This window comes from Heloderma suspectum, chromosome 1 (assembly GCF_057233095.1).
Source record: "Heloderma suspectum isolate Gila_16-S chromosome 1, 16-S_ref, whole genome shotgun sequence".
NCBI lineage: Eukaryota > Metazoa > Chordata > Lepidosauria > Squamata > Helodermatidae > Heloderma > Heloderma suspectum.
In genome coordinates this window covers 418,235,638-418,379,816 of record NC_139458.1, presented here as the reverse complement: position 1 = coordinate 418,379,816, position 144,179 = coordinate 418,235,638, and the positions used below count along the sequence as shown (strand labels likewise).

The 144,179-nt window shown below is 44.9% G+C and overlaps 2 protein-coding genes across 2 annotated transcripts in view; both read right to left on the bottom strand.

The window, feature by feature from the left end:
• Positions 1–47,026: 47,026 nt before the first annotated feature.
• MSH2 (mutS homolog 2) lies at positions 47,027–134,178 on the bottom strand. The gene is made up of 16 exons (XM_084829189.1): positions 133,928–134,178; positions 130,471–130,625; positions 126,683–126,961; positions 122,055–122,201; positions 116,983–117,132; positions 114,114–114,247; positions 85,819–86,015; positions 83,537–83,646; positions 69,344–69,467; positions 67,249–67,399; positions 67,001–67,098; positions 59,237–59,482; positions 54,472–54,676; positions 51,838–52,085; positions 50,317–50,489; positions 47,027–47,689 (listed from the first exon to the last, which is right to left on the bottom strand). Exons 1-16 carry the CDS (start codon positions 134,154–134,156, stop codon positions 47,519–47,521), a joined length of 2,817 nt encoding a protein of 938 aa, XP_084685315.1. The 5' UTR covers positions 134,157–134,178; the 3' UTR covers positions 47,027–47,518.
• A 7,939-nt stretch (positions 134,179–142,117) lies between these two features.
• The window catches only part of EPCAM (epithelial cell adhesion molecule), a 17,916-nt gene continuing 15,854 nt past the window's right edge, over positions 142,118–144,179 (bottom strand). Inside the window, exon 9 of the mRNA XM_084829188.1 lies at positions 142,118–144,179. This exon is cut by the window's right edge and continues 513 nt beyond it. The gene's annotated coding sequence lies outside the window, so the exon portion shown is untranslated.

Genomic DNA, 144,179 nt, shown 5'->3' with positions numbered 1-144,179 from the left:
TGCTGAGGACTCGCTCTATTCTTCAGACCACTAGTCCAGGTAATGGAACAATCTCATCCTTTTAAGGATGATCAATTCTATAAATAAAGGTATTATTACTTTTTATTTTGCCCTTACTCCAAAGACCTATGGAAAAATCCAACATAAATCCTTCTTAGAGTGGATCCATTGAAATGACTTGAACTTGTTAGCCCTGATTAACTTAAGCCCCATTCATTTCAATGGGTCTAATCTAAGGAGAACTTATATTGGATTTTACCCCTTAGTCAGGACCGCATATATGTTGTCCCATTGTATCTTCACAACAACCCTGTGAGGTAGGTTAGGTTGGGAAATAGAGACTGTCCCAAGGTCACCTAGAATGCTTCCTGGCTAAGCAAGGGTTAGAAGCCAGGTTTCCACCCCCACCCTGCAACCGTCTATGTGTGACACTACACACCACACTGCTGTGAGTTCCAGTCAGTTCTGGTACTCAAATGAATTCTTGGGCTCAGAAGTCTTTAATTCTAAGTGTATGTTATTTGCACCAGATTCCAGTTGGAGGATCTTTGGGTTCTCGTAGAATTAGATTCTGCAAGCCTGACATGTGCTCACAATTGATTTATTTGTTTATTCATTCATTCCATTTACAGCTGACAGACTCAGGGCAACATACATAATAAAAGCAAATACGATAAAACAATGATTAAAATAATAATAACACTTTAAAAGGTGTTTTTTTTAAAAAAGCTTTAAAAGCAGCAGCAACAATTTAAAATAATTATAAAGAGGTAAATATTCAAGTACCTAAAAGATGGGGGGAAACTATTTTAAAATGCAGCTTTAAACATAATATTAAAAGAACAGCTAAGCTTGGGGAGAAACTCTGTTTTAAAAAAATGGCACTCTCCACTTTGTGCCCTGCATTCATATACGCGTCCTGAAAATACAAAACAGGGTCAACATGCTATTGGAGTTCATGTGTGAAAAATACAATTCAGCAGTTTGAATGATCTCCTGGAACACTCTTCCCACAGCGTTACTCATGCTTCCTTTCAGTGAGAATAAGCAAAATGACTCCACACACTTGGAGGGAAAAGGCTGAGATTAAATATTTGCCTTCTGAGAAAATCATTTGCATTCAAGCTACAGACACATTTCACCTTCTGGAACCTTGCTCAGAATTACATGCAGTCGCACAATTTTGATTTGAGAGATGCACTAGCAGGCACAATTTGTCATCCTGAGTTTTCCATTCACAGCCTCAACTTTATATCTTGGGACCTTGTGCACATTGCTGGCTCCAGGTTTTTGAGGGTGCTTTGGCAAGACAGCCTCCATGGGCCCCCTCCCTCAGTGAGTCGTCCTTCTCCCTGCCATTGTCACCAGCTGATATTGCTACTCGTCCCCTTCCTCATCATTGTGACCTCTTGCTTGCTTGACAGGCAGAGAGCCAGCGAGCAAGTAGGCCGTGGCATCTAGTCTCCTCCTTCTCACTACCACCGGTGTCTGGGACAGAGCAAGAGTCAGGTGAATGAGCTGATTATAAAGATGAAGAGGAGGAGCAACTCCAGAGGGCTCTTGTCAGTGGGCCTCTGCTGAGGTGTGGGCCCTCAGCAGGTGCCCGACCATGCCTAACCATGCCTCCCATTGATGCAGGCCCTGCTTACACACATCCAACTTTGCTGCATGTATTTGTGTAGTTTTTGTCTTAATGTGACCTTTGATGAGAGTAATTTGGAAACCTGCGCTTCTTACTGAGCAAACACAGGTGTCTACTGATCTGTGAGGAACCTGTGGAGAAACCTGCATTTTCTAACAAAACAAAGCAAGCTGAAACAGCTGAACTGGGCTGTAAAAGCAAGTTTCTTGCCAACACCCTGTACATTTTCTGGTTTTGCTGCCTGAGGAGCACTGCAACAGCTGGGGTGGGCAGACTTCAGGCATGTGGGGGATCCACTTTGTTTTTTACTAGAACCCCAAGATCCACCAAACAGAGCCAGGTGCAAAAGGTATACATATAGAATTAAAGAATTCTGAGGCCAGGAATTTGGTTTGAGTACCAGAACTGAACTGAGTTCATAGTCTTTCCACACACAAAAACACACTCCTGGGCCATGTTTCCATGACAACAGAAAGGTGAAGCAAACAAAGGAATACTGGATTTTTCATGGAATTGGCATGGCTCCACACAGGGCTCCACAAAGGACTGCACTGCAACATTGTAAGTTGCTGAAAGAAACATACTTCCAGGTGGGGTGGGTAGATTGGAAGTGAACATCATCAGACTGGCAGGGGCTGCTCAACCAATAAGAGAGGCTCCCCCCTCCAGGCTCTACTCCCTTTAATGGCAATCTTGGGAAGAAGCCTCACTGACCACAACAGGAGTTACTTCCAAGTAGACTTCCCGGACCTACGCCCAATTCTGCCCATGTTTTTTCCTTTCCCTCTAAATACCAGGCTTCCGCATTAGCAGGCACCCCTGAATAAATGTGCTATCACACGATAGCGCAAATACGTGATAGCGCAAACGTGTGATAGTGCACTTTTGGGGGAAAGCCTCATTGACTACAACAGGCGTTAGCAGGAAACCCGGAACTAATGCACTATCACGTGATAGTGCAATCACATGATAGTACAATCGCGTGTTAGTGCTATTGAACAATTGGTTGATAAAGTGATAGAGTGATAGTGAGATACTGACATAGAGGGTATGCGTATTGATCGAAGAACTGCGCAACAGTGTTGTAATGACATAGTGCCTTAGCGTGTAATATGAAAACTGGACTATGATGCTTGCGGCATTGTTTCCCGAGTCAAAAGGACACAAAGGAATATTAGCCATGGATTCCTCCCCATGTGTAGTTCTGGGGAAGCCACCTGAGATAAACCTGATTTTTAGGCTGTAGTGGGAGTACTTGCTTCTTCATGATAGCATGCTTATATGCACTAGTGATCTAGCGCTTATTTTCAAAGTTTTTAAAAAAGTTGGTCCCTTGGCATCCTGCTCCAAAATGATGGTGAAACTTCCAGAAAACATGGAGGGAAAGGGTTGGGTCAGTGAGGTCACGGGCAGGTGAGTGACACACCCCCATGTCAAGGGCTCCTTGGAGGCCTCTCTCAGTCTAATCCAGTACCCAAGTCCAGACACAGACAAATCGTTTCTTTTCAAAGCTTTATTCCTCTTCTACAACTTAACAACTCTACTGTTAGCAACTAGATCTGAGCAGCAGAGTACCTATGCCCTACGATGGAACAGTTGGTCCCCGTTTGAAAGGGAATTACTGGCAGACCCCTGAACTTAAGGACTAGGGAGAGTCCCTCCCCTTTTCCCTTGGATCCTCTGGGCGCAGCCGTTGTTTGCGCACCAAACGGGCACTACGCCTCCTTTCTGCGCCCTCCATTTTGCGCCGCTCTCTGCGTCAGTGTCGCACATCCATCAAGTCTGCTTCCCGCGCTTTGTCACTCCCTGGACTGCTATCTAAGCTAGGAATGCTGGTGGGAGGAATCTCCGTCAGCTGTTGGCCCTGGGGAAGAGGAGTGCACTCCTCTCCCAGGAGCGACTGCTCTTCCTCAGAATCAGAACTACTCTGGGATTCTGTGGGCTCAGTGTCCACCCTGACACCCCATGGGCAGGACTATGATACCGATGCAAGTGCAGGTGATGGAACACACCCCAGCAGGACCATAACCAAGCCGAAGTAAAGGGGAAAAGTCAGACTATAACCAGTCTCAGAAGACCCATTTTTCCACAGTGCTGGATGGCCACGACGTCATGTATCCCTAACGACCTCTACATGCAGCCAGTTGGGAGTAAATCGCTCGTGGAAACACGGCCCTGGTCACACACACGTGCACACACATACACACACACAGAGCTTTCTTAATTTCAGACAGTAGCAGCACAAGATGTCCTGCTACTTGAGGCAAGAGGATGTGCACCCCACCCCACCCCACCCCCTCTTAATCTCTCACTTTGGGAGAGTCCTCAACACAAGAGATCAGGCAGGAAGGTTGCCTCTCCAGAGAACCTGCATGCCCAATCTCTCACTTTGGGAAAGTGCTCAGAGCAAGAGATGGGGGGGAGGCAACCGCTCCTCTTCCAAGGAGCACTGCCTGCTGCAAGCAGGCCAGTGTGGCAGCAGGGGCTGCAGGGGTCCTCCAGGTAGAGGAGGGGACAAATCTGCCACCCCTCCCGATCTGGCACCTGAGTAGGAGATTCACTCTGCCTCATGGGAGGGCCAGGCCTGGTTTCAGAAATATAATCTAGGGAGTGGGGTGGGGAGTCATTCTGTTGCTGCCATTATTAAACAATTGGAAGTTGGAAATCCTTGTCAATCTGCTTCAAATTACCCAGTGATCTACCAGTAGATCCCAATCTACCTTCTGCCTAAGAAGGTCTAAGAGGATTACCACCTTTTTATTGGACCTCCTCCAATGTGTTTAAGAAAAGTTTCACATGCAAAAATGTTGCAAGTAACACTTTCCATGGGAAGAAAGTGAAGGAGAAAACATCACCGGTTTAATGTCTCAAGCTAATCTTAATTTAGTTCTTTATTATATTTATTGTATTTCTGTACCACCCATTAGCCAAAGCTCTCTGGGAGGCTCACAAAATAAAACTTACAACCATAAAATATAATCACATAGTAAAAAAAATAATACAAAAACCTTGAGTTTGAAACAGAATAAAACCAAAATCATCATCATCGAACAGCCAGCAGCAATGCAAAGATGGAAAAACATACTAACACCATTTTTAAAACTGAAGGACTAAAAAGGTTGGGAAAATAAAAAGGTCTTCACCTGGCACTGAAAAGACTGCAATGTAGGCACCAGGTGAGCCTCTTTGGGAAAGGTATTCCACAACTGTCTGGAATGCCATCCCTGAAAAGGCCTTTTTAAAGACACTGATCCAGTTTTGTTTTGTTTTAAGTGGGCAACCTTTATGGGCATATGCCTAACAGGGCATAATATGTGGCTGATGGGTGCATTCTGTTTGATCGGTCACAACTTATGTAGGCTTGTACCAAGGGCAACAGACAGACGAGGCAAAGAGTCACTCGCCTACAAAACTAAGCAGATCTAGATAGTGGTAGTACCTGGATTGGCAGGAGATGGGGGAGAGAGACTAGAGACCGTATGTGTACTGCATGGAGAAAGAACAGCAGATAAAAATGTCATAAGTAAAACTGGACTTTGGTTACCAGGAAGTAGCGCATACATCCAAAATCCAGTTTAATTATTCACAATGCAACATAACCTTGGGCAGTATCCATCACTGCCACTGTACTAGCAGGAATGATAACTACCACAACAGGAAGCTAGTACTGGCTAGTGCACCTGGAAACTCACCGAAACAACTGCTTCTGGAATGGGACAAGTCAACAGAGTTCCAGTAAGGGAACTCCAATGATTTGTCCCATTCTGGAAGCAGTAGTTTCCACTAGTTTCCTGGGTTGTGCTAGCAGGCATTAGAAGTCAGTCCCACTAGCGCAATGTGTTTAGCCAGCACTGGGTACTGCTGTTGTTGCACTTTTAATTTATTTGTTTCTATGTTATGTTTTAATGAAAATTTTGTTTTTAAACTGTATTTTATCACTAGCTGCCTGGAACGCTGTGTTTTGGAGGAAAAGTGGGATAATAAATAAAGTAAGTAAGTAAGTGGGCCTTAATTCTAGAATGGGAACTTGCCGGTGTCCCCTGGTGGAAATCTCAGATTTTATACTTCTCTATGACAGTACGAGGGATTGGCTTCCAGAACATTTATCACTGTAAACCACTGCACACAGTAACATCTAACGTGTCTTTTGGACGAAATAGCTGCAGATTTCCTCCATCAACAGCAAACTTGCTGGCACCCAACATGGATACATATCTAAACAATAGACTCTTCATACTGCAAGGCACTCTAGACGTCATTCATTTTATCCCTATAATGAGCTCTATTGAACAGAAAAGAGAGCACTCGCATCAATGACACCCAAAATATCCAATGCACGTATTGCATCTCCATCCAACATGCATCGCACGTGTTTTACACCCAAGCATTCTTCATGTAGTTTCATTGATCACTTTTCTTTTTTGAGAAGAATCTTCCATCTAATGAGTCTCTGATTGCCAAGCCATACAACAGGATGAGGTCAGAGTTCCCAAGCAATAAGCATAATAGCTGAAACACTTGCCTTCATTGATGGTAATGCAGTCAAGCTCTGTGCATGAAAGCTGATCTGATATATGATACTTGCCACTTGTTCCTTATTTCAAGAAATGATTCATCATTTAATATTAAATTGTAAGTGTTCCTTTCCAAGTTCATAAGGGAAGCAGTTTGTTCCATTTCCCCTGTTATGCTCTAATAAAATCATGGTAATGGTCTTAATACATCCTTTTCTTACAATGTGTTCCTTATGTTGGAGCTCTTCAGGTGGCCTGCCGGGTGGGGGAGATGGGAGTTGTAGTCCAACACATCTCAAGGACAACAGGTTGGGGGAGGCTGACATAGGGGTTTAGTTTGCTTTTGGATTATAGATTGTTGAACACTAATGGCACTTCGCGATATCTGTTTGTTTACATATATGTTGAACATGTTGGTGCACAAAGGCACCCAACAACCCTGTGAGGTAGGTTTTGGGAAGAAATAGTGACTGGAAAGGTCATGCAGTGAGAGATTCACGGCTGAGAGGGAATTTGAATTTGAGAGCTTCATCTGTTGGGCGATAATAGAAATATAATGAATAAAATTATTATTATCATCGTCACTGTCGTCGTCATCATCATTCTGATCTCCCAGTTCCTATTCGTGCAGTCATCTAACCACTGTACCATATTGTCTCTCTAAAGAGTGACTCTCTCCTTTTTTCCCCAACTAGCCATCTTGATTAATAATCTTTTCATTTTTCATATGTCCTCCACACACACCCCAGCAAGGCATTAGACAGGGTTGTTGATCTCTGAAAAACAAAAAGATTGACCTAACAAATTTTTGGCCCTCACGTACTGCCAGAGCACAGAAAGCTCATACTGTATGTGAAACCGAGAGCAAACATCTGTCAACTAAGACTCCTCTCTACAGGCATCAGAAAATCAGCAGTGTGTTAGCTCTATAGCAGATACTGTCTACCACAAAAGCTGGACACAGATTTTCAGAAGTTCTCAGTGGGTGCTTTGTCCCTCTCAGAAATGTGATGACTTCTGTTCTTCCTGATAATGCTTGTGCACTTACCTTGCAGTGCAGCAAGGCTTTGAAATTGTTCAAAGCATTGAGTTGATTGCTGGAGGACATCATCGGATCACAGTTCTATTTCTTCTTGGAGAGAGACTCTTCAGGAAATTGCAGGTATCATGGCAATTTTCGATGGCTTCAATCTCAACAGAAGCGTTGAAACTTTGACCTGAAATCCATATCTGTGTACACTACAAGCCTATGTTAGCATTATATCTGTTTATAACCTGTTGTGGCTGCCCCCAAAGATTTCTGGGAACTGTAGCTTGATGAGGGTGCTGCAATTTGCTTTTGATCCTTGGCACCCATCGTAGAACTACACTTTCCAGGTTTCCCTGAGGAGAGGGAACAACTGCTGCGCCACTGTAAATAGCAGCATGGATAGGCCCAAAGTGTCCTGCTACTTCACTTTTCTGCTCTCCCATCTCAGAGCCTCTCAGTTGTATTCCACTGTCCAGTTTAGGAAAAGCTCCACTGCATAACAGCAGCTGTATTGGGTCAGAACCAGTGGTGTAGTGCAGCCAAGGCTCACAGGGTGGAAGCACCAGGACATTCTGATTAGCAGGGATGTGGACAGTAGAGGCTGGTGGCTCCGATGTGAGTGGGGCGGTGAATCCGCTCCAGATTTCAGTCAGAACCAGTCAGAACTATAAAGGAGCTCTCCAAGGTTTGAAACAGTACTTTCGGTTTTGAGGAAGGAGGGTATAAAAAGAGTCATAAAGACCAAAGCAGTAAGAGCAGAGTTGGGGAATGCAGATCCTGAAGAGGGAGCAGGAAGAAGCAGCCTGGAGAAGTTCAAGTAGAGTTAGGGTAAAGGAATTTGTGTTTTGCAACTTTTATTTTCTCTTAATGCTTTTTTTATCACTCAACTCTGTTATATAAAACTTTTAGTGTAATTTGCTTGCTTTAATTTGCCAGTGAACTGTTGTGGTTAAACCCTGTGTCCAGAGTGTCAATCACTCCATGTCTACAGCCTAAACCCCACGTTGTTGGAAAAGGGAAGGTAAAAGAAGGAAGGTGGGACTCTTAAGGAGGCAAGAGATCCTTAAGGTGTTGCTCAGGGGGTCCAGGTCATAAGGGGAACCCTGACACTTGTGTTAAATATCACAGGGGAACAGTGGCAGGCAGACACAGACAGGCAAAGAGAAACCCTTTACAATCCATGATACAGTTCTGCCCCTGCTTCCAGTTCCAATATCAAACCTGAGTACTGGGAGGAAGCCTTATGTGCTTTAGAATAATAATGCGGATTTAGGAACTCCATGCTCATAACAGGGCTGCATGAGCACATAAAGATTCCTCACTTGCCAACACAATCCTTGGGATTCTCAAATCCGTTTGTGCACTGTTATTAACACAAGTCTCATGGAGCAATAATACAGTGCTTTAAGGTGCTGCCTTGTAGAGAGAGAGTTGCAAGTTCAAATCCCACCAAAAATTATTGTTGCGTCCACACCACGTTTTTTTTCCAAACCTCCCAACTCTAATTAAATAAGATAGAGGTAGCTCTGTAAGAACACTCAAAGCGGGTTCTTCTTCACCTGCCATATGAACTCAGCTTCACAACTTGTGTTACAGACGCTATATTGGTGAGTCAACTGGTATTAAGCAGATAGCAGCCTATACCCTTGCTCCATTCTTTGCGCAGCTAGATTATTCACTTTATTTTTAAGTACAGCACACCTACATTTATACTCATACCCATTCATCCTTCATCTTACCACCACCACCACCCTCTGCAAAATTTGCCATTCGTAAACATCTTAAATAAAGGTGTAAAACTACTTTGGGGAATGGGGATGTTAGTGATATCAGTGGCACTAACCAATAGGTGCCCGCTACAGCCGTGGGTGTCTGTGGGTGCTTCCCCATTACAAACTCAACTGCAATGAAAGCCTAGAGAGCTGTGTGTGTGTTTCCCCCCTAGAACAAAACGTGTATCTGAAGGGCAACAATAGCACTATTAAACCACTACTTTATTTATGAAATGTATATCCTGCTGTCCGATGTCCAGTTGGCATTCTAAAGGTAGCTTACATAGGAGTAAAAAACCAAACAAATAAGACTAAAGGTGCAATCCTATGCATGTTTAGACAGAACAAAGTCCTACAACTCCCAGCATTCCCCAGCCAGCATGCACCTTAAAACATTAGGGGCACAATCCTGTGGCCACTAGTCAGCGGCTAGACAGCCATAGGATTGGTCAGTTCCTGGAGAACTGCCCCCTCCCCTGCCCCCTCGTAGGCGGTGCGGATCATCCCTGGGCTCTGTGCTCAGAAAAGTAGAGCAGAGCGGGGCAAAAGGGGGTGGTCCTGGGGGTGGGGCAGGGCGAGGAGTACAGAAGTGCTGGTATGACACTTTCTATGTGTCATCCGGCCTCCCCATCATGCACTCTAACGCCCCGCAGCTAGACAGCCGAAATCGGCCATCTAGCTGCAAATGCAGGGCAGCTGGAGCACGGAGGAGATGATCCCCTTTCTGCTCCTCTCTGCATGCATTGGATGGGCGGTCCCCTCTGAGTTCGGAGGTGGCCACCTATCCACATAGGATTGCACCCTAAGGGTTGGATCCAGATTTAATCATATTCAGAGCACACCCATTGAAATCAATAGGACTTAAGTTAGGGGTGAATACCTTGCATCCCATTAATTTCAATGGGTCTACTCTAAGTATGACTAATTCCGGATTCAACCCAGTAAAACAGCAGCACTGTGCAGGATAAAACTCCATTCAATACTTGTACCAGCTTAAAAGAGTCCAAAACATGAAAAGTTAGCCATCTTTAAAAGCCTGATAAATAAAAAGGTCCTAATTAGGCATGCCTCCCTGCAGAAGACATTCTACAAGTGGGGTGCCACCACCAAAAAGGTTATCTCCCTTGTATCCCTTGTGTCCACCCACCTTACTTCCAATAGTTGGCATACCACCAATGCCACTCTTGAAATGCTACATCTGTTTTCACCCATGGTAACCTGATCTGGATGTGACCTGTATTAACTGACAAGCTTCCCAGTTACTTAATGCTGTGAAGTAAACAGTTATTGTAAAACTTTAGAAAAGGTTATAAATATCTGGAGGCAAGGGAGCCCAATGTCTTCATGCGATGCTCTATTTTCCTCTTGTCTAATAAAGATGAATAATGGAACCAGTCCAGGGCAATATCTTTAATATCTTCCACATCAGCAGGCAGGACTCAGTTGTCCTGTATGCCACAAAAACATCATTGTAATAAGTTTTCTACTATGCCACAAGAGCCCCCATGATTGGTTAAGGTGTTATGAATCATGCCAGGTATTGAGTTTGGACATTGAATCACAATATCTTTGCAACCACCAGAACTATCTCCTAAAACTAGGCATCTAGAAACCTGAGGTACTCATGGTAACTTGCTAGGTTATTTCAAGCCAGAGAGTATGGAGGTTGAGATTAGACCAAGGGTGGGCAACTATGGAGGTCTGGGTGCCATTTTCGCCCCCCACGGGCTGCACCCCTCCCCCCTTGTTTGTTTTTAAGCAAAAAGGCATCTGTGGCTGCTATGGAACACCAAAAAGGCCAAAATTAGCTTGTTTGCAAGCTCATTTTGACCCTTTTGGTGCTCTGTAGCCACCATGGATGCCATTTGTTTTTGAAAAAAATCTTACTGAATACAGGGGGCAGCAGAGGACAGGTGTTGCCCATCCCTTGCTTGATTAGACCCTGGAAATATCCTGGGAATTGAAATTCTAATCCCTTGTGTCTAGAACTGTTCATCCCACATTGGTTGGTAAGTGGCTTCATACCTCTTTGTCAACTCCACCATCTCTCCTTTCTCTCAGAAAAAGGTGAGAGCTAATCTACGCACACACCGGAATCATGAGACAGTTATCCCTGGAATGTTCCTGCATTGAGCAGGGGGTTGGACTCGATGGCCTTGTAGGCCCCTTCCAACCCTACTGTTCTATGATTCTATGTTCCAATTCACACTATAAGCGGGGTTGGGGGAGGAGGTAATCTCATGTTCGAATGGAAACATCTCCCTGTCACAAAAGACTTGCACATCAGAGAGCTCTTCTCTCTGGTATAATAATATCCTATCTACAGGGTAGACATGGCTGAATCTGTCAAGTTCAGTTTCTCCCCATTTCTCGTTTTTCCAGTATTAAATTTGGTTCATCCCAAACTTTGAGATTAAAAAAAAAAAAAATTGCATGAAAATTCGTACACATTTTTGTGCGCATTTCTCCTAATACAAAGAACTTTGGCTATGAGGCAGTATAGAAATAAATAAATAAATAAATAAATAAATGCATTTTTCTACACAATATTACCTCATATACATATTTCTTGCAAGCAATTTTCCTAACATAATGCATTTTTGGATATTAACTAATCATTGCATTTTTGCATGCACCTTTCCCAAATATACAGTTTTTGTTCATGCTTTTATATTGGAGAGTGCCATTGCAAAACTTGGAGTAGTGCGAATTTTGAAGCAGAACAAAGTTTCAGTTCATGTATTGGTTTGAAAGTACAAAAATAGCTAAGTCTACATTTAAATGCAAACTGAACAAATTTCTCCCCCATCCCTAGTACAGAGTTTGGTGGATTTTATTGTTGCTGTTTGACTTTGTCAGCATGCAGCAGTTGTGAAAAAGGCAAATTCCATGCTGGGGATCATTAAGAAAGGAATCGAAAATAAAATTGCCAATCTCATAATGCCTCCATAGAAAGTGATGCTGCAGCACACTTGGAAAGCTGTGTACAGCTCTAATCACTGTACCTCACACGGTACTGCAGGGCTGGTAAAGATGCAGAAAAATGCAACCCAAATGATAAAGGAACTAGATCAATTCCCATATGAAGAAAAGTTATGGTTGGGGATTTGTATGGTTGGGGAAAATGGTTGTGGATTTGTAGCTTACAGAAAAGGCATTTATGGAGGAGGGACATGATAGAGGTGCATAAAATTATGTATGGTGTGGAGAAAGTGGATAGGGAGGCATTCGTCTCCCTCTCTCCTTATACTAGAACCTGAGGTCATCCCGTGAAGCTGATTGGTGGAAGATTCAGGACAGATAAAAGGAAGGGCTTCTTCACACAGCACAGAGTTAAACTATGGAATTTGCTACCACAAGATGTAGTGATAGCCACCAATTTGGATGGCTTTAGAAAAGGATTAGACAAATTCAGAGAGGATAAGGTTATCAATGGTTGCTAGTCATATTGACTATATACAGTGGAGGCTGGTGGCTCCAATGTCGGGGTGTGTGTGAATCCACTCTGGATTTCAGTCAGAACAAGTCAGAACTGTAAAGGAACCATCGAAGGCGCATCCTTTAGAGTTCTGACTGGTTCTGGCTGAAACGTGGAGCGGATTCACCACCCCACTGGCATCAGAGCCACCAACCTTCACTGGAGGTTTCCTCCAGAATCAGAGACAGTATGCCTTTGAATACCAGTTGCTATGGGAAACCCACAAGCAGGGTATGAGGGCAATAGCACCCTCCTGTTCATGTTCTCCGGCAACTGGTATTGGGAGGCATATTGCCTCTGTTGCTGGCGGTAATCTGCAGCCATCATGACAGGTAGCCATCTAGCGCAGCCAAAGCCAATAGTATAGCTCATGTGTCTGGCTGTGCATGCATAGTGCAGGAACTCAGTCTGCTCTGCACTGACAGATGTCCCTGCGGTGCCCGTTTGGATGGGTGAACTTCTATGCCATTTGTGAATGTGTCCAGCTGAACTGGGGAGCATATGTTTGTGGCAGCACAGCCGATCTATGCAATCCACACAGTGCCTAAAGATCAACTGTGCATCGTCTATGGGCCAGTGCACCAGCAACCCACCAAATCCAAATGGCAGGGCTGAGCTGTCACTGTTGAGATGGCGCGGCTACATATTGCTTAGAAGCATACTGAGTCGTCCCGCGTTACATTGTTCCCAGTTAACAAGGGATGAAGTTCCTGGCGACCCCACCTCTTGCTTCCTGCTCTCTCGGATAGTGTCAAGGGTTGGCCATTTATCTAGCCGGAACTTAGCAGCATATGGACTTGGAATCCTGAGAACAGTACTGGTCACTGCAGTTCAAAAAAGATATTGTAGAACTTCAAAAGGTGCAGGAAGGAACAGGAAACCAAAATGCTAGACTAGTGGATCTGATCTAGCCATGACTCTTCTTATGGCAGCCCATTGGGCAGGAAGGGAGAGATGGAGGCAGCAGAAAATGGGGGAGAGAAGGAGGGAGAAGGGATGTCAGAGAGAATGAGAGAGAGAGAGAGAGAGAGAGAAGGAGATGGCACCACCCTGCCCACTTTTGACTCTGGCCCCACCCACTTCTGGCTTTGGTCCCACCCACCACCAGCAAGCAGCCCCCAACAGATTAACCTTGAGGGAACGCAGACTTCAACAGAAAAAAGTTTCCCAACTCCAGCTAGAAAGGCCCCCAATTCAAGTATGTCAGGTTGTTATAGGAGATTGCTTTTGCTGGCTACAAATTGCCTTCATCCCAACAGGAACTGCACCTGAAAGTTGCATCACTTTAAATTTTAACTAGATGCTTTTCTACTCTTTCCACAGCCAATGGGCAGCTGGGGACTGGGGGGAATCTTAATTCCATTGAGATCCACTTCTGTAAGATTTATCTGGAACCACTACTTCCATTCTTGGAAATTTGCCCATTGATTTAAGTGAGACCAGATGGATGCAAAAGGGCCAGGTTGGATTTGGTCTTCAGGGGGATACATCCTGTATACCGCAATATAAACACACTTGTCTACAATAGCCCTTGGCAGCTGCTGCTGTTTTATTTGACTGGACATCAAGCTCTTCAAAGAGGACCCCCCCACCCAACCCCTGCCAGCAACAGCACAGAAAAGTGGAAAGTGATAACAGGCAAGGGGAAAACATAAAAGCCAATACCAACGGCCCACTTAGCCAACAGGTATAAGCACACACATCGTAACAGAAGAGAAGCAGGTGGGGAGACTAAACACCTTTTTTACAAGGTATTGATTAAAAACCGCGTCAACATTGTGATTACAACAAAACGGACACTTTGTACAAGTCATTACAAGCCAGAGGAAAGAAGGAAAGCCTGCGAAATACTGCAGGGGCCAGGGCACCATTTTAAATATTGGTGAAGAAAATGCTGTGGGTGGGAGCAATTCTCAGTGAGGTGTCAAAGAGCACTACGCCAAAACTTTGCCTGCCCCCCAAAATAAATTAAGGGAGCAATCAGATGGCCACTAGACACTGTCTAGGGGCCATAGGATTTTTTGGTTTCTGGGAGCCGAGGTCACCCTCCCCCTCCCCTGCCCCTTGTAGCTGGCATGGTTCTTCCCTGTCCCCATACTCGGAAAAAGAGTGCAAAGAGAGCAAAAAGGGAGCAGTCCCAGAGGCAAAAATGCAGGGTGGCCAGAGCACGGAGGAGAGGATCCCAGCCTCCAGCCCCCCTGGATAGGATAGTCAGCAGCCTCCGCGTTCGGACGCTGGTGACTATTTCCATAGGATTGTGCCCTAAAAAAAATGGGTGCAAAAAAGGGAAAGGGCCACAAAGTATCCCTTAAAAAAACCCAGCAACTAGGTTCATTACAGGGATCTTTAAATTCATTTCTTCTTTTATTAATACAAATTTAGATTTCCCACAAGTATCATTTTAAAACAACCAAGATAATATTTCCTAAGCAACTCTTGTTATTACAAAAGAGAGCATTATGGAATCTATATGCTTACCAGAATTTCTCTATAGAGCTGCCTGGCAGTCTGTCATAGGCAAGCTACCTAACCCCCAAATCAGATCATATTTATGCAAATTCTGAAATGTTACTTCATTGCTGACGTTACCTACTGCCCCATAAATTTGGGCTCACAATCTTGACTCCTAAAAAAATCCTATGAGATTAAAACATACAAAGAAGGCTTAAAGATATACCATATATCTTTCAGGCTAGATAAGATTAACTTTGAATTATGTATTTGAGAAAACAACTCTTTACTCAAAATGTTCTAATTAAACTTAAGTGTATACATTTTTCTAGACGTCTATATATCATGCTTTTTAATGTTTGTACCTTATATGGTAATTTTTTGCTGATTAATTGATAAGCAAAAACTTTGTATTCTTTCAACTTTGAGTAATAAAGTAACAAAGTTTTATATTCCAACAGATGAACCTTGATCTCGACCATTAACAGTGCACTCCTATTTATTTATTTATTATATTTACATCCTTCCTTTTTTTCCCCCTTGCAAGGAACCCCAGGTGGCTGATATGGTCCTCCTCCTCCACTCCATTTTGTCCTCACAACAACCCTGTGAGATAGGCTGGGCTGAAAGTGACTGGCCCAAAGTCACGCAGTGAGCTTCATGGCTGAGTGGGGACTAGAACCCAGGTCTCCTAAGTCCAAGTCCAACACTCTCACCACTACACCAATCTGGCTCTCATTTCACATTTCCTCAGTAGTAAGCTCATTGAGTTCAATGAGATCTTCTCCCAGGTAAGTGAGTGTAAGGTTGCAGCTTAAGTCTTATGACTGTTCATCCCTCAAATAACTGCTTGACCTTGAGTGATGGGCTTTGCCTCAGCATTCTCTCTTTAGATATTATCCAAATTGCCTTGCCAAATAATTTTCAGTATCAGTTATCCAGACTACATTATGGACTTGCTTACTCCCCTATTAGTATCAGTTCCCTTATTTGTTTAATTCTCTAGATTCCCAGTGATCTTTTATGCAACATATTCAGCTCGCTGGGGTTTGCTGTTCCAGGACAAGACATATTTTCTTTTTTATGGGAAGAGAATAATCATTCAGTAATCGTAGTAAGCTCATTAAGGACTCATTAAGGACCAATTTTTTGTGGTAGACCCATGACACATGTACCCTTTTCGTGGCTATTTGCACACCTCTGCTGTTTCCTGGCACCGTTTTCCTCTCCCTCACTATGTGATTCAAGACAATCAGGGAACACATACTGAGCAAGAAGTGATCACAATGCTATGCATCCAATCAAATTCTACCACACAGCATCATCAAGGAGGGCAAACAAAACAGCATTGCCCTCACCACAGGGGAGGGGATGGATTCTAGCATTGCTGAGGCAAGTGGCCGATGCCCCTTGTCTTCCCAGACTGCACCAAGGTGATGGTTTCATCCTCACCTTTTGCCCACCTTTGCAATGCAGTGCAACAAGAAAGGGTGCATCGTCTAGTTACACCAGCAACTGTGTTCCCTCATCTTCCCATTCTGCATTGTGAGGACAAGCAATGAAATCATTCTTGCAGTGTGGGAAGGCAGAGAGAGTGACCCAGTTACTTTGGCACCTTGGGGTCAGGTTTCCTAAACTGCACTGCAAGGGTGGGTTATGAAACCGCCTCCACATTGCATTATGGGAAAACAACAAGTGTTGCCTCATTGCTTTGTCAGCACAGAGACCAATTCCTTTTCACCATGCTCGTGCACAAGGGGCAAACGCTTCCACCTCTGCTCATGTGTTCCTCACCTGAAAAACCCCTAAAGGGAGAGCCCTTTCTGGAGGGTGCAAAAGGTTCCACAAAAGCCCCCCGGCCCCTTTGGCTCAGTCCTAGTTTCAAGGCCTGCTCTTAGATATCCAATAATGAACTACAAATTTTTTTAAAAAAAAACAATGGATTTTAAGACTATTTGTTTAATTATTTTTACTTACTAAGTTAATTTGCTTATTTATTTGTTACATTTATATCCCACCTTTTTTCTTCTTGCAAGGAACCCAAGGCAGCTTATCCTCTCTCCATTTTATGCTCTCAACAGCCCTGTGAGGTAGGTTAGGCTGAGAGTCAGTGACTGGTCCAAAGTCATCCAGAGAGCTTCACAGCCGAGTGGGGACTAGGACCAAGGTCTCCAGTTCTGGTCCAACACTCTAACCACTGCACCACACTGTCTCCCATGTGGCGGTCTCCTACCATTCCCAATCAAAAGCCATCATGTAGCTTTTCTTCCTTTTGTGGAGAGAGAAAAAGACAGAAGAAGCAGTGGGAAAACACAGGAGGGTTATAAGTGGAAGCTGACACTGTCTGCAGACCCCATAACATTCTGTGAATGACACAGGCTGATGGTATAACAAAAGCTTCATCTGAAAGCAACCTTACTTACTTGTAATATTAAGAAACTTATCTGGGCAGCTCACAACAACAATAAAACAATAAACAATAAAATACAAGGCAGAGGATTAAAATCAGTATAGCCAAAATCTCTCAGCAATGCCAAAAAACAAACAGGTTTTAGATTGAAAAAAAGAGTTTTAAAGGCCTAGGAGAATAAAAAGGTCTTTATCTGGCACTGAAAACACCACAGACTGGGTGCCATGTCAGCTACTTTGAGGAGAGCATTCCATAGGCAGCTGCCACTGCTAAAAAAGGGGGGGGGGTCCTTTTCCTAGTAGCCACCAGCCACTCCTCACTTGCCAAGGACACCCAGAGAAGGTCCCCTGAGGATGATCTCAGAGTTCAGGTAAGTACATGTGGGAGGAGACAATTCTTCAGGTAACCTGATCCCAAGCTGTGTAGGGCTTTGTGTGACAAAACCAGCACTTTGAATTGGGGCCAGAAATGGACTGGAAGGCATTGGAGATAATGAAGCACTGACATCATATGATCAAATTGTCTTGTTGTTGTTGTTGTTCAGTCATTAAGTCGTAGGTTAAAAAATATAGCCCTATTCTGGACTATAATAAACTCTAGCAATTTTACTAACACAGGTCCAGTGTCCCCCCCCCCACCACCACCAGCTGCTTTAAAAAATCAAAGGGATAATGTATTTGGCAGGCAAATCTAATACACTGGTTTAATTGTCCAATTACAATAATCAATGTGTACTATCTACAAATTGCTTGATAGTACACATTGTAGCCAAAATGGGATGGGAAGGTTCCCCACTCCCTTTCCTAAACAGTACCAATAGAAAGGGAATCCTCAGATGGATGTATAGGCTGGGTTCACATGTCATGTTAACCTGTCATGGGTTTTTCCGGAAAATAAACCATTATAGGTTAGCGTGTTGTGTGAACCCAGCCATAGTATCATTATTACCACCACTCTTGACAGAGAGACAACCAATCTGAACTCCCTGACAAGTTTACCTTTATGATGTACATGTTTCCATTCAACCATGTATGTTTTGTGTGTACTGCTAAAATATGCATGTATGATATTTAGATGCTATCCTATAACAAAAAGGTCTCATGGTGACTTATGTAATTCTGAGAGGCTGTTAATGGGTGGGAGTTTGGCTAGGAAGTTTGAGAACCAGTGTGGTGTAGTGGCTAGAGTGTTGGACTGGGAGCCAGGAGATCTGGGTTCTAGTCCCCACTTGGCCATGGAAGCTTACTGGGTGACTTTGGGCCAGTCACAGACTCTCAGCCCAACCTACCCCACAGGGTTGTTGTTGTGAGGCTAAAATGGAGAGGAGGAGAATTATGTACGCCACCTTGGGTTCCTCAAAGAGGAAAAAAAGTGGGATATAAATGTAATTAATTAATTAATTGAAATAGCCTCATTATTCCACCTGAAAGTAATTGCCGCATTCCCAAAGGAGGTGGGATCTGGCTGTCACATGCAGCTAATGAGCCCAAGCCACGAAGGGAAAAATATAAGAACAAACCAAAGACAGAAGAGTTGGAAGGAGGAGAAGACAAGGAGTCCTGTGTGCAAAGCTGTGCAAACAGGCAAGTTTTGTTTTAAGAGACTAATTGAGCCTAGGACTATCTATGAAAAAAACCATCAGCCTCTAGGATGAGCCAGCTATCTCTTATTTAAGGCCAAGCTGGAAAAAATATTTAGCTTTCTCAAAGAACTGAGAAAGACTAAACTATTTCTGAGAGGCAATCTCTTTAATAGCTTATCACAGTAATAAAACAAGCTAAAAACAGATTAAAAATAATCAATAATGGAAAAAATTAAAAGACCTTGGAAAATAAAATCACATTAATAAAAATCTAAAATGAGTGAAGTGGTTCTGAGAGACAGAGAGCCATCAAGCAACTGACTAGCTCCTCTTTCATCTGGATTATCACCTTGCCATCCACAAACAATATAACAGTTTTGGCTTGTGTAAACCATCTGGAGAGCTTACCTCAGAGGACACTTATGTAACTGGACTTGGTGTTCTCATTCATTGTGGCAAATGAGTTTGTCATCAAAAGCTGTTGAAAGTCTGATCAGGTAACGGATAAAGAATAATGTGCTAGATGGGGTAAGATCTGCCCCAGAGATGGAACATGTTATGTCATTCAGTGTTGGCCAGTGAAGACAGACAGGATATTATAGAGTGGTGTAAGTGGCTTGATAGTACCATCACTTCCCTTTAAAAAACACTTCTCTTAAAATATAAACTTTTGTTCCTGTCGTGGGGTGCAATCATTTTTTAAATGGTTTTCTGCATGATTCAAGCAGAACTGAAGAAGAACTGACTCTATTAGATGTCTATTGGCTCGTGCCTATGATGTAACCATGAAACATATACCCACCACCCCAATTCTCAAAGCAACCAGACACCATACATGTCACACTAAGGGTGGAAGCAAAACAGAGGGCCAGCACAATATCCTTGGCAAGGGAAGCAATTCACCCATCCACTGGTGTATACGTTTGTAATAAATACCAGTTACAAAGCTGCACTTTCATCATAGATTAAGAAATTGCTTCTTAGAGACAGAGCCCCCCCCCCAATTTTATTTATTTATTTATTTATTTCTATACTGAAAGATTCAGTGGAGCTCTGCTAGCTCTATTTGAGTTTGCAGAATGACACTGGTGGATATGGCCCTTTGAAACAGGAGACAGTTTGGGTGGAAGTGAATCGACAATATATTGGCCCAAAATCTGGTAACAGACTATTCTCTTTCTCTCTCCCTCCTTTGCCATTTCCCAGTTTTCCAGTAGATGATTTCAGGGCTAGATGAAGAAATAGTCTTACCTGGTATGAGGCAGCTTCCTACATTCCTAATGAAACTCCTTGCCTCCAGTACGTGTTGACTTTTGCTGTCACATATTCCTGGTACCAAAAACAGGTTCTGGGGCTGCTTTAAAATGACAAGTTTTTCATACACAGTAACATACAAAGTATGTGAAGACCTCAGTCTGTTTTGCTTGGCATACAGTTTGCGACCCATCAAGCCAACTACAGCCAACCAGCCATGTATGGTAGACCACCACCAGGATCTGGGGAATGCTGGGAGCTGTAGGCCTTTTCTCCATCTAAACATGCATAGGATTGTGCCCTAAACAATGTTCAGAACATAGACAATCAGAGAGCACAGCATATCTGCATAGTTTATCATTGATTTGCATTGAAACATAGAACCAAACTGCATGTTAGGTTAAAGACATAGCATGTGGCTGCCCCTCTAATTTTTAAATACTCATAGGTAAGTGCAGAGCCTTGATGGGATCTGGACCACTGCATCTTGGGTGGGGAAGTTTAAACCAGGGGTGTTGAACTGCTTTCAGCCCGAGGGAGAAGTTCAATTTTGGAGAAGTTTTTGCGGGCCGCATTCCAGTGGTGGGCAGGGCCAAAGGCAAAAGAGGTGGTCCAGAAGGGAAGGGGTGTGGCCATCTGGGGAGCCCTGGAGGGCCAGATGGGACCCCAGGCAGGCCAGATTTGGCCTACAGCACTGAGGCTCAAGACCCCTGGATTAAACCTCCTCTTCCCGCAAGTGGTGGTTGCAATCTGGATTGGGGGTGAGGGCTGTGCTTATTTCTAATTAAAAAGTACAGGGGTAGCAGCATAATTCATCTTTAACATAACATGTACGTTGGCCCTTATTAGCCTAGGTTTTGATGTAGAATTTGGTTTGGGAGGGGTTAAAGTCTGGGTTTGGGTTTTTGGTGGCTTGAAATATCTGCCTTATTTAAGGTGCACTGTTCCTTCTGATCCTCAAAAGAAAAATAAGAAAAAATAAATGATACATCCAGGTGGAGTGAATCCCCGTGTACAACACCGACTTTTCAAGCAGAGCTCCATTTAGTTGGAAGCGCACACACACACGCCAAATTAAGACTCATTGCCGTTAAAATTGTGCCATGTGGAAGGACAACTTGCAGCAGGGCCCCAAGGAGAATCAGGTGACAGATCACAGTGAGAGCTCTTTCCCCACCTGCTGTTCAGTGAATACAGTCATTGAAATCTTAATATATTATTGATGTGTACTTGGATACAGAAAATGGAGAGAGAGAGAGAGAGAGAGAGAGAGAGAGAGAGAGACGCAGACTAGTCAAAATACAGATTAAAATAGCTGGTGCTTTTCATAAAGAAGGAGGGGACAACACGTGGCAGCTAACTAATTTTATTTAAGAATAAAAAGTGGAAGGGGAAAATGTGTTCTCTTCCTAGTAATGTGTCTTCTTGAATGAATGTCCAATTAAGGACAAAAATAAACATACAGAAAGCAATCAGTGCTAATCATACCCTGAGCTTCTCTGGAAGCATCCAGCAAAGCTCCCTATGCCCCAATTAGACGAGAATGGCAGGCCGATATTATCTATGTTTACGTGGAAGTAAACTGCACTGTCTCTAGTGGGCTCAATGCCCAGGTACAGGGAATTTATGTATTTGTTGCCTTTTTATCCCCCCTTTCCTCCAAGGAGCTCAAAGCTGCTGGCTAGGTTGGGGAACAGTGTTCTAACCACTACATCACCCTGCCTACCACTGGGTGATGCGGCTGCTCCTCCCAGCACTGGCCAAGTCCCACTGCCCACCCACATTCCCGGTGTAATCTCCAGTCTGAGATGGGAGGGTTTTTAAAATTATTATTATTCATTACATTGTTATACTGCCCAATAGTCAAGGCTGTCTGGGCAGTTTACAAAAGATTAAAACCTTAAAAACACAATATAAAACATATTATTAAAACCATCTACCAAACAATTTAAAGTACTCAACAATAAAAATCCCAGGAGTGGTTAAAATCTTATCATATGCTATCAAATGCCTGCAAGTAGAGGAAGGTCTTAACCTGGTGCTGAAAGAATGACAATGTTGCCACCCAGCAAACTTCAGTGGAGAGAGCATTCCACAATCAGAGGCCACTGCCGAGAAGACTCTCTCCCTTGTTGCCATCCTCCAACCCTCTCTTGGAGAAGGCACCTGAAGGAAGGCCTCAGATGCTGATCACGGTGTATGGGTAGGTTCATGCCGGAAGACGCACTCCGTCAGGTATATCACAGGGATTTCTCCAATGGGGATTCTTTCATGGGGTGGGGCTTGGAGGCCAAGAGCTGCTTCCTGGAGGAACCCAAGGAGGCTCCACAGGTTGGATGTAGAACCTCTGTGGGCCAGATTACACCTGCTGACCAGAGCTTCCACATCCCTGCTGTAGCTTAACTCAGCTGTCTGGGCAACATAGAGGGAATGCTATCCCTTGGGCAGTGCAAGAATCCAGTCGAGCCCTAGGTTCCATATTAATTAGGTTTTATTAAAGAAGAATATAAAGGGAAAAATCAGAGAAAGGGAGTATGCACAATAAAAGACAACTGCTTATTGGTCTACCTCATCCTTCCCCAACCTGGTGACCTCCAAATGTATTGGACTACTGCTCCCATCATTCTCAGCCAGGGAATGGCAGTCCAAATACACCTGGAGGGCACCAGATCGGGGAAGGCTGGGCTATGTAAACCTATACTGAATCACTATGAAGCTAGGTCACTTATGTGCATGACAACATGGATCTCTGCATAAATGCCCAGGTAAAGCAAGTGGGAGAAAAAGACATCATGGAAACACCTCATTTTTAGTGCTGCAAGGTCTTGACTGATAGATAAGGAAAACATCCAGTCAGACATCAGACTTACCAGGCACATTGTTTAGCCCATGGAAGTAGCTTTAGAAGGTGCATAGCTGAGGAGATGCTCTTTCTCCCTTCCTGCCAGACAGTGCTTGTGTATTTGATACTCTTTAGAATGTGAGTAGGGGAGGACTCATAGCATGGACTACCTAGCCATCGGGGTGAGACAGAAAGATTCTAAAATGGGGTTAGTATGTTGACACATGTATCTACACACACACACACACACACAATCAACCAATCTTTCTCCTGGGTCAAATGCCCCAATTCATTTGCATCTAAGCTAGAAATTTGGGTTGTGTAGCAGATTATTTTTTTTTAATACCTCAGCAAACACTGACATTTTCACTTAATGCGTATACTCGCATAAATGTGTCCCACACCTCAGCACTAAACACTAGGTTGTTGACCTCCGCTAAAGCGCACAAGTTCACATGCGACTGTGTGATAGACTGCGGCGTGCATTTGCTCACTTCCTCCTTACCGATTGGCCGCGGTCTGTTTTGAGGCTCGAAAGGCAGCGCAAGCAAGGATCAGAGGGCAAAGGTGGAAGTGGCAGAAGCACAGCAGTGGTAGCAAGTGGGAGCGTGCTCATACTTCCTGACCTGTAATGCTCCTCAACCCCAGGGCCAGCCCTGCCTTAGACAGCAGATGCTGGGGGGTGGGGGCAGCAGCAATCCCCTTGCCATTTCCCTCTCTTGGAGGGCAGAGTTATGTGGGCTACTACACAGCCTGTCCTGCTCCCCCCATGCTAGCCCTCAGGTGTCGTGGAGGCTGCTATCCCATCACCCATGCTGCAGTAAGATTCAGCTGCCAGTTCAGTTTGCTTCTGTCCATAGAATGGAGGGGCGCCATCTTGTCCTTTGCCTCAGGCAGCAAAGTGTCTTGGGCTGGCCCCGCTCAAGCCCATATTAGAAGCAAGCAGGGGCTCATCCAACAATGCAGCCTGAAGCCGAACCAGCCATCCGCAGGATGATGAAGATGTGGGCATTGGCTCCAGTCTTTCCCTTGCCCTAAACTCTCTCCCTGGCTCCACCTACTTAGCAGAATTTTGTTAAATCTAAAGTTACCGGCCCTAGGTTTTGGGTTAGGGCAGCCACTTACCTGTTGCCAAAGAAGAGGATGAAAGAGGACACCGATTTGCATAAAATGTGCATATGCTAATTTATATGTGTAAATGCAAATTTAGAAATTATTACTTCATTTAAATAGAAATACCATCCATCTCACCACAGTGGAGGAGACTGTGACCGAGTGGTCTGTGGGGCTGTTTGGTCTGCTGTCCAGATGCTAACTGCAGATGGGCAATTGCAAGGCCCCTCCTGCTCTCCCTTCTTAAGGTTCTGAATCCTTAAATTGGACTTGGACCAGTGGAGGCTGTTGGCTCCAATTTTGGTGGAGCAATGAATTGGTTCTGAGTTTCAGTCAGAACCAGCCAAAATGCTACATGAGCTCCATGATGATGAGCCCTGTCCCCAAAATAGGTTCAGCACTTTGGATAGCTCCTTTGGAGTTCGGGCTGGTTCTGACTGAAACCCAGAATGGATTCATGCCCCACCAAAATCATAGCCACCAGGCTTCACTGACTGGGACTGGACAGCCCTTCAAATAGAGAACATTGTTGAATCCAGGGCTGCATAGGACACATGGCCACCCTACTTAGGGGCAATTCACTTTGTCAGTATCTCCTGCACATCGCACACCTAAGCTATCCTAAGCCATGTGTACAGTTGCAATTAAATGATTAAATGCTGCACATAGCTCTGCCTATGCTACAGCTTCAGAAATACCCAGCAGCAGTTTCCAGAGTCACCACTGTGCCTTTTCAAGCTGCTTTGCTCATGAGGAAACACTACTGAGATTTATGTGGTCATTTTTGTCGATGGGCCATTTTCACTACCACAATGAGTCCACATGAAAGTCAGGATACACAGCACATAAAAAGTCACAAATCACGATACATAACACCATAAAAGAGTCTGTTAGTGTGAAACTGGTCCCAAAGAGTAAGCTTCCACAATCAGAGATCCACAGTGTTTAGCTTTCCTTATCATAAGACATGAGGGTTCACATTAATAAGTCAAACAAAACTGACTCAGCTGCTCTCTGGGCCTCAGCCTGACTTCTCTATGAAACATCCTGCATTAATTGAGGCCCAACAGAGCAATTGTGTTTATAGGCAAGCACTAATGTTCATAGGTAACTGGATATTTAATGCAACTGTGTGTGTGTGTGTGTGAGAGAGAGAGAGAGAGAGAGAGAAAGAGAGAGAGAGAGAAAGAGAGAGAGAGAGCACTCTATTTAATTTGGTGCGTTGAGAATCACTTCAAAAGGCCTCAACAGCATCTCTTTACCCTTGGCAGGATGCATCAAAAGTACCACTGGCAGCCAGCATTACAGCAAGGTGATGCATATGAGAAGAAAAGGTTACAAGGATCAATTTATAATTTAATTAAGATCAACCCTCGCAGCTCTTTCCATACAAGGTTAAAATACAACTTTATTTTAGACTTTCCCAGGAACACCATGTTTGATTTTAATCCATAATAAGATATTTACGTTATTACTTGAGGGAAGATGATTTTTCACTAGTCTCAGCAAAGGCCCAAGAAAACAGCTTGGGAAGAAAAATGGTTGAATACAGATCTTCCATTAAATAGGGGGGGGGAATGTTTCCATCCTTTAAGGTACCTGGGAATAGTCCATAATATCAGAACTTGAGGTCATCCAATTAAACTGATTGGCAGGAGATTTGGGACAGACAAAAGGAAGAGCTTCTTCACAAAGTGTATTAAACATTTGTGGAAGTGTCTGTGTCAGGATGGCTATTGGTTAGATGGCCTTAAAAGGACATAAGAACATAAAAAGAGTCCTGCTGGATCAGACGAAGGGTCCATCTAGTCCACAGAGCTCACACAGTGGCCAATCAGATGCCTTTGGGAAACTCACAAGTAGGACATGAGAGCAATAACTACCTCCCACTCCTGTTCCCCAGCAACCGCTAGACAGAAGCATACTGCCTTTCATACTGGAGGTAGCATATAACTATCAGGGATTGAAGCCATTGATAACAATACTCTCCATGAATTTGTCTAATCTCCTTTTAAAGCCATCCAAATTGTTGGCCATCACTATACCTTGTGGTAGCGAATTCAATAGTCTAACTCTGCGCTGTGTGAAAAAGTACTTCTTTTGATCTTCCACCAATCAGCTTCATGGGATGACCATGGGTTCTAGTATTATGAAAGAGGGAATAAAAGGTATCCCACTCCACTTTCTCCCCATGATGCATAATTTTGTACACCCCTATCATGTCTCTCCTTACTCCCCTTAGGGGGTTAGAGAAATTCATTGAGGACCATTGCTGATAGGTTTAATAGCTGTAACAGCTAAATGGAACTGACAGATTTATTAATCCACTTACGACCCTTGTATGCCACCCCATGGTATAACTTTTTCTGGGTGGCTTACTGTAAACAAAGCATAAAAACAATTTATGGTCAAAATAGAATATAAAACCATAAAATCAAAAGCAACATAAAATATAACAACAAAACAAAACTTCCAGCACCCCAAAAGTAAACACAATAATTTTAACAGTGAAAGGCCCAGACTAAATTAATGATTTAAAAGGCCTGAAGAAAGGTCTTCAGTTGGTGCCAAAAAGACAACAGGGATGGGGAAGGTGTTTTGTAACTGGGATGTCACTGCCAAAAAGGGCCTCTCCCTGATAGTCGTCTGCTTCACTTCATCCCGTGGCAGCTCTCAGAGCAGAGCCTCTGAGGAAGATCTTAAGGTTCAGGGAGGTGCATCTGTGAGAAGGCAGCCTTTGACGTGACCAGATCCCAAGTTGTTTAGGGCTTAAATGGTTAAAACTAGCATGCTAAAATTCACCCAAATACAGACTGGGAGCAGTCTGAAGTCAGTGAGAGGACAGGCACAAAATATTGGGAAAGGGGCTGAAGAAAAGTAAGTTTGTAGTAGAGTAGGAGGAAGAGACACTGAGGAGAAAGAGCTGAAAGGACACCAGAGGGAGAAGAGAGAGAAAAATCTTACATCACGTGTTTTTGACCACAGACTTCAAGGAATGGTAAACGATCTTTCTAAAAAGAACATTTTTTTTGTTTTCACCTTTGCCAATTTATTTGTAGTACATTTATTTTAAAAGTGTAAAGTTGTTCCAGCTGCATGGGAAATGGACAAACATATTTTTATCCAATCATTCTCAGACTACTAGCACCCATGGTGACACAGGATTTGCATTAGTTTAGAGATCATTGTTATAATTTAAATAGAAATACAGTACATCTCACCATACTGTGGAAGACTGTGACCAGCTGACCTGTGTGTTTACCTGTTCAGTCTTCTGTCCAGGTGCTAACTGTTGATGGGCAACAGTTCTTATGGTTCATTATCTTTAAACTGGAGTTGTGTTAGATAAAAAAGATGCCCTAAGTAGCTAGTGACTCAGATACGTAGACATGCCACGTGACCAATGAGTCAACTTAAGCCGAGAGTATGCGTAGAGAGCTGATGGAAAAGTACTGAGCCGTTATGGGTGGGTATAAAAAGGTTGGGCGCGCCACGCCCTGGGTCCAGACTGCTCTGTACCCGTTTTGCAAAACGATCAATAAAACTTTGTTGGCTCCACTGTCACCTGCCTGGCCTCTCATTTGACCAGAAGCAAGAACTTTTTCTAACAATTTGGTGCCGTGACTCGGATTGTGCTTTCTGGGGCGCGTCCTCGTGCGTCGAGCCGAGGGGCTGCGGTGGGGAAGCGGCCACAGGCGGTTAACTTATACTGCCTTCCCCTCCCTGGAGGCGGGAGATGCTCGGGGACCAATGCCATTGTAAGGGAGACCGAGAACACCCTTTTAAGGCACCGACAGTAGATCCATGAGGCAGCTGGATGCAGCTGCGGGTGAAGTACTGAGACTTCAGGGTAAGTGACAACTTACATTCGGGGAATTCGCGGGGCAGCGGTGTGTGTGTCGAGATTTGTGTGAGACGCCTCAGGGCGAAGTGAGTGAGGAGCCCCGATCTGCATTTCCCTAACCCGGCGACGGGCTGGGTCAGAGGAGGGCGAAGCGTACGAAATTGTTGGCTGAAACCACTGCTGTCATGGGCGGTTCCCGCTCTAGGCCTGAAGAAAAGTCTCAGACACCCTTAGGATGTTGTTTGCGCAATTGGAATAAGTTTAAGCAAGATTATGGAACAAAAATGACTAAGGACGGTCTCATCCTTCTTTGTACCTGGGAGTGGCCGGTATTGGAACCGCAGTAGCCGCCCAAGGGGTCCTTCGACCCAAAAATTGTATCCGCTGTGCGTGTGATAGTTACCCAAAGGGGAAGTTGGGACTAGTTCCCCTACATTGACTCTTGGGCAACGAATGTGCCCTTAGAAGGAAAACCAGCAACTTGGGTGGTAAAATGCACATCTCTGGTCCTCGCCGTTTTACCTACTAGACTTATCAGAAAACAAAAGCCACCGGCCGCCCTACCCATGGCGCCGGAGGATCCATTACTTCCCCCGCCCTATGGAACGGCCACGTCTGGCGTCACGCGACCCCGCCTGGTTGACCCCCCTCCCCCCCCAGCGGAAAACTTGCTCAATAAAGAGGTAGGAGATCGTGATCTCGTGACGGAAGACCATCATTGCCTCCAACAGTGTGTGGAGGTACTTGAGAGAGCCCTAAAGACGATGGGGGAAGAAGAGGGACCTGTCTTACAAGAGGCGGATAGCCCAGAGAGTAGAGGGGGAAAGGGAGGTTCCACCTATAATTTGCAGAAGGATCCGCAGCCACCAACCAAGCTGACGCTCCCCATAAGAGAGGTCCCGGATCCCACTGCTCAACATCCCCAAGAGACTATGTTCATATATGTCCCTTTTACGACATCTGACTTGTACAATTGGAAACAATTCAACTCCCCTTTTGATGAGGATCCCGGACTGCTCCTATCTTTAATGGAAAACGTGAGACTCACTCACAACCCCACCTGGGACGATACTCAAATGTTATTGAATACTTGTTTTCTCAGCCAGAAACCCACTATTCTTGCCGGGGCACTTGCCAAGCTTAGGGAGGAACGCCCCCAAGCGACTGAGGATGAAATAGCTGCGGTGTTGCCTCTAGAGCAGCCCAATTGGGGAGTAACCACCGCTGCCCAAAGGCAACGGCACGCTGAGTACTTTCGGCTCATTTTAGCAGGCATGAGACAAGCTGCGCGAAAGGCCCCCAATTTACAAAAGTTTTTAACATTAAAACAAGATAAGAACGAATTGCCCGTAGCCTTCCTTCAGAGATTGAGGGAAGCCTTTGGGAAATATACAGACATCGACCTGAGTGACCCCAATAATTTGAGAATTCTCTCGACTCAGTTCGTGGGTAATAGTTGCCAAGACATTAGAAAGAAATTGCAAAAAGTTGAAGGAGGGCTGGCAGCGGACCTGGGGGTGTTAGTGGAAGTGGCCCAAAAGGTATATGAGAGACATGAAGAAGAAGAAGAAGAAGAGAAAGTGCGCGAAAAGCGGCAGGCAAAGCTTATTGCAGCTGTGTTTAAAGGGGAAGAAGAGAAGAAAGAGGAGGGGAGGAGAGGAGAGGGAAAGGAAGGAGAAAGGGTCCTCCCCTCGGGAAGGACCAGTGTGCCTTCTGCAAGAAAACTGGACATTGGAAACGTGAATGTGAAGCATTAAAATGAAAAGAGAGGGATGACGCCGAGGGAGGAGCCCAAGGAGTCCTCCATGTTAGGGAAGACTAGGACGGACCGGGGCCCGGCCCCCTCCTGGCCATAACAGAGGCTAAAAGGGACCCCATGGTCAAAATTAAGGTTGGGGGCTGTCCTTACGATGCCCTCATAGACACGGGGGCCGCCCTGTCCGTCCTTCCTCTTACTCGGCCCCCAGGAGGAACAGGAGGGACTACCACCATAATGGGCGTTGAAGGGAGAGCCGCCTGGGTGCCCTTGTCCCGACCACTCTTCACTTAGATTGGAAACACCCATTTAGAGCATGTGTTTATCTGTACCCCCTCGTGTCCGGTGGCATTATTAGGGAGGGACCTATTGGCTAAACTCCAACTCGAAATTGCATTTACCCCAAATGGAAAAATGGAGGTGCGGCTCCCCAAACAGCAAAGTAGTAATTATCAGATGGCACTCTTAAACGCCATGCCGGAACCCCATGCAGAGGAGAGGGAACAATGGAAACAGATAGAAAACCGAGTTAATCCCCTGGTTTGGGCTGGAAAAGGAGGGGCGGCCCGCACCAAGACAGCCGCACCCTACAGAGTACCCCTTAAACCAGGAGCCAGGCCAGTTCATGTGAAGCAGTACCCCCTCTTGCGACAGGGAAAAATGGGACTACAGCCAGTAATATCAAGACTGCAAAAAGAGGGACGCCTAGTCGAGATAATGTCCCCTTGCAACACCCCCATCCTCACGGTACCCAAAGGGGAAGGGGAAGGATATCGACTGGTGCAAGACCTCCACCTCCTTAACCAGCAGATAGAAGCCCCCTATCCTGTGGTGCCAGAAAGCCATGAGTGGTTTACCATCATAGACCTGAAGGATGCTTTCTTCAGTATCCCACTACATCCAGACTCGAGGCCGTTATTTGCCTTCCAGTGGGAGGACCCAAAAGATGAGGCAAAGGTTCAATTAACATGGACAGTGATTCCCCAGGGACTTAACCTATCGCCTGTCATCTTTGGCCAACAGCTTCAGAAAGATTTAGGGCCATGGGTCCACCAACACCCTGAGATAAATCTCTTGCAGTATTGTGATGACCTCCTGATTTCATCCCATGCCAAGGACGAATGTTTAGAAGGGTCGATCTCCCTTCTAAATCATCTGGCCGAAGGGGGCTACAAGGTGTCCAGAGACAAAGTGCAGCTAGTCCAGCAAGTTGTGAAGTTTCTCGAATATCAACTAAGGAACACGAAGCTTGAGCCAAGACAGGGTCAAGGTTATCTGCACTTGTCCTGTTCCCTCCTCCCCTCATGAATTATGGGCCTACCTGGGACTGACGGAGTTCTGTCGATTATGGATCGCAGAGTATGGAGAAATAGCGCGACCATTATATGAGGCGCTGCAAAAAGACAAACTAAAGGAGTGGAGATGGACCAAAGAGATGAATAAGGCTTTTCTGAGTCTCAAAGCTGACCTTGTAAATCCACCCACTCTGGCTATACCGAACCCCAACCGACCCTTTAGGCTCTATGTACACGAAAATAAGGGGATAGCTTCAAAGGTTCTCTGCCAGAAGAAAGGGCCGGCCTGGAGGCCCGTGGGATATTATTCCAAGGTCCTAGACATTGTAGCAAGGGGCTGACCAAGCTGCCTTAGAGCTGTGGCGGCCACAGCCTTGATCAACACAGAGGCAGAGAAGATGATGATGGGAGGACCCACTGAAATTTGGGTCCCCCACGGTGTGCTGCAGATACTGTGATCTGGAGGAGGAAGCAAATTCCTCAACCCTGCCAGGCACTCCAGATATGAGATAAGCCTACTCCTGAATGAGAACCTCACTTTTAAGGCTTGTTCCAGCTTTAACATCGCCGCACTACTACCAATACTCCAGGGCCCAAATAAGCCCGGACCACCCGATCATGATTGCCTCGAGATACTGGACTTAGATACAAAAGGCCGACCTGACCTAGAGGACGAGCCAATTGAAGGGGCTGAGGATTTGTTTGTTGACGGGTCCAGTTACATGCTAGACGGAAAGCGGTACACAGGGGCGGCAGTCGTCACTCAAGACAAGAGCATACATGAAGAACGGCTACTGCCACATTTCTCTGCCCAATCCGCCGAATTGGTGGCCCTAACAAGAGCGCTTCAAGCTGGAAAAGGAAAGCGAATTAATATCTACACTGATAGCAAAAACGCCTTTGCCGTCGTACACGCCCATGGGCAGTTATGGAAGGAAAGAGGCTTCCTCACGGCTAATGGGTCCCTGGTGGCCAACAGGGGCCTAATAGTAGATCTCCTTGATGCACTTCAACTGCCCCTGGAAGTGGCCATCATCCACGTCCAAGCCCATGGAGAAGAGAAGGAGGACAAATGGAGGAGGGGTAATCAAAAAGCAGATGAGACAGCGAAGAGAGCAGCCTGAGAGGGAGCTCAGGGGGCGTTTCTAGTCCTACCGGGGCAGAAGGGCCCACCTACATATTCCTCCTGTGAGCTGCAGATGGTGCGAGAACACGGAGTACATCCTCGGACCAATGGGTGGATCCAGATGACAGATGAAAGGTTACTCTTACCACAGACCCTGCAGAAGGCCGTCTTGGAGCAGGTGCATCACTCCCTCGGACATCCAGGAGCCTCAGCCATGAGTGAGTACTGTAAAAGACTGTTTGTTTCCCCATGTTTGACAGTCTGCGCCCATCGGCTAGCATCAACTTGTGAAATCTGCCAGAAAACTAACCCTGCAAAACCGCCTCCTCTGTCCAAAGGGGGGAAGCCTTGGGCATATTATCCCTTCCAAAGGGTCCAGATTGATTTTGCTGAAATGCCACCTTGCAGGGGTTACAGATATCTGCTTGTCATTGTGTGTCAAATGACAGGATGGATAGAGGCATTCCCATGTAAAAATTGCCAGGCAAGAACTGTAGTCTCCAAATTATTGCAGGAGGTAATACCACGGTTTTCTTTGCCCGAAACTATTGAGTCAGACCAGGGTTTGCAATTCACTTCCATCGTTACCCAAGGACTGGCCCAAGCCCTAGGGATAGATTGGCATCTCCATTGCCCCTGGAGACCCCAAGCAAGTGGCCAAGTTGAAAGGGCCAACTGTAACCTCAAAGAGACTTTAACTAAGCTCCAGAGAGGAGTTAAACTCACGTGGATTGAAGCCCTGCCCGTCGCCCTGACAAAAGTTCGAAGAATGCCCAGAAAGGGCATAAAATTTTCTCCCTTTGAATTAACGTTTGGGTTTCCCCCCCAGGTGCATTGCGGGAGAAGGGAAGAGGTTAAATGGGAACTAGAGGATCAGATGTTGAGGGGGCAATTAACTACTCTGCAGTCTGTTCTCTCGCAGCTACGAGCTTACTCTGTGCTGTTCCAGAGGCTACCGTTTGGTGCACCAATCCACCGATTCTAACCAGGGGACGAGGTTCTGCTGAAAAAGTGGAATAAAGAAGCTCTAAAGGAGGGGTGGGAAGGGCCTTACTTAGTGGGACCTACTAGTCACTCATGTGTAAAACTTGTAGGATCAAGTAAGTGGACCCACTGCAGTCGGATAAAGCCTTTCCGGAGGCCCCTGTCTCCTCCTGTTACCCGGAAAGAACAGGGGGACACGGGCAGAAACAACAGCCCTCTGCTCCCTGGCACTCACTCGGAAGCTGCCAGGGACACAGGCGAAGAGACCACCTAGGAGCCACAATCGCCTGTAATTTACAAATTCCAACACTTGGGGAAAGCCAAGGTCCGACGCAGCCGAGCCTGAGATTCATGCGGGGGGGGTTGCGGGACAGCTGTGGGTCCTAGCATTGCTTACCAATGAAGTAATGGGATCAAAGCAATCTTGTTGCCAAGAAGGGGGAAGAATAGTCTTCAGAACTTCTCTAGGGACAGAATACTATAAATTCATGAAGTCTATCACTTGCTTAGAAAAAAAGGTTTTTGAGGTACAATTGACCAAACCCTACACCGATTACACTGGTGGTCGGAAAAGCCAATTATCACTAGGGGCCAAAGTTTGCCTCACCAAGGGAGGGCAGTGGAGATTAGATAAGTGGAGTCCGTCGCGGGTCTATCAGACCATCAAGCAAGTTGTGCAGCAAGCCGGGTTAGCCACAAAAGCCCCACGTCCGCTGCCCCTAATAAAGGTCCCAGAGATAGAAGATCGCCCCTGGAAAGTCCGGCTTGGGGTTCAAATAACCAGAGATACTGACAATGTATGGTTAGAGTGGGTAAAGTACACCACCAAATCCTTGAACAAATCTGATTGTTTCGTGTGCGCAGCTGGGATACGACACAGCCGAAACAACCAGATAAGCACTCAGACCGCCAAAACCAAGCTGTGAGACATGAGTAAAACCTTAAAGGGGGGAGTGTTAGATAAAAAAGACGCCATAAGTAGCTAGTGAATCGGATACGTAGGCATGCCACATGACCAATGAGTCAGCTTAAGCCAAGAGTATGCGTAGAGAGCTGATGGAAAAGTACTGAACTGTTATGGGTGGGTATAAAAAGGTTGGGCGTGCCACGCCCTGGGTCCAGACTGCTCTGTACCCGTTTTGCAAAATGATCAATAAAACTTCATTGGCTCCACTGTCGCCTGCCTGGCCTCTCATTTGACCAGAAGCAAGAACTTTTTCTAACAGTTGGACAGGACAGCCCTTCAAACAGAGAACCCTTCAAATAAAGGACTGGCCTCTGTAAAAGAGGACACCTGGCCACACTAAGTCCACAAAACTTAAGTAGGGCTCTTTTTCTATTCTTAAATGAAAAATCAAAACAATCAATACATTTAAACCTGTGTTCAGTTTCTGTTCTCAAGGATAACAGAGTCCCAGAATGACCACAGTATTGGGCGCAAGGCCAGGACTGCCGGACAAAAAGCATCAGCAAATGGGAGGACTAGGGAATCTAGCACCAGTGGAAGTTCTCAGTGGCTGGCTGGTCCCATTTGTCCAATGGACAAAATGGCCTTGCTGCTTGGAAAGGGGCCTCCAGGCCTAAGAGAACATTAATCACTTTTATGGGGTGCTTCCACACAGAGGGGTCCCAGCACTAACTATCAGAAGGCACCATGCAGCTATTCTGTCTTTTCTCAATTATTGGACTCCCAGCGCTAAGTAAAAAGATGGAAGTGGTGGTGGGAAAACAGGGGAGGGTTATAAGTTGATGACGACATCATCTGGACCCTCTGTAAAAATTCCATGAATGAGGCAGGCTGATTGCACAATAAAAGCCTTGTCTGGAAACACCTAGAGTGACATGGCATTATTTCAAGGGCCTTATTCTTCCTGGGAGAAGAAATTACAAGAGGCCCAGTGGAAACATTTTTTAAGTTTTCCTTTCTGGGTAGCTGCTTGATGCCAAGGATGGCTGTGTTTTCTGTGTGGGAGACTACATGTTTGCTCCATTTGGGCATGCTGCCTTATTAGTGACAAAATTATTTTTGTTTGGTTCCTCTTTGCAGACCTACTGCCAAGAAGCGTTCATGCATGATGGCCTCCCCACTCAATTTGTTATTGTAATTCCTGCCTTAGCCATTTTTTAAAATTAAGCAAATAAAAGCTGTGGTTGGTACCTGGTATAAAAGTGATCAGAACAGTAGAACAGGGAAGCATAAACTGGGAAACGTTAATTCAAGGTTATCTGGTGCAGCCCAGAAAGAATAACTACATAAGATGGAGAGAGTTCCCTTAAATCTTAGGAGAGGGAAGATTTTCATGCTTTTATGTTTTCAGACCATTAGAGCGGTTGGGGTTTGGATTTTTGCCCTAAGCTGTTGTTTTACTTGATTGAAAAGAGTCAAAGCAAAAATGGCATTTCATCCTTGACACAGATTTTGCTAACTCTTTCATCATTCTTTTAATGTGTGGCACATAAAACCAACAACTGATAGCATTTGAGGCAGCAGGACCTCACTTATTTTCCTTGAATGAATTCTTTACTGTCATTAAAACCAATGTTGGCTTCCAATGCTGGAAACCCACCAGGACCTGGGACTGTGCTGCAAGTATAGAACACAGGCAGAAAATGGAATTTTCAGCAAATCCCAATAAATTGATTTAAATGGTAGACACTGAGAAAAAAATCCAGTGCTGTCATGTTATGATCTTGGGACAGTTGATTTAGGGCTAAATTCATAGCGCACTTCAGTCAGTAAAATCCTGTTGAATTCAGAGTTGTGGTTGCTTTGGGGTAACCATGGTTCAAAAGTACAACGTGAAGTTCATCCTTCCAAAGTACTTATCCTATTAAAGCCAAGGAGAATACACTGCTAGGATACTGACACAGTGGTCTGGGGGGAAGGGGATATCAATGCTCCTACATAGCTCCCCCACCTACAGTGCCTTCCCATTCATCTCAGTGGAGGGAGCTAGGATGGGCATCTGGATGGGCATATGAAGCTGTGTCCTCCATTGAAATGAATGGGGAAGCACCCTAAGCTTTTCCCCCAGGGACCAGAGCATGCCATAACAAATATATTCATAAGGGCTTATCTACCCATTCAGGAGCAAACTAGACATGATATTAAATCACATGGGTGGTCTTTGCATGCTTGTTTTGTCTTTACTAAATAGCAGCTGTGTGTGTGGCAGTGGGGCTGGATCTTGATTGGGATCATAGTTCCCCATGCCAAGGCCAAGATCCAGATCTCTCTCTCTCTCTCTCTCCCTCTCTCTCTCTCTCTCTCTCTCTCACACACACACACACACACACACACTCAGAGAGAGAGAAACCACGTAGCTGTTATTTAATAAAGAAAAAGCAGGCTGGGAAGGGCCAATTATAATTAATTTGGGGTTTTTTAAATTAAAAATTATATAGGAGGACTTCCTTGGATTATATTTTCTTGGACCTCTTCAGACTGCAAGTGGGAGAGTGCTTTTTAAACACTTCATAGAAACTTTTATATAATGGCTTGTATTCAATTTTACTTCTACTTAGAGTAGACCCATGGAAATGAATGGTACTTAAGTTAGTCATGTCTAACTTTCCCATTCATTTCAATGAGCCTTCTTTAAGCAGCTCTAACACTGGATACAATACAACCCAAAGACTCCCTAAACACAGAAAACTAGTAGGGAGCGTACTTGGATTGAATTCTGTTCTATGAAATCTCCTAATTTGGGGTAGCATTCAAAAGTATCACCCCAGCCCACCTGCAGTCTAGCAAGTGTTTACTATTGCAGCAGACAATCTGGTGTCTTCCAAATGTTCTGGACTACAACTCCCATCATCCCTGTTCATTGGCCATGCTGACTGGGGATGACGGGAGTTGTGGCCTGACCCATCTCGAGGGCACCACATTACCTATCTTATAATGTAAGCTTGGCCCTTCAATCACTAATTCAAGTAGTGGGATAGTGAGAATTCATCTAACTCCTCCCTGTTGCTAGAAAGAAGAGGAAGCAGGAAATGATGTGGGAGAAAGACAATTCTGTGAAGTCGCCAAGGAAAAATGTTAAATTCTAATGTTATAAACATTTGTGCAAGTATGCTGGAACAGCTATTTTCTATGTTCTCTTTAATAAGCCACTTTTGGGTGCACGCACATAAGCGAAATGTGTGTGTATGTGCATATATATAGCTTTAAATGTCATTTATTTTCATCAGTGTGACGACTTGTCAGAATGCACTTCCAGCACATCTCACCATCCCCCTACCCCCAATGAAGATAAATGCCAAACTGAAACACATGGATGAGAAAATATATTTAGAAGTCAGACTTTGAGAAATATTTTTTTAAATGCTGGGAGGAGGGTAGATAGCTAAGAAAAACACAAGAGGAAGTTATTTGCTGTAGCTTTTGAAAAGCAAAAACTTGTTGGGTTAAAAGCAGCCTAGAAATAATTATTTATACATACATACATAAAGTCTCTAGCACAGCAGCATGGAGGATAGAATGTTTTTATCAAGGACATCCTGCCTTCCTGCCAAAGAACTCTTGAGTAGAATTTATAGGGCTCCCAAAGGGTTTTCCATAAAGACAACTTGCAGCAGTAAGATCGTGCCATGCACTTTTACACCATTCTCTGGGCCATTATGCTTGAAAGGACCAAATGGCCATCTAGTACAAAGGTGGGAAACTGACCCACTTAGCCTTCCCCCAAATCCGGTCACCCTATACAATCCGGCCACAGAGAATGGTTGCTCTGCAAGAGATGCTAAGAGACCAATAGCTCCAGATGGGCATAGGTGAGCCAAGCCATATAGTGCAGCTCACTAAACCAATCTGGCCAAACAGAGCTTCCTTCCCCATGCCCAGTACATCCGTCAGCTGAGTCAACCAGAGCCAATCAACTTTGCTATAAAGAATCAAACAAGGAATATGAGTGGAAGAAGAGCCGGATGTAGCATCATTTGTTGCATCTTTCACATCCAAGGTCCAGCCATGAGTAATATTTAGGGCCACCCCTACCATTGGGTAGAATAAGATGGCTGCTTCAAGTGGCAGATGCTGGGGGCAGCGGTGGTGGTAGCAGCAGCAACCCCCCCCCCCACAGTTCCCCCTGACCATGCCCTGTGGCTTTTCCCATCCTCCTGATCCGGTGGCCTAACAATGGTGACCCTCGCTTGCTGCCAGCCATTTGGCCTACTCCCCTTCTCCCAATAAAGCGCAACAGCACCGTTGGAAAGGCCCCTGGCTGAGTGAGCAGAGAGGCAGCCAAGCCACACACCACAGTAGGCATCACGGAGGCATGCACTGCTCACTTCATGTGATGCGTGCTAATGATGCAGTGCAGCACTTGAGCGGACAGTGAGCAAACATCAGGTGGAGCAGCGAACCAGTGGTATCAAGGTGTTGGGAGGACAACATCCCCTAAGTTAGCCTGTTGACCTCAGCCGCAGTGAAGAATGCTGTCCCATCACTGGTATTGAGGTAATGTTCAAATGCCTTGTCCTGGGCTGTCATTGGTGCCTTGGCAACTTTGTTAAAGGCTCCTTTCTCCCATCAACATGCTTCTGACTGAAACTCGGTTAGTGCTCCCTTACTTATGTATTTTTTTCCTTATTTAAAATTAGTTTTAGGTGACCTTTGAGGACAGAACCCTCTCAAGGTGTTGTACAAAATATAAACAATATAAAAATATGCAAAAAAAAAAAATAGAAAGCGAGGAATATTCAATAAAATACGATTTAAAACATCATAAAAAACAGATAATACCAAGAAAACCTGCAGCCCACAGATTTTGGAAAACAAAATCAAGTGGATCTTCAGAGCCATCATGAACACCCGCAAAGGAGCGTGATACAGGCTTGTAGTTGTGGGGAGGTCGCACCGGGTCTTCAATCCAGTGCTATTTTTGCGGACAGGTCCCAGCCGGCTCCCCTCCGCTTTCCCAGTGGTGAGCCAGAGAGGGAGGGAGGGAGTGACTGCGTGCGACTGCGGTTGGCCCTGCTTTGGTTCTTCCCCCTTGGCTGGAGCCTCCCGAAAGGGAGAGGGAGGGGGAGGCAGGGCGTGAGGAGGGGAGGGGGAGGCGGCACTGCTGCTGCCTGGCTGCATTCAGCTGAGCTCGGCCTGTGACATGCTGGGCAGAGGCAGTTGAGCATGGCTTCCCTGCCCGAGCAAAGGTCATGGCCTCCAGAGCCAGCTTCTGAGGGAGGCAGGAGAGTTTTGGGGGCAGTGGCTGCAGCCCAGTTGGGGAGAATCCGCTCAGCGGCGGGTGAAGGAGAAGGTGAGGTAAAAGTGAGCTAGGAAGCGGAAGGGGGCTGAAATTCTCAGATTGGTGGGCGAGATCACTTTTGGGAGGAGGACGGTGTGTATCTGTGTGTGGAGCGCGTGGTATAGCCCTTTTTGTATGGGCAGCGCAGCACCGCCTCAAATAATAATTGTAAAACTCCCTCCTGTGTAGAGCTATTGGGCAGAATGAAGTGGTAGACTGGGAGGAGGTGCTAGAATTTTTTTGCTTGGCTTCTCAGCTGTGCTTTACATATCTATTCAGAAGTAAGCCCAATGAGTCAGTGGGACTTACTCCCAGGTAAGTATGTATACGAGTTCAGCTTAAATGGCATTGCTTGCTAGCTCCTTGAAAATGCAGAATTTTATGCTGTTTATTTTTTTAAATGCTATTTGTTTTTTGCAGTGTTTTTTATAGTTTTTAATGTATTTGTTTTTATGTTCTGTTTTAATTAATATTTTGTTTTTAATCTGTATTTTATTAGCTGTATTGAGCACCATTTTTGGCATAAAGCTGGAATATAAATAATAATAAAGGAACAATAAATAAAGGGGAGGAAATATCCAGGTGTTTTCTGCTTTAGCAATCTGTGAAGAAATCAATTGAAAGGGGATTTTTCTGCCTGAATCTCTGACCCGGCCTCCAGTCCTTCTATTTAAGGTACAATCCAATGCATGCTTAGACAGAAAAAAGTCCATTTTACAGAGGAGAGGGTGAGATTTTGTTTTTCCTGTTAACTATCCTTGGTGCAAGCAGTGGTCTTGGAAGGCAGGATAGTACCCCTGATCCTCAGAGGCAGGGGACCTCTGATTGCCACCAGATCCTGGGGTCCAGCAGGAGAGGAGGGCTTTCTCCATCTTGCCCTGTTTGTGAGCTTCCCGGCGACATGAGGTTGGCACTGCTGGATTAATGGTTCTGCATTATTACTTTACACATACCAGGGATAAGAAGATGAAGACTGCAATCCTACCCACACTTACATAGGAGTAAATCCATTGAACTGAATAGGACTTCTGAGTAAACGGGCATCGCACTGATTTGCATTGAGCAAAGATAATTGGAAGAAATAATGGCTTAGAGATAAAGTAAGTGAGTGAAAGCTTGTTTTTATTGTATAATTGCACAAGGTTGTATCATCTTAGAAGGGGGTGTGGCTGTGAGGGGTATGTCTGTGAAAGGACCCCGTACGTCTGTACATGCTGCTACACTGCTGCTGCTGAACCCCTGATGCGAGCTGATTCCAAAAGGGCGGGGTCACCACTGGAAAGGCCCTCCTTCTTGTACTTACCAGAACTAACCACCCCGGGTGGCGGGCAGGAAAGAACGGCTTTATCCATTGAGATCTTCCTGTTTTACACATAGTTCACTTTGCAATATATTCTGAATACATCGGAATGTCCTTCCACCACCTCCCATGCCCCACACAACAGCTCCCCATTTCATTCAAAGCTGCCCTGGCTTCACTTACCCTTAAAGCCATTACTTTGTTTTATTCCCCACATTCCCCCAAGGCCTCCGTCTCCACCAGCAACCACCCCAGTGTGGTAAAGATGCCTGCGGAATACTGTCACATCAGGTCACATGTCTACCCTACCAACGTAAACCACTTTCTAGCCTGTTTAAATTCTCACAAATTTCAAGCCAACTGGCAACTTTATAGTTATGATGAACTGAGGATCTCTAACATCAAAAATTACCAGTGTTCTCACAACTTCTGACCCCTCAAGCTGTCAGGAATGCCCCTGTAGTCTTCTGAGCCCTCCAACAGCCAGAATCAACAGTCAGACAAAAGGGCTGCTTTCCAAAGCTTTATTTCCATTCATCCTAATGAGGCTTACAGATGCTAATTGCCTGAGACTCAGAGGAAATACAAAGGAACAGCCTACCATGGGTTTCTAAGGGTTAGGACGTCAGTTGGTCTCCGTTTGGAGAAAAGTGCAACAAGTCTCTGAACTTAAGGAGTAGGAGGGGAAATTCTCCCCCTTTCCCATGGGACCTTGGGGCGGAGCTGCTGACATTGAGCCAAATGGGCTGAGTGCCTCAGCTCGGCTCCCACAACCTCTTGCTCGAGCCTGCACCTGCGCCTCGTATCTAAAAGCTCAAGTTGTCCCTCCCTTTCCATGCCAGGGTCAGTATTGCTCCCAGGAATGTAAGTGAGGGGGGCTCCCCCTCCAGCTGCACCTCTGAAACCTGACGGGGTTCCTCTCCCACGGACTCTATCTCCTCCTCAGAATCAGAGCTACTTTGGGACTCCATGGGCTCAGATCCAACCCTGACACAAACACCCCAAATAGTGTAAGGTAGAAATTGCAAGTAGATAAATAGGTACCGCTTCGGCGGGAAAGGTAACAGCGTTCCGTGCACCTGGGTGTTCAGTCATGCCGGCCACATAGCCACGGAAGCGTCTTCGGACAGCGCTGGCTCTTCGGCTTAGAAATGGAGATGAGCACCACACCCTAGAGTCGGACACGACTGGTTGGGGACACCTTTACCTTTACCTTTTTTTTTTTTAAGAATCTTCAAATTAAATGAGAAGCTTGATTAAATCTGCATTAAAAGTGCCTAAGTTCTGCAGAAAAGAGCACCCTTTAAGGTGATGCATGCATGTGGGCGGGCCTCAGCAGGCACCATCTTAAAAGAGGCATTCCCCTCAGGTGTGTGAGAGAAGGAAGATTGCCAGATGTGTTGAACTGCAACACCCACAGTGGAATGATGAGAGCTGCAGTCCGACGCATCGGGAGGGCACCAGGTTGAGGAAGGGTGGATTAATCTAACCAGTCACCAACTATGCGCTGCAGCCCTATAAATAAACCCAACATAGCAAAGTTTCTTCAACCAAAGTGTGCCAAAATCATGAAACACACATACTGAGCCTTTCCAGATGTAGCTAAGACAAATCAGAGATAAGATGACCTGGATGGCAAAGGGAATGAGGACCACAGGTAAGAGACGATGCTTGTTATGCAAAAGGTGCCAGGGTCAATTGCTGGAATCCCCAGTTAAGAGCATCTCAACTAGCAGATGTGGGAAAGGCCGCTGGCTAAGACTTCGGAGAGCTCTATCTGGAAAGAATGCGCTGTGCATGGGGCTAGCCCTGAAGGGTGTCTGGAAGCTTCAGTTGGCACAAAATGTGTCCGCTAGACTACTAACTGGTGCATGGCATTGAGACCACATTACACCTGCCTTGAAACACCTGCATTGGTTGCCAGTCGTTTTGCAGGACCAATTCAAGGTGTTTGTGGGTTTTAATATTTATGCTCTAAATGGCTTAGGACCTGGCTATCTTGGGGACCACCTGTCCCACTATGAACCTGCCTGAGTACTAAGATCTGCAAGACAGGCCTTTTTGAGGGCACCATTACCTGCAGAGGGCCATCTGTTGGGCACACATAAAAGAGCTTTTTCTCCTTGTTGCCCCCGGACTATGGAATGCACTCCCTCAAGAACTACAATTGGCCCCCACTCTCTTGGCTTTTAGAAAGGCTGTAAAGGTGCATCCCTTCAGTCCAGCCTTTTGAAATGTGAAATTGCAATGTTTTAACTGATTTTAATGGTGTATTTATTGTTTTAAGGTTTTACTGTTTTAAAGGGTTGCACACCGCTGTGATGGCTTTTTAGCAGATAAGGTGGTATATGAATGCTAATAAATAAACAAACAAACATCCAGCTTTATGCTTACAAGAGTTGGCAAGCGCAAGCAACACCTTGGCCTAATGAAGTTGCAATGAGTTTTGCAATGGCTTGTGCAATGACCTGCAGAACGCCTTGTGCAACAGTTTGTGCAATGACCTGCAGAACAGCTTGTGGAATGCTTTGTGCAACAGACTGTGAAAGCTGAACCAAAGAAATGGATCTGATACTTGACCAAGGATGAAAATGAGGTTTCTGCAGGTGGGAGAAGCTTTGTGCTTCTATATGGACCGGGGGGGGGGGGGGTGCTTTCGAGCAGGAATGGGAAACTTCAGGCCCAGGGGCCAAATCCAGCCCTCCAGAATATCCTAGAGAGCTACACCCGTTTCCCCCAACCACTGATCATTTGGTGGTTTTACAGCTTTTGTGCAGGTATTTTTTTCCCATTTGAAAATGTTGAAATGTCTCTCCTAAGACTTAGTTACTGGCAGTAAACACTTTAAGTTACAACATGCTATGTTTTATTTTGGGGGCTTCATCCCTTGTGCCTTCAGCCCCGCCCCTTTCCCTTCAGCTCTGCCCACTATGTAATGCGACTCAGGAGAGCTTCTCCAAAGCTGAATTCAGACCTCAGTCTGAAAGGGGTTCCCCACCCCTGCTTTACAGAATCCAAGTGAAGACTGAGCATTCTGTAGATTTTGTTTTAAAAAATGAAAGATTGAAAATGCATTTGCCTGCATATTACACACCACTCTACCATATAATATCCTAATTTCCTCCATGGAATGGCAGTAGAAGTCATCATTTTAAAGGATGACAGTATCTCCAGAAGAGACCAGTATGAGCCACGCTTTGCAAAAAGAGTCTTTCACTCCTGCCAAATACTATTTTCTCCTTAATTGAAAAGCCACTGAACATATTACTGATATTGCAGGTGTCCTAAGCACTCAATACCTTCTTAGGATGAACACTTGTGTGAATAAACAAAGAAAAAGAACATCTCATCTGTACGCAGGGTTGACAGTTAAGTGACACTTGGGCTCTCTCGATAGCAGCACAATTTACGCTGTGAGGCTTTCGACATCTTTGCATTCCTGCTGCAGCTTCTTCATCATTGCAAACATACTCCAGAAAAGTCTGTGTGTGGGACCCCTCCAATTTTCAAGTCTAATTAAAAACAAATAGCTTTGTCGTCTTTCTTCCCAGGCGAGAAAACATGACAAGATACAGCTTGTACAAGTTCCTACCAGTCGAAGTCTGTTGAAGGGAATGGTTTTTGCTGTCGCAGAAGGGAAACTATCCAACAGACTTGAGGCTGAACTCCTATGAATGCTAAGTCAGAGGAAGCTCCATTGAACTCAGTGAGATTTGCTTCCAAGTAAAAAGTGGATAGGATTGGGCTGAAAGAGCCACTTCTGATGTTACCTTTCCCTATGCAAAATAAGTTGTGTGGAGATTGTAGAGCAGCCTTCCCCAACCTGGTGCCCACCAGATGTGTTCAACTACAATTCCCATCATCCCACAGCCAGCCAGTCTACCCATACTTGAAGTCTCCCAATGAAATTGTTTGGCAATATGGCATTAAACGAAAGAACGGCAATATGTCAAGGACAGACATTACGACCTATTTCACACATGCCGTAATTAACTTACTGACTCCACTACTACAAGGATGTGGCGATGGGAACTAGCTTAGGTTAATTTTTGAAAGCTTCAGGTAGTTCTGGGGCCAGCTTAGACCATGCAGCTCACTCAACATAATCCACATCAGCATGGGCTCATCGTCTGCCACAACACCACTGCTTCCCAGGCTTCTGGCTTGGCACTAAAGCCTTAAACGAACAAAACGGGGAAGCTGCCATGCATTTATGTGTAGAATAGACCTTTTCGAATTCATACAGAAAACAGAAATGGAAGGGAATTTTAATTAGTCGATTAGTTTGCCTAGTGTAATTAAAACGTAATACAAGATCAATATAAAATTATTACTCAGTGCTATTATACCCCATTGAGAATCAAAAGGTGTTTGATTTATCTTAAGGTAAGCGTTGGAAGTAGGATTTTCACACAGCAGATTGTAAAACTGTATGTGTCCAGTTATGTCATGTTTTGGACAAGAAATATTTAGATGGATTAGTGAACTATACGATATTGAGCTTCCATTACATCCAAAAGTATTCCCTCAGTTCATTTTAGATGAAGACTATTTCTTTATCCTATATATTGGCAGTGGCAAAGATATTAGCTGCCAAATACTCGAAACAAACTCAGCTGCCCCCTATACACTTGCAGCTTGCCCCCTGTAATGGCCCCAGGCCTTTAACCAAGTCACCTGTAGTTTTAGAGGGGCCTAGATATCCATAATGCTTTGCTTTGGTTCATTATTAAGTGCAATTTCCTTGCTAGTGGGCCTCTGAGCTTGTGAGATGAGTCAAAGGTCGATATCGCCGCCTCAGCACATTCCATGCTAACGAGCTACTGTTTATCTTATCAGGGCCTAGGAAGCGCCTGAGAAGTGAGGCTCTGTTTAGGCTCTGTTTACAGGTGTCTGTGCTGGGAAAGTTCTGATTGTTTATCTTCTGAACAAGCACTGTTAGTATATGCTGGGAAAGTTGCAGATGAACACTAATTAATGCTTGCTGCTGTCATGCTGCCTCACTGCTGACATGTATGATATAAATCCCGTTTTACCCCATGGCTCTGGGTTCAGAGAAGCTGTCTGATCCAACCATTGGGTACACCTGTATGCTGTAAGTACTCAATAAAGTCTCCTTGTAAGCAAACCTGGATCTGCCTTATCACTATCTTGGCACCTCTAAATTAGGAGGCCTACTGCAGGGGCAATACCCCCTCCCCTAAGGATATGGGTAGCAGAAGTTGACAAATATGATTAGATTTCAGGACAGTGTTCTGAAGTAAGATCATAGAATCATAGAATAGTTAGGTTGGAAGGGGCCTACAAAGCCATCGAGTCCAACCCCTTGGCTCAATGTGGGAATCCAAGTCAGATGGATGTAATAAGACTAGGGCTGTGCAGGGACCCCCCAATCTGACTCAGAAGCCGCTTTGCAGCTTCCAAGGTGGGCCCAATCTGCCTCGGGCAGATTCGGGGGGGGGGCCCAACCCGCCTCTGCCCCGAACCCGAAGCAGTCCCCCCCACGCCCCCCAGCTCCTTACCCGGGCTGCTGCCTCCTCTGCTGCCTTCTCTGTTGCGCCACCTTCGCCACCACCCGCTGCTGCTGTCTTCGACACCTCCTGAGGACTGGATGCGTGGCGACTCTTCTTCCAGGGAGTCACCATTTTTAAAATGGTGACTCCCTGCAAGAAGAGTCGCCGCTTGTCCAGGCCTCAGGAGATGGGGGCAGGCGGCGGCGGGCTGCTCCCGCTTTCGCCACTGGTGCCATCGCCAGTGGCACAGTGGCAGAGGCGGCGGTGGCGCGGCAGCAGAGACAGCGGTGGTGAGACATCGGCTCAGGTAAGGACCTGGAGGCACGGGGGGGGCTGGGCGTTGAAGCGCACCGAGCCTCCGACCCACTCCAGGCCGCTTCGTGCCCCCTCTGCTTCACCTCGGAGGGGGCACAAAGTGGCCTGAAGCAGCCTGCTTCAACTCGGGGATCAGGCCTTAGGCCGAAGTGGTGCACAGCCCTAAATAAGACACTGAGAGAGAATTTTAGATTTTCTGGCAATAGTTAATACAATCCAATTTTATGTTCTTAATCAAGTTATTTCAAGGTTTTTGTATGTAACAGAGATGAAATAAAGGGAGGGGGAACCATACCCTGATGTTTTGCATTTACATAAGGGTAATCATTTGAAATTTGGAATACTGTAAATTGAGTTCAACATGTCCATGAAAGTCATATGAAGTCATATGGTATAGATAGATATACAAGCACAGCCCTAACTGGGAAATTATATTTTTTGGTTGTGGCCTTTGGTATTAAATACAGTGTCTATGCTTATGCTAGGCACAGACTAAGAGTTCCCAGCAGCCAAAGGTGGTGAAATTCCACAACTGTTTTTGTGAAATTAACATGCTTCTTAAAACTAGGGGAGAAAGGATACTTTATTCAAAATTCAGTCATATTGCAGAAAACATTACAGCTGGCAGAACAAATGCCTACATTTCAAAAGTAAAACTGATGCAAGCAAGAGAAGTGTTACATTGACCAGAGCAAAACATTACAAACCAAGACAAGAGAACAGTTATTGTTTCTGCTGAGGTCAGAACTACAGCCAGGATATGGCTCAAAACTAGTAGTCCAGTGACAACAACTCTCTCCTCAACATTGAGGAAGGCAAAACCTATGGTGGGACATCACTGATGGAAATTTCCCCAGTCCCCAACTCCACTTTGTTGGCTGCCACGAGCGTGGCAGAGAAATCTGCAACATGATGATGTCGTATCATGTGTTTTGCCTTATGGTACAGGTGGGCAATACACAGCACCACTGCTTTTGGCAATGATCCCAGCTGGTTCGGGCACGATGTGCATTTCCGACCCAAAAAGCAGCTTCTTCTTTTGTTCTCTCATGTCACGAAACAACTTTTGTTCGGGAAATGATTTCATTTACAAAGCTGTTGTTCTTTGTCAAAACTTCATCTTTTAGCTGCTTCAGCTTGGCTCTAATGGCCTCTTCAGACATGTCTGCCAGTGGCATCGCTTTCACTTTAGAAACAAAATCCTGGATTATTTTTTCACCTTCCTGAAAAGGGGAAAAAAAGAATGATGTTCAACCTCTGATTAGTGCCCTCCTAGATTCCTTTACAGCAGGGATGGGGAATGTGGGGCCCTCACAACTGTTGCTGGACTGCAACTCCTAACATCTCTGGCTATGCAGGCCAGGACTGATAGGAACTACAGTCCAAAAACATCTGCAGGGCCACACATTCCCCACTGGGTTCACAGGATGCAACTACTGAGCTTCAACTCGTACACACAGGAAATAGTTTACTGGAAGCCTCTTTTTTTGAGCTCTCTGGGGCAACTCTGCCACGCTCAGGAAATGTAGCTTATTGAATCAGTCAGAACTTTGCATACTCTGGCTTCCTTGCTTTATGATGAATACTTGTCACTGAACAAAAGCTGCTTTATTAACAACTGCCTAGATTATGTTTTTTCTGTTATGGAAGCCACACTGCCTTGCACAGCTCTCTCATTGACGTACATTTAAAACTTGAAATCCTTTGAGGGCTGCAGATTTGTTCTTTTCAGTTGTTCCATTAGGCTGATGCAGACCCTTTCATCAACAGTTTCATTCTCTAGAGCAGCCTTTCCCAACCTTGGGTTCCCAGATGTCGGGCTACAACTCCCATCATCCCCAGCCAGCATGTCCAATAGTCAGGGATGATGACAGTTATAGCCCAACATCTGGGGACCCAAGGCTGGGAAAAGCCACTCTAGAGAAAGTTTGTTCAAAATTGTAAACTGAATGATAATGCTTTACACTGGTGTTGAACCTCAGGCCCAGGAGCCAAATCCAAGCTGGGGTACCAAGCCGCCCTCCTCAGGGTTCTCCAGATGGTGACACCCCCTCCCTACATCACCAGATGGTTTCCACCCCTCCCCCCGCCCCGCCTTCATTTGCTGGTTTCCTGGCTTTGGGGCAATTTCTTCTGTATTCTAAACGGTTGAAATCTCTCTCCTAAGGTTTATAGTTACTGGCAATAAGAAGCTTAAGCTAAACTATGCTGTTATTTTTGGTTTCTTGGTCCTGCCCCTTTTGCCTTCAGCCTCGCCCACCACAGCATGACCCCCAAGAGCTTCTCTGAAATGGAATTCAGCCCCTGCTTCATGATCTACGTTCCAGATGGGTACCCATATTAATTTGTTACAGCTAAACAACAAGCCTTGTTGCACCTACAGCTGGTGAACTGAGCTTTGTGAGCTTAGAACCCACTTCTTTAGCTGCACGAAGTGCTAAGAACTAAAGGCTATCAGGACTTGCACAATCACTTCTCTGTTAACCAGAAGCATCCCCACCGCCCCATCCCCAATTCAACTAGGAATCTGGATGCGTTCCTTCTGTTGTATCTCTTATCTATGGAAGGAGCAATCCTATGGCCGCTAGTCAGCGGCTAGACAGCCATAGGATTTGCGGTTTTTTGGGAACGAACCTTGGAGTATGCACTCCGAGGTCGGTTCCCAGAGAACCAACCTTCCCCCTCTTCTGCGCTGCCTTGCAGGCAGCACGGAACAATTCCGTGCTCTACGCTCACAAGAGGAGCGCAGAGCGGCCTAAACGGGGCGTTCTGGGGGGCATTCTGGGGCGGGGAAGGTGGAAATGCTGGAACGACACATCCTATGTGTCATCCGGCAGCCTCCTCCCCTGCTCCGCCTTCCCGCAGCTAGACAGCCAAAATCGGCTGTCTAGCTGCAAATGCAGGGCAGGAGAAGTGCGGAGGGAATGATCCCCTCTGTGCTTCTCCTGCCCTGCATTGGATAGGCAGTCGCCTCCGAGTTCGGAGGCAGCTGCCTATCACCATAGGATTGCACCCTTAATGTGTTAGTTTCTGCAATTTCTAAGACCTTGATCAACAATTCCTTGTTGGGATTGCTGCTGATTTCCACTACTAGACTAATGCAGTCTTAACCGCGAATAAAAGGTTTAATAAAAGCAGTCTTCAAGACACTTGTTAATTCTTATTCAAATAATTCAGTAATATAGTGGATGGAGGAAGACTGCGCTATTTGGAAGGTAATAGCCAGTGTCTGACACCAAAAGCTTTGAATATGGTGGCATCTTCCACCACAGGTGGGAAAAGTCTGTTCATTCTGCATAGCATTTCAGGCCCTTAAATATTAAAAGATGTTATTTAACCTGTCTAGAGTTAAATATTGCACTTTCCTCAAGACAAGCATAATGAAATATATGTAACTGAATCATCCACATTTCATCCATAATTGATATTTCCCCCATCCTTTTCCTACAGGCATTTAAACAAGAAGCAAGAGGGGAAGGCGTTCACAGCGCCACCATGGAAATGGAAGGGGAAAGCGTATTTTAAAGTCTGCAAGTACATTTAGAGTCTCTAATGCACATACAGGAGTGTGTCTCCACCCCACCCCGCATCCTTTGCTTTTTGGCAAGGCACATGCACAACAAATTATGCAGAAGAGGAGCCAGGTTGGTGGACTTGGACAGGTCACTGACTCTCAGCCTAACCTATCTTACAGGGTTGTTGCAAGGATAAAATGGAGAGCAAAAGGATCATGTACATCACCTTGGTCTCCTTGGAAGAAAGGTGAGATTAAATATAACAAATAAATAAATAGCACAAAAGCTCAATATGAAATGTTTGAGATGAAAAAATAAATAAAAGATGAACAAACCTGCTTCTCTCTGTAGCATCTCTTGGCTGCTGGCTCTTCATCCTCCTCCTGAGGCATTCCAACGTTCTGGAACTCCTCTAACTCCAGTGCCTTTGCCTTGGCACTCTCTATCACATGCTTGGGGAAGGCAGCCAGCTCTGCTACATGAATGCCAAAGCTCTGATCGCAAGCCCCTGGAAGAAGCACCATTGGTTTCAGACCCCCAAAGGGAAGAATACAACCCATCCATCCGATTCTATGATATTTATTCTAGGAGAGACGAAACTGCCTGAAAGGAACATCAGGGTCAAACTCAGCCATGACATCTAGCGGCCAAACATAAATCCAATAATTGGACAATTATTAATTGAATTAAAACTCAGACAGATTCAGGGGTCTTTTAACCTTTGTCGCAGTAAACATCCCTAAGTAGCAAGTGGGAGTACAATGCAAAAGGGAAAATGCCCGTTTGCTTGCATTATCAGAAGCATCATAATTCTTTGCTCAAGACACAGGACTCTGGTGAGAGGAGGGTCTCTTTCTGCCGCTTGAGAGTGGGCTGCCTTGTGGGTTTTTCTTTCCCCTTTTTGTCACCGCAAAAAGCTTGATGTGGATGGGCTATCTGATCATAAGGTCTCTTAACATGAACTATTTAGTGAATTGTTCAATATGAGAATATGTTATTATTGGTACTGGATATTGCTAACTGACCTGCTGGTATGTCTTGTGTTTATTTAAATTTTAATACATTTTAAATGAACTGTAATTCAGTTCATGTTGTATTGTAATGTATTATAATTATGGTGACAGTATTTGTTCATTTTGTAAACTGCTTTGAGCACAATGTTATTGTGGGAAATGTGATATACAAATACATCGATTAGGACTATCATATGCAAGCCACTAAAAGTAACCAAGGAGAGGGGGTACATACAAATTCTATGGACAGCAAAGGGTATTACAATACAGGAGACATGCAGTGCAGATTTTGACCTGGTTCACATGATGAAACAACCCACGCTTTGTTAACTGTGGCTTGTTTGGCAGTACGCAGGAGTTATTTGGGAGCTCCCAAGCAGTCAGCAGCTTCCACTGTGCTAAACAACAGGTCTCTGGGTTGTTTTCTGTGATGTGAGAACCCGGAACTCTCAGTTGTTCAGGGAGAAAACCCCCAGAATTATAACCCAAGAATAAAAAGTGGGTTGTTTTGTTGTGCGAACTGGGTCTCAAGCAATGGCTAGTGATTTGCTTCAAACCACAGCTTCCCATTCCAAATTGCAGTCACTCTCAAAACCAGGATTTGGCTATTCAGATGTAACACTTAACTATGGTTACATGTTACATCTGCGCCGAGACACTGAAGGAAAAGTAATGGTGAAACTAAAATAGATGGTGAAACTAAGATAGATAAACTACAAAGTCTGAAACATAAAAAAGCTGCTTTTGAGGCAATCGGCCATTTAACTTTGTGAAGGAGCAGTGTGTCCATTCCGCAGTAAACAAAGTCAATTTTTCCTGCCTCAGCTCTGTGGTGCACCTCACCTTTTTTCACGCGGTACAACATTGTCAGGGTCTCCTCAGTGGTTAGTGCCGTGACGTGCAAGTTGTTCACAGAGGAAATTTGGTCAGCAAGGGCTGTCAGTTCATGAAAATGAGTAGCAAACATACAAAAGGCTCCAATTTTGCTGGCAATATATTCTGAGATTGCCCATGCCAGTCCAAACCCATCATACGTAGATGTTCCTCTTCCCAGCTCATCAATGATGACTAGTGAGTTTTCTGTTGCGGTCCTAAAATGAAAGACACTGTATTGGACTCTTAAAGTGCTTAAAATTAGAACAGCTCCAAAAGCAAACAGCATGTGTTGTGGCACAAGCTTTGTGGGCCAGAGCTTACGTCATCTGATAAAGTATTATCCTCACTTGGGAGGTTTCTGCGTGCACATCATATGCTTATTTATTTAAGCTGCTTCTATACTACTTGACTTCCCAGACTTTACAAGCGGTTTACATAAGAACAGATACAATATAAAAGCCAATATAGAAACAGTATAAAACAATAAATACCTTAAAAACATTATAACAAAAAACAGAGTAGTGTCACGGTCAATTACAAGTCAGGGAAAGCCTGAGTGAGGCATTTGAAGCTCGTCAGAGTTTCTGTATACACACACAGGCATGTACAAAGAAAAACTTCAATAAAATTAGTGTTCGGTAGATGTAGTATATTTGGTGCTAGAAAGTCCAGGTTCACATACTTGTGCAAGGAAGAGCTCGTAACATAGCCTTGGACAAACTATCGCTGACCATCAGTCCTGCCCTGCCCTGGAGGATAAAACCATCAATGGCTACTAGCCACAATGGCTATCTCTTACCTCCAGGATCAGAGGCAGCATAACTCTCAATACCAGTTGCTGGGGAGAGGCAGGGTGCTACAATTGGGCTCATGGTCTACTTGTGGGCTTCCTGCAGGTGCTGGGGAGAGGCAGGGTGCTACAATTGGGCTCATGGTCTACTTGTGGGCTTCCTGCAGGTGCTGGGGAGAGGCAGGGTGCTACAATTGGGCTCATGGTCTACTTGTGGGCTTCCTGCAGGTGCTGGGGAGAGGCAGGGTGCTACAATTGGGCTCATGGTCTACTTGTGGGCTTCCTGCAGGTGCTGGGGAGAGGCAGGGTGCTACAATTGGGCTCATGGTCTACTTGTGGGCTTCCTGCAGGTGCTGGGGAGAGGCAGGGTGCTACAATTGGGCTCATGGTCTACTTGTGGGCTTCCTGCAGGTGTCTGGTTGGCCAGTGGCAGGCAGAATGCAAAATAAATGGGCCTTTGGTCTGATCCAAAACAGCTCTTCTTATGTTTTTATGCAAAATAGAACATTTGGGGCTCAGTGTATTCTGCACGAATACATAATTTATACTGGGAACAGAATTCACCTTACGAGAATCACAGCTTTTATTCCACCTTCTGAAATCTCAAAAAACAAGGAAGAAAGTGATGCTGAGTGTTTTTTTGGTGTGTGTGTGTGTGTGGGGGGGAATCTATGCTATTAATAGCTTCCAACATGTAAGTGTATCTCTCCAGTAATGACACTAAGGCAAGAGGCAAGAGGAAGGAGAGAAGAGCATAAGAGGGCCAGGAACCAGTAATGTGGGAAATGATGTTATCATCATGGCTAACATTTTTATTATTTTAACAATTATTTTTAAATCTAATGAAAATTAAAGTTACCCTACACAATTTTTAAAAATATGTAATTCCCAAATGCATCAACATTAAAATAAATCAGAAGCCATAGTTACATAACTAAAGCCCACCCAAAGCTTTCATACAATCATTTTTCACCTGACACCTGAAATATATCAAACATGGCATGTGGGAAATGCATGTTTAGGAAGGTCATACCTCCATCGAGGTGCCGCAGTAGGAAAGACCCTTTCCCTGATAGGCATCTACCTTGCTTCAGAAGGTGAGGGCACCCAGAACAAAGCCTCCACGGATGCTCTCAATAAACGGGCAGGTTTGTACAAGCAGAGCATACTGGGTAACTGGTAGGACAAGTGGTACCTGCAACAAAATGTTGCAGCGAGGAGGGCTGTTCTGGGTTCTAGCCACTCCATTCCACATGCCCCCCACCTCCCCATTTTCTGTTTCCACTCTCCAACGTCAATCAGCATTCCATGCTCACTGAGCATGCTCAGTCCTCACTGGCCTATTGGGGGATCTCCTCCCCCAAAGATCATACTTCTGCAAGCCTTGAGGTTTCCCTGCATCTCCTGTGGATACATCTCCTGAGTGTGAGTGGCACCATCTGGGCTACATGAAGAACCACACTCAACAACCTGAGCACTAGAAATAAGAGGGATGATGGTGGGAACTAGGAGTTCTGAAATTCACAAGAAGGACCCAGAACAGTAGAGACTACGGGGCTCTGGGGGAAAGAGTTCAGAGGTGGTTCAAGAAGATCCCTCAACAGGACCTTCGCTGGGCAAAAATGCCAAGGAAAAAGAATGGTGGGACAATGCAGGAAGGTGGTAGCAATAGGCAAGCAAAAGCAGATCAGAGCGCAGATCTACAGATGACCTGCCCTAGAGTAGAAGCCCCTCAGGGAAGGACCCTAAGCCCGCAAAAGTACTTGCACATTTCGCACACCCTCCTCAACAGAAACCAACACAGTACTTACCTAAGGATAGAAGATGTCTCCAACATTTCTGCCATGAAGGTAGAGACCCCTTTCAGCTGACTGTCTCCTGCTCCTACCCGAGCCAGGATGCAATCAACAATCGTCACTTCTGCAGAGTCACATGGCACAAAACATCCAATCTGGGCCATAAGAACGATCACCCCCGTTTGGCGGATGTAGGTGGATTTCCCTCCCATGTTCGGTCCTGCAGAGCAAGCATGGCCAAGAAGTTAAAGAAGCAGTCCTGGTTTCTTAACCCCCTGCCCAAAGGTCTTCTCAGCAATTTAAGATGCAACTTCAGTTTAGCATACTCTTGTTATTTTTGAAGAACAGAAGCATCCAGACCTTGCTTCGATTAGTATTTCAACTTACTGTTTACCATGGAAGTGGAGGCTGGATATCTTTTGCAGTTCTTTCTTTCTAAGGGGAAATATTTTGGAACCATTGCTAACTTTGGCACATCACCAATTTCACTTTTTAAAAACACAAATATTCTGAACACCTATAAACCAATGACAACCTCATGGCGGTCAGAACAAGGTTACAATCAGCGGTCATCATCTCACTTGGGACCCTCCTGCTGACTCACACTTAGGGATGGACGGATTACTCACCGTCCGTTCTGTGATCTTTTCCGCTGGGGGGGAGGCGATCCGTTCCCCCTGGAATCCTCCAGAGTGGCTCCGCATCTGGAGGATTTCGTGGAGCCGCACTCCAGCTCCATTGCGCTGGTAATACTGTAATGGCAGCTGCCATTACAGTATCACCAGCAGAATGGATCCGGAGTTCTGTTCCACAGGAAATCCTCAGGAGGCGGTGGTGAGTGTGCTGTTGCACCGTGGATTCCGGAGGCTGGATTCCAAAGAATCCGGCCTCACTTGAGTCCGTGGCGGAATTCTCTGCCATCCCTACTCACACTCATGAGGGCCAGGATGCAAGCAGCAGACAAAAGACTCCTCTTCCCAGCATGCTCAGCAGTGGAGGCTTTGTTAATGTCCTTCCCCTGACTGTGCTCTTCCATGAGTCATTCCCATCTCCCTCATCTTGGTTCATTCATGGAACTGATCAGCTGACATGCGTAAGAAGAGAACTCTCTTGTGTTTAGGTCACCCAGAAGGGAAACGTCAAAGCTGCCTTGTGCCATGGCTTCCATATAGAACACGGTCATGGGTATGTTTTCCCTGTTGGTACTTTATTTGCCCTCTCCCAGTTACATCACTTGGTAGGGACCAACTCTCCACATTTAAGGACCACAAGTCTCTCTTGTTTACAGTACATGTCTAGAGATGTGAAGGCCTGAAAAAACCCCAGAAAAGCTGAGGGAAAAAACAGTTTATTTCCATTTTTTTTCTGAGGACCGTTTTTGTTTTTTTTCCAAAAAATTTAACAGCGTTGGATTATGAAGTATTTTCTTTTAGAATTTAAGATAAACAACTTATATATTGTTACTCAGCCTTCACTCCCCTCAGAATGATTTGTAAAAACTATGTAATAAGAACACTTTTACAGAAAGACTAGAGATGTAAAATGTCTGGAAATAACGAAGCCATGGGGGAAAAATATTGTTTTAATCCTCTCTGTACGATTCCCAGCATACTTAGTTCTTTAATTCCTTATTAAAATTATTTATTTAAAGTATATTTTACTGATAGACGTTTATGCTCAGTTTCCCAGCATGTGAGTAGAGTCATCACTGTGCATTCTTGACAGTAAACGTGCATTCTTGACAGCTTGGGTTTTGTTCCATACAGCCCTGTGTTTCTGATGTTGTAGCAATCATTTCATGTAGTTCTAATCTATTCAGACGATAATTACAAATTTATTAACTGAGTTTACTTTCAAACGTTTTAAAATATAATGATAATGTTATGAGCAAACTAAGTCATACATAAAATAACTTTACAAACAGAAAGGCTGCATTATGTTCCTAAAGCAGCCATCCCCAACCTGGTGCCCTCCGGATATTTTGGACTACAGTGCCCAGCATTCCTAACCATTGGCCATGCTGCCTGAGGTTGATGGGAGCTGAAGTCCAAAACATCTGGAGGGCACCAGGTTGGGGAAGGCTGTCTTAAAGCAACAAAGTGACTTTAGATCTGCAAATTGCACTAAAAAAATAAGTATTGCCTATTTTTCAATTTGTCCAATTCCCCCCACCCCCCAAGGTAGGAAAAAATGGTTTTTTTCCATGACCTCAAAATTTCCAGAAATTTTACACCTCTATACATGTTCCCCTCACCACCCCCTTTCCCTGCATTTCTGGCAAGTAGCTCAGCCTTAGCCCTCTCAAGGGTCCTTCAGGTAAGTCAGGACTTCTCAGTTTTGGCCACCCTTGGGAATAGCCTACTTCCTTTTCAGGGAGTTTTTCCTGTTTCTCTTCAAGCATCCGATCCCTCTCCGGTTGCCACCACCAGCCTTGGCAAGCCAGGCTCACAGTGGCTTTGCCTCATTCTTCCTAGGGAGAAGGTAAGTTTCGCTGTGTGTGTGTGTAGATTGCTCTTCCCCCCTGCAAAAGAGGCAAACAGAATAGCGCCCACCCCGCCCCCCATTAGGAGACTAGATCACCTGCAGCCTCTGGGTTAATAGTACTCCGGTCTTCCTGCCCAAGGGGATTCCTCTGGTCTTGCCTGGGTGAGTCAGGGGTCTTGGGCCCTACCCAGGGAACAGTAGTGCCCCCTTGGGTTCCTCTGGGGCTGGGTAAGGCCAACGAGAAGACAGCCCCCTAAGTCTCAGTCAACTTGCCCTGTCCTGTCTGCTGATTTCTCCCCGTTTCTGTTTTTGCCTGGGCCACCTCCTCTTCCTCCTCCTTCCCTCTCTCTGCCCACTTCTGCTTTCAACTGGCTCCCCACACCGTCCTCCTGCGGCTCTCTCTCTCCTGCCATCCTTCCTCCTCTGTCTTCTCTCCTTCCTTTCTTCCTCTGCTCTCTTTAAAGGTTGGCTCACCCTCGCACCCACCCCTTCCCCAGCTGCAGCTCTTCTCAGTGCCTGGGCTGGTCAGTGGACACGCAGCGGCTCCGTGACATTATATATACTGGGATGCCAGCCACTCTCCCAGCTCACTCTCTGCTGCCAGGAGGATGGAGCAACCTGCAGCAGTGATCCCTGGTGGATCCTCACATCTGCCAAAGCCTCTGTTAATGAGGGGGTTAAATAGCCCTTTGCTCATGTTTGGCTTGTAAGAAAGCCACTGAGGAGCTATGACTAGTGGCAGTTTTACCTCCAAAATATGCAACCAAGAGTGTCTTGCAGCCTATCCTGCCTTGCAGGGGTAGAGGTGCAGGATCTTCAGTGATTAATAAGCCTTAGCCTGATCACGTGGGTAATCCAGGCTTAGGGTTTGTACTTATGGAGAAGAACGCCCTCCCCGCTTTTTTAAAGCAGGACTTCCTTTAAACTCTGTGAAACCAAGCTAGTATGGATCAAGTGGTTTAGCACATAAGAGCAGCCTCAGGCTATGAAAATAGCCGAATCAACTCCTGAGCCCAACCGAGCATATTTAAGAAATAAGCAAAGAGAAGTTCCAAAATGGCCAGTTGCTTTTAAGATAAACGCAACATAGAGTTAGCTTACCAAAGCTTTCATATCAGGAACCAAAATCCTAAGACTAAATCTCCAAAGCAGCTTGCAAGTGTGTGTGTGAGAGAAAGAGAGATGGGAAGGCACCTGGGTTCCAGGTGGTAGAGAGGCAAATGGCCCTCAGCCAACAACCACGTGGAGAAGGCAAGATTTCACAATCAAAGGTATCGTTATGGAGAGCGGGAAACACCCAGAGAGCGGTTAAGAATTCAAAATGATGAGTCAATGACTTTGATCAAGCATCTTTCAGGTGACTCCTCCATGTACCTGTTTAACACAAGGCTGAGTCATGGTGGGGGAGAGGGAGTCAAGTTTCATATAGGCAAAGTTAGGTAAAGTTTGTTTCCTAGAGATGCCTGGACATGCCCTTTATTCAGATACGTTTTAAAAGAGAGGTGGTTTGTTACAGGAGCATAACAGGAGGTTTGAATGGGGGACTTGTTATAGGAGCATAATAGAAGGGGAAGAGTTCTGGGTAAGGGGCTATGCTGGAGACCAAATGGGTTAGCCCAGGGACAGACGGTGTTGCCCAGATCACTGGTTGTATATCCCCCTGCTATGAACTCAAAAGCTTTTTTCATATCAGAAATACCCATCCCTCCATAACTGCTGGAATCATTTTCAAGACACAAGGTCAATAAAGCTGAAGGATAACTAAAGAAAAGTTGGAGGATCTTCAAAAAAGGCAACAGTGACAGATTTAAGCTGGGGCAAAAACAAAACAAAAAAGCCATTCCTATCTGGGACTTCTTGGAAGAGGAGAGGAGAGGGGGGGAGGAGGAGGAGGGATGAAACAAGCAAACAAGTAACTAGAAGGAACAAACAGAGGAGGTGGGTTTACTCCAGACATCTTCCACAGTAAGCACTGCCACCACCCCTGCAGCCACAGCTCTCCACGTTTATTTCTGTGTTTGCATCTCACAAAAGTCACCCCCACTAATTTGTATGCTGGGCCAATTGTGCATCAACCAGAACGTTAGACTTGCCTGAATATGCCTCCCCCCACCCCCTCCAAAATGATCAAACGCCCAACTCAGTGCAAAATACCAATCTGGAGAAACAATCACACTCTTTTCCTGTCTGTTTTGAAGCAAGGATGCAAACTATTTTAAAAGCATCGCACACGACTCAAAAGTGGGGTGGGAGGCAGGGAGGCAACACAAACATGGCATATAAATGAAGCCTTTACCAGTAATGATATGGAACATCTGCTTGCCCTTCTCAAAGGTCACGTCGTTCGGGATGAAGGCAACATCATCTTGAACTTCGATGCAGGGGTGCCGCGCACCTTTCAGAATAATCCTCCCTTGCCCCTTTTCCAGAATTGTTGGGCGTACGTATGGCTCTGGAGCCCCGTTCGACGCATGGGCAAAGCTGACAATGGCGTCCAGCTGGGCTATGACATCATTCAGAACCTGTATGGGCTCCTTATACCCTGTCGGAAAAGGGGTACAGCTCAATGCAGCTTTCACTGTGCAGAAATCCAAAAAGAGTCTCGTCGCTGTTTTGGCATCACCCGCTTCAGCCATTGCAGCACATGAGAGTTTCAGCTGATAACGTGTTAAGTTCATCTGGGGATGGAGTTTTACGTTCCTTAAAACAGGGGTGTAGAATCTCAGGCCCACGGACCAAATCTGGCTACCTGGGGGCTAAATCCTGCTCTTTAGGGTTCCCCAAAAGCCCTCGGCCCCACCCCCATTCCTCCAACTTTTGAGCAGTGTTTTTTCCGATTCTAAAAGGTTGAAATGCCTCTCCTAAGGCTTAGTTACTGGCCGTAAAAGCTTTAAGCTACAATATGCTGGTATTTCGGTCCTCTTTGCCCCTGCCCACCACTGGAATGTGGCCTCGAGAGCTTCTCTGAAATGGAATTTGGTCCTCGGACTGAAAGAAGCTCAACATCCCAGACCTAGAAAAACAGTCACCAGGAGGGTCCTGCCTTGACGGCCTCATGTTCGCGGTTTTAGGTTCTGGAATGCCGTTGGTTGCTGGATTTAGGCTCAGCATCAGGGTGCAATTCTAGCATCTCTGTGGGCTGTGCTGCTGACCCAGCTGACCCTTCTCTCTCCAGGTCAGCATCCAAGCTGCTGCTGAAGTCTGGCTTATAAGACATGCAGCATTCCTGACAGGATGCCAGCAGCCAGCTCCATTGATCTCCTTCATCAAATCTGGGAGCAGAAGTGGATTCCCTAAGCGTATGCCTGAATGCAACTGCAGGATGGTTGAGGACTAGCAAATTGATGCTTAACCCAAGCAAGGAAGCAGTGATGATTGTGGGCAAAACTGTGCTTTTGCCTGACCTAGTGGGGTTGGACTGGATGAGATTTGGAGGGTGCTCCTAGACTCCAAACCAGCTTTGTAAATAAGCCCACAAAAGTTGCCAGCCTGCCCCCCACCCCCACCCTACTTATTTGCTGTGGGATGGCAGAGAAGGGTCAGAGAGTTCTGTCCCTCCTGCAGCAGTCCACTGCATTTCTATGTGAGGCGTGGAAGAGCAGGATTTCCTCCTCTCACAGCTCCTTTGGTTTCTCTGCTAGTGCCGAGGCTGCCCCTCCTCCACCAACCTGCATGCAATTTCGTGTCACCTGTGGCTACCAGGCGAGTGCTTAAATACAAGGCTGCTGTGAGCCTTTGCTGGATTCTCAGATGGCTTGCAGGGGCTAGGAGCAGCTTTTACTGGCTTAGGCTAGTGAGCCAATGGCAGCCACACTTCTCCGATAAAGTTTTGACCTCCGCCATCCATGCTTTAGGAACTTCCCCTGTAGATTACTCAAAGCGTATTTTACATGGGGCTGCCTTTGAAAAGCATTCAGAAGCAGCAGCTAACACAGAATACTGCAGCTCATCTTCCCACAGGGGAAGTTACGGAGAGCACCATGCTCTGATCAGACGTCAAAGGCACAGTCTGCCTGGTTGCTTCAGGCCCAGTTCAAAGTGCTGCTGCTGACCTTTAACAGCCTACACCAAGGCGGCACAACCTTTTCGGCTGCATCCAGTTTTGGCAGCTCCCCCTCTACACTCCGCACACGAACGGAGGTGGGGAGGATTTATCTTCATCCCCATCCCAGCAATCTCGCGCAAGATCACTGGGATGGGGGGCTGCTCTGGCGTCACTGTGGGATGGTGAGGCTACAGCAGCAGCAGCAACAAGCATCCCTGCTTCTGCACTGCTAACTGGTGCAGAACCAGGGAGGCTGGCCGCTCCAAGCATCCTCTCCTCCCAGCGACCCTGAAGGGCATTGTTGCTTCTGTGCCGACATTAGCAACACGGAAGCAGAGACCCCGATCGGGAGGGAGGCGGGAGCATGGGGGGTTGTGGGTTGTGCAGCCCTGGCCTGCACAATCTAGAGTCTGAGTATCTCAGGGAAGTCTCTGCCTCCCTCCTTACCTGAGGTGAACACAGAGATGGGTTTTCCCTTTGGTGACACTAACCTTATGGAGGAACCTAGGGACTGGGAATCAAATGGGCTTTCTGGCAACAGATGAAGGCCGGCTGGCTGAACAGAGATCTTTCAAAAATGGTGGCTCTTTTCATTTGGTTGTGGGTCTTTTATCTGCTATTCTGCTGGCATTTTATTGACTGACTTATTGATTTTTGTTTTCATAAATGCAGAGAACTGTTTTTAGATGGGTTGCTAATGTGCTTCGGGTGCTGCTTTTCAGCAGAAAACATGCATGCGTACATGCGCGCACGCGCATACACACGTGTGTGTGTTTTAAAAATACCACATTTTTAAAAAAATCTGATGCTTTCTAAAGACTGTGCTAATGGAGCTTTGTTCTATGACATTTCCTTTTGCAGTTCCAGGAAAATAATTATTTAAAGCTTCTGTTTGGACAAAACTGAACTACCACTGTGGCTTCAGACCCGCCCAAGAGAAAAACAGAGGTGGGAGGAGGGATAAATGGGCTCTAAAGAGGTTCCTCCATCTCTCCCTTCTTCTTAGGGCAGGCTTCCCCAACCGGGCACCCTCCAGATATGCTGGACTACAATTCCCATCATCCCCAACCAGTATTGCCGTTGGGAGAACTCTATCATGTTTTGTTCCATAGGCCTTAACCTGCCAAAGGCCAGAAAGGCAAGACACAAATATATCATCATTGTTCCACCACAAAGGCCCTCTAGACAGCCAACAATAATCAGAGAACCATTACAGCCAGTACACTCATAAAAACAGAATAAAATATAACCATTAGCAGAAATAAAACAGCACAAACATAAATCATGCTTTCTGAATACAGAAACTCCCCTTTCTTGAGCCTGAGCATGAAAAAAGAAGGAAACATAAGACAGTTTTTGGAACAAGTCTACTGATGTACATATGTTGCATGTGATTGAAATGAGCAGAGTGATGCAATGCACTGTGGACAGTCTGTCCACCTGGACTGGTTACCAATTTTGGGTGGCCCTTCCATGAGTTGGAGCTAAGAGAAAGAGCCTAGAAGGAGCTTCAGCCACACACAATCCTTCCTCTGCTCTGAATAATTGGTTAGTTAAGAACACAGGAACATACCAAGAGCCATGCTAGATCAAACCAAGGATCCATCTAGTCCAGCATTCTGTTCACACAGTGGCCAACCAGCTGCCTGTGGGAAACTCACAAATAGGACATGAGTGCAACAGCACCATCCCACTCAGTTCCTGGTTTGGGGCAAACCATGCTTTACTGTTACATCAGAACTGGCAAAGGATGATTTGCACTTGCCCTGCAAACCAGGACCTGAGTTATGCACAGCACTATTCTGCAGGGAGTCAACTCTGGTTTGAGCCAAATATCAGTAGACTCCAAGTAAGCATTTTAAACTTACTACACTCAGAACGCATTGAGATGTTCAGGATTCTGCTCCTTATCTGATGAGCCTCCAAAGTAGGTAAATTACCAAGGGACACTATTTTAGTGCTTAGAAAGTTCATTCCACAAATGCACACCAGGGAAATTGCTCTTGCATGTTTTAGTATTCTCTCTGGAAACGTTTCCACTGAACACCATTGCCACCTCAGTGCACAGCTAAATAAAAACCAGTAAAAGGGCAACATCCAATTAAGCCTCTTTTATCCATCCTGGCTGTGGAAAAACGCCTTGTCTTCTCTACCGCTGGTTCTGACACACACATAAATTAGTTGACAAGTCAGACCTGTTAAAAATCAAAGCTTCCACAGAAATTTGTTTTGATCTTCTGGACATCATCTCCCCCACCCCAGCCAAAACACACACCAACCATTCCAGTTTGCTTTCGTGCACTTTCCCAACCATGCATTTTATTGTACAAAGACATGAACTAATAACTACCGTGCAAGTACATTTGGCCAGATGTTCAGAGACCAATTTCGACACACATAAGGGTACTGGGGAAACAACTGCATAGATATACCCTGGATGGAAACGTTAGAGAGGTGGACGGTGATAGCTAATCAAATATGAAAAATACCATTAAACAAAATCATTGAGATGTTTGCAATACTGCTCCCAGTACCCACCCCTCCAAATCAGGGGGCATCACCCTAATAGCTTACTTCTAAAACTACTGCTGAACATGCTAGCATGCTGCGGCAGAGGGAGTCTTGGACTTAGACACTGGAAAGCCAACTACGGATGTCCCATCTCTCTTATTTTTTACGCAGCCATGGTGGTGGTAGTGGCAGTGGGGGCATACTTGTTAGATTTCACTAAAGGGCAAATACAAACATTGTGAGCACTGCTGTATACTGAATACAACCCTTGGTCCATCTAGCTATGTACTGCCAACTCCAGGAGGAGACAACCTCCACTCCACGGAGGTTGTCCACCCAGCCTGTAGCCGCCTGGGCTCCCTCCATGAGCCCCGCCCCCTTCCCAATGGAGGGCAGGCAGTGCGAAGAGGAATCCCCTTGTTATCTCCGATCCTGTACCAGTCATCCCATTTCAGCCTAAGCTATCTCCAGAGTTGCTGTGAGAAATGCATGGGGGCACCATATACTCCACCCCCAAGCTCCTTCAAGGAAGGGTGGGGTAACAATACACTTAATGTTGATATTATTATGGCCCTATGACAACAGGATTCATGCACAACAGTGCTGCTGAAACACCTAACAACAATTCCAAGCACCCAAGGGGGAAGGGATGGTCACTATCTGCAGGAACATGATCCAGATGCTGAATGTCCAATCAGCATACTATTAACAGCTCACAAGAGCTGTCTACACTGTTGAGCAACATAATATGCAAATGCGGTGCTATACCACTCAAATGCCTTTGTAGGCATGATAGCAGGCATGGGAAATCTCCACCGCAAGGGCCAATTTGACCCACCAAACCAGATCATCTGGCTTGCGAGGCCTCGGGCACAGCTCCTCCCCCTCCTCAAAACCCCATCCTTGACGTCTAGCAGGGAGGGGAAGCCCCACTTGTCATCTCCAATCACTGGTTGATAATAACAGCAGAGATTCTGCTCCCTGCTAGCAATGCCCACTCTGCCCACTCCCAATGGGGGAAGGGGTGGAGCAGGCGAAACCACCCTGACCGAGGTGCCAGATGAATGAATGCTCTTCCAGCTAGCACCTCAGTTGCTGAAGCTTTACTGCATGTGGGCTTTCCCTGGCCGAAGCACCAGCTGGAGAAACCCAATGGGCCAAGTGGCCATGCCCTCTGACATCATTTGGCCCACGTTGGGCCGGGTGGGGGGAATCATCCAGCGGCCTCACTCCAAACCAGTTCGCTAGCCCTGCACTATAGGATGCAAAGAGTCAAGAACTGGACTTTGGCCTCCTTTAGTCCTTTGATTCTAAGCTCCTTGGAATAAGGAACTGCTTTTTCCTGTGACACTTTGGTGACACCCTTTAAGGGTATCACTCTTTAACAGAATACAGAAAGCTACATGCATTTTGTGTCAGGCAATAAAACCCAAAAACCAATCAAACAAAAAAAACCTAGCCAATTCTGCAGCCTCGTTAAACACAAGAACACCTACAAATAAAGAATGGAAGTATTTAATCGGTACAATCTATTTGTCCATTCATTGAATAGATCAAAAATAGGGATTTTATACAGACTTTTCATTAGAGCTCGGTTAATTTGTTTGAACACTGACTTAATTGCCTGTGCCTTTTTTGTCAATTCATCACAAAATGGTCACCGCACCGAGGCCAGGTTCCATCCCCTCACAAGCCATTTGTCAGCCATGCTTATTTTATTTACGTAAGGATTGTATATCCTGACTAATCAATTAAAAATTCCCTAGGCAGCTTACAAAAGATTAAAAATCAACATTTAAGAACGACTGCTAAGCAATCATTAAAACATCATAAAGTAGCCAATGGTTGTTTGAAGACCACTGCCAAGGAAAGGAATTTAAAGCACCCTCTGCATAGTTAGTGGCTGCTTCATGAACAGAGTTCCAAACCACGTCGCGCAGCCTTTCCCAACTTGGTGCCCTCCAGATATCCTGAAGGACTACAACTCCCAGCATTCTTGACCACTGGCCATGCTGTCTGTGCAACCCCAACAACCCATGGTTTATACAACCCATGATTTTGTTGTTACATGCGAACCGGGACAGTGTAGGCAGGGATTGGTTGTGTGAATGAACCTCTTTTGAAAGATGCTATATTGAAATTAGCCACTGTGCCTCAAATGTATGTGGAATATTGATACCTCTCGATGCATTTAAGGGAATACAGAAAGCAGGAGGCCTAAAAAGTAGCGCTTTGGTTTAATTCAAATCAGCTGTTAGCTTTGAAGACTGTGTCTGTGTTTTGTTAATAGCCACAAAGCCCAACCTGACATATATTCAGCCATGCTCGTTTAGAACACAGTGTTTCTTTACCTCCCGTGCCCAAGTGCTTAGGCGGCCACTAGACCTAAGTACTCGTGCAATCTGGAACAGTTTATGTTTGTTGGTATCCCTATCTTATTCAAAGAGATAGGATGCTGTTGCCTATTCATCAATTCATTGTCATCCAGAGAAAAGCCCAATCTGGTACAGTTGCAAGACAAGCAAACAGAAGAGATATTTGGACTACAGGTGCTTGTGAATCTATATCCTATTTATGAACACAGGGTTTCTGTGTGGACATTGTTTGAGGATGCTTACTGGCAAGCGGTGATGCAGACTGTCAAATTAAAAGCACATTTGGCAAAAAAAAAAAATAGTTGTGTCCATGACAAAAGCGGCACAAGAATGTTTTGGGGTGCACATCTACAGGCTGGCAATTCCTGACAATCTTAAACCCCTCTCCAGCCACTGGCTGAGCTGCTGTGACATCACAAAAACCTGAAGTTCAGAGCTGTCAGAGCACTCATTTCAGTTTCTAGACACAAGACCATTGGTCAAACTGCTATGATAGGATGCCAGGTCATGGAATGTTCATTGAAAGGAAGCTGGGGCAGAAGGACAGGTGTGCTGTTGATGGGAAGGGAGAAAAATGGGGGAAAGAGGAAGCTTCTGATGTGGTTTTACTGTTTCTTTGGTGGCATTTGTGCCAAACTTTTATGGCTAATATTCTTCTATGAAACTAAATGTTGAGCTAAGTGCTGTATAATCTCCAGAGAAAAACTAAACAGTTTAGTTTGGGAGCATATCTCAGTTTCTTGCTGTTGATGGAAGGGATGAATTTAGAATCAACATCTTAAAAATGAACTTCCAATGAATTTTTGCCAACTTCCTTAAGGACATTTATGTGAGCACTTCAAGCCTGTTACTTCAAGTAAACATGGTTTGGAAGTCCCATTGGTTCCAATGGAACTTCCCTTCAAGTAGACATATGACTGCATGCTGGATCTGTAAAATGCTTTCCAGTGTTAGCCTAAATTGTCCTGACCTGACACAGTTATGAACCAGGGCTGAGACAATGACAACTGGCTTATGCCTCCTTTCCTAATTGATTTGCGAGAGTTTTACAGGGAAGAGCTGTTGAAATGTCTTTTGGAACATGTCTGACAGTTTCAGGTATAACCACACAGTCTTCCATCTTCCTTACCTGATGCAACATTGATTATTTCTTTAACAACGACATCCTGCATTTCTTCATACTCTTTCCTGCTCTTTATGTATTCTTCATTGATCTCTTTCAATGCACTGTACATGAACAAAAACACAAAACAAAACAAAACCTCTTGCAAACTTCAGCGAACTTACATGACAACTCTCCATTGATTTACCGGGTAGTACAGAGATTACTTTTGCTGCTATTTCAGTGTAACAAACTGACCTGTGCATTGCACCTACCTGCTGGAGAACTTCACCCCATTCTTCTGGGTTTCCAAGATCTTATATTTCAGATTGTTCCGCAGAACCTTCTCCTCCTTGTAAGTAATTCGGAAAAAATGCCCAAACTGTGCATTGCATTCTAATTTAATGCTCTTGCCAGCTTCCAAACCTGTTCCAAGAGAAGGGATTGGGGGGGGGGGGAGAGGAATAAAATGCATGACTGATTGTGGCATTATAAACACACAAATCACATTTTCATTATCCCCACTCAGTGAGTCAAATTTCTCTCTTGGCTGGGTTTCCCTGCTTGATATTGTACCAGGCCACCTGCTGAGAAGTTAACTCATAGTCACAGGGCTTGGAATACATCCTAACACCTAGCTGGCTAGATGAGGGAGTCAGAAGAGGTGCTCTAAGCTGTGGGTTTCCTTACACTACAGGGATTTCTAAAGGGTAATACCATACCATCGAAGAACACCCCGACTGACAAGGGGAAGCAGGACATTCCAAAAGGGTAATTTATTGACCTATGTTGGATTGACAGAGCCATTGCAGAAGATAAATGAATACAGATATCTAGCCTTTGCCAGGCAGCAAGGACCACACAGGGTCCAGCTGCCCCTGCCTTCCCCCTCCCCACTTCAAAATCACAAACCTTGTAGGATCGGGACTGCCAACCTGTGTGTCTTTAGAAGGTGCCAGGTAGGCTTCCAGACAACCCTCCCCCAACATGGTGATTTCCAGATGCTTTGGACTACAACTCCCATCAGCCCCAAGAAGCATGGCCCAATGGCCAGGCATGATGGGGGTTGTGGTCCAAAACACCCAGAGGGCACCACCTGGGGGAAGGCTGCTCCAAACAGTAGTCCACAGTCCAGAATCACCCTCTGCCAGCCACCTAACTGGTCACAGGATCTATAATGATGCTGGCTGATTTGGCAGGAAAGACCTCGCAACTGTGAATGTGTAAGCTTGGGCGTTACATATAAAACCCAAAGAGAGATGCAACACAGAAGTGTGAGACAGCTCTCATTTATAGCTTTTGTGAATCACTTTATTTTCCTTACAAGCGACATGGGCAGATGTGAGCATCTCAACAGTTTTCAAACTCTCGGCCTTCCGGACACCTCATCTACATCACCCTGTGGGCTAAGGGTTCCCAGAATACCTGTCAAGGAAACCTTGGGCAGTGTAGAGGATCCTGGGAACAGGGGGATATTCTACAGCGACCTTCCTTAACCTGGTGCCCTCTTAATGTGCCGACTCTAATTTATTTATTATTATTTATTATTAAATTTATTAATCGCCCATCTGGCTGGTCACCCAGCCACTCTGGGCGATGTACAACATACAATAAAACAGTTTAAAACAATAAAATTCTACAATAAAAACATTTGCTAAAATACCCTAACCCACCCCAAATGCCTGCCTGAACAACCACGTTTTTAATGCACGACGGAAGCTCATTAAAGAGGGGGCATGACGGAGTACCCTAGGGAGGGAGTTCCACAGAGTGGGAGCCACCACAGAAAAGGCCCTCTCCCTCGTCCCCACCAGTCTAGCTGTCCTGGCTGATGGGACAGAGAGAAGGCCATCCGAGGCTGATCTTGTTAAGCGGCCTGTCTGGTGCTGCTGGAGGCGCTCCTTAAGATAGGCTGGGCTGGAACCATATAGGGTTTTAAACTCCTATCATCCCCAGCCAGCCACACTGCTGGAGTGATGGGAGTTGTAGTTTAACGCATCTAGGAGGCACCAGGTTGGGGAAGGCTGATTTAGAGTGTACAATGAATTCAGTCAGGGTGCTGGCAAGGCCTGCTGTGTTTCACTCATGAGTGGACCTTAGAAGACACCCAGTTCTCCTGTGGCCGTACATTGCAAGTGAAGATTAATAGTGGTGGACAAGCCATCCTTCAAGAAGTTCATCCACCACTTCTCACTGGGGGGACCCTGATAAACATCCAAGAACAGATTTCAAATAAAGCCAGCATACACTTTATGCTAAACTGTGGGAATATGAAGCATTCTTGAACATCAGATTGGTGAAAAGATGACTTTGGAAAAACAACAACTCTAAAAGCATGTTGTAGAAAAAACAAATCCCATCCTGACATACTTAGTTCCCTGGCTGCAGTCTTTAGCACGCCCTGCATTTTTTCCTCCAGCTTATCCATATTCTCTCTCAACTCGGCGAGGCTTGGGTCAATGGAAGATTTCACGAGGTATTCGTGGCTTTCCACCTGGGAGAAAAGGGAGAAAATTGTCATGAAAGGTTTTAAAAGGAACCATCAAAGACTCTACAGCCATATTTATTTTGTCATAATTGCGCATTTAAAATTCATTGGAATGGGCAGTACCCTGTGGTGTCTAGCCATGAGTGCTAATGACATTGTGCCAGCATAAACCAGTGCTTGTGTAACATAATTAGCATAATGAAAAATGGCTGCTTCTTCCCACTGCATTAGTGACATTGTGCAAGTATTGTTTTATGCTAGAGCAACATCATTAGCACTAGTAGCCAGACCCATTGGATCCTTCCCATCATGTGTAGTGTTAGTCTTACTTAAAGTAGACCCATTGAAATGAATGGGACTTAAGTGAGACTAACATTGGATACATCCCATTAGTTCAATTTAAACAACTTCAATTAATAACATAAACTCCAATATCAAATGCAGTAGATTAAAGACTTTGATTCACTCAATCTCAGCATCTGAACAAATATTCATGGAGGGCATGTTACATCCACAGTATGCTCCATTTCGCAGCCCAAGGACCGATCGGCACTTTCAGCAAAAATTGCATGGTGAAGCCTTTGGGGGCTGTACACAGCGTGTTTCTGAATGCCCTCTCACACAGATTCCATGCACATTAAAAATTAGCACATCAACAGGCTAGACCACTCCAACAACTTGCTTGTGAAGGCTCCACGAGGTTGTCCTACAGCACATCACACCTCATCCAAGAGATGTGTTAAGACACTGGCTACGTAAGGATACAACTTCACGTCTTCTAAATGAAGGGATCTACCTGATGTGAGGGAGCATTTAAAAACGAATTCCCCACCTGCAATCTGAAGTCACATAGTCCAGGAAAGATTCTGTAATGTGGTTTTGTTAGCTCTTAGACTCACGAATAACACCCCTCTTCTCCAAAGAGCAAATTATTTGGAATACAGATGAACTTTGTACGCCCATCATAGTAAATCTAGTCTACCAGGGTCTCAGTGGCAACAATGAGAGTTTAGCCAGGCTGCCTTTGAGATCTCTAAAAGGAGCTAGCAGCAAGAATACATGGGGTGCACATTGCTTCGTGCACTGGAGAAATCCAATAAATCGATAACACCAAGGCCAGGAGAGAGTGGCTTGTCCAAGACCATTTTGTGAGCTTATGGTAGAGGTGAATTTGTTGCCTATATAAGACTCCAAGTTTGAGGCGGCACCTGACAAAATCCTTTCTGGTGGGCTGCTCCCCTGGCAGGCCTACCTGGCAGTGGGCAGCAGCAATGCTCTATCAAAGACAAGTGGATGGACCCCTGGGCCACCATTTTAACCTTCCACAATGTCTCAACTTAGTGTCTCTCTGGGGTATTGTGGGAAATTTAAATGGTGGCTTAAAGAACCAACTACGGAGAGCTGATTGGACCACCTGTGGGAGGGGGAGGGATGGTTTAAAGGAGGGCAGGTGTTAGTGATGCACCTTGCTGAAGAACTGGAGTCAAGGATGCCTTCAGTTTTTAAATTGTGCTTTTTAGATCTTATTGCTGCTGTTGGTTTTACTTTCTTTTTACTGTATACTGTTTATTTTATTAGGTTTTTATGCTATGTTTTAATATATATATTTTCTTTTTAGGTCCGTTCTGTGAACTGCTTCAGCTATTGGGCAGTATAAGAAACACAATACTTACATACATACATACATTGAGGCTGGGCCTGCTAACGGGGCAGGGCTTATAATTAGGATTGCTTCAAACCACATAGCACCCATGAAGATCCCCAAGTACTATATTGCAGGGGAAGGGGGAGTCAATGTGGGGACACAGTATACAAGGGAAGATCAACCAAAACCTTGCCCAGCCCAATCCCATCTTTGTGTATTGCTTCTGTCACTTGAGCGATAAATAACCACAACAGGGATCCAGGGAAGTCCCAAGGCAGATATGACCTACTTCTCAGCAGTCAATACCACTTTTTCTAACAGCAGGCTGCCAGACGGAGAGACAAGTAGACAGGTCTGTCTAAAGTGGATGAATTTTCAGGAAAAGCAACAGGATGAGCTGCTGAAAACCACCCAAGCCATCAGTTTTTTTGCAGAGTCAGCCCACCCACCCACCTCCCCGGACGGATTACTGGTGACTCTGCTGGGAACGCAAACTTCCAGACTAGGCCCAAGCCATTGTCTGAGCGAATCTTATCCGGCCATCTACTCAAACGGCTTGCTTTTTGGTGGGTGACAAAACCCCGGCTTTTGGGGAGGGGGGATCTTGGATTGTATTGCGTATGCTGCTGCCACTGCTTTCAACCACTGCTGATTCTGTTGCTAATTTGGTTTTCAGGCTGAACTTGCTTGCGTTTGATATGAATATTTTATGTCATGTTCACACTGTGTCCAGCTATAAAAAAGCAGGGTCTAAAGATCCAAATGTTGGTGGACTGCAGTGCCCATGAGCCCTAGCCAGCATACCCAATGGTGGGGGATGATGGGAGTTTCAGTCCCCCAACACCTGGAGGGCCACATGTTCCCCACCCCTTGGTATAAATGAATCAAATGAATAAGCCAGTGCTTGCTCTATCCTGCTTGCTGACCTGCCTGCCTGGGTTCCCCTGCTATTCCCCTGCTGCTTGTGCTCCTGGTTAAGACCACACAGCTTCTGCTCAACAATTGGATTGTCCTTTTGGCTTGTGACCCCCATGTCCCACCTGACTTCCACATTTGTCAAAAAAGAAGGCTTAATCCAAAAAAAGCTGGACCAGCTCAAAAGGTCCATTTTGTCTAGCAATCCCCTTCCAACAGGGGGAGGTCAAATCCTGCTGCAGAGCTCGTAAGTAGGGGTCAGAGGCAATCGGCTTCCCATTTCGTTTGTAACCAGCATGCAAATCCTGGAGGTTTACATGAAGGCTCGGAGATGGGAGAGATGGGAAATGGACGCAAGCGAAGATAGCAAATTTCCTAGTTTGGTATAAGGCATCCTTCACCACACTGAGGCTCTCCATATGTTTTGGCCTCCAACTACCATCTGCCCCAGCCAGCATGGTCAACAGTCAAGAAAGCTGGGAGTTGTAGTCCAAAACTTCTAAAGAGCACCAGGCTGGGGAAGGCCAGTATAAGAAATTTCCACAGGTCTGGCAAATACTGCAGCAGCAGATTTGAGAGAGATTGGGATGGGCAGCTTCTCGCCTGGTTCTCGCCACTGGCCCATAGATAACAGCAATACACGGTGAGGTCAAATGACACTCACCACTGCCTTCCTGTAATATAGTCCCTCAAGCACACAACTCGTGGCAAGTGCAATTTACCTTGTGTGAAGCAATGCCTTCTGGTAACATTGGGGGAAGGAGGGATTAGGCAAAACAGAGATCAGTGACAGGGCATGAAATAAGCTAAGCCAAGCCAGCCAGGAGCACACCCAACACAACATGGGGGATCCTACCAAAAGCTGCAAAGTTCAATGCCCATGGGACACATCTGGCATGCATCTGGCATTGAGCAGAGGGTTGGACTCGATAGTCTTATAAGCCCCTTCCAACCCTACTATTCTATGAATTCCCTCAGTCCTGGCTTAAGTGGAGCCATGTCAGAAAGGAACAGCTTATGCCTGGCAAATTAAGGATGATGTCAATGGTAAGTAATGACAGCTGTGACCAGAAAGGGCAGACTAGAGCACAGGCGCTGAACCTCTTTCAGTCCAAGGGCCAAATCCATTTTGGAGAAGCTCTCAGGGGGCCATATTCCAGCAGTAGGCAGGCTAAAGGCAAAGGGGCAAGGCCAAAATACCAGCATATTGTAGCTTAAAGCTCTTACTGCTAGAAACTAAGCTCTAGGAGAGGCATTTCCACCTTTTAGAATGGTTGAAAAACTACACAAAAGCCAGAAAACAACTTAATGATTGTGGCCGGGGCAAGGGGGTGCGGCCATATGGCAGGCCAGAGTTGGCATCCCAAGGCTCTGTACCCCTGTACTAGAGGAGGCACTTGTTCACACAGTAATTCAATATGTTACAGAACTCATTCCCACAAGATGCACTGACGGGCACTAACTTAGGTACTGTCAAAAGGGGAACAGACACATTCTTGGAGGGCAAGTTTTCTGGTGGCTATTACCTATGATGGCTAAGTGGAGCCTCCACCATTAGAAGCAGCATGACTCTGGATACCGTTTGCTGAGGGGTAACATTATGGCAGCCTCCCCCAACCAGGGCCTCTCCAGATGTGCTGGACTATTTATTTATTTATTTATTGCATTTATACTCCATCTTTTTTCCTCTTGCAAGGAACCCAAGGCAGCTTACATTATCCTCCTCTCCATTTTATCCTCACAACAACAACCCTGTGAGGTGGGTTGGGCTGAGAGTCTGTGACTGGCCCAAAGTCACCCAGTGAGCTTCCATGGCCGAGTGGGGACTAGAACCCGGATCTCCCAGCTTCCCAGAGGCCTCTGGCTGGCCACTGTAGGAAAACGGGTGCTGGAGCAGATAGGTCCCTTGCTCCAACCCAGCCAGGCCCATTCCGGCAAAGTTCCTACATGGAAACCCAACGCACATTTCTATGCATCTGTGAGATGTCAGGGCAGATTCAAAACAAAATGGGTGCCCTCCTGGGGGCTCCATTCTGCTTGGAAGAGTATCTGTGAAAAGATGCAGCTGCTTCCGTGATTGCTTTGTCACAGTGATGTTCTCACATTTGCCCAGCAGGGACACATTAGCAAAAGAGAGGATGAGACCACAGAGGTGGTCGACTGCATTCACTGAATGTCAGCACCGCTTCACAGAGAAAGAGTACAGAAAATGAACCAGGCAGTTGAAAAGTTTGTCAGGCTGCTTGTCCATATACACAGGGCGGCCTTCCCAACCAGGCGCCCTCCACTTGTGTTGGACTACAACTCCCAGAATCCCGCAGCCAGTAGTCCTACACATCTGGAGGGCATGAGATTAGGGAAGGCTGGCCCAGAGAGTAATGCTCGAGCAGTATGAGTCAAGCTACCTGCCAGGCAAGAATTGCTACGCTCCTTGGAGAAGTGGGTATTCACAGGGTTGAACCTCATCTAGGAGTAAAAGGATAAAAGAAAGACCAGAAGAAGACTTGAAAACCATCAGTCTGGCCAAGAGTTAGCTATACTGCAGCATACAGAAATATTTGAAATGGGGTGAGGAAGCAATTATAATCCAGGTTCCCAGACTACAAATGTGCCACAGCCACATCCAATAGGTTGAGAAACTGAAAGGCAACAAATATGATCCACCAGTATAGTTTGTTGCTAGTTCTCACGATTGCTATGGCTTATCTGATGACTTGGAGGGATGTGCCATCTGATGATGATAATAAAGCTTTTATTTTTACAACAAGCATACAAAAAATGTAAATGGATAAAAATCAGATAAAACATGTTACACATTTTGAAACATTCTGCAAGGTCAAACTCTGTAATTTTATTGAGATATTGAAAATAAATTTTATTTTATTTTAATCTATTAATAACAAAACATTTGGCGGTAGAAATGCAAGGATCTTTGTTCACTGCAGGTAGTTGGAAGTAGGGATGTCAGAGAATTTCTCCACGAATCTCCAGGAGGCCGAATGCCAACGCATTCGGCCCCCCGAAATTGGTGGGGAAATTCTCCGACACCCCCCCACCCCACCCCCCCGGGATGGGACTTACCTCGTGCGAATGTCCCTCTCGGCGGCGGGTCCCAGCGGCGTTTCGGTGGCGGCAGGGGCCGGTCTTCCGACCAGCTGCCGCCGCCGCCATTTCCCAGTAAATTGTAAAAAAAAAAAAAGTGATAGGCTACTTAACGATTTACGTAGCCTATCACGGCTAGATTTTCAAAGTCAGCCGTGATAGGCTATGTAAATCTTTACGTAGCCTATCACGGCTGACTTTGGGGGGGGGGGGGGAAAAGCACATACGCAAATGGCGGCGCCCATGGGCGCCGCCATTTGCGTTCCTTATTTGGGCACAGGTAGTCTACGTAAATCTTTACGTAGACTACGGCGAAAATAAGGGCAACGCTATTTGCGTTGCCCTTATTTTTGCCGTAGTCTACGTAAATCTTTATGTAGACTACCTGTGCCCAAATAAGGAACGCAAATGGCGGTGCCCATGAGTGCCGCCATTTGCTTACACGCTTTTTTTTTTCAAAGTCAGCCGTGATAGGCTTCGTAAAGATTTACGTAGCCTATCACAGCTGCTTTGAAAATCTAGCCGTGATAGGCTTCGTAAAGATTTACGTAGCCTATCACAGCTGCTTTGAAAATCTAGCCGTGATAGGCTACGTAAATCGTTACGTAGCCTATCACGTTTTTGTTTTTTTTTACAATTTACTTTTTTATTTCGTGGCCGGGGAGACGGGGCACTCCCCCCTGGCCAGAATTTCGGCGGGGAGGGATGGGGCGCCTCCCCCCCGGCCTGAATTTCCAGGAGGGGCGGGGCGCCTCCCCCTCACCAAGAATTTTGGGGGGAGAAACGGAGCGCCTCCCCCCCACACCAAAAATAGCTGCGGGACCAGGTAAGGGACTTTCGTCCATCCTTAGTTGGAAGGCTCAGCTGTGGTGGGCAACACTCAGACTTCCCAACCTACTACAAATTGTTTCTTACAAACGATTCAAGATACTGAGCTCCTGTAAGGTGTTCAGCATTCCTGAGGATCCCTGCTATTACTTTCCTTTAAAAAAAAAAAAAGTTTAGTCCTGAAGGTGGCATACCCTCCAAATTACCCCCCCTTTTTTCCCTTTCCATGCCATATCAGAGTATGTTAAGAAATGAAAATGGGAGCTTGCTTTGTATTTCAAATTGTTGATCAATAAATAAGAAGGCTTTCAACATCAGGTACCTAATCCTTTCCATTTCATTTTCATTTATTATATTTCTATGCCACCCCACAGCCCAAGCTCTCTGGATGGTTCATCAAAATTAAAAAACCATTAAAATACATTATATAAAGTAAAGGGTAATAGTGACCCTTTCATTCCAGCACAACCTGCCCATAGATCAAAATATCAACTAAAGAGACTTCTAGTTATAAAGAGCAATTCTGCACTTCAGAGAAGCCCACAGAATATGTTTGTGAAAGCAAAATTCAGAAACCATCTTCTATTAAATATATCCCTAGCATTTTCTTTTAGGATAACTGTTCTTTAACTTCATGCTGGCTGGTCCTACCATTACTGGAAAGGTCTGAGTTAAAAAGACACTTTCAAAACAGCCATCACATCAGGGAAATGGGTTTCTTATACTCAACACTGCTGAAAAATGGGTGTGTGTGGGGTGGGGGGAGACTCTCACTTTTACAAGGAGCTTTGGGGGGAAATATCTCAAAAGAGATGAAAGTCTCATATTCCATCAGCTCCTTTCCTTCACTCTCAAGCCTGTAAGGATGATAAAAAAAAGATTATGAAATCCCAAAAAGGATTTATGTGCTTTCTGTACCTAGCCACGTTATATTCTAACCTGCACTGCAGCAAACATAAAGCCATCTAGAGCCTGCAGAAAAAAGGGAGGAGGGACGAAGCTTTATGATCACACCACACTATCAGGTCCTACAGAGAAATGCTTTGTTTGAGGACCAGCAGTAGCTGAATGCCAACACTGCATAAGTCAAAGATGCTCAGAAAAGTGCAACGTAGACCTTCCTAAAGAGAAAATAAGTTGCTAGGGGAGGAGCAGGATCTTCCTCTCACTCTCTCTCTCAGGGCGGGGGAGGGAGATCTGGATTGAATTCAGGGCATATCAATTCTCTCTCTCGTGCTCTCTTACTTCCACACACCCCTCCCTCCTTGGGACTGTTGCTCAATGGCAGCGCACATGCTTTGCATGTAGATGTTCCTCGAGTCAGTCGCTGCCAGTTAAAAGGATCTCAGGCAGCAGAACATTTGCCCCAAACCTTGGGGAGTTGCTGCCAGTCAAAGTAGGCTAGATGGAGGCTTGGTGGGCTGATGATTTAACTCTGTTTCTTGTTTTTATTGACTGTCTTCATGTGTTTTCCTTTTATTATATTTCAACAGCAATGTGCGTGGTTTTTTTAAATGCTGTAAATTGCCTGGAGAACTTTGTTACAGAGTGGCATATAATTGTCGTAAATAAAATAATAAACAATACAATGCAACATAATCCGTCCATTATATAACACAGTTAATGTGCAACTGGAGGATGTACGCCACGTTCCAGAGACTGCATGCGACCGGGGACAAATGGGCCTCAAGTGTTTTTCCAAAGCTGTTGCTGTACTCACTGCTGCTGTTGAATACTCACCCAAGGCTCATTAGAGAGTATTATGGGTGCCTGTGCAGAGATGTAAAAATTTCTGGAGCTTTTGAAGCCATGGGGGGGAGGGTTTGTTTCCAGGAAAAAAAGAAAAATAAGCAACACTTTTTTTAGCACCCTTTACAGATCTAAAGTCATTTTGTTGGTTTAGAACAGCCTTCCCCAACTATACTATACTTTTACATTTAATATACCAAACATGAGAATTTTATAAGCAAACCAAGTTATACATAACATATTTTAGGTTCTTATTTTATGTCTGACCAGAGGGAATGTCAAAAAGTAATCCCTGAAATACCTGAATTTTCCTAGAAGCCAGAAGAAGCAGGAAGAACTGGAGGTAGAGGAAGACTAGTATACTGCATCTGTTCCTGTTTGTGAGGAAGTTTAAGGAAATCCCTAAACCTATTCCTGTTTATTCTGGTGGCAGAAGTTAACATTTTTTTTTAGCTGAGGCAGCGTTCCCTAGCAGTGAGGTTAAACTGAGAACTTATTAAAACAAACATAGGTGGGATAACCCATATGCTGTTTCATTAAATTTGGTGACAGAGACGGGGTAACCTACAGTGTTTTTTCCACATATGGGTTTGAGATTAGAACTATGTTAACTGACTGCTATAGCAACTAATCAGAACAACCTCAGAAACACAGGACTCAGTAGAACAAAACCCAAACTGCCAAGACTGCACATTTTCTTCCATATTATGATATGGTGACTCTACTCACATCTTGGGAAACTGAGCATAACTTGGAGCATCCCTACATGTCTATCTGTAAAACATACATTAGATCAATAATTTTAATAAGGAATGAAGGAAATAACTATGCTGGGAATCTTACAGAGATGATTAAAAAAAAAGTATTTACCTCCATGGCTTCATTATTTCCAGAAATTTTACTTCTCTAGTCTTTTTATAAAAGTCTTATTACATCTTTTTCAGAAATCATTTGTGGGGAGTAAAGGCTGGGTAACAATATATAAACACCTTGTCTTTTGTAAACCGCCCAGACAGCTTCAGTTATTGGATAGTACAGAAGTGAAATAAATAAATGAATAACATTATATTCTAAAAGAAAATACTTCATAATCCAAAGCTGTTCAATCTTTCCAAACAAAAATTGGAAAAAAACCAAGAATTTTCCTTGGGGGAAGAAAACATTTCCCCACCAAATTTTCCTAATTCTTTTCTAGGCCTTCACATCTCAATCCCTGTGACCATGCTCCTTCTCTCCTCTTGGTTCTATTTGTACCTATTCTGACATCTAGATCTATTCAGAGGGTAAGAACAAATGCTGCCAGTCTTACTACCGGTTAAGTCTTGAGGCTTATTTATAATTTGTTGTTTATAAATGCCTAAGTATGCTATCAACAGATGAACAAATCAGTGCCACAGATCATGCCTGGAGGCTGTTAACAGCCCCATGTAGCGGGTACCATCTTTGAAAGCCACCGCCACATGGGCTGGCCCAACCACATGCACCATCTCTACCACGCCGGTGCCACGCATCCCCAGTTGCCCTCCCCTTTGCCCTCCCCCAGTTGCTGGGGATGATGGGAGTTGTTGTTATTATTATTATATTGATTTATATCCTGCCTTTTTCCCAATACTGGGACTCAAGGAGGAGTTGCAACTCAAGACATCTGAAGGTTTATTTATTTATTTCATTACTTTTCTATACTGCCCAATAGCCGAAGCTCTCTGGGCGATTGCTGAAGCTCTATGGGCAGTTTGGGCAAGGTTGTCCTAGAGGTATGTATTACCTTTTGAAAAGAGAGAAGGGTAGTAATGGAACAGAGACCATGAATTTAATTTAGTCTGGACCAAAGTGGATCATTCCAGTCCTGTCCTCATTCTGGCTCATTCGTGTTATGGCTTAGTTCCCTACCCACCGCATTTATCTACCCTGACATTAAGATTATTGTCTGAGGCCTTCCTCCAGGTGCCCCCACCACATGAGGGGAAGCGGGTGGCTACAAGAGAGAGGGCCTTTTTAGTGGTGGCACTCCATTTGTGGAATGCCCTCCCCAGAGAGGCTCACCTGGTGCCTACATTGTGGTCTTTCAGTGCCAGCTGATGGTCTTTTTATTTTTCCAGTCATTTTAAGAACTGTTTTTAGTGCCTTTATTCTGCTGCTGGTTTTAATTTAATTTTATGATGCTGAAATGGTTTTATTCTTTGCTGGTTTTATTCTGCACTGTTTTTATTTTGTTTGAAAGTTTGTACTTCATTTTAATGTACTGTACACCACTCAGAGAACTTCAGTTATTGGGTGCTTTAAAAGTGCAGTAAAGTAAATTAAAAAAAATAAACAAACACATCTGCCCCATCTCCACCATCCCTGGACACCCGAGTGGGGCTGTACATTTTGAATATGACCTATGTGCTTAAAATCCAATACGAGTAGGCCCAGACTGTAGATTTGGTTTACCAGATAAAATCCAGGAATTGACCACATGATCTGGGCATGTATGTGTTGGATTTTACACACATAAGCTGTATGTGAAATGACTGTGTGGGTTTCAGAAGCAGGAAGTTGGGCCTTCACTTTCCATTGTGCAAATGGGCCAGATCACGATCACATATCATCCAAGCCAGCCCACAGTTGTTTAGTCCAGGCATTTCCAGGTAGGGCTGGAAAAAAAAACGCCTGCCGGAAACTCTGGAGAGCCACTGTCAGTCAGTGGCAACAATACTGGGCTAGATGGACCAACGGCCTGACTCAGTATAAGGCAGCTTCCCATGTACCTAGTTTAAGGAAGTATCAGAAGCCCATATTTAACTCCTTCAGCTCTGTTCTGAAATTAGGCTACTGACAGTGGGTTACTACATACTTGAAACAAAAGCAGCGCAGCAATTTTTTTAAAGCCACATTCCAGTAGAAATGAACAACATGGGCTGTATCCAATGTTAGTCCTACTTAGAGTAGACCCATTGACATAAAGTTGAATGCAAACCCAGATTATAATAGTTAAAGCCCAGGTAAATAAGGTCTTTGCTTCTGCAGTAAAAACATACCTGGATAGGCACTGGGTGAGCCTGTTTGGGCTGAGCATTCCCTGGACTTGGTGATACTTTGGTCCCAAGAAGTGCAGGGCTTTAAAGGTTAAGATCAACACTTTGGATCTGGATCAACAGCTTGGAACTGGACCAGTAGCCAGTGAAGTTGTTGATGAACTTGTGAGGTTGCAGTAGCCCCTGAGTCCCCCACATGTTGCCCACGGATACCTGTCTTGCCACCCGCCAGGCTGCCTGCCCCACTTGGTTTTAATTTTATTCAAGAGTTTTTCAATTATTATTTTTAACTGGGAAGCTGGCATGCTGCAAAGCGAAGGGCTGCAAAGTGAAGGGCCCTCCAGCACCACCTTTATTTGCGTTCAAAAGAGTGGTTTTGTGTTTTGGAGCTCAGTCCCTACCTCTGCCTTGTACTTAGGTTCTTGGGCAAGTTATATTTCTTTTAGTCTCACCAGTTGCCTTCTGGGGAATGAGGGTTTTGTGACTAGCCAGGCCTGCCACGGCAGCCATTTTTTGAATGGGCAAATCCCGCCCATGGCAATCAATTTGTGAGAGTGCCCAAGCCGCTCCCTCAAAATTTTAAATGTGTCCACTCACCCAAAGAGGTTGGGGACTTCAGTAACCTAATCAGGATATTATCAGAGCAAGGGTAGTTGCCGGACTGTTTCTATCCAGAAGTCACCTACCTCTAGCTAACGCTGGTGCACCATCTGCATTTTACGCATCAGGGTGGGGAAGGCTGCTCTAGAAAGAAGACACAGTCATCTCCAGGGAACCAGTGTGGTGTAGTGGTTAGAGTGTTGGACTGAGACTCAGGAGACCTGGGTTCTAGTCCCCACTCAGCCATGGAAGCTCACTGGGTGGCTTTAGGCCAGTCACAGACTCTCAGCCCAACCTACCTCACAGGGTGGTTGTTGTGAGGCAAAAATGGAGAGGAGGAAGAGGATCATGTATGCTGCCTTGGGCTCCTTGGAAGGAAAGGCGGAAGATAAATGTAACAAATGAATAAACAAATATTTCCTCTTTCTGTTTCTCCCCCAGTCCTGTCAAAGTTTAGATTATAAGTTCCTGGAGCAAGGGCCCTTTTTTTGCTGTTTCCTCTGTAAAGTGCAATATACACTAATGGTACTTTATCAGTAACAGTAATAAATAGATGTTACATAATGTAACGTATCTGCGGCTCTCTAAACCGCAGTCCATAAGCAGGAAGTTTACTCAGCACAGGCTGGCAATATAATTTGGTTGCTATGGCAACCTGTGGCTTTACCATACTCTATTAAAGAGGAGAATGATAGATTCTTACAGCGTTCGATGCTCAAATGCAAGCCCATAAAACCGCGACACAAGATTCTGATGTCTTGCACTGCGGAAAGTCTACTGTTCCAGTAACCACGGCTGTCCCTCCAACATCAAGTTAATTAACTTCTATGGATTTGAAAAAGCTAACAAAACTTGGCACAGTATGTCTGATGAGGCTTCATTAAAAATATCCACTTTGTTGTTCTTTTTCTTTAAAAACCAAAGAGTGTAAACAACCCATTTACATCAAGCAGCAAAGCGACTGGAAGCTTTGGAGGGGAAATCAGGGTGGGGGCAAGACTAGCAATGAGAGCAAGTAGAGAAAGAGCCCTAACTGTATCAGCACTTACAGCTCCAACTAGAATAAATGTATTCATCTCTTTATGAATTCCAGATTTCCCATTTGATTTTTTTCCCCTTAAAAAAAGGGGGGTAGTGGTGGTGGAGAGGATGATGCACCCAGGTGAAGAAATAAAAATTACCCCTCTAGAAGTTTTTATCACCCACTTCCAACACGTACCTGCATAATATTTCCGGAATGTAACATCATTTTACCATGATCTATCCTCCATCCTCACATCTATTATATTACCTTTCGGGCTCAGCAGCTCTGACATGCCCACAGAGCTTCATCATCCACAAGGACATTCCCATTAATTGCTATGGAACAAAGCAATACACCATACAAGAGCTTCCCCCTCCACTGATGTGAATGGGGAGACCTGTTCAAAAGAAGTCCCCCCTAACACTTGTACCTCCTGCACCATTTTACATATATACACACACATACACCTCATAGCCTTTCCTATGGAATGTGACTATTATTCGTTTGTCCAAAGCTATTTGGATATGCCAGTATCACAGTATGGTGAACTTCACTCTACATTTGGGACATGTGGTAGGCTGGGTTATGCAAGACTTGATCAATAGATGCTGATGCTATTGCTTTGGAGAAGGAGGTTTAAGATCAATGGCTTTCTAGTTTGTTTGTTTTTGTTCAGTCCTGTGATGTAAATAGGTATGTCAATACAGTATTGGTCATTACAAGTTCACTGCAGGATTGTCTCTGTCCATATGAACCTCCAACATCCCTCAGATCTTCTAGGGAGGCCCCACTGCATGTTACATCTATCTGGGCAAGTTTAGTGGCTGCCCATAGCAGGGCCTTCTCTGTGATGGAGCCAAGTCTATAACATCCCCTGCCTAAATAAAACCTCCATCTGTGTCAACCTTTCCCACTAGGTTTCCAGGCAAACAATTCATTCAGCATATAGCACTGATGAGTTGGATGAATTTGCTGTGTTCTCATTCTTCAATTCTTCCCAGCTTGTGTCGTGGCTTGATTTCATTTTTTTGCTACATGGCTGTTTTTAGTATATTTGACTGGACAGAACTCTGTTTTTAGAAAGGCAGGTTAAACGTTTTAAATATAAACTAGTTGTACATTCTAATGCCAGTGTTATAATCTACATAGCATTTTTCTGACAGAACCAAGCTGCATCACTCTGCTTTTACATTACCGTATTCATGTCCAAAGTTTCATCGATCATCTTTTGGAAATTAGAGAAATCGGAGAGCAACTCTTTAAGAGGCTTGGTGAACACCGCTTCTACTAGCATATCATAGTTTCCTGTCAAAACACAAAATATACACTTAAGAATTAAGAACAAAGAAAGAACCATGCTGAATCAGACCAAAGGCCTATCTAATCAAGCATTCGATTCCCACAGTGGCCAGTCACCTCCCTCTGGGAAGCCCACAAGTAGGACTTGTGTGCAATAGCACCCTCCCACTCATGTTCCCCAACGACTGGTATACAGAAGCATACTGCCTCCAATATTGGGGGTTATATACAGACATCATTACTAGCAGCCATTGATAGCCTTATCATCCATGAGGGTAGCCTTTTTCCCTATTGATAGCCATCTGTCATTGTCCAACAAGTTGGCAATTGACTGACTGATCCTTCACAAATGTATCAAATCCTATTTTGAAGCCACTGATGGTTGAACACAGATCATGATTTACCAAGCAGTAACTTATCACAGTGTGCGCATGTAACCACTTGGCAAGCCAGTCATCTGTATCATCCTCTCTGAGAATTTTACCACTCTCATGGTTCCTCAGACTCCTGAGCTGTCTAGCATTTTGCTTCCAACTCATAAGGAATTACAGTGGCCTGGTTCATACATAATGCTAACCTGTGGTTTATTTAACCCATGGTTTGTTGCCTTTCCCAGAGTTTGTCTGGCAGACGATTGAACAAACCATGTGTTTTTTCTCAATCCCTGGGTATTTGTTTCCTTCCTCATTCACCTGCTCCCTCCCTCTATCACAAATGCCTCTGCAGTGCTATAGTACCAGCATGTAGAGTGGCTGGGTTTTTGTTCTTTTTACCACTCTTGCCCGTTGCCTCTGTAGCCTGGCAAAACAATTCACAAGCAACCCATTGTTCTGGGTTCATATGTAATGACAGCCCATGGTTAAGTAACCCAGAGTTCGCAACCCAACAGCAAACCATGGGTTCTCTTTCCAGGTTGTTCATGGTGAACAACCCATGGTTTGTTAGCACAGCTGACTTCATACAACATGACAACCCAGAATTCAATGACCCATACCGTGGGTTCACATGTGCGAACCAGGCCATTTAAATAAAGACACATTCCTGTTCAAGTCAACACATGCCTCACAAGAGGAGTCAATGACCATAGTAAGTATGGAATGACATTTACAACTTGTACCACACACACTTTTTGGATCACGTTTCATTGCATATGTTAAAAGCAGGTTAGTGGCTGTGGAGACTTTGGATGTAAAATGTGATGGCTAGAACTGCTCAAGTTACAAGAAAATGTTACAGAGTTAAAAAAAACAACTTTTTGTTCAAATTAATGAGGTGCTTTGGTTTCACAAAACAAATTCTCGATATGCCAAGAGTACCAATCCCTATGTAGCCAAAACAGCACCACCCATGCATAAGAGGAAAGGATCAGAAAGCTGAGGGGAACCCCAAGGTTTGCAGAGGCACAAATCATCTTTAGGGTAAATAACCCTATGGGAGAGGGACCAAAAACAGCCCAACCAGGACTGAGTATACTCAGGGGGTCCACAGAATGTTGACTGACTTCTGGGGGTGGGGGGATCGTTCCCTCCGCACTTCTCCTGCCCTGCTTTTTCTGCTAGACAGCTGATTGCGGCTTTCTAGTTGCAGGAGCACAGAGCGGGGAAGGAGGCTGCTGTATGACATGTAGGATGTGTCGTACAGGCAGCTACGGTCTCCCCACTCTGGAACACCCCCAGCCACGCCCCTCTCCAGCCCCTCCGCACTCCTCTTGCAAGTGCAGAGGAGGGGCAGTTCTGCGTTGCCTCCGAGGCAGTGCGGAAGTGGGGGGAGGTTGGTTCTTCAGGAACCGACCTTGGAGCGCAGGCTCCGAGGTCGATTCCCCGATAACAGCATACCCTATGGTCGTTTAGCTGCTGTCTAGTGGCCACAGGATTGCTCCCTTAGTTATCTTATTGTATTAGAAAAGAAAAAAGAGGTGAAGAAACCCCCTTATGGTGGAGGACAAAACCCTCCTCGTTTTGCACTCCAAGCCTGGATTGCTAGCCTCCACACATGCATCCATCACCACCTAGGCTCTGAAAGGAGGACGAAAACAATAATCCCAAATACTGTAAGAGTCCTACTTTGTGGAGCCCATAAATGAACCATGCTCCAGCAGCTGGGAGCAACTGAGCGTTGCCTCCCATGCTTAAGGGACTGGCCACCCTGGATTCAGAGCAGGAGGGAAAAGCAGGTTACCGTCAGTTTTGTCCAATGCCTGTATCACATTAGGTATCTGATTCACAGCCTGATATATTTTGTAGCAGTCCTGCAGAGTGGCTTTCTTCTGAAATTTCTTGGCTATCCGATTGAAGTCTGGGAAGCGACGGAGGAGATCATCTTGAAGAGCCTGCCTGAGCTCTGCATCTTCCACAAAGGACTCCACCAAGTTTAGCCTGCGGGAGGGACAAGTTGAAAAACAGGGGGAAGGGAGAGAGAGAATCAATTCAAGCATGCAGGGCTCCCATGGCCTCGGGAGCTAACCTAGACACATTTTCAACTCCCCCACCCTTTTCATGATAGCACAGACGGTTTATCTTGCACCAACAGCCAACTCCCCAATGGTGGCAGAAAAATCACACTGAGAAGAGCCAAGAGCTCAACAGCTTGTAGCCGGTTTGCTTTGCTACTATCTAGAACGTTAACAACAATGTCTACTAAATACTTAAAGAACGAGATCCCAAAGCAAAAAGGGAATCTTCAAGATTCAGCTAAACCATCCCTGAGGTCAGACTCTAAAGAGGAAGATTAAATTCAATTTCCCTTGGTATATTATCAATAAACATTTTATACTCTTTAGGGTATTGAAAGCATAGTCTCAGTAATCTTTACGTCAGGGATGGGTGGTTCCCCAGATGGTCACGTCCCCTTCGCCTGGACCCACCCCCTTTCCCACAACCCTGATTGTTGGGTGGTTTCCCTGTTTTTGTGCAGTGCCCCCCCCCCATTCTAAAAGTTTGAAATGCCTCTCCTAAGGTTTAGTTACTGGTAATTAGAGCTTTAAACTAAACTATTGCTGGTATTTTTTGCATTTTGGGCCTGCAACTTTGTCTTCAGTCCAGACCACCACCAAAATGTGGCCCTTGAGATCTTCTCTGAAATTAAATTTGGTCCTCGGGCTAAAATAGCTCCCACACCCCTGCTTTACAACAATACTGTTAGGCTGTTACCACCATACTATTCTCATATTGCAATATGGGGGGGGGGGAGGCCAAGAGGCTTGCCTAAGGCCAGCAGGTGAGTTCATGGCTAAAGCCACGTGATTCACGCTATTTGCCACTACTGCTGCTATCTACTTGCCACAATGACTGGATTCCAGAGCCCAGGTACGCTTACTTGGAATTAAGTTCCAACAACTGCAACAAAGCCATGAAGGAAGGGAGATCTCAAAACTGGTACTGGATAGTATCACTGAACACATGAAACCGACTTATACAGAGTCAGACCACTTGATCTTCTAGCACAGCATTGCCTGTTTTGACTGGCAGCTGCTCCCTGCGATCCTTAGGGAGCAGCTCCCTGCCAGGGACTGAAGCCTGGTCCTGCCCCATACAAAGCATGAGCTCTTCTGCCGAGCTGTGGCCCCACCAGTGCAACCTCACTGGCCCTCTGGGGGTCAATGCATCACACTGAAACCCCAAGGGGCCACCACACTGCCCCAATTCATTCTTGCAAAATAAAGGTCAGAAGAAGCCCACTGCGCTTTGATAAATTTATTTTCTGGTGCTGCCACCTTCCCTCCACCCCACCCCACCCCACCCCTCTCATTTTTAATGTAAGTGGTTCAGTACAACAAGCCATTGTTGCTTTCAATACAAGCCAATGAAAACAGACACTGGGGAGAAATCACAACAGAATATATGCCAGGGATGCAGCATCTCTGCCCTGTGGGCTGAATGTGGCCCACAGAGCCTCCTTGGTTTTTTCCTTTGCCTCTCTCGCCTCCTGGAAAATTCACTCCTGGAGAAATTCGCCCCCACTGTTATCTCCAAGCTGAGATCACCTATTGGCTAAGACTGAAGGAGCCCTATATTACACGCCCTTCCCCAGCAGGGCTCCCTTCTTGCTAGCCAGTCTAAGGTGATTTTAGACCCCATCATGCATCCCTGCAGAGGAACATCATGTTATTGTGCCCCTGCCCCACTCAGTCCATTAACGAGACGGAAAGGCTGTCCATCAGCATCAGGCTGCAAAACCAAAGAGGTGCTCAGTATCAGAAAAATAGACTGAGGCTCCACAGCTTGTAGCATTCATGCTTACATCACCCGAACAAAGCAAACCTCTCTATTCTGCTGACCCAACCATCCTGTATTCCAAGGGTGGTGGATGTGTGACCTCCCAGATGTTGTACCACCCCTAGCTGGCATAGCCTATGGTGGCGGATGATGGGAGTTGCAGACCAACAACATCTGGAAAGCTACATGTTCCCTGTCCTGCCATATGCAGTTGAAAGAGTTGGGTATGTTGAGCCTGGAGAAGAGAAGATTCAGAGGAGACATGATAGCGGCCTTCAAATATCTGAAAGGCTGCCATGTAGAGGATGGAGCAGAGGTCCTCTGTGCTGCTCCAGAGGGCAAGACTAGAATCAAGGGTTGGAAGTTGCAGAGAAGCAGATTTTGGCTAAACATCAGGAGAAACTTCCTAAAACTGGCAGTGGAACAGACTGCCTCAGGAGGCGGTGTGTTCTCCTTTGACAGAGGTATTTAAGGAGAGGTTGGGTGGCCATCGGTCAGGGATGCTGTATCTGACAGATAGGGGGTTGAACTAGATGATCTCCACGGTGTCTTCCAACTCTATGATTTTGTATCATGCACACTGGTACTGGACCTCTGCTATTACATATACAGAGACACATCTGGGCAACAGCATTGCTCAAAAAGCTTAGCAGTGTGGGTATGGGGGGTGGGGGAGAAGAAGATACCTTTTATTAGTTCTTTCAATGCACCCTCCATCACTGATAAGTACCGCTAGGACCATCTCGTCTTTTTCATTTTGTAAGTGGCTGCTTGGAAGGGTGAGATGCCTGTGTGTGGGAGGCAGGAGGGGAAGGGAAGGGAGCGGAAGAGTTGGAGAATGTTTCTGCTTTTCAGATCAAGTGCCAGAACACCACCTCCAGAGAAACTGCTGGAGTCAAAGCATGCATCTCACCGTTCACCATTAACTCAGAAGCTGGAACCCAATGGGATGAATTCTAGAAAATACAACTTTTTAATTCTCCTTTCTTCCCATTTTTTGATCCATCATGAAGCAATTTACGAAAATACACTCTTACATGGGGGTCATAACGCAAGGAAACTCTCTACCTGTCAAGGGCTCCTTGGAGGCCTCTCTCAGTCTAATCCAGTAGCCAAGTCCAGACACAGACGAAGGGATTCTTTTCAAAGCTTTATTCTTCTTTTATAACTTAACAACTATACCGTTTGCAACTAGATCTGAGCAGCACCGAACCTATGCCCTAAGTTGGAACAGTTGGTCCCCGTTTGAAAGGGAATTACTGGCAGACCCCTGAACTTAAGGACTACGGAGAGTCCCTCCCCTTTTCCCTTGGATCCTCTGGGCGCAGCCATTGTTTGCGTGCCAAACGGGCACTACGCCTCCTTTCTGCGCCCTCCATCTGGCACCACTCTCTGCATCAGCGTCGCACGTCCACCAAGTTTGCTATCCACTCTCTGTTACTCCCTGGACTGCTATCTAAGCTAGGAATGTTGGTGGGAGGAATCTCCGTCAGCTGTTGACCCTGGGAAAGAGGAGCACGCTCCCCTCCCAGGAGCGACTGCTCTTCCTCAGAATCAGAACTACTCTGGGATTCTATGGGCTCAGTGTCCACCCTGACACTACCGTTGTATGACAAATGAGTCCTACAAGTACCGGATTGTATTTTCTACACAACATAATGCAGTCTTCTGCAGCTTTCTCAGGGGAATTATTTTTCTTCCATTGTTGCAATAATTCTTAACATTAAAATTCCATCACTTCTGGCTTCTGCAGCAAAGTGGAGCACTATCTTGTCTTTGATTGCTTCTCTTCCCTTAAAGGGGATGACGACTATCCCTTACCTTCTTACACGCCAACGTTTTTGTACCGAGGAGAACAAGTTCAGGTAGGCTTTGATGGCAACAAAGACCCAGAGGGCTTAGAACTGCCATCAGTTCAGTGCACAGCTGTCTTGTTAAATCATCCTCACTCGTAAGCAGATGGTTTCTAAGACTGGCATCTGATTTTATTTTTTTTTTCCGAGCAAGTACAAACTTGCTAAGAGCCTTACTACCCTAGCCAGACTTACATTTTTCTTCTTCATAGGCACAACTGTGGCTTTGGGGACACCTAAGCTAAATGTCAGTGGCTGCTGGAGTCTGAGGCAAATCTGGTCCTAAAGAACGTATGCAGCAGTTTCTAGCTTGACCACCACCACCGACCCTTCGCCTCTATGCTTTCTGAAAACTTGGGAGGTGAAAGGGAGAAAGCATGCCAGAAGGGAAAGGCTCCCTCTTCTCTTTCTTTATCAGCCAAGAATGGTCAAGGGGTCTTCTAAATGTTTATTTTCAAAGCTGTATTCACTCAAGGAAGAATCACACACAGAATTAGGGGGCAGGAGAAGGAATTAAGATGTACACATTCAAAACAAGGGACACTGTGCTAGACAGCAGTACTGCTAAGAATCATGGAGAAGATCCAGGAGGTAATCATGAATCACAACTAAACGCAGCACCAACATGATGGTGATGCTGTTAAAAAAAAGAAAAAAGAAAATGACATTTCAGATGCACGAACAGAAGAATCTTATGCCAAGTTATATCCAGTAGCCTCTGAGTGACAGTGAGGCCTCAGCTTGAGCAGTTTTAGGTTCCACACTCTTAAGGAGGATTCCAACTGCTGTAGAAGGTACAAAGGGAAATGAGGAGGAGTCTGCAGGGAAGAATAGGATGGAGGAACATAACCTGGAATGGAATAAATGCAGGGCTGAGTTCTCTTGAATAATGCTTGATGTTTAGAAGGCACATTTTAAATGTTGGAAACAGTTCAAATGTTCTTTCAGTAATTCTCACAGAATTACGGAAGAACCGTGTACGGTAGGCTCATACTATTAGCAGACAGCAAATGGAGGGCTAAGGTTCAAAGAAGAGCAGCTTGCTGAAAATCATTTTGTGAATGAAGTAATATTTGAACCCGACACTTCCCATGCTCTTAGCCACTACACCACATCTGCTCTCAGAGAAGATTCCCAACTTCTTTAGAACAGCTTTACACCAGACTGAAAGAGAGCGGGGAAGCCCACTAAAACCTAATAATCCACAAGTAGGAATGTCAGAGTAGTCTGCAACAGATTCAAATGAGTTCAGATTTCTATGAATCCGACCCACGGATTCTGCAGTGGACTGGCTTTTTCTGAGTTGCGCTCATTCCACAGACTCGCAAATTGTACACAAAATTAGTCGACCAAAAATACAAAGGAAAAAACCACTGAACAAAAATGTGCACTTTCCCCCATAGGCTAAAGCATGAAAATGCACTGGGGGTGGGTGGGGGGGATTTGCACATGTTCCATTTTTTCCCCCACTTCTGGGGAGATTTGGGCAAATTCACATTAATTAATGTGTAGTGACGCTGATGCACATGAATTCGCGCTAATGCGCAGTAGTTAATGTGTATTAGCGCATTTGTACATGTGCACATTTAACGCACATACAAATTAGCACAAGTGGAACAAAATTCTCCTAGAAAAAATCTGATTCTGTTAATGAGCAGACAACAGAACAAAAGAAGCCTAACAATCCATGTAACACAGACAGAACTGATTTAACAAAATCCATACATTCCTGCCCACCAGTGACAAGCACCATTACGCACATGTAACAGCAATGTTGTAATATATATAGCGCGCTACAGTGCAACAAAACACTTCACATCCATTCTCTCAATTCTGTTTACAAAAACCCTGTAAAGCAGCCTTCCCCAACCTGGTGCTCTCCAGTCATTTTGGCCTCCAGCTCCCATCAGCCCCAGCTAACATGGCCAATGGCCAGGAATGCTGGAGGTCCTAGTCCAAAACATCCAGAGGGTGCCAAGTTATAAAAGGCTGCTGTATAAGTAAGCCAGTATTCTTACCTCTATGTTGGATGCAGAGGGCTAAGGCCAAGAGTGCTGGCTAAGACCACCTGGTGCATTCATGGAAGAGACAGGATTCGATTTCAGGACTTCCCAATTCACAGCCCAACCCAGCCCAGCCTGTTAGCCACTCTGCCATACTGGCTCTAATTATTCCTATTTTTCTGGTTTCAATCCCCTCAAGGAAGCAAAAGTTATATTATAAACAAAAATAACTCCCACAAAAAGCCCTCCTCTCTCTTCCCTGCAATGCTCCATTCTCCCGGCTGTAGTTTTAACCCAAAATACCAAACCCCTCCTCAGAATCTATAATAAAGTCCCACTTTGCCTCTGCTCTTGAGCCAAGTGTCCAAGCTTCTCACTTCTGAAGCCAGCTGCTGACACCTGAAACTAGCATCCCTGTGGCTCCCAAGCTCTCTACCCTTTGTTAGCTGTTCATATCTGTGCTCCTTACTGGTTGCAAAGAAACTAATTATGACACACTGGAAGGAAACAACTGTCCCAATAATCCATAGCTACGCAGAAGACCTCACTACTCCCTCCATTCACAAACAGAGGAAACCTTGCAGGCAGCAACAGACCGAAATCTACTTGGCTATTTGGGCCATATACATGGAAATCCATGCATAGATATTGCATAGGTTATGCACAGATTTCAAGCTACATGCAGGTCAATGCAACTGTATCCATCCTTCCTTGTTGCTGCTGTTTTAACATTATGAGCAACATTCCCTCCTACCCACGCCTTCCCTTCCAAACCTTCTCTGGGTTGATACTAGTATTTTCTCCCTCTCTCCTAATACTAGAATACTAGAACCTGGGATCATCCCAGTCTCTGCCTCTGCTTGCCTTGATCCTGCCAGTGGCTTCTAACAAGATGCGTAATTCCCAGAAATGCTGAACCATTTGGGGGAAGAAACCGGAGGGGGGGGGGTCGGGGGCAACAAAAATATACACGGGGGAGAATCAAAATACATGCAATACTTATCAGACCTAGGAAATGTATTTTACTGCTTTTACATAAAATTCATCATTTATAACTTTAGCATATACAATTACCAAATTGGGCATATTTATGATATCTACAGAGCAATCCTATGTATGTCTACTCAGAAACCCATTCTGTTTAGTGGAGCTTACTCTCAGGAAAGCATGCTTAGGATTATAGCCTCAAAAATTCTTTGAAATGCCCTCCTCCCTGCAGTGCGACAGGCCTCATCCTTGATGGTGTTTAGGCACCTGTTGAAAAATTATCTGTATATCCACCCAGGCATTGGCTGATTTTATTACCTAGCTCAGTAGATTTTATTTGTTGTTTATAGAATCATAGAATAGTAGGGTTGGAAGGGGCCTACAAGGCCATCGAGTCCAACCCCCTGCTCAATGCAGGAATCCAAGTCAGAGCATCCCTGACAAATGGCTGTCCAGCCTCGTCTTAAAGGCCTCCAGTGTGGGAGAGCCCACCACCTCCCCAGGTAATTGGTTCCATTGCCGTATTGCTCTGACACTCAGGAAGTTTTTCCTGATGTTCAGCCGGAATCTGGCTTCCTGTAACTTGAGCCCATTATTCCGTGTCCTGCACTCTGGGATGATCAAGAAGAGATCCTGGCCTTCTTCTCTGTGACAACCTTTCAAGTACTTGAAGAGTGCTATCATATCTCCCCTCAGTCTTCTCTTCTCAAGGCTAAACATGCCCAGTTCTTTCAGTCTCTCTTCATAGGGCTTTGTTTCCAGTCCCCTGATCATCTTTGTTGCCCTCCTTTGAACCCTCTCCAGCTTGTCTGCATCCTTCTTAAAGTGTGGTGCCCAGAACTGGACACAGTACTCCAGATGAGGCCTAACCAGTGCTGAGTAGAGGGGAACTAGTACTTCCCGGGATTTGGAAGCGATGCTTCTATTAATGCAGCCCAAAATAGCATTTGCCTTTTTTGCAGCCACATCACATTGTTGGCTCATATTCAGCTTGTGATCGACGACAATTCCAAGATCCTTCTCGCTCGTAGTGTGGTTGAGCCACGTATCCCCCATCTTGTAACTGTGCATTTGGTTTCTTTTTCCTAGGTGCAGAACTTGGCATTTGTCCCTATTAAATGCCATTCTGTTGTTTTCTGCCCAGCACTCCAGTCTATCCAGATCACTTTGAATTTTGTTTCTGTCTTCCAAAGTATTAGCTATCCCGCCCAATTTTGTGTCATCTGCAAATTTGATCAGCATTCCCTGCACCTCCTCCTCCAAGTCATTAATAAAAATGTTGAAGAGCACTGGGCCCAGGACTGAGCCCTGCGGTACCCCACTCGTTACCTCTCTCCAGCTTGAGAAGGTCCCATTGATAAGCACTCTTTGAGTCCGATTCGGTAGCCAACTGTGGATCCACATGATCGTTGTTTCATCTAGCCCACTTCGAGCAAGTTTGCTCATCAGGATATCATGGGGCACTTTGTCGAAAGCTTTGCTGAAGTCGAGGTATATGATGTCTACAGCATTCCCATGGTCTACAAGGGAGGTGACTTGATCAAAAAATGAGATCAGATTTGTCTGGCAGGACTTGTTTTTGACAAATCCATGTTGGCTTCGAGTAATCACGGCATTGTTGTCAAGGTGCTTCCAGATGGATTGCTTTATGATCTGCTCCAGAATTTTCCCAGGGATTGATGTCAGACTGACTGGTCTGTAGTTCCCAGGTTCCTCCTTTTTACCCTTTTTGAAGATAGGGACAACGTTAGCCCTCCTCCAGTCATCTGGCACTTCCCCGGTCCTCCATGATTTCTCAAAGAGAATAGACAGCGGTTCTGAGAGTTCTTCTGCCAGTTCCTTTATTACTCTAGGATGCAGTTCATCTGGCCCTGGAGATTTGAACTCATTCAAAGTAATGAGGTGTTCCTTGACCATATGCCTGTCGATCTCAAGCTGCAATCCTGTCCCTTCAGCCTGTACTTCGCCTTTGCCAGGGGGGTCATAGACCCTCTTTTGGGAGAAGACTGAGCCAAAGTAGGAATTGAGCACCTCTGCCTTTTCTTTGTCATCTGTTATCATTTTGCCATCCTTATTTAATAGCTGAACAACCATTTCTTTCCTCTGCCTTTTACTATGCACGTAGCTGAAGAAAGCCTTTTTGTTGTTTTTAGCATCCCTCGCCAACCTCACCTCGTTCTCCGCTTTAGCCTTCCTGACGCCATCCCTGCAATTCTGTGCTACCTGCCTGTACTCTTCCTTTGTTACTTGGCCTTCTTTCCACTTCCTATATGTGTCCTTTTTTGTTTTCAGGTCATCCCTAAGCTTTTTGTGAAGCCACATTGGCTTCTTCTGTTGTCTTCCACCTTTTCTTCTTGTTGGAATTTATATATTTTTATTTTATATTAATTGTTTTAATCATTTTGTATACCACCCTGTGATTTGCTAATGAAAGGTGGCATATAAATATTTTAAATGAATAATAAATAAATTAGAAATGCCTTATAGTGCAATCATATGCATCTCTACGCAGAAGTAAGCCCCACTGAATTCAGTGAAACCCACTCCCAGGTAAACATGTCTACAGGGGTAGGCAACATGGCTACCACGGGCACCAATACATCCCCAAACATCTTTCTCGGTGCCCACCAAGGTGCCCTATCCCTCCCACTTTTAAAAAAATTAACACATTTTCTTATTGGCAGCTGGGATTGCTGCAGAATAGGTTTCTGTTGGTGCTGAAAACTGTGGGTTCAAAGGAGTTGTTTAGTGTGTTTAGTGTCCCCCTTCTGCCTTGAAATCAGACTTTTTTGGCAGGTTACTTGTTCTTTGCCACACCTCTCATGGCAGCCATTTTGTGGTGGTGCCCAGGGCGGTGTCTCAGATTGCCAAATGTGTTGCCTACCCTGGAGTATAGGGTTACAGCATTCATTTTGTACAAGCGAACGGACAGCCAATACAGATTACTTGCTTCTAGTATCTCTACCCAAGCAAGATCAAAGGTCACCAGGAGGCAGCAAGCAACAATCCATAAGAAAATGAATATATGCTCTCTCTCATGAAGGTAGCAACACCCTTTGGATGCAGAAATGCATCTTAGATTTGTGCTATATGTGTAAAATCCAATGTGAGTCCTACTTAGAGTAGATCCCATTCATTTCAATGGGTCTACTCTAAGTAGTATATTGGATTTTATCCTGCATGTCTACGGTGTACACAAGAATTACTCTAATGTTCAAAAGAGAAAATATTTCATAAGGTAATACTTCAGCATCCTTATTGGGAGAACCTGTCATTGTCCCTGACCCCAATTCTTCCAGGCCTTCACATCTCTCCCTCTAATGGCTATTCCCTCTCCCTTAGACAATGTTAGTCACTCTCTCCTCCAGCACTTTGGGACTTTCCCTGAATTTGACTGCATTTGCTGTGTCTATGCCCAAGGGTGTGAGTATTTGAGAAGCAATTAAAATCTCAAAATCTGCAAATACACATCGGTCAAAACAAGTTTGTTTTTTTTAATGCAGCTACCATCTCCAAGGGATATTGCATATCTCCATGGCATATTAAGAGGTGTTATGTGTGTTAGTCCCAAATGATATTTCTCTAAAATGTGTTAATGCTAAACATGACTATTGAAGAAAATTAATGTACTTTATTATATAACTTTTGTTTATTAAATGAACACATACTAATACAAATTGTATTTTACAATGAAGATTATGTAAACAAAGTCTATTTGCATGTATCTACTTAGCATTTGTTAATTTATTCTGCTGCAATGATTCGGCATCAAAAAGAAAACTGAAGGCAAGGTAAAGGAACTGGGAAACATTTCTGCATCGTTCTATACAATCATGAGGACTAGGAACCTTTGTGTAAAAAATAATTTAAACAAGAGAGATCCATAAACAAAGTACATTAATTTCCACCAATAGTTACATCTGTCATTTACACAGTTTAGAGAAACATCATTTTGGTACTAATACATATAACACTCCTTAGTATACCAGGCATTTTTAGGAAACCCAACCCAATGTCAGATAATCGTACAGAATGATGCATTTGTACATCAGTCCCAAGGACTTGTGCAATTCACACAACTCTTCACCTCATAGATAAAGTTATGGATCTGTCAGAAGCCTCTCAGCTCACTGCAGCACTTAAGTCTTTTTTTCTATTGTTATGATTAAATATCTGTGCTGTAACAACTGCACAGACAGCAGCTCTGAAATTACATGCAGAGGCATCAAAGTAAGGCATAGCCTATATATCTCTTACCAGGACTCCATTGCCACAGTTCCGAGGCTTTCCAGAAGGGAAGTGGCATTACTCTGTTGCAGCAAAAGCAGAAAGTGGTCTTGTGGTATATTAAAGACAGACTTATGGTGGCATACATAATATTGCCCACTTAATTAATTTGAAGCACTATTCCCCAGCTGGCAGATGCACATTATATAAATATTCACACAAGGGGGGGGGGGGGCAGTTGTAAACCATGGGACTGAAAGGCCAGGAAATACAAAGGTGACAACTCTGTTTTCTTTTTAGCGCCAAGTTAAAACATTTATTTTTGTCCAGGCATTTTAACATCTGATTTTAGAACAGGATTTTTTAAAATTATATTTTAAATTGAATTGACTGTTTAGTTTGCTGGTTGAAGAGTTGTTGTTGTCTAATTTGCTTTTTAGTGTGTATTGTATGGTTGTTATAGTAGATGTGTGTCCCCTTTTTTTGATGTTGTGTACACTGCCTTGTGGTGCTGGAGAAGACTCTTACAAGTCCCCTGGACTGCAAGGAGGTCAAATCAGTCCATACTAAAGGAAATCAACCCTGACTGCTCATTGGAAAGACAGATACTGAAGCTGAAGCTCAAATATTTTGGCCACCTAATGCAAAGAGAAAACTCTCTGGAAAAGACCCTGATGCTGGGAAAGACTGAAGGCAAAAGGAGAAGGGGACGGCACAGGATGAGATGGCTAGATAGTATCACTGATGCAATGAACATGAACTTGAGCACGCTCCGGGAGAGAGCACAGGACAGGAAGGCCTGGCGTGCTATGGTCCATGGGGTCACGAAGAGTCGGACACAACTGAACGACTGAACAACAACAACACACTGCCTTGAGATCCTGTGGATGAAGAAGGGCAGTTTACAAATTTAAAGAATATACATATAAATAAATGATGGCAGTAGATTTGTGCCATTTCTCTGCAAGTCCCAAATATATATACAAGAAGAAAACGCGGTAACTCGTTCAGAACAGCTACTATCTCTCTAGCTATAAGATTCCGTAACATCTGTATAGGAAGAGCACACTAGAGTCCTGATTAAGTCTAAACTGAGTAGAACAGAATTCACTAGTTCAACAGTTTTAAGTTGGAGCTTCCTTGTGAGTCTTTTTGCAGGTCTTTTATTTATTTATTTATATTTATATCCAACCCTTCCTTGCAAGGAGCCCAGGGCAGCTAGCAACCCATATAAAAATGCAACACATGAACACCCTTAAAATCTTAACTATAGAATTACAAATACATAACAAAACTTTCACTACTGCAACACCAGAACACAGATAAAACACTTGCCTCTACCCCCAAAGCATGTACAAATAACTATGTCTTTAACTGGTGCCTGAATGACAACAGGGTGGGGGAAAGCCAAGTGTCTACTGGAAGGGAGTACACGGTTGGGGTGCCACCACCAAAAAGGCTTAACACTGACTTTAAGGTAAGCAGCAGAATGTCGTGGGAAATTGGACCGTTCTCCCACTGGTTTCTGAATGATGCCATTTTTTACATCAGATCTGAGACCCAAGTCCTAAACTCAAGAACACTGCAAGTTATTCAACTCTGAAAGTGCTAACAAATATTCCCCATGGCTATTACTTGGCATTCATCTTTCCTGCTTACAGCAAAGCAGATGAGCTTGCGCCGTATTCATCTTTACAGGCTGCTCCCGCTTACCCAAACGTTCATCTTTTGCAACAAGGGCTGCACAGGTCCATTTCCTGCCTGACCATTCTGGGGAGCTGAATATAACCATGTACATGTTTGGCTCAATTTAGTGAGAATGATCAAATGCTGCCCTGGAGCCCTATCCAGATCTGCCAAGGAATGTCATTTCTGCTTCTCAGTCACCCTTTCCCCTTAATAACCAGACTTGAGTCACAGGGGTGGGAAAAGCGTAGAAATGCAGTAATTTTCTCTTTGGAGATAACCAAACACCAAGACTGTCTTCTGCCGCTGGGGCTGTTTAGACCCTTTATGGAGTGTTTCTGCTCTCTGTTATAAGAATCAGCAACATGCTTCCATTCCATTAATTACTTTTTCTTTCATTTTGCACGGCGCACAGGCTTTTGTTACAAAATTAACACAGTATTCTCAGCTTTTCAAGTTACTCATCCTCATCATTTCTTATGGCACAGCGGGAGGTCACACCTCAAAAGACAGCACCTTAGCAATTGAGTTTGTATAAGGGGTTTGTTAATTTACAACAATTATGTACAGTATTAAAAAAATAGGTGTACATCGAGTTCCATGTGAAAACAGTGTAAGCCACAGAAGACTGGTTGGGTGGGGGGGAAGAGGGGGAGGGGAAAAAAGGAGGAATCTAGCTCAACTACAGAGAGTAGCCCAGGTGTGGTTCATGCCAATGTGATGCTACTGCATCACACCAGGATAGAATCTGCTGGCACATTACCACACTAACTCTACCCACTTTTACCCACAAGCTCAATTCCATGTGATCTTTGACTTGGGCACCTCAGGCAATGTGCCAGGAACATAGGAAGCAGCCTTACCAAGCCAGAGTATTGGTCCATCTAGCTCAGTATTGTCTACGCAGACCTGGTTCGCACACAACAGTAACCCATGGGTTGTTGAATTCTGGACTGTTGTGATGTGCAAACCCAGCCACGCTAACAAACCATGATTTCTTAGTAACAAGCAACCCAGAATGGAGAACCCATGGTTTGCTGTTGGGTCATGAACCCTAGGTTGCTTAAACCACGGGCTGTCATTCTGTGTGGACTCAGAACCATGGGTTGTTTATGGGTGGTTTCACCAGGCTACAGAGGCAGCAGGCAAGAGCAGTAAAAGCAAAACAAAACACCAGCCCTTCTGCATGGCGCTACTGCATGCTACAAAGACATTTGGGGATACAGGGAGGGAGCAAGCAAAGGAGGAGAGAAACAAACAACCCAAGGATTGAAAAAACAAACCACAGTTTCTTCGATCACTTGCCAGAAAATCCCTGGAAGGGGCAACAAACCATGGGTTAAAAAAACACCATGGGCTAGCGTTATGTGTGAACCAGGTCACTAAGTGGCAGGGAGTCTCCAGGTTTCAGACAGGAGTCTTTTCCAGGCCTAATGTGGAGGTGCCAGGGATTGAAACTGGGACATTTCATATGCAAAGCATGAACCACTGAGCTACAGCACCTTTCCTTTTTGGCAGAAGCATCACATCACACATCATAATGTGCATAATGTTCAACCAGTGCTGCTATAGGGTCAGGTCTCATAGCATTAATTCTTCACCCTCAAACACCAAATTTGTTATCCCAGGGGCTCATGATATCCAAAGCAGACCTCATGGCACACAAAGGTAACCCACCCATCCCAGTACAAAGATGGAAGAAAAAAGGGGATCCAGTGTCATTCAAAACCCTGACTTACCATATCTAAATCTTGGGGCACACTAAAGGTCAGAGAACAGCCAGGCCAACGTGCCTATTATAGCTTGTTCTCCTTGTAATTATTGAAAGCCAAGGATCTCACAACATGCAATCAGTTCTAATTGCTTGTGAAAAGGTAAAAATACCATTTCGAGTTCAGCACCATGAAAGAGGGCCTCCCACAGCAGCCGTTTACCATCAGCCAAGACAATTTACTGTAACACAGCATTGCTTAGATCCTGGCTGTGCTTTCCCATTCCATCAGAGGCAATGCAGACTGACAAGCACAGTTAGAACTGCTACGGGAGGGGGGTGGGGAACCAAACCACAACACACACACAGCCAAATGCTCTAGAAGCCAAGCTGGGGTCAGAAAGCAAACCTCCAATTATTATGGGGTAGAAAATACTGGACTACAGTATGATTGACTTTTTAATTTTATTTTAAGGCAGGCTGGCTCAACCTGCTGATCCGCTGCTCTGAATGTCATCACCTGTCTGTGCACCTGAAGCTTATGGAGGTTGCAGGAACCCCAGTCCCAGCCATGTTTTTTTTTATAATAACCTATGGATAGGGAGAAATTGCACTGCCAGCTACCATCAGCATCCAGATCACTTGTGGTAAATAATCGTTAACCTGGGGCAAACGTAGTATGCAACCAATTTTCTGTTGGGCTAGTCTTCTATAAGGATGCCACTCAGAATGGCTACTTTCAAATCATCTCAGTTACAGCCTCCTCACCTCTGGGTAAGCATCCCCCCATCACCGACACTTGTCTCTGACTTTATGCTGCACTTCGGAGGTACTCTGAATGCCTCCGAAGTGCCAGGCAGTGAGCAGTCCACCTCGCCTCTTCCCCCAAGCCTGGGGTTCAAGCAAGATATAGAGGCTTGCCCCTGAATTTGCCCTGTCCTTTAGAAGCACTCATCAGGCATCCAAAGCACTTGCTAGAAGACTTGGGGGAGAGACAGGATCTGTGGCGAACACAAATAATGCCTGGCTGCCAAGGCCAGTCCAAATATGGGGTCCTAGATTTAAAGTTTAGAGCCACTGTCCTCAAACCGGCGCCCTCCAGATGTGTTGGACTATAAACCCCATCATCCCCAGTCAGCATGGCCATGGGAGTTGTAGTCCTATACATCTGGGCATCATTTCAGTTTACAGAAAGGGCCTTCATTGTAGCATCATTTCAGTTTACAGAAAGGGCCTTCATGGGTATTATATGCCATCTAAGGTACTGCCGCCTTGAGTGGCATTTTTGGTAGAAAGGCAGGGTACAAATCGAATAAATAAATACACCTATAGGGGATATATCTCACTCCAAAAATACTTGCAGCAGCTGCAGCTCACCAAATCTGACGTTCTGTTAGCAGTAGAGAAAATATGTAAATGCGAGCTTGTGTCACGAGAAAGCTAGGACCGGTTCAGATACTACATTCTTTACCCCCACAAGTGGTTCAATGCTTGTCCATTCTCTCAAACAATATACGTAACTTCTGAACAAGCCCTTATAACTTTTGTTCCGAACATGCAGGATGGATTCTCTTGGACGACACACTGATATGCCTAGAAAGGGGTGGGCACAAAATACCGAGGAGGAGGAGGATCCCAAGGCAGGTATGGCTACAGCTCAGCGGTCGCACACATGCTTTGCATGCACTAAGTCCCAGGTTCAATCCCTGGCATCTCCATGTAGGGGTAGGAACGAATCTGCCTCAAACCTCAGAGAGCTGCTGCCAGTCAGTGTCAACAGTACTTGGCTAGATAGACCGGGGGTCTGACTCAGTATAAGGCAGCTTCCTAGGAGAAGCCTTTCTCCTCTCAGCCCACTCGGACTAGCCACAGCTGCTCCAAGAGTGAGAAACATGAAGGAGGCCTTCTCCAAGTGGGTGCCTTCCAGATATGTTGTACTGCAACTCCCATCATCCCCAGATAGCATGGCCATAGGCCGGCTGGGAATGAGTGGAGTTGCAGTCCAATCACATCTGGAGGGCATCCAGTTGTGGAAGTCTTCATTAAGGGAAGGAGAATCTCCCAAGCCTCATCTGTGGAGCTCCTGTTTGGAGGCTAGGGAAAGATACTGAAAAAACACTGCCTTAGAAACGAATGTAATAGAAGACCAATTGCCTATTGTTCAAATTCTGCAGGGAATGTTATCTGGGGGTAGGGTGGGGGTGGGTTGTCTGCTTAAGCTTCAACTGTGCTGCTATTTCAGCAAAACAGGCGTGGGGGAGGGGAGCTGAAATTACACAACTGGCCTGAAGTTGGATGTACTTGCAGGACACATCAGGCAGCAACATTTCTATTTCACATTCATTTTAAGTTAGTGTGCTTTGCGGTTGGGGAGTGGGTGCTTAAATGCCATTCAGAAGTTACATTTTTATACTAAAATTTGTGGCTGTTGGGAGCACTAAGCTATCACTTGGTAGCTGTAATCTCACTTCAATGCATTTACGCTAATCAGACTTTGGATCTGGCACCATAGAGTTCAATTGACTAATGAATTGTTTATTAGCATACAACTGTGATAAGAATGAGAGGCAGAGGCAGTTTTGTTATCATAAAATATGCCCATGGAAGCCTTTTAGAGAAGTGTTAATTGCAATGGAATTCTGAGTTTTCTGTGTATCAAGGGAGGGGCTGTATGGAAAAGCATTTAATCACAACCTGAGCCCCCATCTACAGTCTGAAGGTGCACAACTCAAACACAGGATCATTGTTTATTCGTTCACTGAAATATCCAGCTTCCATTTAAAATTCCCAAGGGAGCCTACACAAGGTCATAAACATGATTATAATTGGCACTCGGTTCTTATGGATTTTATTGAAACATGTTTTTATGGATTTTTTTTATTATATCCACTTTGTGTTTTTTTTATCTTGTACACTGCCTTGAGAGGGTTACATCCTTAAAGCCAACCTGGAAATAATTGTAGAGAGAAGGAACGAACACAAAATTAACACACCATATAAAAACTATACCGAATGAATAGAAGGCCACACCTAAAGTTCCAGGCAACAATAGCAATCCATTTTCATAGAGACCTGTAATAGAGATGAAAAGCTGTCTGGGAAAAGCTAGCTTTGCAGAATAGCTTAGAATCATAGAATAGTAGGGTTGGAAAGGGCCTACAAGGCCATCGAGTCCAACCCCCTGCTCAATGCAGGAATCCAAGTCAGAGCATCCCTGACAGATGGCTGTCCAGCCTCGTCTTGAAGGCCTCCAGTGTGGGAGAGCCCACCACCTCCCCAGGGAATTGGTTCCATTGTTGTATTGCTCTAACAGTCAGGAAATTTTTCCTGGTGTTCAGCCGGAATCCGGCTTCCTGTAACTTGAGCCCATTATTCCGTGTCCTGCTCTCTGGGATGATCGAGAAGAGATCCTGGCCTTCCTCTCGGTGACAACCTTGCAAGTACTTGAAGAGCGCTATCCTATCTCCCCTTGGTCTTCTCTTCTCAAGGATAAACATGCCCAGTTCTTTCAGTCTCTCCTCATAGGGCCTTGTTTCCAGTCCCCTAATCATCTTTGTTGCCCTCCTTTGAACCCTCTCCATCTTGTCTGCATCCTTCTTAAAGTGTGGTGCCCAGAACTGGACACAGTGCTCCAGAGGAGGCCTAACCAGTGCTGAGTAGAGGGGAACTAGTACTTCCCAGGAAAGTACTAGCTCGCAAAGCGGAATCAGCAGTACTGGATCTGACCCTTGTGCAAGGATGAACACAGGGTTCCCGCAAGCAGCAGAATCTTTGCACTAACAGAATGACAGCACTGGATGTAGCACTCTGACTGCTGGCATGGCTTGGCAGCTCTCCTGCTGGTACGGAATCTACCTGCTTGTTCTTCATGAAACATCGCTGACCCAGCTAGACTACTCCCTTGCCTTGCTCGGAAGACCAGGATGTGACGCTTAAGTCGCATGGCCTGGCTTTGCCTACGTGACATAACCACAGGCACTGCTGAACATAAACAGGAGAGGGGAAGCATGAAACCTACATACACCAGTTCGTGGCACAGCGGCACAGGTTGCCGAGTCCATCTGTGGAGGAAGGTGGGGTGGTCCATGTGGTTTGGAATCGTATCACAAGGGTGGGGAAACTGTGACCCTCCAGATGTTGCTGGACTACAACCCTCATCAGTCCTGACCATTGGCCATGTGGGCTGGGGCTGATGGAGGTTGCAGTCCAACTGCATCTGGAGGGCTAAAGGTTGTCCATCTCTGCTCTGCAGAAATGTAGTTGTAGTCTAACCCATCTGGAGGGCTTTTGTAAATATCTGGAAAAATAACCAACTGTTGTGTCATCTCTTGCAACCTTTTGCAGATACGTGAATACCTTTCTCGCTCGGCAGGCCTTTGGCACTGTTCACACGTCACATTAAGGCACGGTGGCTTATAAGCTACACACAACAGCTTATTTTGAAAATAGCCCACTGTGTCCCATCACATGATTGGACAAATAAGCTACGCACCGTAGTTTATTTTTCGCCCCTCCTCCCTCTGTAATCCTCCTCCCGGGGCGGGGGGGGGGGCTGGTATCCCAGCTTTCATCGCTGTGGAAACCATATCCCACTGAACCTTGCACCACCGCTACATCACCTGCCTGCCTCTGATTGGCCCGCTTCATGCTAGGGGCATATTCTTGTGTCTCCTGTCTCTGCTGGCTCCCTGCCATTCTCAATGCAGTGCCGATCCTTAGCTGCTTCCCAGAAGCCCCACCGCCCTACTCAACCCGCATCACCCCAATTCTCAAGGCCTTCCTTCCTGCTCCTGCCCCCTACTCCCACCACTGCCCTACTTCCCAAACCGGATTTCCAAGCCTTTCCCTTCTCTCTGCCCCTGTACAACCAAAGAGGGGGTGGGGGCTCTAACTCCTTGAAAGTTTGCAGGAATGGAGCAAAACTTAATATCCATGGTATCCTCATGGGGAGCCACCACATGCACTACCGGATAATTGTGCAACTTGCTTTTTTACGGAAAAGTGAACTGAAACAAACCATTTGCTGCCCTGCCCTTCCCACTTGTACCCCCTCTTCCCTCCCCTCCCCACTTCTTATTCCTATCCTGCAGTCCCAACATCCAAGCCTCTCTCCCCTCACCAGCAGCAAACAACACAGAATAAAAATGAACTGTTTATTGGCATGGACAAAGCGGCTTATTTGGCTTGCTTAATTCTGCTTTGAATCTACTAAGGCACTTTGCACCCAAAGGGGGGGGGGGGCAGCTTGAACTCCTTGAAAGTTTGCAGGAATGGGAAGAAATTTCATACACAGGTTCCCCTTCTGGGGTGGCACACAACGCGCTATTGGATAATTGTGTGACTTAGCTTTCCCATGGAAAAGTGGGGATTTTACCATGCAGGTGAAAGCAACTTTCCAACTTTGCAGAGCACATAGCCAAAATGTGCACCCAAAGGGCGGGGGGCGGGAGGAGTTGAGCAGCAGCGCAGTCTTCTGCTAGGCAGATCTCGGGAGCAGAGATCACTTGAGAGGAGCAGAGCGGTGGCAGCGTTTCTGGCCACTCTTGCTAAGCAGCTCTGTAGCCGATGTCCGTAACCCATGCTGATGCAACAGACAACATACTAACCCTTCATAGGAAAAATAACCCTCAGTGCAAGCTGTGGGTTCTCAGGGTGGCTTATTTGGGGGAAATAACCCACCATGAGTTGGAAAACAGCTCACAGACAACACGCTAACCTACCATTGGTTAAATAAACCATCATGGGCTAACATGCCATCTGAACCCAGCCTTTGAGATGAATATTCTCTGCCCTGCTTATTATTTTTAGGTTTTAGCTGGTTGCTCATTTAAAAATACTTTTGGCTATGTTATTTTAAATTCCATCAACTTTTGTACTTTTAATGTTAGCTGCCTTGGCTATGTAGCATGGAAAAGTGGGATACAATTTATAAAGAAACAGTGATTTTATTAAATTTTTAAAAATCAGTACCTTTATTTTTATTGAACATCTAATGAATATGTACTTACTGAAGTTTATGGTAACTGTTTTGTATGGTTCTTACCTTGTACACCACCTTGAGTTCTACCCTTAAAATATTTTTTTAAAATAACTACTGCTACTATTTTTAAGAAACCAAATAACTGGAAAAAGACACATAAATAATTTCTATACCACTATAAAACACTATAAAGTCTGCTGAATAATTATCTTTCATCTTCCCAAACAGAAAGAGGAATGCAATGCCAAGACATAATGGCTTCCGAAAAGTTTGCCCATCCACAGTGGAGTTAAGGATTTGGATCTTGTTTCATGTGCAAATGAACTCTGCCTCCTGTAAAAATGTTCTTGTACCAGATTCTGGGCTGAGTCAATACCTCTTTTACCACATTAATAGAACTAGATGCATTTTTCCCTTAGGCTGTACAAGACATTCATAGATCTTCCCACACATGGTCTCCTTATAAGCCTACATGCTGCCTACTCAAGCTCCCACTGATAAATTTTAAAGAATATGAACTCCTCAGTTTTTAACAGGATGTCACTACTGCCCTTCCACCTTCTTTTGCAATATGCTTTTGGTGAGGGGAGTATGAGAAATGCCATTTCTTCCATATTAAGAGCCACTGTAGTGCAGACACATATGAAAGTCAGCCAACCTCCTACTTATTGAGTTAAAAAATACACCTATTGATCTTTGTCTTACGCTGCATATCTATTCACTTCTCCCAGCCAATATGCTGTAATACATATTGCAATGAATTCAGTCCTTCCTGGAGAGCAGATGCCAGAAGATATTGCTGGGAGGCCAGCTGGTTAATGCATTGGTCTTTTGTCTATGTTGCCACCCGTGTCCAGAAATTTGGAGGTGGCAGTCATCAATATATTGATGGCACACAGCTCGCTCTCCATTCCAGCTCAGCCCAGGGAGGCTGTGGAACAGCCTTTCCCAACTGGTACCCTCCAGATGTTTTGGACTTCAACTCCCATCAGTGCCAGCCAGGATGGGCAATGATTAGGAATTCTGGGAGTTATAGTCCAAAACATCTGGAGGGCACCAGGTTAGGGAAGGCTGCTCTATACATTACCCTAAGCTCTTTTTGAGCTAAAGAAGGATGCAAGCATTATCAAATTGAGTACTTGAGCTTTTAGCCTTTTGCTAGTAAAGGGCTGAGGCCAACACTGCACGAGAGCAAGTCCCTTGCACAACAGGACTTTCTTCCTCTCTCCTCCAACCATGCATTCCCCCCCTGGGCACCCAAAAATCTGCTCTGGAGTGTCCCTCAACCCTCCAGAATACATTTTGAGGGAACGCAGGGAGAAGGGGCAATGGCCCACCTCTTGGTTCTACTGATGGAAGCAGTTCCATCAGCAGAAAATTTTCATTGGATTTCACCCAAGGCTGGTACAGAGGTTCTCATTTATATTCACAACCACCTTGTGAGGTAGGCTAGGCTAAGACATAATGACTTTCCCAATGAGCATCACAGCTGAGCAGGATTCCTGAACCTAGATGTCCCTGTTCCAAGTCCAGCACCAATGTTCACTGTAACACCCAGCATAATACTTGTCCACAGCTACATAACAATAGTGCTGCAGCCAGGATGCAAAGTACTGTATGGATGCAGTATTCCACATGGACAATGGAGCTTTTTTGGACCTCCTCACTGTAGCCCTTCCCCTCCCCCAAAAGCTCCTCCTGCGGGTTGGGGAACCCCTCCAGCATGGCATGTGCTACAATGAAGCATGCGATCAGGGTGAAAAAACAGGGACAACTCACCATAGCCCAGTGCACAATTCACCACATCCCCGGTGCACAGGGGATCTGCTTGCAACACTGGGCACTCAGGATCCTGGCTATTCTTCCCATGTCTACTCATTATCCATCCTCTTTACTTTCAGACCTCAAGGACTAACAATGAAAAGTTTATAACACAATACCAAAGCCAGAAGACGATGGTGCCAAAATGCTCAATGTGTTAGACTCATTAAGTTTAATGGAATTGGATTATAAAATTGGACACTTAAGTATATGCTAGCTAAACTCATATAGTCCCATGCCCATTAATCTATACTGTAAATCTACCTTGTGGAACATCTCTAGTCAATCTACTGGAGACATTTCTGGAGCTGCAAGGATGAGCTGGACTCCCTTAGCCACAGGGGCACCGACTGGTATTAACAATTCCTTTTCGCTTTTCATTCACCCCCAAGTGAATCATGCAGCCTTGAGTCAAGATGGAGATTTTGTCATTTGTAAGATTAGGGTTGCAAATCAACATTAGTAGTTGTTTTTTGTTTTGTTTTTAAAGTCAGATACTCAAGTGAACTGTACTCTGCTCTTCCGGTTACCATGCTCAACGTAATGTTCACTTTGGAACCATGAAGCAAATCATCATCTTAATAGTTTTTAAGAACACACAAAGATGGAATTTGTCTAATACAAATTTGAAGAGCAACAAGGAAGTTGAGCAGCTAGCACAGTACTGGTGCTGTGCAGTTGCAGAAGCAGCAGGACATTCAGTGGGTTGGATCCAGAGTATTAGTCGCACTTACGTCTGACTGATTTCAATGGAACTAATTGCAGCTAACTTCGTCTGGATCCAATGGCCCTTATAATAAACACACAAACTCATTTTGGCCAGTATAAAAGGTGCAACTCACAACAGGGGAAACCTAATAAAGGCTGCTGTAAACATAAGAAATGCCACCACCTCCACAGTGGGCAGCATGATGCCCTCCAGCAAATTGGGGGCTGCCATAGTTACAACCATAAAGTTTTCCAGCCATAATGGGACTCTCTGGACCAGTTCCTTATTAGCTACTGTAAAGCACCTCTGCCATAAGAAGAGCCCTGCTCGATCAGACCAAAGGCCCGTCTAGTTCAACATTCTGTTCACTCAGTGGCCAGCCAGCTACCTGTGGGAAACCCAAAAACAGGACATGAGTGCAACAGCACCATCCTGCTCATGACCCCCCAGCAACTGGTATACAGAGACATACTGCCTCTGATACTGAAGACTGGCTATATGCCATCTCATATTCCTTGGAGCAACCTAAGCAATAATCCTCTATACTGCATTGCTGGCACGGCTGAGGAAGGAAAGGGCCAGTTCCCATTCTCTGTGACCTGAGCCAAGGGTGATGAAAACACTCAAAGCAGGCATGTATCATTGGCATCGCTCCCTCCTAGAGGGTTAGGGAGTCTTGCTCAAGCAATTAAGCCATGAATCTTTCCCCATCCAGCCTACAGAGGTTTTGGATCACAAGTTCTTCCCCCTGGAATCTCCCTGGAATCTCTGATTATTGGGATGAGGAACGGCATGCTAAGATGGGTAGAGTCAGTGTGGTGCAGTCGTTAGAGAGTTGGACTGGGAGATCCGGGTTCTAGTCCCCACTCAGCCATGAAGCTCACTGGGTGACTTTGGGCCAGTTACTCTCAGCTTAACCTACCTCACAGGGTTGTTGTGAGGATAAAAATGGAGAGGATGAGGACCATGTAAACCACCCTGGTTCCTTGCAAGAGGAAAAAAGGTGGGATATAAGTGCAATAATAATGATGATGATGCTTCACCTGTGCTGCATCCTCCACAATGGGGGAGGGCAGAGAAGAACAAAAAAGTCCCTGTTGGATCAGACCAAGGTCCATCCCATTCAGCATTCTTTTCCCCCTGTGGCCAACCAGTTGTCAGACAGGAATCCATAAGCAGGGCATGAGCGCAACAGCACTCTCCCACCCATTTTCCCCAGCAACTGGTGTACATAGGCTCACTGCCTCTGGTTCTGGAGGTAGCACATAGCCATCAGGACTAGTAGCCATTGATAGCCTTTTCCTCCAGGAATCTGCCCAACCCCCTTTTAAAGCCATCCAAGTTGGTGGCCATCACCACATCCTGTGGTAGCGAATTCCATAGTTTAACTATGTGCTGTGTAAAGAAGTCCTTCCTTTTATCTGTGCTGAATCTCCCATCAATCAGCTTCACAGGATGACCCCGGGTTCTAGTATTTTGAGAGGGAGAAAAATGTCTCCCTATCCACTTTCTCCACACCATGCATAATTTTGTGCTCCTCTATGATGTCTCCCCTTACCCTCCTTTTTTCCAAGCTAAACAATCCCAGCTGTGTAACCTTCTCTCATAGGAGAGATGCTCCATCCCCTTGATTATGTTAGTTGCCCTTTTCTGCACTTTTTCCAGCTCTGCTATGTGTGTGTGTGTGTGTGTGTGTGTGTGTGGAGGGGGGTGACCTGAACTGGACACAGTATTCCAAGTGTGGTCTCACCATAGATTTGTACAAGGGCAGTATGATAGTGGCAGTTTTACTCTCTATTCCTTTTCTGATTATGCTGACCATGGAGTTGCCTTTTTTACAGTGGCCGCACACTGAGTTGACATCTTCATTGAGCTGTCCACCACAACCCCAAGATCTCTTTCTTGGTCAGTAACCACTAGTTCAGATCCCATCTGGCTATACTTGAAGTTGGGATTTTTTGCCCCAACGTGCATCACTTTATACTTGCTTACATTGAACCACATTTGCCATTTAGATTCCCATTCTCCCATTCAGTTTGGAGAGATCCTTTTGGAGCTCTTCACAATCCCCTTTTGTTTTAACCACCCTAAATAATTTGGTGTCGTCGGCAAACTTAGCCACTTCACTGCTCACTCCTAATTCCAGATCATTTATGAACAGGTTGAAAAGCATTGGTCCTAATACAGATCCCTGTAGGGCCCCACTCTTTTACTTCCATCCATTGGGAGAATTTACCATTTACTCCTACTCTCTGCTTTCTGTTCTTTAACCAGTTACTGATCCATAAGAGGACCTGTCCTCTGATTCCATGACTGCTAAGTTTGCTCAGGAGTCTTTGGTGAGGGACTTTGTCAAAAGCCTTTTGGAAGTCCAAGTAAACAAGGTCTACTGGATCACCCCTGCCCACATAGAATCATAGAATAGTAGGGTTGGAAGGGGCCTACAAGGCCATCGAGTCCAACCCCCTGCTCAAGGCAGGAATCCAAGTCAGAGCATCCCTGACAAATGGCTGTCCAGCCTCATCTTGAAGGCCTCCAGTGTGGGAGAGCCCACCACTTCTCTAGGTCATTGGTTCCATTGTCGTATTGCTCTAACAGTCAGGAAGTTTTTCCTGATGTTCAGCCGGAATCTGGCTTCCTGTAACTTGAGCCCATTATTCCGTGTCCTGCGCTCTGGGATGATCGAGAAGAGATCCTGGCCTTCTTCTCTGTGACAACCTTTCAAGTACTTGAAGAGTGCTATCATATCTCCCCTCAGTCTTCTCTTCTCAAGGCTAAACATGCCCAGTTCTTTCAGTCTCCCTTCATAGGGCTTTGTTTCCAGTCCCCTGATCATCTTGGTTGCCCTCCTCTGAACCCTCTCCAGTTTGTCTGCATCCTTCTTAAAGTGTGGTGCCCAGAACTGGACACAGTACTCCAGAGGAGGCCTAACCAGTGCTGAGTAGAGGGGAATTAGTACTTCCCGGGATTTGGAAGTGATTCTTCTATGAATGCAGCCCAAAATAGCATTTGCCTTTTTTGCAGCCACATCACATTGTTGGCTCATATTCAGCTTCTGATCTACAACAATTCCAAGATCCTTCTCGCTTGTAGTGTGGTTGAGCCACGTATCCCCCATCTTGTAACTGTGTATTTGGTTTCTTTTTCCTAGGTGCAGAACTTGGCATTTGTCCCTATTAAATGTCATTCTGTTGTTTTCTGTCATGTTTTTGACACTCTCAAAGAACTCTAAAAGGTTAGTGAGACAGGACTTACCTTTGTAGAAGCCGTGTTGATTCTTTTTCAGAAGGCCTTGTCCTTCTACATGCTTACTAATGGAAGCCCACAAGTAGGAAAGGAAAGGAAAGGAAAGGAAAGGAAAGGAAAGGAAAGGAAAGGAAAGGAAAGGAAAGGAAAGGAAAGGTTCCTCCTGTGCAAGCACCGAGTCATTGCTGACTCCTAGAGGGACGCCGCTTTCGCTGGCGTTTTCATGGCAGACTATAGCGGGGTGGTTTGCCATTGCCTTCCCCAGTCGTGACTACCTTTCCCCCAGCAAGCTGGGTACTCATTTTACCGACCTCGGAAGGATGGAAGGCAGAGTCGACCTGAGCCAGCTACCCAGGACCCAGCTTCCGCTGGGATTGAACTCAGGTCGTGGGGAGAGTTTCTGTTGCAATACTGCCGCCTACCACTCCGCGCCACACGAGGCTCCCACAAGTAGGGCATAAGTGCAATAGCAACTTCAAGTTCGTGGTCCCCAGCAACTGGTGTACACAGACATACTGCCTCTGATACTGGAGATAGCATATAGCCATCAGAACTAGTGCCATTGACAGCCTTCTCCTCCATGAATCTGTGTAATCTATATCTGTCTAATTAAAGGCAAGTGAAGCCACCCTGACTAAGGTGCAGAGTGGAGAATCGCTCCTCCACCCATGTCTCGGTTTGGGGCAGCTTCAGTCATAGGGGGACTTTCCCCATAGCTCAGTGGCAGAGCACCTGCTTTGTCTGCAGAAAGTCCCAGGTTCGGTCCCCAGCATCTTCAGGTAGGAAAGAGCCTGAGGTGGCAGTTGGAACGCCCCTCCAACCACCGCCTCAATCGGGGCAGCTTTGCTGCGCATGGGCTTTCCCCAGCCGGGAAAACACACACACAACAAAGCCAGGTTCCCAGCTGAAGCGGCGGCGGGAGCTCCAACCTGCAATTTGGTTGAGGACCACATGATTTCAGGAGCATAGCCATGCCCCTTGACATCATCTGGCCCGTCACCCAAAAGGAATTCCCCACCCTTTATTTAAGGTCACTTCTTATGTAAAGTTCTGTATAACAGTTCCAATATATGTACTACAGCAAGACACATGCATGTTTTATCAACTGTATACTGGATTTGTCGACAATCAGGAAAATTCAAATAAGGTTTAGGAAAAATGGTCAATCACACCAAATTATGCAAGCCACAAGCATGGCTGCTGTTTTTTCCCTCCAAATACATGCAGAGGTGACCCATTCCTTTCCCAGTCATTGTTTACATATATACTGAAGGTGGGGGGGGGGAGCCACAATGCATAGACATGGGTAAGAATACAACATTTACACATCAGAATGCAAGTACTGCTTCCTCATAGCCATAGCCTTCAAGAAAGCATACCCAGTATGTACAATTGAGATTTCCTATCCCTGCACACTTCCTTGGTGCATAAGGCACTGAAGAGCTTACTCTAGCATTATATTAGAAGGGCTACTAACACCACCTGGAGGCTTCCCCCAATACAAGAGTAGTTCTTACTGGCATATTTCAAAAACAAAAGCAACAAAGCATTCCAATTTTGTTTTCTTTTACACAACTGAGTGATCACAGTAATGAAAGAGGTATACATACATCTAGATGCAAAGTTTCTGGAGATTCTGAAAGTAAACTCCAGATTTCATTTTAAAATAATGTTTGCCTCTCGTGGTCACAGGGAGTGGTGTAAAACTGTGATGGCAAAAAGGACTCAAGGATTAGAAACTGATTTTTTTTTAATATTCACACAATGTTGAAGTCCCCAGTACCTCAAATTCAGATTAAGAACAGTGCAGAATGTTTTAAATGCAGCATTGCCACCAAGTGTTGCCCAGCGTCCACCAATTTTATGACTGTGATATGCAAATGTTAAATGGCATGCAACTAAATACATTCAGGATGCTATTTAACGGCAAAACCTCCTGATTATGACTTAATCATAACGGCGGCAAGCATCAGCAATTAAGCACTGACAAGAGAGCCACACTGCTTTCCTTAAAAGGCTATGCTTTATTTATTTACCTTTCCTCTATTCTGTTCTTGTCCATCAGGGGCTGTTTAATCCACTGGTTCACCAGCCTCTGCCCTTGAGGTGTTTTGCACTTATTTAACAGTCCAGCCAGAGACTGTGTACCTTGGGCATTTTCTAAAGAACCCTAAGGAAGGGAAAAACACAAAGACACAGTCAATAAAAACCCAGCAACCTTTATGCAGTGCTGATTCCTTTATTTACGTGATTAGAAGAAAAGAACAGGAATGGTAGCAAGAAAGAATGTTTTTTTAAAAAAAAAAATCAGTACTTTCTCTGTATTCTTTTATTTTCGTGTACAAATTAACCCTTGGATAAAAAGTCTAAAATTCTAGCCTACCCCTCCCTTAAAGGGAACACAGACAAACTGAATGGAGAGATGAGTAGAGTGCTTGGGGGGAGGGGAAAAAAGGGAGTAGAGATCTTTTCGCTCCATGTATATTTGCAGATGTATTATAAAAGGAGGAAACAGAAACCAAACTGTGAAGCAAGATCAGAGAACAGCCCATTTTAAAAAAGACTAGAATCCTTTGAGCTTTGAAATAAACCACTGGGCTCTGCAGAGGTATATTCCAAGATCAATACTATTTGAAAGCAGCCCTGCTAGCTTCATCATGTGAGTTATATAATCAGACTTTCCTTATGCTAAGGTTGAAATAGACATTCTGTGGATAAAAGGTTTACTTCCCTAACACATCCTTCTTTTAAAAAGAGACCATTACCATCATACCACTCACTGCCTGATCCATTGATGGAACACATCTTTTTTTTTACACATTCCTTTGCACACATTTTATTTGTCCAAGATTTGCCAGACTAATTTGTTATACAAGAGTGGGGAATGAAGAGCTGTAGGGAATCTGCATATGTTTGCATGAGCATACCTGTCAAAACTAAGGCTGCAACATTTAGCTCATCTAATCGGTTAGACTAATTGACTTAAATCTTGAAAAAAACAAGTGAATAAAAACAAGACTGAGCCAAAATGGAAGAGGGGGGGAAGAGAGATTTTACAAATGTTTTTCCCCTGATGAAATACCTCTCCAGCTTTAGTTTTAGGCAGCTACTCCATCAGGAGGGAATGCCTCATCAAAGACAGTGCTTGCTGACATACACACATGTGCCATCTAAAACCAAAATATATTTTTCCTTCAAAGCTACTGTTTTTATTGAGATGCAAATTTATGAAATTTAATCATTACAACTGACAGTGATTTCTTTACAATTGACAGTGATTTAATAAATGACAGCCCTAACCAAAAATATGTTGTCATTCAGGAATCCTTAACCACGAATTGTCTGGGCTATGCCCTCAATTATCATAATCTTAGAAAATACAAGATCTCAAAGAAACCCAGAAGAAACACACCAAGTTCATTCTAAGATTTGCTTCTAGTTTGACCTTGTGTTCACATGTGAGGAAAAATGTCTGCAATCATGAGGACTAGAATCTTTTCCTCTCATTTTTAAAATGAAAGGAAAGCTGTTGTTTCTCTTTCTTCAGGATTCTAAAAAGCTCCTACTCACATAAAAATGGCTAACAGAGAGAAGAATGGTGCTTGATCCCAGTTAGGTAGCACAATATCATCCAAAAAAGAGCTATTGATATCAGGTATGTAACAGATATAGAAGTTTCTCAGCTCGAAGTGACTGCTGGATGCAACCTCATACTCTATTTTGTCTGGACTAGTGGAAATTGTGTTAATAGTGGAAACTCTCTATTTACCAGCAACAGCAAGAGTTTGCTTTCATTCAGCTAAGTCCTACATTCTTGAGTTGGGTAGATGTCAGCCCTAAGGTGTGTCAGGAGGTTTATAAAAAGGTTAGCACAAGCAGCACACCAACCTCCTGCATCATTTCCTCATCTTCATTGCTCATCAACAAATATTCTGCCTTCATAGAAGCTATTCAGACAGCTAAAACTAGCCAATCACACCAGTCACCACTGCACTGTAATATGACCATGTCACTTCAGTACTGAAGATCTGCACTGGCTGCCAATTATTTTCCCGAATCAATTCAAGGTTTTGGGTGTTGACCTTTAAAGCCCAAAACAGCTTAGAGCCTGGCCTACCTTGATATGAACCTCTCAGTTATTAAGATCAATGCGACAGGTTCTTTTGATGACACCCTTGTTTACAGAGGCCCACTTACAGGGCTTTCTCCTGTGTTGCTCCCAAACTCCAGAACGCACACCCTGTGGAATTGCAGCTGGGCTCCAATTTCTCTGCATTCAGGAAGGCAGTCAAGAGGCATCTTTTTACCCTGGCCCTTTAAATCGTTATGGTTCTTGTAGCTCTTAAAGCTTGTTTCTAATGTTTCACTATGTTTTTACATGATCACAAAAATTTCAGAACCTAAAAACTGTAAACTGTCTTGGTTGGTCACAGAAAGGTGGTACAGAAATACAAACAAATGAACAAACAAATGCTATGGGACATTACCATCCTGGGGAGGAGGAGTAAATACTACTATTGCAAGTGCATTCCCATGGTCCGGGCTGTAGCCCCCCACACCAACAATGCAGCTTGACAGCATCATATAATGTGGGTAAAGCTTCCTGTTAGGAGCATATGAGGCTGCAATGTTAGGGCAAGAGGAAAATCAGCCCGCTCTTGAGAAGATCCAGCAGGGACTGTCTGTTTCTTAGAAAGATTGGTCACTCAACTTCAAATTAGAGTTCAAGCTTGATTAGAAAGCTCAGCATTCATTAATAAAGTGAGAAATAAGTTGGGAGGAGGGCTATGATAGCACCTTAGCAATGCAGACCGATGGAGCTAGAAACACTATTCCTAACTTATCCTGAAGGCTCAGGAAGTAACAAGGAACAAAAGCAAGCAGGCCCAAGCTGGAATTACTTACCTGGAAAAGGTTAAGGGCTCTGACAGCAGAGTGATCCAGAGTCATGTACTGATTGAGATCAAAGGTAGACAGTTCAAACTGCCCAAAATTAGACTCGTCAGTTAAGAGCTCTAAATACTTAATCACTGCAGACAAGGAAGAGATGGCAACCTAATGGGGAGAAAACAACAGATGTGTTACTCTGGACACATTCACACAGCTTGCCACTAGTGTACTGTGGAGACTAAGTCTGGATGAGCCCCAACCAATATAGGAGTTGTGCTTGACCAGCAGTATTTCTAAATTACTGCTGAAAGATCTGACTAGTTCATGGCTGTTTCTCCAGGGAGAGGCAGTAGAACAGCTGGGGGACAGGACATTAAGTACCCTTTTTCACTCCTAGGCAAAAAACACTGGGTAGACTGTCCTGCTCAAAGGCTGTGTCTACCACATGCCTTTAATTAGTGGAAAGGAGTCTGCAACAGCCACTATTATTCTTCGCAGCAAAGTAAGAACAGCAGCAGCCACGTATTCCATACTGAAATGGCTATGCAAATAGAACAGAACTTAGTGCAAAAAGTAAACTACTGTTGTTCGATGAGGTAGGTGCAAAGAGAGCACTGTAAAAATTACATCAATGCCTCCCTTTCCTTCTTGCAGAAATCCCCTTGCCTTTTCTTTTGAGAAGAGGTCTTAGTACTACTTATCGTATCTGAAGTTGCATGTTTAGTAAGACAAATAAGCATTTATATAGTGCAATTCAAGCATTCAAACTTCTCCACAAATATCCTCTCAGTATAACAGCAGTCAATAGACCAGTATTAGACTGACAGTTACCCTGGGACTGCTGAAAGACGGGAAAGAACGCTCTGGCCCCATCCATTGGCCAAAGGAACAAAAGCCTAATTCAAGCAAAAAACCCCAGCAAGGGAAAATCAGTTTAGCACAAAGTGCATTTAAATGTCCACTTGCAGCTCACCACCTTGGTCTGGCCTTGAAAAAAGTGATCTCCCTTCTCTTCCTGTTCCCTCCACTCCCCTTCCCTTGTGTGTCTTGGCATTTAGCTTGCAAGACTGATGGCAGGACCTGTCTGGTGTTTTTTTTTTTACTGATGTGAGCCGCTTTGGGAGACAATAATTTCTGAAAAGCAGAATAAAAATGCAATAAATAGTTCCATATTGTAGAAAGGGTAGCAGAACCAATAGCAGCTCACTTGAAGCAACTGAGTTTGTGGCATAGGGAAGAACTGAGCTGGGGTCTACTAACTCAAACCTAGCCACTACACTATACCAGTTGGAAGTATATATCCTTTGTATTGTGCAAGGTGAGGCCATTCTAAACAGCAGCAGAAAGCAGCACCACAACACACAGGTGTGCACGCATGTTTCAAATAAAAGATTTGGTGAGTACTATGTGAAAAGCAAGCCTCAAATATGGTTTCAGAATATTAAAGTTGCAAGCAGTTTCCCTGGCAGGAGGAGGAAGTGTCAGCCGTTGTTCATGTGTTAATTTAAGATTGCCCACGCACTGAGTTGGTTGAGTGTCCTTTTAAAGAGGGGTGGGGAGCGAGAGGGAGAGAAAGAAGATGAGAAAAAACAAAAAAGTCTATTTACAACACACCATGGATCCTTTTTGCAATCACTCATCTTGTGTAAAATGAATACAAGGGACCTTACACCTCTCTTGCAGGTTTTGTGCTACAGTTTTTAAAGATGTGGAGGTAAGCACAGCCAAGAAAGATAATGTCCCAGTCTGCATATAATGATAATTCTGAGTTGTTTAACCCAGGAATTGTCGGGGCCAAGCAGCATGCTCGTCACTTCTATTTTCAATTAACAACCCAGGAACACCCCATTCCTAGGTTGTTGTTGTGACATCTGAACCCAGAACTCTGGGTTGTTGTAGGGGTTAAACAACCCAGTAGGGGTTAAACAACCCAGAGTTTACCCAAACATCGTCACCCATGCTTCCCGGATTGTTGATTGAAAGCAGACTTGATGAGTGTGCAGGGTGATGATTGATGAGTGACACACTCACTCTTGCTCAGCCGCAACACCCAGGAATTGTTGTTACATGCAAACCAGGTCAGTATAGGTACTTCTCCCCCTCCAGTCACCTCTTTAGAGCATAAACTCATAACAACTTCCTTCAAAGCATGGGTTAAGTTGGGATGAGTGCGGTAGTTTTATACATGAACCAGTCAGGACAGAAATATTTAAAACCTTTCCCCAAATATTCTTAATGAATCAATGTCAAAACAATAGTTTACAACTGTTGCTGTATATAGCTGTTAGTATTTAAAACATTATTTACGGTAGCCTTCCCCAACATGGTGCTTTCTAGATAGCATGGCTGGCTGGGGATGATGATGGGAGTTATAGTCCAACACATCTGGAGGGCGAAGGCTGCTTTATAGTCTTATCTTGCCCACGTGTACAGGCCCATGAGCTAAGTTCATCCCCACTTAATATATGAAGGGAAAACAGACAGTGGATTTCCCAAGGCCATCCAACAAGGGCTACTTGACACACAGCATTTTGCCTACGTGGGTCCATGAAGTCACGAAGAGTCGGAAGTGACTGACCGAATAAACAACAACAACAACAAAGAAAAAACACATTCATACCATTGTGTGTGAAAATTGTGTGTCTATTTTGCAACAACCACAAGCGTTTGGAGGTCTCTCCAATAAATACTAAGTAAAAGGTATGTACCATTTTAAAGCATTATTACTCATATCAGTAAAAAGTTGCAAGTGGGGGGTTATTTGACCTTACCATGCTGGTTCCACTGGACACCCCATCCCTACAAATGCCTATTCTTCCAATGTCATACAGTTCAGCTAGTTCCTTCCAGGCCTTTAAGCTAGGGTGGCCCCTCCTGGCCATTAAGCATTATAGCAGCCAGGAAAAGACTGCTTGTTACAGGCAGCCCAGAAATCACCTGCAAAGCTATACAATTAAGGCTGCAAAGTTTAATTAATCAGTTAGATCAACTGAAAACTTTTAATCAACTAAAAATGTGCCTCTGATTAATCAGATATAATATAATTATATATATATACACACACACACACATAAAACTGCAATTGGCAAGCATCGTTTTAAGATGCATTCTTGCCCTTTCTCACACAAAGTATGAAATGCCTCTTCTAAAATGCTTGCTGCTAAAACACACACATGAATCATCTAGAAGCAAAAAAATTACACTCCTTGTTTCAGAACTATTGCTTTTTACCCACATGCAGTTGTAATAGATAGTTGATTAACTGGTTAATGAACTAAGATTTTGTTCACTGGGTGACATCACTAGAAACAAATCAATGCACCTCCATACTATTGCCTGGGAATCATACACTCACTGGGAAAACAATCCAATTCATTGAGAAGAGATGCACAAGCCCTTCCCCCTCAACCAACTCCCAAACATTTACCAATTGCGGTAAAATTGAGGGACCAAAAAAAATCTATGCCGAGGTTGGTTGGTGCTGTTTACTTATCAGCTTGTGTGTGCCTTAGCTATAAAATAGGAGTACTGATTGGTTGCTTTTGAACTGGTCTTTGTGCAGTTCTGCGAGCCAGTTTTAAGTTTTGTGTTCAAATTCCTGATCAGGAATGGATCTGTACCTGCATATGCAAATCAATCCACTATATGGCCATGATGTGTAGGGAACTGGCTCTTTCCCCTAAGCTACCATTTTGCCTCTGGCTCCAGTACCATCCTAACGACTATTCTGAACCTCACTCCAGTTGGTGGGCCTCAGGGGACTACTCAAAAAGAGCAGATCCCCCACCAAGCCAGAAGTCTGTGCACCCAATATACAGCTTTCCACATGGGGCACCACTCCGAAACGTGACACAATACTCATGGCAGAAGGGAAGGGCTCACACCAATCCTCCACCACAGGAACTGGAGTATTGGCCCTGCAACGGGGAAGTGAAGAGACTATTTCTTTCCAAAACATGTCCTGCCTTTGGCCTAAAAGGCCTTCCAAGGTGGCTTTGGGAGTGGGATGGAGCAACTGGGCTCAGCACTACAGGCGTTGCATGTAGATGTTTCTAATTTCAATTCATGGTATCACTGGTAAGAAAGACTGGTTAAGCAGTTGATGGGAAAGACCTGTGCCTGAGACTCCACAGAGCTACTGCCAATAAGAGCAGACCATAGTGGACTAGATAGATCAATGGTCTCATTCAGTATAATGCAGCTTTCATGCATTCTTTTTCCCCATTTTGTAATCTTGTAAACCCAGTACAGCCCAAAAGCTGCATCTCAATTGTCTGTGAGCTGAGACATTTAACCTATGTTTTGATTCCCCTCCCACCACAAAAATTGGTTTTCAAATGTATCTATACACTGATAAGCAGGCTGTAAAAGATTCGTGAGCTCACAGCTTCCATGAAATTACCTGCAAGGCTAATTCCATATTTATTGCTACCACTTGTGTGCATTTTGTTTCTAAATTAACACATTTAATTTGGATTAAATTAAATATGTTAATTTAATTTAAATTATTTAATTTAAATTAAATTAATTTAAATGAGGTTTGGATCCAATCATAACATTCTGCCAGCACATTCTGCCATTTCTCTCCCCACCTCCCAGCAGGAGTGCAATTTGCAGAGCTGAGGGGGTGGATCCCACAGAGGTGGCACAAGCCTCTGCCAGCTGAATGCCGAGCCTCCACAGGCCGAATTAGGCCTGTAGGCTGGAGGTTGTGCACCTGTGATGTGATAAAACTCTCAAGATACAATAAAAAACATGTTTAAATCCCCAACGAGGAATTGTCGGTAACTGAGGCATGAAGCACCACAAAGCAATGTACAGCATAACTTGTATTCTGATCTACAGATTCCAAACATTATTCCAAAGCTACACAAACATGAATGGATAGATGGAACCAATTCTGCAGAAACAAGGACTCAAAACAGGTTTGGGCATTTTATCCCCCATTTCACACCTTCCAAAAAGATCTTGGATTCAAGCAGCAAAGAGAAGACTGAGGGGGAGAAGCCAAAACTATTGGGCTATGACAAACACAGCTTCACTCCTTTATGACATGCTTCCCACCCGCTTCCAGCTCAGTTACCAACCTGTTTGTCCACTTCAGGTAACGCTGCGCTAGACACACGCTCTTTCTTTTTCAATCTTAGCAAGCGGTTGAGATCTTGAACAATATCTTTTGTTGAAAATTCATTCTTTTTCCTCTCTGTGATCAGAATCCCTCCTCTTTGAACAACCTGCATATATAAAATCATGAGTAGTACCTTCTCTCCAATTACAGTCACTCTTATCAGGCAAAACATCCTGTAACGGAAGACAATAATTGCCCAAATCAGGCTTTTTCACTGTTCTTCCTCTTGTGCATTTGTGTTACCATCTATGCATCTGTCCCCCCTTCTTTGTACTGATCCATAGCAAGGGTGGCAAAGACCTGTCCAAATGAAGTTTGCCAGCAATTCAGATGCACCTTATAGGCAATTCAAGAAAAAGCACATGAACATACCACATTTACCTGACCACGAACTGTTAGCATATGAAAATCAATTCTTATTCTATATCTAAATGCAGCCCACAGTTTAGACTGTGCACTCTGACAAAGTCAGAGCACTCTGAAAAGAAATCAATAGTGTGACTGCTGGCTTACATCTGCATCCTCAGTATGCAGAGAACACTTTTTAAAGCTCTATTCCAGAGGTGTTGAACCTCTTTCAGCCCCAGGGCCAGAGAAGCTCTCAGGTGATGCATTGGTGGTGAAGAGCAGCATACCAAGGCAAGAGAAGGCACAAATCTGCCCCACACTGAGTATTTCAAGCTACAGAAACATTATACTTTGAATCTGTTACTACTAAGACTACTGAGGAGGAGCTAGATGAAAATGCCTCCAGCATGTTTTAATCTTGTGAAGCTGCACCAAGTGCATCCAGGAAAATCAGTGTTTCATTTTACTTTCAAGAGCTTGTGATGTTTCCATTAATAAAGTGGGGCTGACATTTAGAGAGACCTAACCATCTTCAGTCACGTGAGATGAATTCAAGGAACAGACATTTTAAGGCAGAACTGCTCCAGACCATGCCCTTCCCCAGCTGAATGTTGGGGCCAAGTTAAGCTCAGAAAAGTGCATAGAACAGAGAAAGCAGTGAGTTACACCAGGAGCCCAATCTTCAAAGTGCGCCAAGGATTCTCTCCACAAGAATCACAGTCTTGGTTGGGAGAGTTAGTGAGTTGACTCACAAACAGAGAAGAAAAGGAGAAAGCAGAAGATATAATGGGGGGGGGAGAGAGATGCAAGAAGCAGTGATAGTGAAGGCTACAGTTCTTGACCATACAATGATTTCAGTAAGTGGCACTGAACCACTCACTACGTCAGCTTTCCCCAGTGTATACGAATGGGAGAGCCCATGCACTCGCCATCATTATTGTGAATACAAACTGGGAAGTGAGCTCCGTGCTATTCTTGTTCATTTGTTACCATAGTGGTAGCCACGATTCTGGCTTGAAAGGACCCCAAGAGAGACATTCTCCCTCCCAAGAAGTAAGAAGGAACAGAGCTAAGTAAGACGGACAAATCTCTCAAATTCATTTCCACTCAGTTTCCCAATGCTGAGTTCATTCCGCCTCATTTCCACATCAGTCTGTGATTTTTAAAATGATTTTACCTAATATGTGCATTTTTGTACACACATTTCCTAACATACGCATTGTTTTGCAAGTGATTTTCCCTAACATAATGTATTTTTGTGCACACTTTCCCTGATTATATGCATTTCCATGCATTTTTTATTTGCAAACTGCATTGCAAAGTTCAGAAAAATACGAATATCACATCACTATATAACTGTGTTCTGATTTGTGTGTAGTTTCAGTTAGTGTGAATTTATTACGGTCATATTAAAATGCAAATCAAATGAATTTCCCACCCATCTATATGTACCATTCTGGAAATGAACAGTGCAACCCCATAGATGTCTATGCAAAACTAAGTTCACTGGGGCTTACTCCCAAGTAAACATGTTCAGCTTTGCAGCATGCAATCCTAAACTCACTTAGGGACTTTGTTCTGAGTAAATAAGCATAGGATCGCATTACTAATGTATTAAGGTACATCACTCAGTAAAACTCAACGGGAATAAGTAGCCACCAATTTTAGATTTTGAAGAATCAACCACCTAGTTTCTTTTGGCATAGCAACAAGATTAAAAGCACGAATTCAGCTGTTTCTATCCACTTCAAGTTTTTAGATAAACCCAACAATATTCTTCTTCAGGCAAGAACTATGGACTAGATGCAACGTTATTGTTTAGAATAAACACCTGATGGCAAATTCTGATTAAGAATGTCTGGACCAGTTCTAAACACTGCGGACTCATGGAAACATAAAAACCCATTTTGCTTGCACTCCCCACCACTTCTGCCTACCACATTGGGCCAAATATTATGCAAGATCTGAGATAAAGAGGAAGAGGCACATTGGCTCAACTCAAACATCATGGCCACATCATGTTTCACTCTCAGGGACCTCCCTCAGGCTTGTGCTCTCTTTCTCTCGCTCTCTCTCCCCCCCCTTGCACTTCCATTTCCTCCTTTACTTCCTGGTTCACAGCAACCACCATGTGCTATTGCATCAGAATCAAGTCAATTGTGGCTAACAGAGTTTGCCTCCAAACTAGAATTGGAAGTAAGTCATAGTTTGAACTGGTTTTCTAATTCTGACATGAAAGCAAATTCAAAGTGATCTTGATAGGCTGGAGTGCTGGGCAGAAGACAACAGAATGACATTTAATAGGGAAAAATGCCAAGTTCTGCACCTAGGAAAAAGAAACCAAATGCACAGTTACAAGATGGGGAATACTTGGCTCAAAAATACTACAAGCAAGAAGGATCTTGGAATTGTAGATCACAAGCTGAATATGAGCCAACAATATGATGTGGCTGCAAAAAAGGCAAATGCTATTTTGGGCTGCATTAATAGAAGCATCGCTTCCAAATCCCGGGAAGTACTAGTTCCCCTCTACTCAGCACTGGTTAGGCCTCCTCTGGAGTACTGTGTCCAGTTCTGGGCACCACACTTTAAGAAGGATGCAGACAAGATGGAGAGAGTTCAAAGGAGGGCAACAAAGATGATCAGGGGACTGGAAACAAAACCCTATGAGGAAGGACTGAAGGAACTGGGCATGTTTAGCCTTGAGAAGAGAAGACTGAGGAGAGATAGGATAGCACTCTTCAAGTCCTTGAAAGGCTATCACAGAGAGGAAGGCCAGGATCTCTTCCCAGAGTGCAGGACACGGAAGAATGGGCTCAAGTGACAGGAAGCCAGATTCCAGCTGAACATCAGGAAAAACGTCCTGACTGTTAGAGCAATACGAGAATGGAACCAATTACCTAGGGAGGTAGTGGACTCTCCCACACTGGAGGCCTTTAAGATGAGGCTGGACAGCCATCTGTCAGGGATGCTTTGACTTAGATTCCTGCATTGAGCAGGGGGTTGGACTCGACGGTCTTATGGGCCCCTTCCAATCCTACTATTCTATGACACTTTACAGCAATCAGGCATTGATCATTCTGCTTGCCAGGGGCGAGGGCTTCTTCCCCCCTGGCAAGAGAGGCTCACTGCAGCCTCAGACTGCTATGTGAATGAGATCCTATTTGGCTACAAGAAGAAACAGCAGACATTTCTCTCTAGTTGTTTCTTCCCTTATCCTAGTCACTGCACAACCGGCAGTTTCTTCCCCTCCCATGAACCTACGTGCTGGCTGGAGGGAGAGTCAGAGTCTTTTCTCCCTTCCACGAATCTTTAGAAGGATAGAAACAGTGTGAGAAATCCTAGTTATTCCTAGCCCCCAAAGCTTTCTGTGAGGAAAGACTCACTTCTCCTTGCAGCCAACACAAGAGGGCTGTGAAGGACAGGCAGAATCTTGCCCGGCTTGTAGGAAGGTTTGGCAATGGAAAGAACCTGCAGGTATTTCTCCCACTGTTTTGATCGTTCTCCAAAGCTTCCTGAAGGTCAGGCACAACCCCCTGACCCTCCCCCAAACCCCCCATGATTGCTAGAGGGCTGAATGAGAGGAAGGTTTGAAGGAGGACAGAAACTGCAGGAGAAATGCCTGTTTGTCTTGTCACTTACACAACAGTTTGGGGAAGGGAGGGAGGGAGGGAGGGAGGGAGGGAAGGAAGGGAGGGAGGGAAGGAAGAAGAGATGGAGCTCCTGTTTTTTCGTAGCTAGTCCACAGATGGCAGCACAAATTAGAGAAACAGTAGCCTCTTCTGGAAGCCCCCTGAACATGCTGGAGGGTGGAGTGAAGGTGGAATTGGTAGCAAGGGAAGAGAGAGACTTGACTAGTACGCCAAGCTGATATTTGTAGACCCCTGGCTGAAACCATAGTTTGCCTAATTCGAACATAATCCAAACCAGCAAGAGAGGGAGTGTGAGTGTGTGAAGGGAGAAGAAGGAAGCAGTGCATGACTGCAAGGGTCACACTAGAGATGTGTAGGCTGGGGGGGGGGCGGGGGGGGCAGAAAAAAACAGAAAAAAATGCTGGCCAGGGAATGCTGGGAATTGTAGGACCTTTTCCTGTCTGAACATGCATAGCATTGTGCCTTAAGCCAATTAAAACTTGCAGGCGAGTTCAAAAGGCATCTTCAATTAGTTGCTGTCTCCTCCATCCCAATTTTAGGTTTATGTACAATGAAGTCTCCAAGCCACAAAGCTTTCATGGCTTACCTGTCTCAGTTTCTCCATATCTCCAGCAGCCTCTCCAACAGGAAGCAAACACTCCTTGGGTCCCATCTGAACAAGCAGTGCTTCAAGGTTTGAAAACTGATCATTATCTGGGAACTCACACACTTCCAGTTTCCTCACCAAAGTATCCACAAACCCAACTCCAACAACTTTTTGTCCATCCGCTGAGAGCAGCTTAATGCCCACAACACCAACAGAGGATGACATATCATGGTTGCCGAACAGAATATCTTCAAACTGGGCAAGGTTTCCTGGAGAACCCTATTTGAGAAAGAAAATCAGAGAATGAGACCTGGTTTTGAATTATAGAAGAGCTCAAATTACACACAGAGACATGGCAATTAAGCTACCAAAGGATTAAACTGGATGTTCTTCACCTAAACTACATCAGACCTTTTAAAATTACTATCTGAACAGAGTCAGATTACACTGTGTTATGCATGTTTCCAATCAAGTGAACTAATATCACAGTATGTCACCAAGAACTCCAGTCAATCAGGAATACAGGAATTGTCAGACTAGAAAATAATTCTAGAAAAGAATGTCTAGTTATTAATTTTGGTGTCTTTTGTTCACAGTCACAGAAGTGGGAGGACACAGCAGCTAGTCATCAGCTCCTCCTCAGCCCACATAAGGTCCTCTATTTCTCCCCACAAATGAAGTGACACAATCCAGACAACGTACCTGGTAATGGAAATAATGCTAGCAACTTAGGCAAATGACCCGCGCCTCATGTTACTAAGAGAGGAGACAGAATCCCTCTAGGACAGGGTTGATTCTTTCAGCCTGAGGGCCTATTCAAATCTGGAGAAGCTTTTGGGGGTCACATTCCAGTGGTGGGCAGGGCCAAAAGCAATGGGGGCAGGGCCAAAACTACCAGCATATTATAGCTTACAGCTCTTACAGCCAGTAAGTCAGTCTCAGGAGAGGCATTTCACCCTTTTAGAATAGGAAGAAAACTACACGAAAGCCACCAAACAATGGGGGGATGAGGGGACAGACCAATGGAAGAAGCTCAGAGGGCAGGATCTGGCCAGAGCCTGAGATTGCCCACCCCTGCTAAGGGAAAAATTCCTTCCACATCACTGTGTGCGTATGTGGAAGGACAAGAAAAGGGAGGAGAATCTCTTTGCCCCCTCTGCCCTGCCCACTCCAGCCACCATTTCTGGGGGATCTCCATTTGTTTGTGCATGTGTGGCATGTTTCTATTTGGACAGCTTGGCCCCAGTCAGCTTGCATATCTTCTCTTCCACCAAGAAATATGCCACAATCACCATGTACTGTTTGGGCTAGATCTAGACTACCTGTGGGTAGCGTTCTGCCCACGGAGCTCTCCTGCAACAATTATGCTCACCATGGCAAGAGTGGCACAGTCCTGTAGAACAGGGGTGGGCAAAAAGTACATCTCCAGATGTTTTGGATTTCAACTCCCAGCATTCTTGACTACTGGCCATGGGGCTTGTGGGAGAGGAAGTCCAACCCATCTGGAGATCTACCTTCTGCCCACCCCTGCTCTAGAAAGCATGACAAGCAACCAAAAAAAAAAAATTCCTCCCACCTTCGAAGCTGCAGGGATGGGCAGGGATCATACTGGCAGCTTCAGTTACCCCCGCCCATCCCCAACTCCAAGTCTAGGAGGGGGTTCAAGCATGCACCCCACCTCTCTTTCCTACAGGAGATGCAAAGAGGGAGGCTCCTGCAGCCCCACAGCCAATTATTAATTGAATCCCACACATTATCCACCATTGTCTTTCCTGCTGGGGAAAAAAGTGGAGATGTGGAGATTCCTACAACCACTGCTTGGCAGTGGGATTCTGAATCCCTTTGCCAAGCACCAGTTGAAGCCCGAATGCTCACCTCCTGCCTTTCCCACAGGATGGGTTGTGGGAGGGCGGAATTCTTTGCTGTTGGGTGGAGGCACTTGGCTCAATCCAGGTGGCAGAGGGGATGAACCCGCTGACCACCAGTTTTGCCTTGGCTAGCAAGGCCAGCCAAAAATTGTTAAGACCCTGGGGGGGAGTGATTTTTGCTGGTTCCCCGAGCAACCCCCTTTCCCCCACAAAAGCTGCTCCAGAGGGTCACGGGCCTTTCCAGAACAGTCCTGGAGAATGTGCTGGGCTCACAGGGAGAATTGGTGAAAATTACCCACCCCACCCCCATCCTCCTGGACCTTGGTCCCTTCCATTTCCAGGGCAAGTCTGGATCCAACCTAATGAGTCACAGACATAGGATACTGATTTTGAGGTAACATTTATGGAATAGTTAAGAAACTTCTACATTCTTTCTTTTTTTCTATCTTCTTAAACTGCATAATTGTAAATATTTACATAAGCTGCTCAAAGCCTTAAAGCAGCCTTCCCAAACCTGGTGCCCTCCAGATGTTTTGGACTTCTCCAATCAGCTTGGCCAGGAACTCCGGAGCAGTAGTCAAAAACATCTGGAGGGCACCAGGTTGCAGAAGGCTGCCTTAGGGATAAGCCAGGACAAATCTAAAAACTATGTAGACAAATAGTAATTTAGCAGGTTTATCCACCATATAATTCAATAGAGATAAGTCAGCCCTGAACTAGAATTCTATCACATGGGTTGATTTTCACAGATTTCCACCTTCTTCAATCACTTCTCCTGGTTAGAGTAACCTGATTTCTTGAAAAGAAAATTGAGCTCTTTACTTTCTTGGAAGTGTAGTGCTGCATTTTATAATCAAGCACCCAGGATGCTCTGCTAAGAGTTGGAAGAAACAAAGACTCCACGGTCTAGTTTGCAATGAAGTAGTAAACCTGTGTTTTTTGGGCTGTGCCACTTCAGACTGCAGGTGGAGGCTCTCATGACTGAATGGTTCTTTAATAGAGATATGAAGGCCTAGGGGAAAAAACCAGGGGAAAAACATCCCCCCCCCAATGTTCAAAAAATTCCTCGGGGTTGGGGGTAAGCCTTTTCACCCAGGTTTTTCCTGGACCTTCTCATCTCTATTCTTTATATAATTTTCTACACAAATTTTATTAATTATTAACTTTTGTATGCTGCCTTATCTGCTAAAAAGCCATCAAGGCAATGTTCACCAGTTTAAAACAATAAAACCTTAAAACAATTTAAAAATAACTCCTTGGCATGCTAGTTTTCTATGTGGAGGGACCTTTTTTGTACAGAAGAACAAAATGACCCACCTGCATCTAAAGCGGTATGACTGACACGCAGATCTACCATCTCAGCAAAATCTCTAGTCCCTGGTCTCCTGTAAGGCTAACATATTTATTCAACCCTCATCAGGCCTGGTGCCTTAAAAATTGATACTGACCTCGTTCGCATATAACGGGTAACCACAGTGGGTGAATTTCCATGCTGCCTGTTTTACGTTTGTGGGTGGCTTGTTGGCAACCCTAACAACCCAGCCTCACATGGGTTCGCACATAACAAACTGTGACACACCCCCACCACAGTCTGAAATTTCAAAATGGCAGCCGGCGCCCCAGCAAGAAGCCCTATGGGGAAATTCACCCACAGTGGCTTCTCGCTATGTGAGAACTGACTCAATTGCCCTTGGAAACATTACGTAATTTTCTAGCCCTGTGAGGTGCCTCCAATCATTCAAGAGCAGAAACCATCATCCTAGTGGATAGCGGAGAAGCACCAGACACACCTGAATGTGCCCGATTCTATGACGTCTAACTGCCAGATGAAAAGTGTGAAAAGTACACATAGGTTTGCAATCAGAGCAACACATACTTGTTTAATATTATTCACTCCAACTAGTTATGATGAAGACATACCTTGTATGCTAAATACCACTCATTCTCTTTGGTGGATTTATTTCCTGCTTTGTTCTTGTACACCTCAGCCCTGTACTGACGAACCAGAAGCAGATCCCTCAAAAAAGATTCAAAATTCATCTTGCTAAGTGCAACACTTTCAAGTTTCCGGGTTCCTAAAGGATGACAATGGTGTTTAAGTAGCTGACACACTACAAATAGAAGGTATGATCCAGTCAAGTTAAGCTCTGTTAAGTCCCACTGGGTTGGATCCAAATTTAGTCATGCTTAGATTCACTAAGATCCGTGAGACTTAAGTCATGACTAACTTAAGTCCTATTTATTTCAGTGGGTTCACTCTAAGTATGACTAAGCCAGGATCCAACCCATCGTTTTCAATAGGAAAGTTATATGGTGCAAAAAATTGCTCCTTTTGAAATCAAATGTGCCTAACCTGGGCTATCATGCCCAATGATATTTCCCATACTTACCTGACAAGTCACTTAAAAAAAAGGACTCATTGGCTTCAAAATGAAGTATACATTTTCTGTTGTAAACAATTAATGAGGTTATGTACTGGATGAAGATTGGAATATGAATCCGCAAGGTGATAGTTTTAAAATACATTTGTCATTATTACATGTCAGATCAATCAAGTCAGTCAATCTATCTCTAATTATCTAGTAATGCTCATCATTACCAACCCCTGGCAAAGGAAGTGAGGTGGGTGGCTACCAGGAAGAGGGTCTTCTCTGCTGTGGCACCCCAGCTGTGGAATGAGCTTCCTAGAGAGCTTTACCTAGCACCTACATTGTGCTCATTTCAGCACCAGGTGAAGACCTTTTTATTCTCCCAGGCGTTTTAGTTTTTCAGTTTGTTTTTATCTGGTACTGTATTGTAAATCTTTTGCTGTTAGCTTCTCTTTATTTTATTTTTATATTGTAATTTTAAACTTTTAAATTGTATTTTATCATCTGCATTTTACTGTTTTGTATTTTGTGGTTTTAACTGTTAAACGCTCAGACAGCTTCAGCTATTGGACAGCATTAAAATGTAATAAAATAAAATTAATCAAAGAGAAAGCCATTAAAAAGAATAGATTCGATTCATTATTGACCTCCAAATTACTGATGTTAAGAAGTTCATTAATAACCTTATAGCCATAGCCAGATTAACCATAGCACCCAGCTCATGACCTGAGGGGAGCCACTAGTAAGCCCAGATTTCCAGCTTCCACATTAAAAGAGTCTCTTGCACTTGTAGAACCTGAGATATGAGATGAAATGCCCAGGCATATTTCAATCGTTTTGTGAGAAACAGACAGCCATTTTGCTCAAACGTTTTGTGAGAAATGAGCCTGCTACCACCTTTTAGTGTGTTTACCCAATAAGTGAAGTCACAGCTATGATCAACATTTGGCCATAAAGAGAAGTATAGAGTAACCACTTATCTGGAGAAGGGACTTTCTGGTTCATTTTGAAACACCCCCCCCCCGTCTCTTTTTTTTTGGTCCCAAGTTGTGTGCGAGTGCACGAATCTGCAGAATATGAAATGATGGTCTTCGCTTTTGCTGGCTTAACTAGTGGTGATGACAGGTGTCTCCCAGCCCAATCAACTACCCCTCACTGGATCCCCTCCCTCTCCCACCCCGTTCAACATGAAAAGAGCAACAGACCAACTCCCCAGTAAATAAGGGTGCAATCCTATGCATGTTTAGACAGAGAAAAGGCCTACAACTCCCAGCATTCCCCAGCCAGAATGGCTGGCTGAGGCATCCTGGGAGTTGTAGGCTTTTTCTCTGTGTAAACATGCACGGGATTGTGCCCTGTGTTTAGCATTTCATTTCAGCCCAGGTTTCTTTATTCTGTGCCATACTGTAACCTGGAGGAAGGAAAGGGAGGCGGGGTGGGGGGAAATAAGAGGGATTTAGGCTGCATTTTATACACACATACCTGATAGTAATTCTTATTGAACTCAATGAGACTTTTAAAAAAAATATGCATAAGATTGTGCTGTAAGGCTGCAATCCTTTACCGAGGTTTAAAATCTACTGAACACAGTGGTACTTATTTCTGAATAGACACGTATAGGGTTGTGTCATTAATAAATGCTAGAGGGTAGCCGTGTTAGACTACTGCAGGAAAAACAACCAAGAGTCTTGTGGCACCTCAGTGATTACAATTCCACTCCCACCCACCCCCACCACCCTTATATACACTGTATATAAACCCGAAACTCCCCATAATACTCGATACATCTGATGAAGTGGAATATAGTTCACAAAAGCTTATGCCAGAACGAATTCATTAAATCTTTAAGGTGCCATAAGACTCTTTGTTGTTCTTGCTGTTAATAAAGTTTATTTTAGTCTGTGTTCATACAGAAGACAGAGGTATATGGGTGGGGCATGTGAGAAGCAAGAGGATGTTCTTCAATTTTTTAATGTTTAATGTGAGGTAGAAGGGTTGGTGTCAGTTTTCTAGGTGGTTTTCTATAAATTTGCAGGTTTTCTATAAATTTGCAGGAAGGATACTAGATGCATCTTGTCTTTAGTGCACACGCATGTAAACAAGTGCATATATGGAGCATGAAATACACAGTTTGCCATTTTACATGCTAGGTAGGCTTACTATGAACATAGTATAAGGCAATTATGTTTTTCTAGTGTTAAATTATTTACTTCATTTTATTACATTTGTGTTCTCCATTTCCACAACACTCCTGTGAGGTAGGTTAGGCTGAGAGGCCCAAGGTCATCCAGTGAGAAATGGGATGTATTTCTCATTGTCCTCCTCAGGCAACAAAATGTTGTGTGTCTGTCCTGTTTGGCTTTTGTGCCTGAATGAGGCTGTTGAGCAGTCTGTGTCTCTTTCAGGCGGGGGAGAGTGAGAGAGAGCACACGATTTAGTGTGTGTTTATGTTTGCTGTGTCTGTATGTTGTAAAAGTTGAAGGTGCATATGTGTTTTCTGTCTGTTTTATTTATACGTCTGTAATGTGGGGTGTGGAGACTGAGTAAGAGGATTTCTGCCTGGGGCAAGTGTAGGATGAGGGATGGCGAGAACTACAACTGGACTGGTGGGGTTTCTTTGCTAGGGCTTAGTTCTGGGTTCTAGACCCCACACGGCAGCCATTTTGCACAAGTGCCCCGACACCATTTCAAAAGTCCTAACGTGCTCACTAGCACAAAAAGGGTTGGAGGGTTCGGGTCTACACAGACTGGCACCGACTCTCCAGGTTTCAGACAGAAGTCTTTCCTAGCCCCACCTGAAGATGCGGGGGCCTGAACCTAGATCTTTTACGCAGAAGCAGGGGCTCTGCTGCCTTGCTACGACCCTCCCCCAACCTAAAGGAGACAATAACTAAAGCTTCCGCCACACCACCGAGGACGCCTCCCAAACGCATTCCAGGAATCTCGAGCCTCGAACCGTCCCCCGCTTGCCCTACAGCGCCCCCGCCCCAGGCGCCCTAAGCCCGCACCTGCGCCCAGCATCCGAATGACCCCCCGCGTCTTGAAGACCTCCGCCGCCGCCAGCATCGCATCCCCGCCGTGCACCGTGTAGCACTCGCCGCGCTCGAAGAACCGCACGGTGGTGTCGGGCTTGGCGGGCAACGCCAACACGGCGCGCACGAAGCCGCTCTCGGCGCCCGAGCCCTCGGGCCAGCAGCCCTCCCGTGGGGACGAAGAAGGGTCCGTGGAGGCCGCCATGCTGGAATCTCCCGCCAACAACAGCGCCGCCGGCAAGCGCGGCAGCGACGCCCCGCGCAGCCAATCCCCGCGCCGCGTCCCGCGCCGGCCACCGTAGGAAATGGGCGGAGCGAACCCTCCCGGCCACCGTCCCGATACCGTGGCAACCACCCGCAATTGAGGATTATTGTAGGCTTGCTTGGGAGCATGATCTGAAAGTGGCAGCAGCGGCCTTAGGGATGCTGGCGATGCGTGTTTGTGTGTGTAAGGGTACAATCCTAGGCGTGGTTACACAGGAAAAAAAAGTCCTACAACTCCCAGCATGCCCCAGCTTTACTGAGGAGTGATCCCCAGTGAACTCAGGGTGGCTGGGGCATGCTGGGAGTTGTAGGACTTGTGCTTCCTGTGTAACCATGCCTAGGATTGAGCCCTAAATCAGCTTTCCCCACCCTACTGCCCTCCAGATGTTGTTGAACTACATCTCCCATAATCCTATCCATTGGTCATGCTGGCTGGGGCTGATGGGAGTTGTACTCCAAAAGATCTGGAGGGCAGTAGGTTGCAGGAGGCTAAGCTAAGGTCTCTCCCATAAGCTTCTTACAGCTGTTTTTTTATTCCTGCTTGGACGTGATGTGCAGCCCGATCCTATATATATTTACACGGAAGTAAGCATGGCTGTGAGAGCTGGACTATAAGGAAGGCTGAGTGCCGAAGAATTAATGCTTTCGAACTATGGTGCTGGAGAAGACTCTTACAAGTCCCCTGAGCTGCAAGGAGGTCAAATCAGTCAATCCTAAAGGAAATCAGCCCTGAGTGCTCATTGGAAGGACAGATACTGAAGCTGAAGCTCAAATATTTTGGCCACCTAATGCGAAGAGAAAACTCGCTGGAAAAGACCCTGATGGTGGGAAAGATTGAAAGCAAAAGGAGAAGGGGACGGCAGAGGATGAGATGGCTAGATAGCATCACTGATGCAATGAATATGGACTTGAGCACGCTCTGGAGAGAGCGCAGGACAGGAAGGCCTGGCGTGTTATGGTCCATGGGGTCACGAAGAGTTGGACACGACTGAACGACTGAACAACAACAAAGCCCCACTGAGTTCACTGGGGATCACTCCTCAGTAAAGCTGCAATCCTATACCGGGCACAGGATTGCAACTTTCCTGAGGAATGATCCCCAGTGTGCTCCATGGGGCTTGCTTATGTGCCTAGAATGGCACTGTAACTGTTCTTGGTATTTCAGCCCTTCAGCACAATTTAGAAATAAAAGCAGGAAGATGGGGTATAACTATATACAGTGCAGGGGTGGGGAAACTTGTGTTGTTGGATTGCAATTCCCATCAGCCCTGGCCAGCACAGCCAATGGTGAGGGATGCTGGGAGCTGCACTCTATCAACATCTAGAGGGCCACACATTTCCCATCCCTGATCTAAAGTAATAAATACTTCCTATATGTACAAGGAAGTAAGTCTCTCTGGGTTCGATGGGTCTTATTCTGAAGTGTGCAGGAGATTACAGTCCTAACAGCCTCTAGCTAGGGGCATCTGTTTCTCTGTACCGCTGTTACTCTCCAGATTTTCCTCCTTGTGCCCCTAATTCTGTGCGTGTTTACTCAGGTGCGTCTCACTTTGTTCAATGGAACTTCTAAAGGAGTGTGCATACGATTGCAACATTACACCCTAATACTGAGACCCTAATGCAGGGGTGGGCAACTTCTGGCCCTCCAGATGTAGTTGGACTGCAATTCCTATCATCCCTCATGATTGGTTATGTTGGCTATGGCTGATGGGAGTTGCAGTTTAACATCTGGATGGCCACATGTTGTCCACTCCTGTCCTAATGTAAACCAAGACAAACTTGCTTGGAAGTAAGCTCCATTTAACTCAGTGGGACTTACTTCTGATTAATATGCATAGGATTACACCACATATATTCTATATTTTCTCAGAAAGCAAACTCACTGAGTTCAATGGTATTTACTCCTTGGTAATCATGAATGGATTGCAGTCTTGCAGCTCAGTCTTTTGTATATTTACTGAAAAGTACAAGTCAATGTTTTGATGGTGATTACTCCCAAGTAAGTGTGTTACTCCAGGCTCCATTCCCTAATATATTTTTTTCTTCTATAAGTGGACAGCTGATAGTGGGTCCTGACTGCTTACATTTACTGACTAGGTAAAAGCTATATATAACAGGAATGTAAGTTACACATAAGCCATGTTGGTCCATGAGACAAAAAATCCAAAAAATCTATGATTGGACAATGCCTATTTTGTGCATTTTTTCTTGGTCCTAATAAAGGACTGGAGGAAAATTCTGAGAGTGCCTTGGACTGCAAGAAAATCAAACCAGTCCATACTCCAGGAAAGAAAGCCAGATTGCTCACTTGAGGGAATGATATTAAAGGCAAAACTGAAGTACTTTGGCCACTTTGGAAGACAGGGCACCCTGGAGAAGATGCTGATGCTAGGGAAAGTGGAAGGCAAAAGGAAGAGGGGCCGACCAAGGGCAAGGTGGATGGATGATATTCTGGAGGTGACAGACTTGACCTTGGGGGAGCTGGGGGTGGTGACGGCCAACAGGAAGCTCTGGCGTGGGCTGGTCTATGAAGTCACGAAGAGTCGGAAGCAATTGACCGAATAAACAACAACAAATAAAGGTATTGCCTGGTCATACATTTCCATCTATGATTTTTCCTAGTGGTGCCTTACGAACATTTGAAACATTTCAGTTAAACAGAAAACATCAAGAAAAATGAAAGGCTTTGTGAAAGATAGAAAATACTTTTCATAATATATTGTGTATTTTTACACAGAAGTAAATCCCACCATGTTTGGACCTTACATCTGAGTTAGCGTGCATAGGACTTAAAACTTTACAACACGATCTGTACCATGTTTTTTTGGAATTGGTTCCCACTGGATTCAGTAGTATCCAGCTAAGTGTGCATAGGATTGCAGCATTTGTGTATTTATATAATACTTGTCCAAACTGTTCAAGGCACTTCACGTACATTTTCTCACCAATTTTACAACAACCTTGTAAGGCAGGCCAATATTGTTCCTGTATTGCGGGTGTGGGTGTGTGACGGAAGGTTAAGAGAATAAAGTTATTTCTTGTTTATATAGCACTTTCACAAGTGTATGAAATGCTTCATATCTATTATCTCAGTGATGCTTACAACAACCCTATAAGATACTGCAGTAATATCCTGATTTTGCAGGTGGGAGAATGAGAGATAGTGGCTCACCTAAGGCTATCTAGAGAATTCATGGCTACAGTGAAATTTGAACCAGAAGTTTCCCAGCTCACATAATGTAGCCACTATACCACACCATCCACCACAGGATTTTGAAAAAGAATAACCAATTTAAATAAGTAAGTTTTCTTGTATCTCTATGACCATTTTTTCATATTATTGTAGACCACCCAGTTGTTCACAAAGATGAAGGGTGGTTTAAAAATATTTTAATAAATATAAGTGCATTTAGTAGATTGCTTTATTAACACTGGTGAAGTAATCACATATTCATAAAATTCTAGTCATTCATGTTCTGAAGTAGTTTGCTGTGGTGTTTATTGTGTCTTTGCACATTTTTACTATAATAGGTCTTCTGCATGTGGTCGGCATATTGCATTTACTAAAAACCACATTGTGGTTTTTTTTTAGATTTTCCAATGAGAATACACGTGCTTAATTGTAAATACACTTCTTACACTTTGGTCCCTTACAATTTTGGAATAGTGATATCTTCCTAACTAAGATTTTCTTTTTAACAACTTCTCAGTGAGAAAGCACTTTTCTTTCCAGAGATTTTTGTTATCTGATCTAGGTTAAGAGGAAGGGTAATTAACTCACAACATCTCTTTAAGCAAGGTTTGTCAAATACAGCTAATTGTTGGGGGTGTAATGCAGTTAATGCTTCTTTTATTCATATGTTTTCGAAATGCCCAATAGTTGCCTCCTTTTGGGAGGAAGTTATCATACGGATAAACTTTGTATTGGAAAGCTCTTTAATATCTACTGCTGTACATGTTCTCTTAAACTATTTACCTGCTTTTGGGAATGTAACACATGGTCAGCATAAATTGATTTTTCGCACCCTCTTGGCTGCTAAAAGACTGATACTACAATACTGGAAGGATAAAAGCTCACCGCCTATAATGCAATGGATTGAAGACATAACAACACTAGCAACATTTGAAGAGGGTTATATAGGCGTCACTTGCGAATGGACTTATTTTTGGATACCTGGTCTCCCTTTGCTGTAGTTTATGTGTAATCTATTATTTTTTCCTCCCCCCACCCCACCCGAATGTTGTAATATTTGAAATTGAGGACTTTAGAATATGTTGTTATATTTTCAGTTTTTTGGTTTTGTTATGTTTTTGTTTGTTTTGTTTTGTTGAAACTCATAATAAAAAATGTATTAAAAACAAAACAACTCACACCCGTATTATTTTGTCACCTTACTCAAGTACAGATGCAGAAAGAGTAACCAGATCAGGAAAATAAGAGTAGGATGCTTGGAAGAGTCTTGGTGGTGGTGCTACTGAATGCCAGATTGGTCCAAAATCTCCCTCATCCATGATTTAATTGTGGATGAGAGGGCCAACCTGGTATGTATTACTGAGACCTGGATGGAAGAACTGGGAGGGGTTAGTGTCTCCCAGCTGTGCCCTCCTGGGTACTCAGAGCAGCACCAACATTGAATTGAGAGTCAGGGAGGGGGACTTACTGTGCTCTATAGGAATTCTGTCTCCCTCTCTAGGCTTCCTGCCCATATGAGTGCCCATCTTGAGTGTTTGTACCTTATGCTGGGTCCCTGGGAGGGATTCTGCTGGTGCAACACCCACCCCACTACCCTTCAGTCTTTCTGCCTGAGCTGACAGAAGAATTTGGTGCTGAGGACCCCTAGAATGATAGTTCTGTGGGATCTCAACCTCCATGCTGAGGCTGCCAGATCCAGGATGGCTCAGGACTTCATAGCCATGACAACCATGGGGCAGTCTCAGCACGTCATTGGCCCAACACATGTAAGAGGACTTATGCTTGATTTGGGTTTCTCGACTGGGCAGGAGGATGGTAATCCGAAAGTGGGGGAATTAACATCTATCCCATTGTCATGGTCGGATCACTTCCAACTGAGATGTAGACTCTCAGCAGGCTTCCCCCTTTGCAAGTGGCAGGGGACCTATTAAAATGGTCCGACCGTGGAGACTAATGGTTCCAAATGACTCTGGAGGACTTTCTATCTGGTATGGCTGATGCTCCTGTCGAAGCCCAGGTCACTCTGGAATGCAGAGATGACTCGGGCACTTGACAAGATCATCCCCAAGCACCCTCTCCCTCTGAGCAGAGCCCGGCCAGCTCCTTACTATACAGCTGAGCTGAGAGCAATGAAGCAAGAGGGAAGACAGCTAGAACAAAGATGGGAGAAAACTCGTGCCGAGTCTGACCAAACACAGGTTAGGGCTCATTATTGAGCCTACTCTGTGGCCGTGATGGTGGCAAAAAGGGAGTTATTTTCCATCACCATTGCATCTTCTCAGTGTCATCCAGCAGATAATTTCCAAGTGGTCCATGGCCTGCTACAATCTCAGCCAGGGAGAGAGATGGTGTAACCCTCAGTAGCATGCTGTGACAAGTTTGCATGTCATTTTGAAGATAAAGCTGCTCAAATCTGTTACGAATTGGACACCACAATTAATGCAGTATCATTAGCAGAGATGCCCAGAGCTCCATGAGGTTCAGTTGGATTGGTGGGTTTCAGTTGCTGAGGCCCAAGGATGCAGACAAGGTGTTTGGCCAAGTCTGGTTGACCATCTGGGTGCTTGACCCTTGCCCTTCATGGCTTATCTAATAGGGAGGGGATATTCAGCTAGGTCCAGGATGTCAACTCCTCCTTGAGACAGGGAGTGGTGCCAGCCTCATTAAACAAAGTGATAATTAGGACACTCCTGAAAAAAACTAATGTGGACCTAGATGATGTTAACAACTATAGGCCAGTAGCCAACATTTCTTTCCTGGGCACGTTGCTTGAGCAGGTGGCTGCCCGTCAACTCCAGACACTCTTGTGAAACTGATTATCTAGACCCATTTCAATCAGGCTTCAGGCCTGATTTTGGAACAGAAACTGCCTTGGTCACTCTGTGGGATGACCTTTGCCGAGAGAGGGACAGAGGCAGTGCAAACCTGTTGATTCTCTTGGACCTCTTTTGGCTGCTTTTGATACCATCACCCATGGTATCCTTCTGGATAGGTTGTCCGGTTTGGGAGTTGGAGGCACTGTGTTGTAGTGGTTCTGCTCCTACTTTGATGTCTGATTCTAGAAGGTGGTGCTGGGGGATTATCGCTTTGTGCCTTCACAGCTAAGCTTTGGGATTCCACAGGGCTCTATTCTATGCCCTATGCTGTTCAACATCTACATTAAACCGTTGGGGGAAGTTATCCAGAGGTGTGGGCTGAGATGTCACAAATATGCAGATGCAAAACAAAAGAGACAATATCAGTTATTAGAGTTTGTTATTAGAGTGTGTTATGTACCTTAAGAATTGTCTATAGGAGTTCCTGATGAAGACAAGAACCAATTCTGCCAGATGAATCTGATCGCATTTTTTGATCAAGTAACCTCCCTTGTAGACCGTGGGAATGCTGTGGACATAATATACGACTTCAGCAAAGCTTTCGACAAAGTGCCCCATGATATCCTGATAAGCAAACCAGCTCAAAGTGGGCTAGATGAAACAACTCTCAGGTGGATCCACAGTTGGCTACAGGATCGGACTCAAAGAGTGCTTATCAATGGGATCTTCTAAACTGGGGATAGGTAACGAGCAGGGTACTGCAGGGCTCAGTCCTGGGCCCAGTGCTCTTCAACGTTTTTATTAATGACTTGGAGGAGGTGGTGCAGGGAATACTGATCAAATTTGCAGATGACACAAAATTGGGTGGGATAGCTAATACTTTGGAAGACAGAAACAAAATTCAAAGTGATCTTGACAGGCTGGAGCACTGGGCAGAAAACAGAATGACATTTAATAGGGATAAGTGCCAAGTTCTGCACCTAGGAAAAAGAAACCAAATGCACAGTTACAAGATGGAGGATACTTGGCTCAACAATATTACAAGCAAGAAGGATCTTGGAATTGTTGTAGATCACAAGCTGAATATGAGCCAACAATGTGATGTGGCTGCAAAAAAGGGAAATATTTTTTTGGGCTGCATTAATAGAAGCATAGCTTCCAAACCCTGGGAAATAATAGTTCCCCCCTACTCAGCACTGGTTAGGCCTCATCTGGAGTACTGTGGCCAGTTCCAGGCACCACACTTTAAGAAAGATGCAGACAAGCTGGAGAGGGTTCAGAGGAGGGCAACGAAGATGATCAGGGGCCTAGAAACAAAGCCCTATGAGGAGAGACTGAAAGAACTGGGCATGTTTAGCCTTGAGAAGACTGAGGGGAGATATGATAGCACTCTTCAAGTACTTGAAAGGTTGTCACAGAGAGGAAGGCCAGGATCACTTCTCGACCATCCCAGAGGGCAGGACATGGAATAATGGGTTCAAGTTACAGGAAGCCAGATTCCAGCTGAACAGCAGGAAAAACTTCCTGTTAGAGCAATACGACAATGGAACCAATTACCTAGGGAGATGGTGGGCTCTCCCACACTGGGGGCATTCAAGATGAAGCTGGACAGCCACTTGTCAGGAATGCTTTGGCTTGGATTCCTGCACTGAGCAGGGGGTTGGACTCGATGGTCTTATAGGCCCCTTCCCACCCTACTATTCTATGATTCTATGAAAATATCCTTTTCTCCCAAACACCCACTTGCCCATATTCCCTCTATCCATATCTTAGGTCATCTATTTCCTTTGCCCCTCCACCCTTTCCCTACTATCTCCTCTAACCCAGTGCTTTCCTCTGACAGAATAGTTCAACCAACAATAGCCAAGACAGGTTTCACCAGTGGCACAGATACAGATTAAGGCAGATGTATTTATTGAGTTTATTAATCGCCCATCTGGCTGGTCACCCAGCCACTCTGGGTGATGTACAGAGCGTATAACAGTTTAAAATAAAATTCTACAGTAAAAACATAATATTTCTAAAAATACCCTAACCCACCCCAAATGCCTGCCTGAACCACCATGTTTTTAATGCACGGCGGAAGCTCATTAAAGAGGGGGCATCGCCGAGTTCCCTAGGGAGGGAGTTCCACAGAGTGGGGGCCACAACAGAGAAGGCCCTCTCCCTTGTCCCCACCAGTCTAGCTGTCCTGGCTGATGAGACAGAGAGGAGGTCATCCGAGGCTGATCTTGTTAAGTGGCCTATCTGGTGTTGCTGGAGGCGTTCCTTAAGAGGCTGGGCCAGAGCCATATAAGGTTTTAAAGGTCAAAACCAACACCTTGAATTTGGCCCGGAAAACAACTGGTAACCAGTGCAACTCCTTCAGCACTGGAGTGATGTGATCTCAACAGCAGCTGCCTTTAATCAGGCTAGCTGCTGCGTTCTGTACCAGCTGCAGCTTCCGAACTGTCTTCAAGGGTAACCCCACATACAGCGCATTACAGTAGTCTAAATGAGAGACCAGGGCATGTACTACCAATGGGAGCAGATGGTCGGGAAGGTAGGGGAGCAGCCGCTGTACCAGATGGTGTTGGTACAGCGTGGTCCGGCTCACAGCTGACACCTGAGCCTCCATGGACAGCTGGGAGTCCAAAATGACCCTCACGCTGCGGACCTGGTCTTTCAAGGGCAGCCATAACCCATTCAACACCCGGTCAACATCCCCCAACCTCCTCTTGTCTCCCACCAAAAGTACCTCGGTCTTGTCAGGGTTCAGCTTCAGCTTATTCCTCCCCATCCTGCCACTCACCATCTCCAGACATTTGGACAGGGATTCTACGGCCAACCTTGGTGAAGATTTGAACGAGGTAGAGCTGTGTGTCATCCGCATATTGATGACACCGCACCCCAAACCTCCTGATGATAGCCCCCAGTGGCTTCACATAGATGTTAAATAGCATCAGGGAGAGGATGGAACCCTGTGGCACCCCACAAGTGAGCGGCCACAGATCTGAAACCTCCTCTCCCAGTGCTACCCTCTGGTACCTGCCCGAAATGAAGGACCAGAACCACCGCAATATGGTGTCTTCACTCAACCCCTCCAGGTGGTCCAGGAGGATACTGTGGTCAACGGTATCAAAAGCCGCTGAGAGGTCGAGAACAAGGAAGGAGCATTCGCCCCATCCAGAGCCCTCCTCATATCATCCACCAAGGCGACCAAGGCCGTTTCTGTCCCATGCCCAAGCCTGAAGCCCGACTGAAATGGATCTAGATAATTGGCCTCTTCCAAGATCAATGCTTTTACTTACACACACACACAAACACACATATACACTCACCCACCCCACAAGCACATTCCAGGTGTTGCATGGCTGAGAGTAGGGATTTGAACCTAGCTCTCCCCTGTCCACTGCACCACACTAGCTCTAAAAGCAAGATACATATACAAATAGTTTTATGTTTTTGTGTGTAGGAGAAAGTTGTATTTCCGATAGGAATTCCTAAGGTGTTCTCTGAATCTTGCACAGATAGTCCCGTTTGTTTCTGACCCTGCAAGACACTTTCATTCTATTACAAAACAACAAAGACTCTTGTGGAATCTTACAGACTAACAGATTTATTCTGCCATAAGCTTTTGTGGACTATAGTCCACTTCATCAGATGCATGGAGTACTATGGAGAATTTTGTGACATGCAAACCCAGAAACTCTGGGTTTATGGTTAAAACAACCCAGAGTTAACCCAACAAGCAGCCATGGGCAATTGTTAGCTTAACTCTGGGTTGTTTAACTAATAAACTACCCAGCATTTCTAGGTGTGTGTGTAATTAAATAACCCAGGAATGGGGCATTCCTGGGTTTATTTATGTTACATTCATATCCCCCTGAAGTGAAAGCGGAAGCAACAAGCATGCAGGAGGTAGTGCATTCGATGCTTTGCTCGTTCTAGTATTTGGAAGTGTCCCATGAAAATC

Bases quoted from the DNA above. Each gene is read 5' to 3' on its own strand.
- MSH2 (XM_084829189.1), bottom strand. From the start codon at position 134,156: ATGGCGGCCTCCACGGACCCTTCTTCGTCCCCACGGGAGGGCTGCTGG. The intron at 83,647-85,818 runs GTAACCTGCTTT...GTGTTTTGACAG, and splicing joins GGCATTGGACAAAACTGACG to GAAACTATGATATGCTAGTA. The intron at 54,677-59,236 runs GTAAAGGCTTCA...CTTGCTCTGCAG, and splicing joins GATGTTCCATATCATTACTG to GACCGAACATGGGAGGGAAA.